General features: G+C 47.3%; 2 pseudogenes; both read left to right on the top strand.

Moving 5' to 3' along the window:
- Positions 1–35,549: 35,549 nt before the first annotated feature.
- Positions 35,550–37,730, top strand: LOC123927159 (annotated as a pseudogene).
- A 5,272-nt stretch (positions 37,731–43,002) lies between these two features.
- LOC123926553 lies at positions 43,003–86,452 on the top strand (annotated as a pseudogene).
- Positions 86,453–144,179: the final 57,727 nt, after the last annotated feature.

Here is a 144,179-nt window from a genome sequence, read left to right on the forward strand (position 1 = left end):
CGAACTTCCAGGGAGAACATCATTTTTGTTCTCTTTCACTTCCTGTGTTTAAATCATCCAGAATCCATTCACACTTCGTGGCGTCCTCTGGCTCAGTCTCTCCAAATGCCTTGGAGACTGGCTGTGTGAGCGGCGTGGATGAGGGTGGAAAGAGGCTTCAGCAGGCACAGAGGACCTGTCATTTTGGAGGTGACTCCCCAGGGTTTAAAATAAGCGATTGTGTGATAGAGAGTAACTGCTCTCATCCCTGGTATGAAAGACAAAACCAGTTGGACTTTTTAATGTAATTGATATAGGATCTTAAAAACTCCTGTTTTTTTTCTTTTACTGTATGTTTTCAAACTGCGTTTTGGGGGAAAGGGCAACAGAGATGCCCCACCTGCTTCCGCCTCCCTGGGACGACTTGGCCCCAGTCCTTTCTTAGCCACCCAGGCCTCGGTGAATGGGGAGGCGGGGAGGAGGGAGGGCCACACCTTATCAGTCTTCCCACCCGGGTTTTGTTTTGTGCTATGTGGGCCCAGCACCCAGGATTGTGTGCATGGAAAGTCCCACTCTGATAGTGTGCCCCTCCATGCTCCACATGGACCGAATGTCCAGAACTGGGCTGGGTCCTGGAGGGACAAGCCATTGTCATCACGGATAGGTACAGGGGAGACTGCTGCTCCCACAGACAGCACCCCGCCAGCCCCCGACCAGGAGCTATTTGGTAAGAGGCGGGGTTGGTGTTTCCAGGGACGAGGGACGGAACCCACACGCATCCCGTCTGTTCTCGGGGCAGGGCTGCGGCCGGCTCCCGCCGCGGGTGGGCTATACTGGTCTACCATGGCAGTTCTCATCCTGAGCGCTGGCTAATGCTTGCTGTGAATTGAATCACAGGGAAGAAACACCCATTTGAGGTGTGAGCCAGTTGATTTACACAGTAGGTGAGGAGAAATCCCTCTGGGCCGCGTGGAGGTTGAGTGGAGCAGTTTCCTGTGGTGTCCCAGCTCTCCGCTGGCCGTGCCAGGACCCGCGGCATTGACTGGGGGCTGGGCTGGGGGCCGGCCCAGAGCAGGGTGCAGACACCTCCACTGGGGGCTCGTGCGTGCTCTCCAGAGCCCCATTCCAGGGCAGCCTCTTGTCCCACAGTGAATAGGGAGCCCTGTCTTGGAGAATAACACAATGACCTTCATAACAGCTCCATGGGGAAAGCATTGCAGGTTGGATTGGGCTGTGAGGCCTTCCGGGATAAAGCACGTGCTAAAGAGGGGGACCACTCCCTCAGGGCACTTGCAGGGGATGCAGCACGCACAGAGCAGACAGGGCCCTTGCCAGGTCCCGGGGGACATCCCCAGTGCTGGGAGCCGCCCTGACCACCGCCCAGCCCCATTTGGGGACCATGACCTAAGAGAGGAGGGGAGCCTGCCCCGCTGGGAGGAGACCTCTGACCTGAGACAGCCACACACTGTCCTCTCCCTGTCCACAGTCAGCAGAGCCCTAGCCCAGGCCAGACCACTGCCCTTGGCCTCTGCTGAGCTGCTCCCTTCACGTGGCCTCCAGACAGGCTCTGTCTCGAGCCATGAAACCCGTGGTCCTCATAAGACATGTGAAACTGGGGACCTGCCTATTGCTGTCCTTTATTTTCTGGAAATAAGTATGGAAGAAAACACTGTAGAGACTGGGGAGTGAGTCAGGAGGACAGAGAACATGCTCCATGCGAGGTGGGCCTGGCACAGGCCATGTTCCCACAAGAGACACCGTGCTTGGACGGGGCTGTGCCTGCCGGCTGGCCACCATGGCCACTGTGGTGGCGGCTCTGCTGGGGGAGGGGATCCAGGTGCCAATGCAGGTAAGCGTGTCCGCTCCCTCCGTCCATGAGGCAGCCTCACGGCAGGATGGCAGGAACGTGTGTTTCCGACACGGGAGGGGCCTGGCCACACACGGGCGGAGTCCGAGCCCCGGGCGTCCTGTCTGCCCATCGCCACCGTCGCCGTGCCCTGTCCAGCCACACTGCACCGCCTCGGCCTCTGGTCGTCCCCCAGAGCACGGGGCCACATATCCGTGCTGTGGAGTCACACGCAGGTGCTTCAGACTCCGGAGAAGCAGACAGATGCCGAGCAGGGCTGTCAGGAGATTCTGGACATTCTTAGAAATGACATGTCCATTTCATCAAATGCGTGATGAAAATTCCTTTAAAAAGAAATAACCCACAGTTTAAACGAGACCTGAGAAGAGTGTAGATCAGCGCTTTGTGGCCTGAGTCCAGCGACACCTCCCTGGCTGGCGTCAGAGCCCAGGACGTGTCCTTTCAGGGTCTCCCGTCCCGGAATGACAACACGCGGCCCCCCATGGAAGTAAGACATCCCGCACATTCCATGATCCCCTCTCTCTCTCCCACACTGTAAGTCACCATCAGAAGTCCCGTCAAACAAATCCTGAGGGTCCCATCGACCCCCGGCCCCCTTGGCACCTTTCCATGTGTTTGCGTGGATACATGAACCGAGGTCAATATTTTAGCACAGATGGGATTGATTATACATATATTTTTGCAACTTGCTTTTTAAACCTCCTGTGCCTTGGAGCATATGCATTATCAGAACGCACAGGTGCACTCACTTGAGAAAAACCGCATAAGGTCCTCCAGACTGGGTGTTGGGCTCGTTTGTTTAACTCATATCGATGACATGTAGGTTGTTGCCTTTGTCATCCCTCGCTACAACTGATGCCTTTCCACACCCTGCTGAACTCATAAATTGCCTTGGAAAACAGACTTCACTCATTTAAATGCCCCCTGAGACTGTGCTCCTTCTAGGCAGTCTTTCCAGTACTTGTTTTTTTCAGCCCTTTGAATTTCTGACCATCTGGTAATTAGAGCATATTTTTAAAATCTTTACTTCCCTGATAACTAATAATATTGAAAGTGTCGTGTTTTATGTGGGCTGTTTGTACCTCTGCATAGATGAATGTATTTTGGGGGGTGGTTTGGCTTTTTTATTGATTCCTAGGAGCTCTTTATATATGCTAGACATTAATTCCTTATTTTCTGCACATGCTACATTCTCTTCCTGGCAGTCTGTAGCCCGAGGCTTTTTTCTGCTCTTCTGAGTTCTTTGGAATAGCTCAGCCAGTAACCTCACACCTTATGAATGTGTGAAATGCTGAGAACAAGAAATGAGGCCTGTTTTCCACTCAGGCACGCGGGTCAGAAGACCCTGGAAACTTCCGCCAACTTCCAAGCACAACATGTCGTGGAGATGACTTTGTTCTCACTGTGTCCTGCTGGGCTGCTGGGGCTGGAAGGAGGCCCCCGGGGCCCTGGCTACATTTTCTTGCTTTCCCACCACTTCAGGGATGGAGCACTGCCTTTCCTTGCCAACGCTGACTCTCTTGGCCCCCCTGCTTCTTAACCTGCCCGAGTGCATCTTGCCCACCGTGGTGCAGGTCCGGACTTTGTCCTGATAGCTCACGGTTTCTGCAGCAGGTGATGTCAGACTTGCTTCCTCCAGCCCTGGAGGCAAAGCTTGGTCAGCAGGGAGGGTCTCACGGTTGTGGATGTAGGTCGGGGCTGCGAAGGCACCCAGGCCTGGACCACGGACTCGCTGGGTCTCTCCAAAGCTGCCATCATTTCCTCCTGCCTTACAACTAATTTGGGCCGCTCTGGTGGCAAGCCAAGTCATCGCAGGTTGCGTAAGGCCTGCAGCCCTGGCCTGTACATTCCTCTGTCCACCGTGAACTGACCTTCATGTACGAGAGCCCCACAGACTGGCCTTCGTAGGAAGCCGGGTTTTATTCCTGAGCGGTGAGCATGGACGCCTTTGCAATCAGCCTCTCCTCCTCCTGCTCAGGCTCATTTCTCCATATTTTCTCTCCTCTTCTTTCCTCGCCTTGTTTTCTCTGTGATTTGCCTGCAAGGGGGGACGATTTGTCCCAGTTCCTTCCTGTGAACAGTGGCCCTGAGCACGGGCCCCTGGGACAGGCCACGGTAGGAACCTCTGAGAAAGAAAAGTGTGTTTGAGCTCAGCTGGTGTGATGAACCTTTGAGGGCAACAGAGAAGAATGATTATCTCACACCCTCAGCCCCGCCTGCTGTCGAGAGGCTTATTTTCACGCTGGAAGACGTGGTTTTCCGGCTTCACCATGTGGGGAGTGAACTGTTCTCAGCAAGAGCGGTCACTCGGAAGAGCATGCAATGCTGGGTTTCTCCTGGGGGTCATCGTGCCCTCAGGGGCATTTGGCAATGTCTGGGGATAGCCTGGGTGGTCGTGGCTGGGCAGGATGTCGCTAGCAGCAAGCCTGCAGAAGCCAGGGGGGTGGTGAACATCTTCGGAGCCCGGCACAGCCCCCAGCTGAGGCCCCAGTGTCGGCAGGACCTGGGCTGCTCTCCAGGCGGTGCTGGGTGTGGGAGAGCATGCTTTGCGAGAGGACGCCCTGTGGGACTGGGGGTAGGGGGTCACCTAGCTGTCCTTCAAGTTCCCAGCCTTCCCTCTTCCTAGCACCGCCATCCTTCAGAACCCATCCTCTCAGAGGAGAAATGGGGGCTTTCTGACCCTCCTGGCCCCAGGCCCCACATGTGACCTGTCACAGGCCCTGGCCTGGACCTTCATTTCTGGCCTGGCTACAAGTGGGGGCCGCCAGCACGGCTGGTCCAGGCCAGCTCGCCACCATGACTTCGTTCCACACTGGCACTGGGCTTTCCTGGCCTCTCTCAACCCATCGCTCCAGTTTGCACACCACACTCCTTGCCTCAGTGAAGCTGGCCGCAGGTGCGCTGGACGTAGGTGAGGACGGGTGTTGGCTGCCAGAACACTTGCTGGCTGCCCACCTCTGGCTCCCGTACCTAAGGGGTTCCTGTTAATTAGGCATCATTGGCCACACTGGGAGCTGCGCGATAACATTTTATAGGCCATTTTCTCATAAAGAAAAGCAAAGCCGATGTAATTCTTGCTGGCTTTGGGGTTTTGGCTTCACACTCAGCACATCTGATGCAGCCACCCTGGGAATCAAAATCCTCCAATCACTGGCCGTATCATGGAGTAACAACGAAAATGCTACATTTTAGTTCTTTGAGCAAAGACCCTCAAATCCTTTAATGTCCAGGCAATAAACATCGAACCATCTTCCCTGAAGGCCTGCAGACCCTGAACTGAGCTCTGAGTCAGGAGATCCCCAGCAAAGGTTTGGAAAGGCTGCAGTGGGGGCGACACTCAGTTCTGCCTTTGCCAACATAAGAAGTGTGCATGTGGATGGAAGCATGCTGTGGTCAGCCATCCCGGGGGCTGTCCTTGCCCTCGGGGCTCAGGAGGGACTTCACAGGACCATGGAGGGGTGTGGTGGCGTGCACCTTGGTCATCGTCTTACAGAGACTTCTGGATCTAAGATAAATGCCAAAAAATGAAGCAGAATTAAACATGCATACAGAATGGGGATGACAGGGCCCACCCTGAGCCCTTGCCCGGGCTTTACTGACACTGGGCCATTGTTCACACTCCAGCCCTCTGGTCTATTTCAAGAGCAGAAACGTGGAGACTGATGGAGACATGCCCATGGAGAACACTGAGGAATGCCGATAGCTAAGATGATGGAGAAGCCCATAGACGCATACGTGTGCATGTGAGCACACACATGGTCTGCACAAGTGTTTGATGTATCTCTCTGGGCATTATAGGTGTGCGTATGCATCTGTCTGTCTTCCACCTCTGTCTATCCATCCAACCATCCATCCATCCATCCTACCATCCATCTACCCATCTGTCCATCCAACCATCCAGCCAGCCAGCCAACCATCCATCTACCCATCTGTCCATCCAACCATCCAGCCAGCCAGCCAACCATCCATCTATGCATCTGTCCATCCAAGCATCCATCCATCTGACCAACCATCCATCTACACATCTGTCCATCCAACCATCCATCCGTCCAGCCAACGATCCATCTACACATCTGTCCATCCAACCATCCATCTATCCATCCTACCATCCATCTACGCATCTGTCCATCCAACCATCCGTCTATCCATCCTACCATCCATCTACACATCTGTCCATCCAACCATCCAACCAGCCAGCCAACAATCCATCTACGCATCTGTCCATCCAAGCATCCATCCATCCAACCAACCATCCATCTACACATCTGTCCATCCAACCATCCAGCCAACCAACCATCTACATATCTGTCGATCCAACCATCCACCTATCCATCATATTATCCATCTACACATCTGTCCATCTAACTATCCAGCCAGCCAGCCAACCATCCATCCATGAATGTGTCAGTATACACAGACACACACACAGACACAGACACACAGCAGTCATAAGAACTGAAAAGGAAATTTGGGAAATCCCCTCTGTTCTTCACAGCCCCTAAGGACATTGGCATCTATGGAACAAGATGCCAATGGATTGTTCTGGAAATGATTGGGCTGTCAGGAGAGCATCCTGGTGTTTTAGAAATAAAGAAGCTTATGCACTTGCTACAAGTTTGTTTCCGAAATGGGTATAAATTTTTTTTTCCTCAAATTTTTGTGCTTGAAGAATTTGTCTTTGTTTGCCTAGACACACTGCTGAGGGTTATTGCTGAAATGGTTAAAAAAAAAAAAAAGATAATGAAATGGTAAAAAAAAAAAAAAAAAAAAAAAAAGCAATGGTATCCATAGAGCATCCGCTGTGTGCCCAGTGGTGAGTGAGGACTTCTGCATGCATTCTCACACTGGGGCCATCACTGTCCCCAGCTGGGGACCCATCGATGTAGAGGGTCTAGCACTTTTCCCAGGGCTCTGCAGGCGGCAGGAGAAACTCCAGCGGGGCCAGCATGAGGCCGCAGGGAGGGGCTGGAGAGAGCGGTGGCCAGGGCCTCCGGCTGCTTCTCTCTCCTTCCGTTGGCCACTTATTCCCAATAATTACCATTTATCCCTATTCCTCGTGAGCCAGGCAGGGGGCCGTACCCAGGAGTTCATGATCGAGGGCAGTGGGATGCAAAACAGGGCATTGGTGAACATGGTGAGGGAGGTCAAGGCAGGAATCATTGGAGAAGAAAGAGGTCATCTAGGGAAGGTTTCTGGGAGGAGGGAAGTCAGGGCCAAAGATGTTCCTTAGGGCCTGGATGTAGACCAGATATGAGCCTGTGGATCATGAGAGCTTCTACACTTACATGCACGCACACTTGTCTGTTGACAAACAGCCAGAATGATCAAAGGCATATCAGCCCACCTTGGGAAGATGGCTCTGATCAGTCCAGGCTATGTGCACGTGAACCGATGCTCCCAGCCTGCTGCCCAGGAGGAATGTAGGCCGGCTGCTCCCATCTCGGCAAAGGAGGAGCTGGGGGGATGTCATGGGAGATCTCAGATCCCGGGGAAAGAGGCTCTGCTTGAATGGCTCAGGCTGGAGGCTCTGGGAACATGGGAAGCATCAGACGGTGTCTGAGGGTTTGGGACGGTTCAGGAGGCAGCAGCGTTGAGATGGGAAGCTCTGCCTGGAAGCTGGAGGGAGGAGTCGCTTGTCCTGCTGATAATGAGAGACAGGAGACCTCTGAGCACTTGGGTCTCCATCTGAGTGGAGTGTGGGGCTCGCCTGTGCTCTGGAGACCCTTCTAGACCCTTCTAGGTTGTCCCTGCCACGCGTGTGAATGCCTTCCTTTGCCAAGACATGTGCTCACGTCACCTTATGAGTGGGTTGGGGCGGGGAGGAGAGGAAGAAATCATCCCTTAGTTCCCGTGACAATGTGTGTTGGAAAGAGAATTATAAGCCCGGGAAAACGGGCAGATGAGAGAAGCAGCTGGCTCTTTGGTGACAGCGTGCACATCGTGGAGATGTGGGGCCTTCCAGGGGTGGGTGCGCATGACCCAATGATCACAGCACGTGAGTCAGACACGCTGCTTGGCCCTTGTCCTTCTAATCAGCACAGCATCTGTCATTCCGAGGAGGAGAACGCTCCCATCATGGTTCGGTTTCGGGTGATGGTGTGTGCAGGAGGCCAGCGCTGGTTGCTCCCACAGAAGGACATCTGCTAAGCAGCAGGTGACCGAGCCAGCACAGCACAGGGCGCAAGGACAGGAGCCAGCGTCCAAGATGGGGAAATGGTGCAGGTGCGAGGTCAAGGCACAGGGATTTCCCTCCGTCCTTCTTCCATGGGCTGAGGGACGCAGCACCCAGTGCTCTGGGCCAGCAACTTAGGGCGTAAAGAGGGGACACCATGACGTGTCCCCAGTGGTGCCTGCCCTCAGGAAGTTCATCCCGGCTTCTGGCTGCCCCGCCCAACCCAGGCACCATGCCAGGCGTGGAGGATTCCTGCACGGCCTGGGAGCAGAGCCCCACTTGCCCGGAGGCCACAGTCTGCAGGGCGTAGAGAGGAGACCAGGTGTCAGTGTCTCACCAGCAGTGGTGGCTCCGAGCCCGGTAGGCAGATGTTGGCGAAGCAAGTCAGAGGACTGCTGGGCGTCCTTCAGCCAACAGGGTCCATGGGGTCCTTCCCAGGAGGAGACATCTGGGCTGAGTTCTGAGTGGCAAGAAGGAGCCAGGCAGGGAGAAGGGTGGCCTGCTCCAGAGCACAGACCATGGAGGGCCTGATGGGGACGCGTCTGGGGTGCCAGGCACGTGAGCCATGGGAAGGTTTGGGGACGGCACAAGGAAAGCTGCCAGCAGAGAAGGGGATCCTGGCTAGGATGGGGCCGCAGAGGTGGAGGGAAGGGTCCAGCCTGGGTCTGAAGAGTGGAATGCAGGGGCTGAGGTTGGCAGGGTGTCCGGAACAATTCTGGGATCAGGAGGTCATGTTGGCCACAGACACAATCAGCAGCCACACAGGAAGAAGCCACAAAGAACACGCACCGCTAGCCCATCGGCGGACCCCGATGGCCTCGCTCCTCACCTTTCAAACTGTGAGCGGGAGGCTCTAATTACCTCTCGCAACACATGTCCTTTTGGGCACACAGTAGATACGTGGCCCGGGTGAGTGGGTGAGTGGCTGGGGGCTCTGGTGGTCTCATGGGGGGCAGGGCTGGGGGCTCTGGTGGTCTCGTGGGGGCACGGCTGGGGGCTTTCATGGTCTTATAGGGGGTACAGGGCTGGGGGCTCTGGTGGTCTCATGGGGGTACAGGGCTGTGTGCTCTGGTGATCTCATAGAGGGTGAGGCCCCAGTTCCTTCCAACCGCAATACTCTGCCCCTCCCAGGATGAAACACCTGTGCCTCAAGTCTTTCCTGGGGTCCCAGGCAGCCACTGCTCAAGTGGGTCTGACCTGCATCCTTGAACTGACCATTTCCACACCCCGCCACCGGCTCACTCATTCATTATCTCACTTACTCATTCATTCATCAGACAGCTCGCTGAGCGTCTGGTGTTTGCCAAGTGCTGAACTGGGTGATGGGACTGCACCGGCCAATGTGACAGATGTGCCCCTCCCCCGTGGGGTTCCAGTCTCGGAGAAGTGTCGGAGATCCTCCTCTCGCACACACCCGCACACACGTATGCAGAGATAAGATTCTGACAAATGCTGTGAGGAGGTCCTGGGTCCTGGGCCCACAGGCAGTAGATCAGGGGTTTCTGGCCCAGCCGGGGTGGCCACAGAGGGCCTCCTGAGGCCCAGAGAGCTGGGGATGAAGGGCAAGCAGAGCCCGAGGGCAGAGGAGCTCGTTATGGGAGCTGGAGGATGGTATGGCTGGGGCTCAGGGCATGGCAGAGCGAGCAGAGGCCCCCATGTGAGTGTCTGTGGGGCGTGGATAAGGGCAGACCTGCAAACCGTGACTTCTGAGTCACCGTGGCTGGCATTTCCCTCTGTCTTCACCATGAGCAACTCCACAGACCAGATACCATCACGAGCAGGGCCTGGGAAGGAAGGGGTTCGGACTGTCCTCCCTCTGCCGGCTTCTGACCAGGACCCTCCACCTCCGAAGAGGCGTGTCACAGGAAGCCACGCGGAAGCTCCCGCAGACCCAGCCTGTGGCAGCAGGGCGTGGTGGCAGGGTCCCCGGGGCTGTTCCCGTCAACTCCGCTGATGCTCCCAAGTGGCCTCCCTGAGGACCCTCCCCCCCCCATCTTGAGGCCCGTGGTGACAGTGGTGCCCCTGGAGCTCCAGGTGCTTCATGGCCTGGTGTCTGGGAAGCTCGTGTGGTGGTGTCCACATCAGGGCAAGGTGCCCCAATGTACCCCCTAAAGGACTTCCCCGGGGGCTTGGGGCCCGCCCTGTCCCCACTTCCCGGCTCGTGTGGTCATCTGTGTGGGGTGCGTGCTATCCATGAACATGGGCACGGACAGAAGAAGTGTTGCTCGTTGAAGATCCCAGGATGGAGACTTGGCCTGAGAACGTTGAAGGAGGGAAGCATCTCTGGTTCAGTCCCAGGCCACAGGGAGGCTGTTTCCATAAGAGATAATGAGGAGCAAGGGAGGTCCTGTGACCCCCCCAGTGGTTCTCAAGGTGTGGCCTGTGACCACCATCCTTAGCACTGCCTGTTAGAAACTCGGACTCTTGGATGGACCTGCTGAGTCAGGAACGCGTGGGGTGGGGACAAGAAGTGGGGTTTCAACAAGCCCCTCGGAGGATTCTGATGCCCATGAAGGGTGAGGAGCTGCTGCCTGTGATTGACCGTGACCTCATACCGGACCTGCCTCCTCCTCGCCCTCCCCCGGGGTGCTCGGTCACTTGTCCTCCAGGGCTGCAGCCCACGCAGATCAGGGGACAGGCTGGCAGCCTTTCTCCTTTGATTTCTTGTGTTCTGTATTTTCATTTTAGTTTTTTTTTCTGAGATAGTTTTTGAACAATGTATGAAATACTAATACAAACACATGTTTTATGAAATAGAAAAATGAGCTCCCAACATCAAGCTAGAAGCTTCCCTGCCCAGTGGAAGCCCCTGGGGGTCCCGCCCCAGCAGACCCACCTGCCCCTCGGAGGCAGAGTTTTTCATTTCCTGTAATACAGGGTTTTGTTTCACTTGTTGATGGAGCTTTAGAGAAATGGAAAATCATGCACTGTGCCCTCTGAACTGGCTTTCTCCCCCGGGTGCTGAGAACCCGCCCAGACTCCAGCTAACCATGTCAACTCCGGAGCCAGATGTTGGGTTCCAGACCCAGCCCTGCCTCCCGGATCTGGAGCAAGTCCACTAAACCTTGCGAGCCTGAGCTTCCTCACCATGAAATGTGCTTTCCTGGTGCGTTTCCAAAGCGCGGGGGCAGTAATGTGCAGCTAGCTGTGGCATGGCTCTTTGCAGAGGTCATGGGACATGTTCACGGTCTGCTCGGAGCTGCGGTGTCTGCCTGGTCCCTTGTGCAGGGAATTCCGATCTGTGAATGTGACACCATTTGTGCACCTGCTCTGGGTTGACCCTGATTTGTTTCCAGTTTTCTCCTTTTAGGAATGGCACCTCTGTGAACGTGCTCATCCCGTGTTCCTGGTGCCGAGGTGTAAGGCGCTTAGAGCTTCCCAAGTTTCTGGAGCCACATGAAGTTGCTGGTGTGTAGCGTAGGACCGCTCACTTCACCATTTGTGGAAAACACACTGTGCTCCTTTGAGGGGATTGGGGATGTGGGCATTCCCACCAGCGATGTATGAGAATTCCTGCAGACTCAAATAGTTTTCAGAGGTTTGAGGCAGGTTTTTTTTTTTTTTTTTTAAAGATTTTATTTATTTATTTGACAGAGAGAGATCACAAGTAGACAGAGAGGTGGGCAGAGAGAGAGAGAGAGAGGGAAGCAGGCTCCCCGCCAAGCGGAGAGCCCGATGCGGGACTCGATCCCAGGACCCTGAGATCATGACCTGAGCCGAAGGCAGCGGCTTAACCCACTGAGCCACCCAGGCGCCCCTTGAGGCAGGTTTTTAAAAAGGCTTTTACCGTGCCATTGTGATTTTATTTCCATTTCCAACATTCTTAATGAGGTTGAACATCTTTCGTATGTTTGCTTGCCATTCTTCTTTTATTTCTGTTGTTAAAGTTTAGTTTAGGTCTTTTACCATTTTCCTGTTATGTTGTCGTTCTCTCACTGAGGTGTAAAAGTTACTTATGAGCTCCTGATACTGATTCTTTCCTACATTTACATGTGGCAGATCTTTTCTCCCAGCTGGCCTCTTGTCCAGCTTTCTTCGTACTGTCTTTGGTGAACACAGGTTCCTAACTGAGTGCTGGGAGGTTACTCATTGTTTTCCATGTGTATTGATTTTTTATGTGTCTCACCTAAGAAATGCTTCCTTAAGCAAAGGTCGCATAAGTCCTCTGCCAGATTTGCTTCTAAAATTCTTCTGCAAGTTCACGGTTAAGCCATTCAACCTTTGGGAACTGATTTTGTAAAGGATGTGGGATAGAAATATAATTTCACTTCATTTATTCTACATAGAAATGAATGGCATCCTTCGGAGGGTTGGGTGAGTATAATACTGTCTACTGATTTCCAATGCTAGTTCTTCACGTAGAAATCTTTTGTGTGTTCAGAAATGTCATCGCTCATGAGACTGCATGTTCCATCCATTCTAGAGTGTTGAAATGCAGTGGACACTTGTAAATTTATCTTGTACCTAGCAATATATTCAGTTTCTACTTTCTAATAAATTGTAGATTCTCTGGGATTCATCCATGTAGATAATCATGTCATCTGTGAGTAACATCATTTTAAATTATTTCTTTGTAGCTGGGATTCTTCTTTCTTGTTAATCATTGTTAAGTAGATATGTTAACAGCAGATAACTTCCTTGTTCCTGATTTTAAAGGCAGTGGCTCTAATGAGTTGTCACTAAGTACAATGTTTGCTGTAGATTTAAAAGATATCCTTTATGAGTTTATGGGGCGCCTGGGTGGCTCAGTGGATTAAGCAGCTGCCTTCGGCTCAGGTCATGACCTCAGGGTCCTGGGATTGAGCCCCGCATCAGGCTCTCTGCTCCGCAGGGAGCCCGCTTCCTCCTCTCTCTCTGCCTGCCTCTCTGTCTACTTGTGATCTCTCTCTCTGTCAAATAAATAAATAAAATCTTAAAAAAAAAGATATCCTTTATGAGTTTAGAAAGTTCTGTCATTCTACGTTTGCTGACTTTGCATTGCATTTTTCTTCTTCTGCTAAGACAATCTTATAACGTTTCTCTCCAGTTTGTTCACATTGGAAGTTGCATGAGTAAACAAACTTGCACTCCTGAGTAGATTTTGCTGGGTCATGAGAGACGATCTTTTTATGCCCTGCTGGATTTAATTTACCAGTTTTTATAATTAGTAACTTTTATTTCTTCGGAGGTAAGATCACCTGTGATTTTCCTTCTACTTTTCTGGCTCAATTCTGGTATTAAGTTTACACTCGCTTCATGAAACTATGTGGGAGAGTGGTCCTTCCTTTTCTGCTCTCTGGGAGAAAGTCACAAAATTAAAATCTTGTCTTGACTGAATTTTCTTAAAATCATCCATATCACATATCACATCCATATCACAGGGTAAGCTTCGATTTCTTTCCCTGGATATCCCACTACTTGGGGTGTGATTTCAACACCTCAGTAATGCCCTTCTACCCTGTGACAGGAGCCCCCGTCCCAGTGCAGAAATGGTCTATACTTGTGAGGCATTCACAACATCTAGGATGTGTATGTGGCAAGGCGAGGGCTTCTGACTCAGGAACTACCTGGGGCTCCGTCTTCTGGGATCAGCAGGAGTTCAGCCGCTGGTCCACTCGGACCTGCAACTCACTTACCAGCTGTGAGCAAGTATAGGTTTCAATTTTTTTTTTTTTTTGGCCATTTTCAATACTGTTAAACCCTGTTAAAACCTGTAATGATCCAAGAAGATATTCTCATGTACCTTTTTTATTATTTTTTTTAAATTTTCTTTCAGCATAACAGTATTCATTGTTTTTGCACCACACCCAGTCCTCATGTACCTTATTTGAGCTAAAGTCTCCTTAATTTTTCCTTTCTTTCCAGCAACTCAGGTAAATCCATGATGCTGAGCCCCAGATACCGAGCAATTAGACCCTGGGAACTGCAGTCAGCTCTTAACTGTCCCCTAATTCTCCTTGATTTCTCTCTCTCTTTCTCTTTTCAGTTTGAGGCTTTCTTTAATAACAGGAAAACACGCACACACATCCTTTTTTACCACCTTAACGACATTGAAGTGTACCATTCACGAGCGCTGGGTGTATGCACTGTTGTGTGCTCCACCTTCAGAACGGTTTCATGCTGCGAATGGAGCTCTACCCATGCAGCACTCCCTGCTTCTCCCTCCCCGCCCCCAGTCCCCGGAAACCACCATTTCTATGTTCTATGTCTATAAATTTGACTAATCCGATGCCTCGTATAAGTGGAATTGTGTAATATTTGCCTTTTGTGACTGGCTTACTTCACGTAACAGTGTTCTCGAGGTCCGTCCTTTTCTAAAGTGGAAAAATGTTCCATTGTGTGTCTCCACCACATTTTGTTGACCCATTCCTCCATCCATGGAGGCACATTTGGGTTGTCTCTCCCTCTTGGCTCCAGGGAATAACACTGTTCTAAATGTGGGTGTGCAGATATCTCATCCAAGTCCTGCTTTCAGTTCTCTTGGACATAAATGTGGTAGAATTGCTGGGTCACAGAGTAATTTTTTTAACTTTTCAAGGGACCACCATATCATTTTCCCTTGTACTGGTACCGTTTTACATTCTGACCAACAGTGCATGGGGCTTCCAATTTCTCCACATCCTCATGACCCCGCTGTCCTTTCCTGGTGTAGCGATAGTAGCTGTCTTGATGGGTACGAGATGACAGCTCACCGTGGTTGTGATTTACATTTCTGTCATGACCAAGAAATCCATCTAGTTTTCTAAGGTGGACCTGATGAGCTCCTGAGAGTTGTGCCTCTGGAAACATGAGGGTCACGGTTGAGGTCAGTAGTGCTGAGTTCGCCTCAACTGCTGCTTAGAGAGGCTATTGGTAAGTACATGTCTGTATGAGGCAAAGTGAATAGGTTTGGTTCTCATCTCCATTCAGAAGAATCACAATGGCCAGCAGAGTGACATATTCTTAGGTAAAATCTCTAGAAGCCAAGATGGTGTAGAAACAAAGAATGGATATTGTTGTTAAATAATTCTTCATGGGTCGCTCACATTTCTACATATCTTTTGTTTTAATGTTCCTCTAATTTTATTTCATTTTTTATTATGTTAATCACTCTACACTGAATCATCACTTCTTTTTTTAAAGATTTGTTTATTTATTTATTTGTCAGAGAGAGAGAGAGAGAGAGAGAGAGAAGAGCGAGCATGCACGAGCAGGCAGAGGTGGAGAGAGAAGCAGGCTCCCTGCTGAGCAAGGACCCTGATGTGGGGCTCGATCCCAGGACCCAGGGATCATGACCTGAGCCAAAGACAGTGGTTTAATCAACTGAGCCACCCAGGCATCCCTATATCCTCACTTCTTGATGCAGTGTTCCATGATTCATTGTTTGCATTACAACACCCAGTGCTCCATGCAATCCGTGCCCTCCTTAATATCCACCACCAGACTCACCCATCCTCCCAGCCCCCTCCCCTCCAAAACCCTGTTTGTTTCCCGAGTCCATAGTCTCTCATGGTTCTTCTCCCCATCTGACCCATCCCCCTTTAGTTTTCCCTCCCTTCTCGTAATATCATCCTTGCTATTCCTTATGCTCCACAAATAAGTGAAACCATATGGTAACTGTCTTTCTCTGCTTGACTTATTTCACTCAGCGTGATCCCCTCCAGTTCCATCCATGTTGATGTGAATGGTGGGTATTCATCCTTTCTGATAGACACATAACGCTCCATTGTATATATGAACCACATATTCCTTATCCATTCATCTGCTGAAGGGCATCTCAGCTCCTTCCACAGTTTGACTGTTGTGGACATTGTTGATATGAACACTGGGGTGCATGTGGCCCTTCTTTTCACTACATCCATATCTTTCCTGTATACTAACAATGTAACTGTAGAAAGAAAAATTAGGGAATTGACTCCATTTACAATGACACCAAAAACCATAAGATGCCTGGGAATAAACCGAACCAAAGAGGTAAAGGGTATGTACTTGAGGAACTACAGAACACTCATGAAAGAAATTGAAGAAGGCACAAAAAGATGGAAAAGCATCCCATGCTCATGGATCAGAAGAATAAACACTGTTAGGATGTCTGTGCTGCCCAGAGCAATCTATATTCTTTCAATGCCATCTCGATCAAAATACCAATGGCATTTTTCAAGTACTGGAACAAGCAATCCTAAAATTTGTATGGAACCAGAAAAGGCCCTGAGTAGCCAAGGAGATGTTGAATCACCAAAGAAATGTTGAAAAAGAAAAAGCTGGGGGCATCAGGTTGCCTGACCTCAAGTTACTTACAAAGTTGTGATCACCAAGGCAGCATGGTACTGGCACAAAAGCAGACACGTAGATCAATGGAACAGAATAGAGAGCCCAGCTATGGACTTTCAACTCTGTGGTCAATTAATCTTCGACAAAGCAGGAAAAAATATCCAATGGAAAAAAGACAGTCTCTTCAATAAATGGTGCTGGGGAAATTGGACAGCTATGTGTAGAGGAATGAAACCTGGCAATTCTCTTATACCGTACACAGAGATAAACTCTAAATGGATGAAAGACCTCTATGTGAGACAAGAATCCACCAAATCCTAGAGAACATAGGGAGTAACCTCTTCAGCATTGGCCACAGTTCCTTCTTTCGAGACATGTCTCCAAAGACAAGGGAAACAAAAGCAAAAATGAACTTTTGGGACTTCATCAAGATCAAACCTTCTGCACAGCAAAAGAGTCAATAAAACAAAGAGGCAACCCATGGAATGGGAGAAGATATTCGCAGATGACACTGCAGATAAAGGGCTATTATCCAAGATCTATAAAGAACTCCTCAAACTCAACACCCAAAAAACAAATAATCAAGTCAAGAAATGGGCAGAAAACATGAACAAATACTTCTCCAAAGAAAACATGCAAATGGCTAACAGACACATGAAAAAATGTTCATCATCATTAGCCATCAGGGAAATTCACATCATAACCACATTGGGATACCACCTTACACCAGTTAGAATGACCAGAATCAACAGGACAGGAAACAACAAGAGTTGGAGAGGCTGTGGAGAGAGGAGAACCCTCCTACACTATTGGTGGGAATGCAAGTTGGTGCAGCCACTTTGGAAAATGATGTGAAGATTCCTCAAAAAGTTACAAATAGAGCTACAGCAGTTGCACTACTGGGTATTTACCCCAAAGTTTCTCTTTGATTTCTAACCAGGCTGAGAGATGTGAGAAAATGAACCAGGTCATGACAGCTCGAAGACTTTCCTCTGAAGCCTGGGCTGGAGGGGTCATGGCCTCTGCTGGGCACATTATCACTAAGTCTCAGCTTCACAGTCTTTTAAACTTTTAAATCCATGGACCACTTTCCTGCCCCAGGACCTTTGTACACACAGTTTTGCTGTCCAGGACATTGTCCTCTGTTTGCATACCAGTGCCTTCTCAGCGCTTAGCTATGGTAAATGTCAATTCTTCGGACAGACCTGCACTGACTACCTGCTCACAGTTGGTCCCCTGCCTCACCCAGAAGGGTCTCTACTGTGTTTTTCTTATTTCCATCTGAACACTGTCAGTCACTAAGGTTTTTTTCCTTAGTTGTTCCCACTGGAGTGTAGCTCTGCAGTAACGCGACTGACTCACTGGCCTTGCTCACCCTGGCATCCCTCGCCAGTTCTGGCATACAGTAGGTGCTCAGTGAATGCTTTGGAATGACCAAGGAATGTCTCAGCTGCTGAGCATCCTCCTTCAGATCTGCCAGCAGCCCCAGAAGTGTGATGTTCCCACCAGCCCTGGATATGGCTTGTGAGGCCGTGCCTTCTGATCTGTGGCTCTCCTGCTAGACGCTCTTTCCCACCCCTCCAGCCGGCAAGTCCCTTTCCTTCCCGCAAGTCCAGCTGGGTCCCCTGGTGTCCTAAAAGGGAACAGAGTACTGGGATGGAAGTCCTGACATGGTGACATGTCTGCCTGGGGGAGGGCTTAATATCATCCCCCCGCCTCGGGTGAAGGGATAAAGGGATCAGTGGGAACCAGGGCATCCTCACCTCGGGAGCGTTGGGAGCACTCCAGGGAATGTGGGGATGGTGGTCGTCCCTGCCTTTGTTGGGGGCGGTGCCTCTGTCCTCACACACGCTGGCCCCTCATCATGGCAGCGTCCTTCAGCCTGGGCACAGTTTCTTCATCTCTGCGTCCTTTGGGCAGGATTCACAGTTTCTCTGTGGATTGTCTTGAATAATCCTCATCTTGTCTGGGTCCTTGGCAGGGCCCGACATCTCTATGCGCCTGCACACATCTTTTAGGAAGCCCCAGAGCCCGGGGAGGTGGTGGGGCTAGCCAGGAAGTGGACAGTCCCTGCCCACAAGTCATTCCCATTGGACAAGAGGCAGATGATGATGGGTTCCATGATGCAGAGGAGCAGAGGGGACCAAGGGTCGCAGAGGACAGCACCCCCTTGACCCAGATGACTGGAAGGGCTTCCTGGCTGAGGTAGGGTTGAAGGTAGGCTGGAAATGGGGAGGCATGAAGGGGCAGGGCTGGGGATGGAAGCAGCATCTGCACCCCACGGGCCCGTGTGTCTGTGAAGATGAGTCCACCAGAGACAGTGATGTTCAGAGCATCAGGGACCCCAAGGCTCCTCGTCAGAGGTGCATTGAGGGCGTGCCACACCCACTTTGGGGAGGAGACTGGTCGGGCTCCTGCACGTGGCTTTTCAGAGCCCTCAGGTCAGAACTCAGTCTCCCAGGTCCAGGCAGCATGTCCCTTCCCGCTGGCTGCAAGGCCCCTCGACTTGTCCTGACATTTGGGGAGATGTCAGCCCCTTCTCTCACCTCCGCGAACCCCTGCTATGGTGGTGGTCCCCCTTCAGTAAAGTCTTTCTTGCCATCTTGAACAAGGGTCAGAATAGGTTATTTAACAGAGTCAAGACTGCAAGTAAGTAAGCAAGACAGGAATTTAATGGAGGCTGGAGGGATTGGGAAGCGGTTTTCTAGTGACCGTGGGGCATGAGGGGGGTAAGACCAACGCCAGCAAGCTGCGCTCAGGCAGAACTCAGGTGGGCACGAGACCGGTGTCAGAGATCTGATGAGAAGGCTTCCCCTTGTCCCCAGTGGCCCTGACACTGCAGCGTGGAGGGGACACATTCACTCCGGTGAGATCATCGGAGGGAGCATGGGCTTCGCTGCGGAAATGCTTGTCTCTGCACTTTGCTGTCTTCTCCGTTTGAAGGCTGAACCTCCAAAGAGATGTTACTGAGCTCCTGCATTTAGTTTGCTTCTAGCTGGTCTCTGCAGCAGCGGGGCAGGGGTTCATCCTAAGACGAGGTGCCTGTCTTGGCTTAGAGAGCCCTGAAAGTATCCTACCAGAATGGGGTACAAGGATCTTATTTAGGGGATGATCCCAGGAGACCTGAGGAGAGACAGCAGCGTAAGGAGGAAAACCCAAAAAAAGGGGCATGTTACGGGGTCAAGGCCCTAGGCAACTGGCACTTAGCCCCTTAGGGGCCCCTGTGGGACCATGTGGAATCCAATGCCAGGAAGGAGGAGATGGGTGTTCTCCCATTACTGACTAGGGTTGATCCTACCATGTATGTGGCCAAGGAGAACTGTGGACACAGGAACTGCCCATCAAAGTCGCCAGCCACACCCGGGCCCCAGAGCTGTGGACGGGGCCATGACTGTTCCTGGGAACACCTGCTCCCTCAAGCCCGCCGCGTCCTGACGCCTGGGACAGCCATCTGTGGCTGGATGCTAGCTCTGCTCCAGACCCTCCTGGAGCTGAAGCTGCAGTGTAAGAACCCAATGGTGGGACACCGTTTAGTAGTAAGGACACAGAACGATGAGCCAGCCTCAGAGTTCAACCAAGTGAGTGAAGCTGATCGGGGAAAATACAGCAGTGTAGACGGTACGTCCAGCCGTGAAGGGGACATGGCAGAGGGACACAGAACCCTGCCTGACGGGCCCTCCCGGCTCAATCTGGGGACATCTGAGAATCAGAAATAAATGCCACAGGAGTGGACCATAACCTGTGGAATAAAGTAAGCCTGGGGTTGGGGGAGGGGAGCCCCTCACAGCAGCAGGGCGGCTGACGCGGGAGACATGAGCCACGGGCTGGAGACGTGCCACGTGACGAGCTGCGCTGATTCGGCCCAACTCTGTCGGTAGAAGTTAAGGAGCAGTAGAATAGATGGACAGACAGATGGGCTCAAAGTATCTTCCAGACAATTATTCTGGGCCTCTTTTAGACTGTGTGGAAATAATTAGCCCATCGCACTCAACCCAGTAGTTCACGATAAACCAAAATATCCACTGAGCAGGAATTTTTCGTTTTGAAGAGAAGAAAGAACATGAGGAGAAAGTGTGCCGCCCACTCCCCCACATTTGTTTTGTTTCCTGAGAAGGAAAACGGCCAGGGATCATGCCTGCGGAGGGCACCAGAGGACATCCCTCCACCCCACGCACTTGCCTCGGAGCACAAAGGTGGCATCCACGGGGACGGTGGAGGTGGCGAGCCCCTCTTCCCTCTGCTTCATTCTCGGTGTGCAGCACTTGGCTCTCCACTCAGTTGTCGGGGTGGCCCATCCCAGACCCTCGTCACTACAGGGCCCTGTCTGTGTCCCAGTGAGCGCTCAGGGCTGCGTGGGGCTTGTAAGCCGCTGTTTGCCACCTGAGAAAGCGAGCTTGCCTTCCTTATTCATCTCAGCCGCTGTCCTACCGAATTCCAATGCCCAGCGCATAGTAGGTGTTTCACCAGCGTTCGTGGAATGAGTATCTGGTGTGATTTGAGGAGCATGTGCGAGTCACATCGCCAGAGTGTCTCTGGGTGTGTGGGTCAGGACTTCTCACGGGGCCCAGGACACCCGGAGTGGCGTCTGGAGACATTGTTGTCCCCACAGGTTGGGGATGGATTGCTGTGGGCATCCATGGGGTCCAGGGGTGCTGTTGAACATCCTGCAGGACAGGCTGGCCCCCACGGCAGACGGTGGCCTGCCTCAAAATGTTGGGTGCGCCGAGGGTGAGAAACCCCGGTCAGGATCATAAGATCTCAGCTCCTTTTCCTTCCTTTTCATTGTTTCAATTCCCCATGTTCTCTGACCAAATTTTGTAATTAAAAATTACTTATGGAGAGATTTTTAATGAGGACACACTGGGAACAAAGAAGAAGGGGTTCTTGAGAATGGCCTGGTCACAGTTCTCTGTTCCCACCTGCCTAGTTTGGGTCCCTGGGGAAGTTTCTGGGGTCTGTCTGAACCCACATGCCCTCAGGCCTCAGGGTCCTTGGAAGCTCAGAGAATGTTCTAGAAAACACCGTTGAGATATGCCCACTCTGTGATCTGCCAGGTAAGTGAGGCCGAGAAAGCAGAAATTTACCCAAATGGACAAGACTCAGCTTCATCTAGGGCCGAGGGGCTGAGCCGCTATATTGCGCTGTGAGGCCTGGAAGACATCGGCTGGACTGGGCAGGCCTGGGGTACAAGCAGAACACGCCGACGTGACCCTGGCAGTGGACGAGGTCTGGGACAGCCGGTTCTCACCAGAGCCCCGTCACACACTGCACTGCTGCACTGTATTGGCTAAGGGGCATGGTCCGGGCGGCAGGTGCATCCCCGTCCCTCGGAACGCCGTTCCTGCAGCCTCGGTGCGCGGGCTCCGGGATTGCCTGAGCAGAGGCTCTTGGACTGCAAACAGGCGTGCTTCATACCCAACCGTGTCACTTCCTGGGATGCTCCCCGGTTCTGGCGTATTTGTGATTGGGTAGTAAGACTCTCTCCCTTAGGTGCTATCTGCAGAATGATCCTTAGGTTAAAAAAAATGATAGTACTAATGGGAAGCCATATTTCTGCCTTGGCACACTGTCCTCTGCGGACACGGACTGTCCCTAATTACCGGCCCCACTCGCAGTTCGCCCTGGCTAGGCCGCTTTCCTAAGGCAAGCCCTTGGGTGCACGGCTCCAGCAGCCAGGGAAGCAGCTGCCTTAGGGGAATTTCTTTCTTCTGGACACCTTTCCCACTTCCCGAGCAGAGCAGAAAGGTAATGATGAACAGCTGTAGGGAGACGGCTCTTGGAGACCAGTGCAGGGGCAGCCACCGTGGAAGGAAACAGGGAGCACTGGTGGGGTCACCGCTCCTGGACCTGGGAGATGAGGAAGCTGCTGGCAGAGCTCCTCACGTGCTCTACAGCCGGATGGGGGGTCAGGACCGAGCACGGCTCTGCACTGCGTGGTGGGCTTCTGAAAACTGTGCGTGTACTCTGGGCGGTGGACAGTGGGACTGCCGTCTAAAAGCCGTCCTGTGTTCCCAAGGGCCCCTTCCCCTTGTTTGGTGTGGAGCCTGATGCCCACCAGCTGGGCCCAGGGTGCTCCAGCTGGGCCCAGCCTGGCAGCCTCCCTTGGGCCAGCGCGCTCCTCCATCCCAGTATTTTGATCCTGCACGACCTCTGGTCATGAGGACGTCACACTGGGCCTGACTGCCTAACGTGTGTTGTGTACGGACCCCCAAATATTTATTCATATTAACTTCTTCAAACACAAGACTCTTGAAACAGGATCTTCAATTATTGAGAAGAAAAAAAGGAACCTGACTTTTAAAAAAAAAATTAACAGAAAATTCCAAACATACTCACAAGTAGAGGGAGCCGCATCCCCAACCCCCAGACCTGTCTCTTACCTTCTCTCCACCAACGTGGGTTCTTGCGCATCTGTCCCCCCAACAGCCTGTCTTCCTTCCTAGGAGGAAGGGACATCACCATGGGAACTGGGGGGGCAGCGTCCCCCTCGCTCCCTCCTGACGTGAAGCACTGAACATCTCCGCCTTGTAAGCGGGATTCTCGATTGCTCTTCTGTTACGCACCTGCTTGCACGTGTGCTGTGGTGTCGGAGAGACTGCTTCTGCCCCCAGGACGCGTGGACAAGGAGGTGGCCTTCCAGGCAGGGGCCGAGGGCTCACGGGTGACCCCTGCCGTTCAGGGTGCAGGAGCTGCCGGCACACAGAGCGCCCCCCGAGCCCAGCGGTTGTCCGTGACGGCTCCTCTGGGGGCTTCCATGGACGGCTGCCTTCCAGATGTGAAGGTTTGCTGGGGTCCTCTGCCCTGTGAGGCTGGAAACCTGTCCTCATGACTTAGCTCTTTAGTGAAGAACAGATTTTTGTCCTGATGAATATTTGCGGCTGCTTCAGCCTGAAAGCTCGAGTCTGTCTTACCTGAAGGCCACTTTACAAATGAAAAAACAGGAGGGTTCGGCAGTGTTCCCTCTGCTCACCACAGTGGAATCGATTGCGGGAAATCCCTTTTCCCCCTTTCTTCCTTATTTACAGAGCCATGGACTTACTCAGGACAACTAGTCGGCCCAACAAAAGGCTCATTTCCCAGGCTCCCTTGCAGTTGGCTGTCAGCACACGACTAAGTTCTGACCCAGTGCATTTACATGGGATTATGGGAGGAGCTCCTGGAAAAATTTTCGTGCAAACTCTCCCTTCTGCCTCTCCCTCAACCTTCTTCCTCCTCCTTTTTTTCTGTGTGGACCATAGAAGTGATGGCTGGAGATCCAGCAGCTCCCTTGGACCAGGAGGAAACCTTGAAGGTAGAAGCCACAGGTACATACACCAGAAGTGGGCTGGGTCAGCATGACCCCTCGGACCGCTGTAATCCTTCCGGACTGCCAACCTGGGCTGCGTTACATGAGCAGATGTCCCTGTGAGTCTGAGGGAGTCTGTGTGAACCTCTGACCCTCAGCCTCATGAAGGTTGTCACCTCACGTGACTTCTGTTCTTCTGGACGTGACGTGTGTTTGGGGTGGGGGTGGATCGGCTTCCGGTTGCTGTCATCAGGGTGATGTCATACTTGGAGCTGAGTGGCCACCTCCCCAGAAGTCAGGACACTCTGGAAAGGGACCACCTTGTTCCCCCACCTCCATATGGGTGCTGTGCCTCCACACACGTGGGAAACGTGTGAGCTGGACTCAGAGAAGGGCAAGGGGTCCCCTTGTACTTCGCTTACTCATGTCCCTCCCTCACGTGTGCCCTTCTCTGAGTCATTCTCCCAGTGGCCGTGGGCTGTGTTCACAGCACACGCTCCCGCGTCTACGTCTTCATCGGCAGCTCATGCTCAGGCTCCCAAGGGCTCACGGGACCCTGTTTCTCTACACATACACACCCCAAGTTGTCTTTATTCCTGAATCCAAAGGGAAAGGGAAAGCACCATCACTGACTTTGGAAAGCTTCCCCCTTTGTCTAAATACGAACACGTTAGTCTGGCAGGATGCGGATGATTGGGAAAAATCTAGAAACTGCCGTGTGCGATTTCCAGCTCATGTGTCTCGACACATTATTCTTAATTAATTATATTTTACTGAAGCAATTAGGTGACTGACAACCCCAGTTAAGTGGTAACAAGAAGACCATGTCTTGTCACACGCTAGTGATCAGATGGTGGGGCTGCACGTGCCTGGGGCTGGCGCCGTGCGGGTCGCAGGGGGCAGACGGGCTCGCGAAACCTGCAGGCAGGGCCCTGGGCCATGCACCCTGCCACCCGCCACCTGTTTGCACCTGGTGCCCCCCGCCCCCGGCCAAGGGAAAGAGGCTCCTGCACCCTCCCCACATCCTTCCGCTTCTCTTCTCTTTGTTTTAATATCCGGAAACAGTGAGGACAGCTGTTCCAGCTCCAAACCTGGTGCTTCTCCGGGAAGTTGGGTTAATCTATCTAATTTGATACCTTTCACTCTGTTCCACGTGGTCGAGTGCTTTCCGTCAGGGCGTCAGAGAAATTTCATGCTTCCTGCCTATTCTGAAACAGCCTGTGGTGCTCGGAGCGGCCGCGCACCTGGATCAGCCCTGGGGCCCCAGGATGTAACTGGGATTGTGACTGCGGGAGGCATGGGCGTCCTTGACGTGGCCCAGACCGAGGGACAGCGGCCACACGGCGATGGGGTTGCGCATGGAAATGGCACTGTGTTCTTCAGTCAGATTTCCCTGACCTCAGTGCTGTTTCTTCGGGGAAATGACGAATGCCTGGGGGTTTCTGGGGTTTGGAGTAGGGTGGCTGTTGTGTTCTTTCGAGGATGAACGTTGTTGAGAAAAACAACCGTTGTTGTTACCGATGTTGTTAATACCCTCATCTTGGCACCTTTCCAGGCTGGTTTTGGTGGTCGGGAGTGGGGTGGTGTTTGAGATCACGCTGAAAGGTCTCAGCCCAGTTGGCTTCTGGCCCTGCCCTCCTGCCTCTCAGCGGACAACGCCAGGCCCCTTGGCCCGGCCCACCGGCGCCTCCCCATCCCTGTCCCATGAGTTGCCATGCGCTCCCAGAATGCACGTGCCTGGGACACGTTCCAGAAATCACGTGTGCCCATGCACGGCTGCTTCACAGCGTGATTATGGCTCCTGATCTAGGAGATGGGCCCGGGGCCCACTTAGGATCTGGGGGACAGGGCACCCTTTGCTCTCGTAAAGATCAAGAACGAGGGAACCGCTCACGGAGTTGCTGTGGGAGGACCACACGTGGCCCAGCCACGGCCCTGGGGCCCACATTCATGCCGTTCAGCTGGTAGGTGTCCTCACGTCTGCAGCAGAGGGGAAAACAAAGCCATGGCGGAGATAGGAATTTAATCCTAGGGTCCCTGCAACAGGTCTTTTCCACGACAAGGATCAAGACGAGGCCCAACAAAAACAAAGGGGCACACTGTTGACCTCTTGTCCCTTGTACTTGTCCCACCCTGGGTCTTCAGCGTATCTCCCAGGTCTCTGTCTGGACAGAAGACCTTGCACTTTGCCTCCAGGGCTTCAAGCTCCCGGGAAGGATTTCAGGATTTCCATACCCCGGGACGCAGTTCCCTTGGCAGGAGGGAGTGCACAGGAGGCGGACTGGTTCTTTTATTCATACGGGTGCTGATCCGGGGACACCCTGTGCCGTGGCTGAAGGGGGGGGCTGCCCTGTTGGGGCAGGTGTCCTGGGGGACTCACACCCTTTGTTCACTGTCAGAAGACAAATGTCATGCGTTAGGAGGAGAGAACATTGACACAGACGGGGTGTTACTGTGTGAGGGCCCATGGCCAGCATGTCTGATCAGAGGGGATCTGAGCGGAGACCGGGCGCCATCCAGGAGCCAGCCCACAGGAGCCAGCGAAGGAACATTCCAGCAGAGGGATGGGAAGGAGCTCTGAAGGCACAGCGTCAGCCCCGGCAGCTGCAAGACACCCCGAGCAGGCAGTTCAAACACCGGCGTGGAGGGAGCCTGGAAGTCCAGACCAACGTGCTAGCCAGTGTGTTTCCTGGTGAGGACCAGTTCTGACCCGTAGCCACCCACCGGGGCCCTGTCCTAGCATGGGACGGGGGATGATGTCTTCCTCTGTTTTTAAGGGCACTCATCCCACCACGGAGCCCCAGCCCCGTGACCTCGTCGCATCAAATTACCTCCCATTGCCAGGGCTTCACCAGGGCAAGTGTGGGGGACATGAGCGTTCAGCCCTTAGCCACCAGGCTCAGATCCCCACCTGGTTTGCCAGTAATGCCCTGTTGATTCTGGGACCCCACCCTCTCTGCCTGGTTGCACGTGAGACAGACACAGCCCACACGCTCACTCACAAGGGGGCATCCCTCTAGGCGTCTTTGAGAGCCGGTGAAGACACCCAGAGCACAAGGTGGTTGTCACCAACGACGTCTCCCTCCTTCTAGAAGTTTCTTCCCCTAGTTCCTCACAGGGCTGTTCTGGCCCACCATGTTGGGTGCCACTGGAAAGCCAGCTCCCTCGAGGGGCAATCCGTGTGTGTCCACCTGGTGTGACTATACCTCGCCCCCCATGTGCTCCACCACATGCCTACCTCGCTGTGCAGCCGTGTCCTGCACCTGGTTGCCAGCGACCCACAGAGCAGGGCCCCGGCTGCCCTGGCTTGGCACGGGGGAGATGTGGCACCCCTGAGCCTTCCTCATGGCTCACGAACGGCGGGGAGATGGGGCTCAACCACTTTGACAGCATTCTGCTATCTTTTCACAAAGCTGCACATAAACTTCTTTACAAAGTCTCTCCAGAAGCCCTACCCCCAGATATAGTCCCAGGAGAGAGGAGTGCACAGGTCACAATAAAAATTTTTTTAAATGTGCAGGAAAGTTCCTAGAAGCCTTGGGCTTTCTGACCCCAGATCAGAAGCTGTCCAAGGGCTCACACATAGGAAAATGGGTCAAGGGGCCACAGCATATTCCCGCGGGGTATCCCGGCACCATGATGGGGGGAAGGCGTCAGAACAATGTAGATGACCGTCACAGACATTTTGCTGAGACTCCTGGTTTCTTACACACTTTGTGTGTTTTAGGATTATTTTAAAGAGGAAATAGGTTAAGAAGCAGGGCTATCGAGCATATCTTGAGCAGGTAGAAGCTGCTGCGAATGAGCGAAGCGAGTCCCCAGAATCCTTCTAGAGAGATCTGGCACTGGTCCAGCTGCCAGCTTCACTGTGGCCGTAAAATGTCATTTAGTTTTTAATATTCCCAGTTTGGAAACTCTGAAGGGGAATCAGTCACCACTCCCAGAGATAAAACATGCAGTGGCTAAGAATACTCAGCATTTCAGAAAACTGATAATCATCATTAATGTTCATGGGCTCACGGCACCGCACACCATCCTCGATCAGACCCAATGGTGAGTGTGACTCCACCTCCTTTCCCAGATGAGAACTAGGGAGCTCAGGGAGCGGGAGTGACTTGCTCAAAGGCACACAGCTCAGGGCTCAGTGGGGGATCTAAACCATCTAAGTCCTGGGAACAGCCAGCTGTATCTCAGCAGAGCTTGCTCTATACTGAGACAGACGAGTTGGAGTTGTAGGAAAGCCCAGTGACACTTTAATGCCTTTCCTGTAAGTTATTAGGGAAAAAAAGAATATCTTTTGGCCATCCATCCACCCACCCATCCATCCACCCATCCGTCTATCCACTCACCCATCGTTTTATCCATTCATCCTTTTGTCCATGCATCCACCCTTCCATCCATCTATCTGCTCCTCCCCCCATCCACCCATCCATCCATGCATTCATACATCCATCTCTTCATTTACCTACTCATCCATCTGTCCATCTGTCCATTTACCATCCCTCCTTCTTAGTTATTGGGGATTCCGTGACCAATGGAGCCGATGAGGTCCCTGCTTTCATGGATCTGAAGTTCTTCTTCACCATCCTGTGCTGTCATCAAAATGGGGAGCCATGTCATGTCCTCATGAAGACTCCTGCCTCCCCACCTTTGGGCTCTAGTAGTGAGTCTGATTTTCGAGCTGCATTAGTCACGCCCTCGTGCAAGGAAAAGCTGCATTTGTAGATGTGAAGACCTCAGCAGAGGCCATGCCTGGATAACTGCCAGCACAGCCTCTCGCCTTCTTTACTCTAGTTTTTAGACAGGCAGTGTTTCCGTGCGGCCAGGCGGCCCAGCTGCAACATGGAGGCTCCGCCGTCAGCTGGGCTACACTGTGTCACCTGCTTCAGAGATGCCACCGCAGCCATGTCTCAGACGTGGCCCATCGCATGCTCTGCGGCCACACTGACAGCCCATTTCATTGAGCTCTGATGCAGAGCAAGCTTGGAGTTCAAACAAATAAAAATAAAAATGAACCCTGAGTGCCAGAAGGGAGGGAGTATGTGCATGTTGGGGGACGTGTGGGGACAGACAGGGGTCCGCACCGTGGGCGGACCAGAGCAGGCAGCCCGCGGGTGTGCATGGATTGGAGAGAAGCGTCAGTGCCCACAGGATGAGGCCGTCAGCACACTCCCTCCTCTGCATGGTCACGCAGGGAGACCAGGCACAGGGTCACGTCTCAGTACGGGACCGTGGGTCCATCTCTTCACCTCTCCGAGCCTCCCACCTCATCTAGAAAGACGGGATGCAGTCTCCCAGCCCTCGGAGCACAGGGGCCTGCCTATGGCCGAGCCTTGCTAGGTCTCTCCTTTCACTCCGCCCAGCAGAGCCGGTGAAGGATGCCTTTTGGCCACTGATCTAATTTGCCCTTGCCTGCAGACAGCGGCCCTTTCTGTCGTGGGGCGGCCCCGTGTCTGGTTCATTGCGTAGTCCTGCTAGGTAGGTGAATGTCTCTGTCTTCACTCTAGTCTACACTGAGACAAACTGAGGGGAGTCTCAGTGAATGCTGATAGGAAAATCTGGGTCCCCCGGGCCTGACCCAGGATGGCCAGGGCTGGCTCCTGATTGCTCCCCAGAGACAACTGTGCAGTCTGTCCCCAGTGGTGTGGTCAGGAATGGGCACAACACACATCTCTAGTGACAGGCGGGGACTTGAGAGTGACCATAGAAATTCGCAAATGCTGTAGATGAGCCTCCTTCCCAGCGAGCTGGTTTTTGACATTTGCAAGCGCCCCCCTGGCTTGGACTCCTAAAGTCTAGATTCCTTAGCAAAGCATTCGAGGCCCCTCCTGTTTTCCTAACTCAGCTCAAGGTGACTTAAAGAGAAGAAAGAAAGGAGGGCTACAGAGGGGATTGACTGGCTCCCATACCTGGAGCCCCCGTGGTAGGTCATGGTAGAGATGTGCCCAGGTACTCCGACTGTGTCCTCGGACTTGGCTGGCTCCGTCCCCCAGCCTTGTCCGCTCCAACATTGCCCGCAGCATCAGCAAACCCAGGGAAATGGCTTTTCTTCTCTGGGAGCTTTAGCCAGAGCTGTGGGGCTACATCTCATGGCCTTGATCTATCTCTTCTTTTCCCCTTGAACTAATCGATCTGGATGGAATGTTCTGGGTGGCCAGGCCTGCGCCCTGGCTGGGGGCAGAGGCAATCCCGCCAAGTCTCCGGGGCCAGGGCAGAGGGAGGCTTGGGCCTGACTCTAGAGGAAGGGGTGTGCGTGCAGGACGGGCCAGACCCCGGGTCGACTGCGTTTCTCCCTGCTGTGTCTCTCTCATCCGTTCTCCTTTCTGTGCTCCTGGCTGTTTGTCTCTACGTGACGTCTGTGCAGGACGCCCATCTCTGTTGGCTATAATTTTAAACCACCATTCTCAAGCGCCTTCCCCATCTCTCCTTTGCCTCTGAGCCCTCTGCCTCCTTCCCCTGCACCCCCTTGTACATTCCCCCTTCACACCCCCCCCACCTTCTGCTGGACGGAAGCAGCTGCAGGTCATGGCAGTGCCCCCTGCCTCCCCCAGCTGCCAGCATGGGCTGTCGTCCCGGGCGAGGGCATAAGTGGGAGAGAGAGCGCGAAACCGGCTCTCTGTGCTCCAAGGCGGAACCTGGACTGGGAGAGAGATGGCCGCTCCTCGCTCTCCTGGCCAGTGACCTGGGTCTGTGTCCTCACCTGTAGGCAGGTGCAGATCCCAGTGCCACGGTGGGGATCGAATGGAGCCTGACACCCCTGCACAGTGGCGGAGCCCAGATCACGCCCGTCACTGCCGCAATGACAGGACTTATGAGAGATCACGGCCTGGCACCTGGTAGGCACCGAGGTGGTCATGATGGCCTGCCTCCCCGCCCCAGCGACTGCCTGCCACGGGTTGTCACCGAGCCCACTCATCGTGAAAGGTGTCTCCTGGTGCCACATCTTTCACGTTCCCAGCAGCTCCTGTGTGCATGGACTCGGGCCAGGGTGACACGGGGCACAGACGGGGCAGCATCAGCAACACACACATATGTCTGTGGTCTGGAGGCTGGAGGTCCGAGGTCATGGCCCGGACAGGTTGGTTTCCCTGAGCCCTCCCTCCTTGGCTTGTAGAGGGTGTCTTCTTCTCCCCAGTCCTCATGTGCTGGTCCCCCTGTGTGTCTCTGCCCCAGTCTCTTCTCGTAAAGACACCTGTCAGACTGGATGAGGCCCACACTTGTGACCTTGCTTTAACTTAATTCTGCCTTTAAAGACCGTCTCTCCAAACACAGTCGCATTCTGAGATCCTGTGTGGCAGGGGGAGAAATCCATCACAGGAAATTGGGAAGACACAGTTGCAGCCTGTAACACTGCCCAGCAGCCTGCTGGATGCAGACCTGTCACCCAGGGGCGAAGGCCTGTGCTGCTGCGGTGGGCAACCTGGGACGGGGCCCATGCGTTCCCCCAGCCCTTGGTCAGCTCGTCGTGCTGGCTGCTTCGGCGGGGCCGTCTCAGCAGGGGTGGGGGAACCTGTGGATCCCCAGGCAGCTTGGGGTTTGGCAGAGGCCTGTGCTGCTGCTGGCAAGCAGGCTCTCAGGAAAGAGCCTTGTGCCATCCCCCGCAACTGGGGGGCTATGCTCACAGTGCCCGTCACCACGGTCTCCTGCCAGCATGGGAGAAAGGGGTGGAAGGTGCCGTCCGCTCTCAGAATTGGACTTCCAGTTACAGCCATTGTCAGTCGTGCCCTGGTGGGAGGCGAATCTGAAGCCCGTCAAGAAGCCACTTGCTGGGACACTGGGTGGCTCAGTTGGTGAAGCCTCTGCCTTCAGCTCAGGTCATAATCTCAGGGTCCTGGGATCGATTCCCGCATCGGGCTCTCTGCTCATCAGGGAGTCTGCTTCCCCCTCTGCCTGCTGCTCCCCCTGCCTGTGTTCTCTCTCTGACAAATAAATAGGTAAAATCTTAAAAAAAAAAAAAAAAAAAAAAGGAAGAAAGAAAGAAAGAAAGAAAAAAGCCGCTTGCTGTCCTACCGCTGAAGTCAACACAGCTCCTCGGCTCAATCAGGACAAGCACCCAGGTGGCCCCCCCGCCCCATTGGTGAAGGTCTCCCTAGGGAGCGGCGATACCCATGTCCCCCTGCGCCCTGGTGCTCAGGTGTCTTTCAGCGACCGGTTCAGGTGGAGATTCCCACCTGGGTCCCTCATGGTGGTTCTGCCAGTACAACCGTAGAGGCTGGCCCTCTGCCAACCAGAGGTCTCAGGACTTCCACCGGGAAGTGGGGGCTGCTCCGTGTGCCCCTGGCAGTGGTTCTCAAGCAGGGTCTCCAGACCAGTGGCCTCGGGATCTCCCCAGGAAATGTTGGAGACTTGTCAGCCCCGTCCCAGACCTGTTGGGCCCAAGTCTCTGGGGCACAAGGATGGGAGGTAGACCTACAGAGCTCACCAGCCCCAGTAGGTGCTGGCCACGGGCACCTTTAAATATTCTGGGAGCCACACTGCAAGTACCGAGAGGGGTGCCTGGGTGGCGCCGTCGGTCGAGCATCTGATTCTAGGTTTGGGACTTAGGTCCTGATCTCATGGGTCATGAGATCGAGCCCCACGTCACCATCTTCTTGAGGATTCTGCCTCTCTGCCCCTGGGCATGCGTGCTCACGCCCTCTCTCAAATAAATAAATCTTTTTCTGAAGAAGTATGAAGAAAAAGCTGAAGTGATTCTTTGAAATGGTAAATATACATGATATAAAATTTACCATCCTAACCATTTTTTTTCCCATTTTATTTATTTTTTTCAGCATAACAGTATTCATTGTTTTTGCACAACACCCAGTGCTCCATGCAAAACGTGCCCTCCCTATTACCCACCACCTGTTCCCCCAACCTCCCACCCCTGACCCTTCAAAACCCTCAGGTTGTTGTTCAGAGTCCATAGTCTCTTATGGTTCGCCTCCCCTCCCCAATGTCCATAGCCCCCTCCCCCTCTCCCTGATATGAGGACATCCTAACCGTTTTTATGTCTGCAGTTCTGCGCCATCAGGAGCATTCACAGTGACACAACCGTCCCCTCCGTCCCCCTGCAGCACTCCGTCTTCCCCAAATTGTGTGATGTCCCCATTGAACACTAGTCCCTCCTTCCCTTCCCCCAGCCCCTGACAGCCACCACTCAACTTTCTGTCCCTGTGAATGTGCCGGGTCTAGGTCCATCATATAAGCAGAGGGATGCAGCGTCTGTCCCTTTGTGACCGGCTTACCCCACAGAGCGTAGTGTCCTCAGGGCTTCTGCGTGTGGTAGCAAGTGTCTGAATGTCCTTCCTTTATTGAGGCTGAGTCATAGTCTATCCCATGGTTGGACCGCATCTCCTTTACCCATTCCTGGGACGAGGGACACGCGGGTTCTTTCTGTGTCTTGGCTGCGGCAAACACGAGAGTACACACGTCTCTTTGAGTTCCTGTTTTCATTCTTGTGGACAGATGCCGAGAAGTGGGATTGCCAGATCATAGGGTATCTCTATTTTTAATCTTTTGAGGACCCTCCGTACTGTTTTCCATAGTGGCTGCACCAGGGTGCCTCCCCACTCGCAGGGCACTGCATTCCCTCTTTCCAAATCCTCTCCAGCGTTTGCTATGGGTTCTCTTCTTGATGGTGGCCATTCTGCTTGGTGCGAGGTGACATCTCACTGTGGTTTTGATGTGCATTTCCCTGACGATGACATTGAGCATCTTTCCCTCAACCTGTCGGCCAGCTGCGTATCACCCTTAGAAAGACCAAGCCTCACTCATGCCTCTTGATCTGGAGGTGGGAGTGGCAGCAGGCACAAGGTTTGGGGACACACACACACACACACACACACACACACACATACACACACACCATCCAAGGATTTAGCCTGAACTTGGTACTCTGGGCCTAATAGGGGAAGGTCAGGAAGGAAGATGGGAAGGAGGAGAGGGAAAACAGAAACCCAGGGTGGAGGGAAGTCCAGATGAGAAATGATTCTTGGAATCAGTGCAGAAGACCAACATGGAGAAGGCGGAAGGAGGGGGTCTCACCTCCCACTTGCCAGGCTCTGGGGTCTCAATCACGTGTTGAAACCGTTTTGTGCCTGGCATGGTCACACGCTGTGGACACCCTGTCGTGCCTGCATCTTCAGCCACACAAAACCTTCTGTCACGCTAACTCTGCTTCCAGCTGGTGGGGCCTCATCTGAGCCACAGTGATGATTAACCCAGGTACCCTGGCCTCTTTGAGTACCACCGCCTCTGAGTATCTCTCCCCGCACCCTTTCCTGACCAGTTGGCCCCCAGCCCTCTGGGCACCCCAGGGAAGCTCCAGGGGTCCCTCTTTGCATGCATGCAGACGTCCCAGCCTCTGCTTTGCCCCATGAAGGGGGAAACCTGAGGTTCATTGCTCTTAATCTTTGGACACAATGACCTCTTCTCTGGAGGGCCTGGAGCTCAGAAGTGCAGAATAATACACAGTCCCAGGACAATGAGAATCCCTGAGCAGAGTGCTCTGGGACCAGGATGCAACAGGAGGCCAGAGATCAGGGTCCTCAGGGACAGCAGAGGTCAGAGGACCTGAGCCATGGCTTGATCACAAGTCCAGAACACAGAGTCCTCCCTGCGCCTCTTGCTCCATTTCACTCTTTCAACTCAGAAGGAAGGTAACAGAAGCTTTGGAGCCCCAGAGGGACACACGCTGAACTGAATATTACAGGAAAAAAAGTGCCACAGAAATAGAAATGCTGCAATGAGAATTAGAAACCAAAGTATCTGCCCTAAATACAACATTAGCCAACATTTATTTACACTGCACAATGCACTTTTCACATACGGTATCTCACTGGGTACATTCACACTAAGGAGACCATACTGACACTCTCATTTTGCAGATGGTAAAGCAGAGGCTCAGAGAAGTTAGGTCATTGCTGAAGATCACACAGTTGACAGAAAGGGGACTCACACCCAGGTTGTTACTCCAGATCTCACAAAATAGTTTAAGGATTTATGTTTGCTAAAAGAATGAAGTAACTAACAGACTGGTGCAAACTCATGACAATCCCTCACTCACACAGTGTCAGAAGATTTATAACGACATTCCCCAACATTCTCTCACTGGATCCTGCCAACAGCCCTATGAGGTTCTGGACGCTCGGATTTTGGGAAACCTGACACTTAGACGACCAATTTCTCCATGCCAGGCAGGAAGAAGAGCTAAAAACATAGGTTGCTACTCTTTAGACTCCCACCGCTATAAACCCAGCCTGCTGTCTTAACCGCTGTACTCCAGCTCTTCCCATGCCCAGACACCTAGATGACACTCAATAAATTATTTGTTTAATAAATGTAAGAATGAATGAGAGTGAAGAGAATCAGTATCACATTATGAATGGGGAAGAGATTTAAAAGCTGACACAGTCTACAAGTAGGAGATTTTTAGAACAATTATCTGGCCACTCTGTCCCCTCCCGCAGGGGAAGTGGGATTCCTCCTTCCAACTTGGCTAATTCCACCCCGGGAGGGAGGGGCCCTCCCAGGTGCCCTAGACCCTTGCACCTGCTCCTCTCCCTATGCACGCAGCAGGCTCCTCGGAAGGAGCCGGGATCAGAGGTAAGAGGGGTCCTTGGAGGAGCCCCGGGAGAATAGGGACGGGGCAGGAGGGGGATGAGTGCAGCGAGAACCCTGGCGGGGCAGGGCTGGCCAGCACGTCCAGGTCGGGCTGCGGTGGACTGAGCCGGGCCAGCTCTGCAGAAGGCGGAGGCTAGCTAGCCTGGACAGTCACATCCCACTGCAGGGCCCGGGGGACAGCCGCACTGCCTCTGTACCAGGACTCTTGCCAGCAGCCAGGCAGCGCCTGCACCGCCCCACACTCAGGGACAGACTACGCGGCCCCTCCTAGCTCTGGGCCCCCCCACCCCGCAGCCCCGCGGCCCACTCCCACTCGGCCTCCGCCTGCCCTCTGCCCGCAGCTCTGTCATGCGCTGCCTGCTGCACGGGGCCCGCGCCAGGATGGGGTAGGGGCAGCGCCAAGGAGCCGGGTGATGGGCCGCCCTCTGGGCACTGAGCAGCCTGCCGAGGCCTGACCTACCGCGAGGACTCGCGGACGTCGGTGTGGGCAGGGCAGAACATAGCACTGTGGACCCTGGGTGACGCTGGGGCGGGGAAGGCGTGGGGAGACCGGGGGTAGGGGGATCCGGGGCTGCTGTGGGCGGTGGGGAGCCCGGGAGAGCTGCTGCCACCCGTGCGTTCTGGGCAGTCCTGGAACCCGCCCCCAACAACTCCGGCCACCTTCAGGAGCCCCACCTGGATGTCAAGTGGATGCCCCAGTGCCTCCCAGCAGACTCAGTGGGTTCCATGGCTTCGCTGATGCCCCTCTCCCCATATTTAAGCCCTTAGGTCCTCCTGCTGGTCAGTTGGGACCTGGGCTTTGTGCAAGCAGGTGAGTAAAGGGGTAGTGGGATCAAGCAGAGCTAGTCCGTACATGGGACCTGTTAACCTATTCACTCTGGCACCCAACAGACGGGCCTCCTTCTCCTGTGAATGTGACAGTCACTCACCTCAGAACCAGCTCGGCCACTGTGTCCTGGGACATCCCAGAAGGCAACATTGTCATTGGCTACTCCATTTCCCAGCAAGTACGAATCACCCTTCTGCTCCCTCAGCCTGTGTCCTTGGAACTCTGAGCCTTCCTTCCGTTACCCCCACTGGGGACCAAAGCTCCCCTCCCCGTGGTGGGGGAATCTGGGAGCTGGTGTCCCCTGGCTCAAGCTGCCCTTGTCATCCTACTCCGTGGAGTGCTTGGATGTTTGAGTCCTGGGACTGGTGTGAGACCACCCTCCTGTCCCATCATCTCCCCGCAGCGACAGACTGGCCCTGGGCAGCTTGTGATCTGGGAGGTGAACACCACCACGTGGGCCTGTGCCCTCTGGGGACTGGCTGAAGACAGCGACTACACGATGCAGGTTCGGAGCATCGGCCTTTGGGGAGAGAGCCCCCCAAGGCCTCGGGTGCACTTCTGAACTCTCGAGGGTTCTGACCGGCTACCCTCCAACAGCTCAAGCCCAGGTGAGAGGCTCAGCTATCCTCCACTCCCAAAAGCTTTGGATTCTCTGGCTTTTTACCTGCCCTTTAGCCTCTTGTTTACTTCCCCCCAAACAAGCCAGTCTAGCTTAGATGAATAAAAGGATGACTTAATTCATCATACTGCCAAGAAACGAAGGAATAAGGTTGGCAGGGGACTGGGTATAAACAGGCTGATAATGAATTGTTTGGGAGAAGGGCTTTTAAGCTTCCTTTTCCCCACCGTCTGTTCCTAGCCGCCGCAGTCTGTGTGAATACTTGCCCGCAACGGTCCTGCTTTTTTGGTCTCTAACTCCCTGTCCACCTTCCTAGAGAGGGGCTCGCAGGGGCAACCCTGCCCCCAGACTCTCCATCCTTACGGGTCTGCATAGAAGAGCTCTGTGGCCGCTCCCCATAACCTGGAGTCTATCTCTTTCTTCTCAGGTGACATCACAGTGGAGGGTCTGGATGGACAGCGACCACTGCAGACAGGGGAAGTGGTTATTGTGGTGGTGTTGCTCATGTGGGCCAGTGAGTGAGCAGCTGCACGGGGCACCAAGGATTGGGGGAGTGGGGGCTCAGTGAGGGTGGGAGGTGGTGAAGGCTGTCAGGGGAAAAGGCAGGGAGGGAAATGCAGGGGAGATGCTTAGTTGAGGGTGCGCAGAAGTTTGAGGAGAGGAAGGCTAAGAGGGTGGTGCTCGCATATGAGCACCCGAAATTCAAGGGTTTTCTTCTCAGATTTTCTAGAAACCGTGTGGGTATCTCACTGCCCTTCAAGGCTGTGAGTGGGGAGGTCAAGATCAAGGTGCAGATTGTATTGTTGTGTCTCAGCTGTAATTGGGCTCTTCTGCTGTCAGTATGATATCATCAAGGACAACGACTCCAACAACAACCCCAAGGAGAAGGGGAAGGGGCCAGAACAGAGTCCTCAGGGAAGACCAGTGGGGACGAGACAGGTAATATGATGTGGGGCCAGTGAGGGAGGGAAGGGTGATTTCGCTTCTAGAAGCAGTCAGGGAAAGGGAGAAGGCCAAAGAGGGGCAGGAAGAGAAAGGAAATGGATATTTGGGATGAAGGAGGCTCTTACCTTCCTGACATGAGACTCAAGCCATTTTTTTTCAAAACAGAAAAAGTCACCATCCATCAAGACCACTGATGTATGAGTGAAGAAACCGAACTCGAAAACAGATGCACTAACAACCTGGGGATGGGGATAGGGTCAGGGAGAGCCTCAGTTGGTGATCTGCCCAAGACTGAAGGATCCCATAATCTCTTAGAGGGTAATGACACTCCCACAATCTCAGGCCTGGTACCCATCCTCTTTCCACTGTGAGCAGGGCCAGAAGGTAGGTCTCTTAGGGGCTGTGCCCCTGGACCTGGGGAATGGCTATCAGATGGGATATGTCCTTCCATCCCCCAGGTCAAGGGGAGAGACACCTGTTCAACTGTATCCCACTAAGTCCCAGATGGGGCCCCCATCGCACCTGCATCAGGTCTCTCGGCATCCCCAGCTGCCCCCACATCTTGCCTCTGGGTCTCAGAGAGGGGTGTTTCTTGGGGTTCTCCACCTCCCCCAGCAACTCAAAGGAATTGTCTGGGTCTGGGGCAGATGCTGCACTGCACTACTCCAATGTCTTCCACGGAGCCTCAGGTGCTCCCCCTCTCACCTGGTAGCCCCCCTCCCCCAGCTGCTGCTGGTGACCTCACCCCTTGGACATTTTTCCAATAAACGTTCTTGGACAAACTGGAGATGACTGTATGGGACACTGTATAGTATGCTGAAGACACTTCCCCACTGTCTCTCCCCTGACCACAAGGGCCTCTCACACCACCACCAACTCCACAGGAACACTCTCATTGTTTTAAGGCATTTGTTTTGATTCTATAACCTGGAATGGGTGGGGAGAGGACAGAAATGGGTATAGAAAACTAGAGCCCTAATTCCTTTTGTTTTGTTCAGTGAGAAGGGCGGAGAAGGAAAAGAAGGGGCGGGGGGATATAAATTCTCCTGCATCCGTGGAAACGAAGGTTATACCACACGAGAGGGGCCAGTAACCTTTTCAAGTTCACTGCCCACATTGACACCCAAGCTTTTCACCATTTATTCCTCTGACTCCTCCATCAACCTCAGTTAATTTCCAGAAAAGGACTGAGTGGTGTTTGGGACAAATCAAAGAGCAGCTCCACTAATGGAACCTTCAGTCCACGTGCTCCTACCCTGTGCCTCCTGTACTTAGAGTCTTCCCCGCCCTCACTCTTCCTTTTGTTTCTGTCTGCCTCTGTCTCTGCTGATTCGGTCAAAGTCAATAATAACTGTAAAGTGTAAGTGAGTTTATATTCACTCTCTGCCACTATATCCAGAGGAGGATTATGGAAATAAAACTGAGGGGTTGGAACTCCCCTGTCAAAAGACTTATACTTTGGGCTCTGGGGCTACTTCTTTCCTGTGAAAGTAGAGGCTTTCCTCTACTCTTTCCTAAATTCCAAGGGTGGGGAATGGTGCCAATGAGAGAAATACCTGTTGATGTTTGCAAGCACTATGGGGGAAAGGCTGCAGAACCCAGAATCTGGACATCATATGCTATACTCTCTGGAGAATCAGAGGTCTTCTCAACTTCGGATCTTTCCAGAGGAGGTGTATGAACTCTCCTTTCTGCATCTCAGTCTCTCTGGCATGTTACAAGAATTTAGGCCAGTAATTCTGAAAGGGACCACAATCCAAATAGATCAAGAAGTCATTATCCTTTCTACTTAACCTAGCTCCAACCCCAGGTATCACAGACTTAACTTCATCCTATCAGATAAGCCAAGTTCTCATTTGCCCTCTGCCTTGAACCACAAAAGCATCCAGATCTGGGCAGCAGTCTTTGATCCACTGCTTCCCAGTTCTGAAGTAGTACCTCTCACTGGCCACTGGCACGGAAACACTCACATCTCTGGACTCTGGACACCTCATCTCTTGGGATGGAGGTGGCACGGGGTATAGAAGCATGGCATAGATATAGGGAGCTAGAAGTTCAGAATATAAAGGCTGTTTAAATGCATCAGCTCTGGGTTGAATCCCAGTTGCATCATTTACTGTTAGTTTGTTAAGTGACCCCTCTAATCCTGAGTCTCCTGGGATGTGAAATGGAACTAATAATGCCATCCCCTTCAAAAGGTGTCTTTGAGATTAAATGAGATAATGCATCTACAACCTTTTGCCCAGTACCTGGCAGAGGCATACTGAGTATTCAGTTAGCTATCATGATTAGCCTTGTGATACCCCGTGCAAATCATATAGCCTATTTCGGTTAAAACCGGCCCTCTGCAAAACGTGTGAAAGCAACCGCCCTGCCTTCCTCCAGGGTTGTAAGGATTAAAAGAAGTATTCGGCCACACTTTACTCACAATCACGGTGTGAGAAAGACAGCCATTACCTAGGTAGGACCTGGAGTATGTGGAGGGCTTGTGGGCGTGGCTTGAGCTTGAGTTTGCAAGCAAGGACAGGATTGGTTGAAGAGAGGACTCGAGTCCTCTCGGGGTCCCGCCCTAGACCTCACTGCGCCTGCGCACCTTCTGTTTGCTTCAAGGCGAAGCTAGGTGGGGACCTGGTGAAGAGTGTTCGGCTCTCTTAGCATCTGCGTCAGCGGCAGTCTCTGCGGCTGCGTGGCGGGTTGTCCAGGTAACGACGGGAGTTGTCGCTGACTGGTGGCATCAGAGAGACAGGTGTTCTTCAGGCAGTTGAAGCATCTGAGGACCCTGCTGAGCCCTCAGGTGAGGAGTTGCATGCCTCCTCCTTCCCTCGCCAGCCTTAACGTTCCCAGAGAAGTGGGGGAACTGAAATCTCACCATGCTGAGTGCCTACTGTATGCGGAATCTCTGCTCGGTAGGCAGTGTGCGGTAGTCAAGACGGACCACTAACTTCGGTAGCTTTCATTCCTTTTCATTTGACCTCAGTTGTGTACGAGGCCCCGTGCTGGGCGCACGTGTAAACAACGAACCTAAGTCTGCGCCCGGATAAACAAGCGCTTTAGGTAAAAGCCCCAAAGACGGAGTGCGGAAGACCTCACGTGCGCTCTGTTGATGAAGATCTCAGATTCAGAAAAGGATGGGCACCGGGAGAGGAACCATGCTAAAGGAAGGCTGGGTTTTGGAGCTAGGAGACCAGCATTCAAGTCCTAGTGCCAGCTCCACTTTAAATAAATGGTCCAATCGCGCTGACTTCAAGCCCTCGGCACACAGTCTCTGAGGCCCACCCAACTACTCCATTTGGAAAATGGGAGTAACAATAATAGCAGCCTGAGGGGGTTTGGAGGAAGAGTTAAGGAAAGTCATGTGCCCATAGCCTTATCAAACTAAAAAACCCTGTAGAAACTGATAGACGAGAGAAAACATTCAAAATTCAAAGGATAGACTCATACAAAGCTAATGATAGTATCTGCCATCAGTGAATGTTTCCTATGTAGCAAGACAGCATAATTTCAGGAGTTAGGATTGTGGTTTGTGGAGTCAGACATACGTGGATTTAAATCTTGGTTCCATCCCCTTATAAACTGTGTATGTCAATTTGAGCAAATTACTTAACTTTTCTGAACCTCAGTTTCCCCATCTGTAAAATAGGCATAATCATATCTGTCTCAGCATTATGAAGTAAAAGGACAATGCATATTGAGCATGGATCAAAATGTCTAGTCTATGGTAAGATCTTGTTAAAGGTTGGTTTTTATTATTCTACTCCCTGCCCCCATTTAATCCTCACCACAGTGCTGTGAGGCATGAGGAAGGCTTCACAGCGAATGTGGTATTAGGAGAATAGAGGGAAATTAGAACAAAAGAGAGAAGTGCTCATTGCTCAGGACACTGCCCCCGAAATTGTAATTTAAAAATTCCTTTACCCTAATGGAATAATTGGAAGTGAAAATCCCCTTCAATCTTTCAAAATAAGATGTCATGTTGCAGGGTAGGGCAAATGCCCAGGATTGGCAAAGTGATGAGGGAAGATGATGAGCAAGGAAAATGAGGAACCTCAGCCTTTCGAACCTAATTCAATCAAGCGGTGGGGGAGGGTAAAGGTGGTGGTGTGGCTATTTTCTGACTCTGAGGATTTTGATGGAGGGAAGAAAAAAAATACGCCTTTTAAACCTGGGACTTTGGAGGTAGGTGGGTTAGGAGTGAAAAGTAACAAAGTTTCAAACCAGAGCTCTGGAGCCCAAGTAATTAATCACACTATTGGAGCAGAAGCTGAATGTTTTATTTCAAGGAGGGAAGTCCTTAGTTCAGAACCGTTGAGGACCAGGTGGTGGACAGATGTGGAAGAGAATAATTGACTGGGAGATGATCACTTCAAAACTGGACTTCTGAGCAGTGCATAGTTTGGGGGGGGGGGATTAAAAAAAAAAAACTAAGCTGGTGGCTTTTCATCCTAAATCTCAACTCTGATTGTTTAACTCCCCATTCCAGAACTTTCCCTGTCTTTTTCCTACCAAATAAGCCCAAACTCCTTGGCCAAATTCCAAAGTGTTTTTTTTGTGCTGGCCTCACTGTTTTTCCTGTCTTCCTTCGTCTGTTCTATTTGTAAGATAGTTTAAGCTAAATTAAATTACTGTCTCTTAATGAGATTTGCCTTTGCTCCTATCATTCCTTCTACTTCAGATAACTTCCCCCATTTAACTACATCCAATTCTTCAAACCTTAAAGTTGGGTCATTTAAACATAAAACGATTTCAGACTTCTCCAAACTATCATGGCTTTGTACATGCCTTTCTAATGGGATTTTTTCTGTTTTGCACCATGTTATTAGCCTGGGGGCAGGGACTGTATTTTGCTCTTTGTCTTCCTCTGAGCCCCTGGCTACATGCCTTTCTCAGTAAGGTACTCAAAAAATATTGAATGAGGAGTGCCTGGGTGGCTAAATCATTAAGTGTCTTCAGCAAGGTCATAATCCAGGGTCGTGGGATTGAGCCCCACATTGGGCTCCCTGCTCACTGGGAAGCCTGCTTCTCCCTCTCCCACTCCCCCTGCTTGTGTTCCCTCTCTCGCTGTGTCTCTGTCAAATAAATAAAACCTTTAAAAAATAATATTGAATGAAAAAAAAATGTGTATATTGAATGAATGGCCAAAGACCAGAACCTATTAAAAAAGAAAAACTTATCAGACCAAATGAATTTATTTCAGTTGAGCTATGAAGGAGCAAGACCATTGCAGGGGCACATTGGTACAGTTGATACTGTGTGTCACCTCAAAGTGTATTTGCATTATGGGTTTCTAAAGCACCTTGTTCTCCTGGGCCAGGGGTTTTATAGCCTTGGAGACCAAGATGCATCTTTTGTTTTAAGAACTATGATTTGGAGAATTGACCAAAGTCACACTAGAGCTAAAGGAACTAGAAATGCTTTTGTCACTCTGGATGAACACCTGGGCTTATTTTTGCCCCCTCTGCCTCTGCAAGATGGAGCTGCAAAGGTGACCTGCATGGCTTGGTCCCAGAACAATGCCAAGTTTGCCGTCTGCACAGTGGACCGAGTGGTGTTGCTATACGATGAACATGGGGAGTGGAGAGAGAAATTCTCCACCAAACCAGCTGAAATGAAGGTGAAGAGAGTACTCTGTGTGTCCTTAACCTGTTCATGGGGTCTTATGAATCTGGAAAACTTCCTAACTAACTTCCCCGGCCATCTGCATAGGAAATGGCCTGCCCCATCTTTTCTCAGGATAAATCCCTCACGCTCCATACAGTCACACAAACACCTTTTCTTCTCTTTTCTCTACCATGGGTACTCATGACTTTTTTTTCCTTTTCCTTTTTTAACTCTTAATATGGCAGGAAGAGCTATATGGTGAAGGGCATGGCTTTTTCTCCTGATTCCACTAAAATTGCCATAGGACAGACTGACAACATCATCTATGTGTACAAGATTGGAGAAGATTGGTGAGGATAGAGACTGGGAGGTGGGGGTGACCTGGAAAAGAAGGGGAAGGCAGGAAGAAATGTCTCATTGGGGAAAGGGGAGTAGAGAAGATGATGGTCCAGGCTGGGACGTGGAGAGCAAAGGCCTTCCCGAGTCTGTTGCTGCTTCCCTATCTGTGCCTGCCTCATGTGTTGTGAGATCCCATCCCTGGTGGGATCAGCCTAAGGACAGCATGAGGACCTGTGATGGGAGCCCTTGGTGACACAGCATCTTTGTTATTATTCTAACACTGCTCGGGTTTCATTGTATGCCTCCTTTCAAGGCTCCTATGGAACGGTAGGAAACATTAGGGGGAGCAGGGAACGTACCTGGTCTTTCCTCCCTTCCCCCAGCATCACGTGTGGCACTTTATTTATGAAAGTGTTTTTAATGTGTTTTCCCTCCTTTTATGTGGCAGGGGTGACAAGAAAGTCATCTGTAAGAAATTCATCCAGACGGTAAAGTTCAGACCTGTCTCTGGGAGATTTGGATGAACAAACATATATCAATATATCTACTTGTAAATGTAACCAGAAGTTGCATTTTTAAAACTTGTCAGTCTTGACTTTTCCAACTGAGAGGATGGAGGATGGCGCTGCGTGGCTGCCCATCCTCCTTGCTTTCCTCCTTGAGCCCTGCTGTGTCCTCTTCTCTGCTGTAGGCGACTGGGGTGGTGGCACGTGTGGGGGGTTCAGTTTGTTATAAATGCACTGGGCTACATGGATAGAGTTATCCTTTTCATGATTTCCTCCTTACAGAGTGCTGGCACTTGTCTGCAGTGGCCGGCAGAGCACATCATTGTTTTTGGACTGGCTGAAGGGAAGGTAAAGAAGGAAGAGAAACACAAGAGAGGTTGTGGGTGGGGATAATGGTTCTGGAGAGAGAAATACGGTTAAATGTTTCCTTAGGGTCAAGTTATATATTGGGGGGAAAACAGAAGGACCAGTTTTTTGTTATTTCTTTTTCTTTCCTTAGGATCTGGGTGGGATTGAAAGGAACCTAACCAGACTTATATCCATTTTCCCATTTTCAGGTTCGTTTAGCAAACACTAAAACTAATAAATCATCTACCATCTATGGGACAGATTCTTACGTGGTATCACTGACAACAGAATGAGTACGGAAGAGCAGTATCCCAAGCTTGGAGACATAGGAAGAAGCGATGGGGATGTCGGGACTGGGAGACTATAATATGGAAGATGGGGAGGAGTGGTAGCAGGGAGCCCAGGTAGGGTAATGTTTGACGCAGAAGCGGGATTTCTTGGTGAGACAGAGTAATCTCTTTCTTCCTCTTCCTCTTCCTTTTAATTCACTCACTTTTTTAGTTCCTCTGGGAAAGGAATTCCCTGGTCATGCAGATGGCACCATTGTTAGGTATTTCTTCGATGATGAAGGCCTGGAGAGTCACAGGTATGACTAAAGGATGCTGTGAGATGGGGGTAAAGAAACCCAAGATCCCTCCTAGGGGAGGTTGAACATTAAGATTGAGGTGGTTGGTGGGGGGCACATTTAGATGCAGCCACAGAGAGAATTTTTATTCAGGAGGCCACAGCTTAATATTTGTGGGCAAAGAGGAATCGAGTGGAAAGGATTCTGAGAGTAAGGGAAAGTGAAAATTATTCTTATCTATGTAAAAAGTGTATTTATATGTATAAACTCATAGGAAAAGTCATTCTCAAGAGAGAAAAGGGAAAGGGTGGGGGATAAAATGAATGTTTATGTTTTACTTTATGTAATTCTCTATTGTCCAACTAACTTACCTTATGACTTACTTGTAGAGGGGTGCCTGGCTGGCTCAGTTGGTGGATCATGTGACTCTTGATCTCAGGGTTGTTTGTTTGAGTGCCACATTAGGTGTAGAGATTACTTAAATAACTAAAACTTTAAAAAAATAGTAATCCCTTTCTGCCTGGGTGACTTTCTCCAAACCAGGAAAAATCCGGCCTTAGCCTAAAGCAGTCTCCTCTGAAACTAGAGAATCTCTTCTTCCCTTTGGACCCCAACCTAAAAATATGACATTAAAGGCAGGAAAGAGAAATTCCTACTTTATTGGAAGCCAAAAGAGATTTAAAAAAAGAATTACTCAGGTAATAATGAAATTTATTTCTTCTGTAAAGAAAGAGCTGTATGCTCCGTGTGGACCTAGCCAGTGTTAGTTAATGTGTAGGATATGTCCCTTTGGGGGCCTTAGAGGTATTTACTAAAGAACTCAACATACAAGCCTTTTGAGGTTTCCTCTTGAGGACAATGTCAGACATGTGTGTGCATGTCATACATATGTGTGTAAGAGTATAAAACACAAAGACGGTTTGTGAAGTTCTCCAGATTAGGATGTGTTGGGGTGGGAAAATGTTGGGAGGAAGATTGATACAGGGTATAAATTTTTCCTAGAAAGGAAAAATCCCTGGCTGAGGCTGTCAGAGTCAGAGTGATTGGAACCCTTTACTTCTGTCTTAGGGGAAGTTGGTGAACCACCCCTGCCCACCCTTGGCTTGGGCAACCAATAGCATCGTGGCTGCAGGCTGGGATCAGAGAATTGTAGCCTATGGAAAGGAAGGCCATGTGCTACAAACTTTTGATTACAGCCGTGACTCTCAGGAGCGGGAGTTCACCACCGCTGCTGCAAGCCCTGGGGGCCAGTCTGTTGTGTTGGGAAGTTATGACAGATGGGTCCCTTTCCATGTGCATCTACTGCCTACTTTCCCTGTGTACACCTTGCTCTAGCCCAGTTATTTTCAACCAGAGTGGGAGAATGGTTGGAAATCAATGTAGGTTGAAAGAGATCCTCAGGTTTTAATTCACTCACTTCCCTTTTCCTGCTCCCACCATCGGTTGGGACTCTGGCAGTTCCACAATACACCAGGATTTTGTGTGTCTGTGCCTCTGCATGGGACTCCATAGTGGAATTCATCTCCACTGTCTTTGTATTACCATTGCCTCTGTTCAGACCACTGGCTCCGTGTTTGTCCCATGATATTACACTTTGGTGTTTATAGTTATCTGGCTAAACTGAAACGCCCTTGAGAAGAGGGCCTATTCATTGTTTTTAAATCTCCAGTGGCCAAATTAGAATCCAGTACATAATATATGCTTAAAGGTTTTGTGAAGGAAGAAAGGAAGGACGGGATAGATGGATGATGGAAGGGTAAATAAAATAAAATAAATAAAGGGCCCCAGTCCCTTCACATCAGCTTTACTAGCCCTGTCCTTTTATCCCCTTCGATGTCATGTGGGTCTCTTCCTTCCTTTTTCTCTGTTTCTTTTTCCTTATTTCTGCCTTGCTAACAGCTCATTTTTCTCACCAGCCATGATCTCCTTTTGTTTTCTCCACTCCTATCGCTCTCACCCCATTTTACTTTTCTCTTGATTGTCCCAACTTCCTTCCTTGGAACCTTTTAGTCCTCTCCTATGAGATTCCCTAGCATGTGTGTTCTCTTTCACTTCCTTTCTTCGCTGAACAGCAAGACTCATTGCCTTCAGTTACCCACCCATTTCCACCCTTTTGCTCAGTCTCCATCTCTTCTGAAATCCACCTTCTTAATTTCAGACTTCGGCTACTCAACTAAAGCCCTTGAAGAAGTATCTGGGAAGTGGCAAAGCCCAAGGAGATTGCCAACTTAAATACGGTCACTGCCTTGGCCTGGAAACGGGATGGCTCACGACTCTGTGCGGTGTGTTTTAAGAGTAATCCCTTTCTGCCTGGGTGGAAAATCCAGACTTAGCCTAAAGCACTCTCCCTGAAACTAGAGAATCTCCTCTTCCCTTTTGACTCCAACCTAAAAAGATGACATTAAAGGCAGGAAAGAGAAATTCACACTTTATGGGAAGCCAAAAGAGACAAAGAATTCTGTAGGCAGGGCTGATTTCTCTCCTTCATCCCATCACTGTCCTTGAGTGCTGTGAGTGCCACCTCTTTCCATCTGGTACTTCCCCAAACTGCCAGCCCTTTTACTGCCAACTCTTTCCTAGATTCTAGAACTTGGGTTTCAAAGGTGTCTCTAGATATCCTTCTGATGCCTGTGACCTTTTATGTTGTCGCTTTCCCTTCTAGGGCACACTCTGTGGTGGAGTGGAACAGTTTGACTGCTGCCTCCGGAGAAGCATTTACAAGAATCCGTTTGAGTTGACATATGTGGGACCTAGCCAGGTGAGCAGCTGATAGCCAGTGCACCAAAATCTCCTTCTGGACACTGCCACAGTGTCAAATATAACCCCTGGCAGAGCTGTTCTGGAGAACAGAGTGTATCAGGCAACTCTTTGGCAACTTTCCTGCTGTAGCCCTTCCAGCTTACTGTAAGAAAAGATTTAAACACCAAATTTAAGGGGTACAGAGATCGCCACTTCCATCTTCCTGGTTTAAAACTTTACTACCTGGGGCTCCTGGATGGCTCAGTCTTAAGTGTGGGACTCTTGATTTCAGCTCAGGTCATGACCTCAGGCTTGTGAGATCAAGCACCACATGGGGGCTCCACACTGGGCATGGAGTCTGTTTAAGATTCTCTCTTTCCCTCTCCCTCGGCCCCACCCATGTCTCCATCCCTCTCTAAAACAAAACAAAACAGAAAAAGCTTTATTACCTATATGTTGTTAACTAGGGAGTTTAGGATTATGCAGGTGCATAACATTGCTTTAGGGCCTCTGAACTCACCGTGTGTGACATTGCAAGGTAATTTCTTTGTTCTTGAGCCCACTTTTCTGTTTTCCCTACCTCTGTCCCCTTTTCCTTCCATTTATTATTCATTGGTTCCTTCATTCTTTTTCTCTTTTTTTAAAAATTTTGTTCACTTATTTGACAGAGTGTCCACACAGGAGCCAGGGGAAGGCCAGAGGGAGAGGGAGCACTTGGACGTGGGGCTGAATGTGGGGCCTGATCCCAGGATCATGACCTGAACTGAAGGCAGATGCTTAATCAGCTGAGCTACCCAGGTTCCCCCTCTTTTTTTTTAAGATTTTATTTTTAAATAACTCTACACCCAACTTGGGGCTCAAACCCACAACTGAGATCAAGAGTTTCATGCTCCTCTGACTGAGCCAGCCAGGCACCCTTGTTCTTTCATTTTCTGTCCATTCTCTATACATGAGCACTGTTAGGACAGAGAATACAAAGATAATTGTCTGTATTATATTGTTCCTTAATCAGGATCATTTTAGCAAAGAAGTATATGAAATGACAGTATGATCAGTATACACCATGATTAAAGTAATCACAAAGATTTTCACAAGAGGTAGAGGATTGTAAGGAGAGTGATTAGTTTGACCCCGTATGTATTATGTATTAGCATTGAAGGAGATAATCTCTGAAAACATTTTGTAAATAGTAAAGCACTGTGTGAATATGAGGTGTCATTTTTACCAACAATAGCCTAGGCTAGGTGAGGAAACAAGATACTAGCTTTGTTGAACACTGTGGAGGTGGGCACGGCAGGTTAACCCCTCTTTGGGGTTGAGGGAAGCCTCAGGGGGCTCAGACTTGTACCTTACCAAGGTGATTGTGAAGAACCTGTCATCGGGGACCCAAGTGGTACTCCAGTCACACTATGGCTATGGGATAGAAGAGGTGAAAATCCTCGGAAAGGAACATTAGTTACCTGGTGGCCCACACGTCAGACATGCTGCTGCTGGGGGACCTGAACACTAATCGCTTTAGTGAGGTAGGACCCCCAGGCGGAGGGGCAGGGAATGGAGCATCGTGAGCTGCTACTTCCAGGGAGCCCAGGTCCCTAAGGGGGAAGATCTCTAAGTAAAAGCTCTAAGATGCTGGCGTTGGGGACCTGGTGGACCTGGGAGTGAGACCCTGGAGATTTGGAATCCTGGAATGGGAATTCCCACTGTTGGACAGTGTTTACAGGATCACTCAGAAGCCTAGAAGTCTAGGGCAGAATGTGACACAGCACCCCACTTGTGGAACATCAGGGCCTTCCTAAACTCCTTCTCTCTGCCTCCTACCCTGTCCTTGTCTCAGCGTTGTCTTGGATACTTACCCACATTGTTCTTATGTCCTCTCTCTCTTTGACACGTGGCTTGGCAGGGATCTGGTGGCAATGAGAAGTATTTCTTTGAAATTGAGAATGTGAGTAGAGCTTGATTAACCAACCCTCACCATCTCAGTAAACCTCCTAGCTAAGAGCAGATAAAGGAGGGCAAGATAGGCAGAAGAACAGAATACAGAGAAAAGTGGGAGTCACTTTGCACTGACAAGACATCTCCCTCTACTACTGTTGACCATGCAGACTTCTTCATGCAAACTTCCTGCCACGTGACAGTTCCCTTCATCCCCAGGTGTGCATGATCTTCAATGCTGGAGAGCTAACCCTGGTGGAATATGGGAGTAATGATACCCTGGGTTCTGTACGTACTGAATTCATGAACCCCCACCTCATCAGGTAACCCCACAAGGTTCTCTAAATTTTTGAAACCCCAAAGAAGTCCCTTTTAACCTCTCACTCCTGTATCCTCAAGATTAATCTAAAAACGTCATCCCATATGGTACTTTGGGGCCCTTGCTAAACATCCCGATGACCCAAGTCCATTCTGCCTTACCTCACCCTTCGTGTTTCAGTGTCCGTATTAATGAGCGGCGTCAACGAGGGATGGGAGACTATAAGAAATTGGCTTCTCTTGTTGATGTTAAGACTATTGCTATAGGTAAGACTCTCCCATAATTCTGATAACAAAACAGATGTTTCTAGTATGCTTCCATATCACAGGGGTGTGTAGAGTGGAGAATGCAGGAATCTGAGAGGCACCAGGTTAATGTATGGCCCTGCTCTCACAGAGGATGTGGGAAGTGTTCTAATCCACGTGTGTGAGTCTGCATCTAGCTGTATAGATACAGATAAACTGTTACGCATATCAGCTTGTCCCTATAATTGTTCATGTTCTTTAGGCATGTATCTTTGGGCTAGGAATTGTGAACTGTAGAGTGGAACCTTTAGTCAATTTATGAATTTTCCTGTTTAGACTTAGGACATAGGATAATGGACTGTTCGAACTGGAAGGGGACTTATTTTCTGTAGAGTTTGACATTGGTAGCCAGTGTTGACAAAATTTATTTGAATTTCACAAGTGTTCACATAAATAAATACATCTTATTTTACATATTAATAATTAACTCTGGGGACACCTGGGTGGCTCAGGCAGTTAAGAGCCTGCCTTCGGCTCAGGTCATGATGCCAGAGTCCTGGGATCAAGTCCCACATAAGGCTTCCTGCTCAGCAGGGAGCCTGCTTGTCCCTCTGACTTCTGCTCTCCCTGCTTGTGCACTCACCCTCTCTGACAAATGAATAAATAAAATCTTTAAAAAAATTAACTGTATCATGAAATGTTTCAAGCATGGAAAAATGTATTTAGAACAGCACAGTATTCCCTATGATGTATAGAGAATAACATACCCATATAGCCTCATTAAGAACAAGGTCTAGAGTCAAACCTCCCCACTTCTGCAATTATACCTGGGTGATCTTAGGTCAAATTTCTTAACCTTTCTGTATCTCAGTTTCCTCATCCACAAAATGGGGATAAAAATTGTACCTACCTTATATGAAAAGCACTTAGACTAATGTCTGGCACATAATAAGTACTTAATAAATGTTAGCTATTAATAATATTATTACTTGTGTACCCATACCTAGTTCTTTTTTTTTTTAAGAATTTATTCATTTATTTGACAGAGATCACAGGCAGAAAGGCAGGCAGAGAGAGGAGGAAGCAGGCTCCCTACTGAGCAGAGAGCCTGATGCGGGACTCGATCCCAGGACCCTGAGGTCATGACCTGAGCCGAAGGCAGAGGTTTTAACCCACTGAGCCACCCAGGCGCCCCTTTTTTTAAGATTTCATTTATTTATTTGACACAGAAAGAGAGAGAGAGATCACAGCGGCAAGCAGAGAAAGAGTGGAAAGCAGGCTCCCTGTCAAGCAGAGAGCCTGGTGCTGGGCTTGATTCCAGGACCCTGAGATCAGGACCTGAGCTGATTTCTGAGGTCTCGTTTAAGAAGTTTCCCTGGGGCACCTGACTGCCTGAGCCAGAGGAGCATGTGACTCTTTTTTTTTTTTTTGAAGATTTTATTTATTTATTTGACAGACAGAGATCACAAGTAGGCAGAGAGGTAGGTGGAGGGGTGGGGGCGGGGCAGGGAAGCAGGCTCCCTGCTGAGCAGAGAGTCCAATGCAGGGCTCAATCCCAGGACCCTGGGATCATGACCTGAGCTGAAGGCAAAGGCTTAATAAACCACTGAGCCACCCAGGTGCCCCAGCATGTGACTTTTGATCTCAGGATCGTGAGTTTGAGCCCCAAGCTGGGTGTAGAGTTAAATAAATAAATAAATAAATAAATAAAATTTTTAAAAAAGAAGGTTCCTACTCCCTCCTACATTTTAATATTTTTAGATTTTGCTTCTCATCTGGAATTAATTTTTGTGTGTAACGTGGGTGTGGCTCATAATTTACTTTTTCCATGTTTAACCATTTATTGAAAATCCATTCACTGATTCGTAATGTCACCTCTTATAAATCAAGTTTCCAAATACATATGCGGCTGTTCTTAAGATACCTTTACAGTTCATGAGTTTTATGTTTCACATCAGATTGTTGAGTTGTAATGGAAATGATGTAATATGGCGGCCCATGTTCCAGTGGCAGTAATGAGCTGTGAGACTTTGGACAAGTCATCCCACTACAAAGGGCTTGTCTTCAATAGTGTATAAAATGACCTTCTCTTAACCTTTTTTCATTCGTGACCCCTTTGAGTATCTAATTAAAATCATAGATCCTGGGATGCCTGGGTGGCTCAGTTGGTTAGGCGACTGCCTTCAGCTCAGGTTGTGATCCTCGAGTCCCACTTTAGGCTCCCTGCCTGGCAGGGAGTCTTCTTCTCCCTCTGACCCTCCCACCTCTCATGCTCTGTCTCTCTCTCTCCCTCTCAAATAAATAAATAAAATCTTTTTTAAAAAATCATAGATCCTTTCCCAGAAGAAAATACATAAACATATAATTTTGTATATAATTTCAGGGTGTTCACAGAGATGGGGTCCCACAGCTCTAGTATTCTGTGATTCTACTTAAAAATTGAGACATTGAAACATGGCTTTATGAAGTTGGCTTTTAATTAAAGGAAATTTCATTTTTAGGTTGGTCTTCCCAGTTGTAGACATTAGCTGGCATTTGGTCTTGAGCTTGAGCACGGATCAAGGCAGGACATTGCGCATTGGTAACGTATACAAATAAGAGCTGTGAAGGCGCCGTGTTCAGGAGACTCCCTGAAAGCATCCTAGCCAGTCCGTAAGTGTGATCTTATCTTACATTGTCTGCAAAATTCACACCAAACTAAAATACTTATCCTCTGCACTTTCAGCCTGACTTTAATCAGAGGTTCCTTCTGTTTTGTCTGTGTGCCTTCTCCACTGTTTGCCCCTCGGGGCTCTTACATCATTGACACTCAAAGTGCAAGGAACTCCTTGTAGCACATATGTTCATCGAGGTCGTTTCATCCATCAGCTTTCTCTTCATGGTTGTGCTGGAACTGGGGCTCTTCCTTAATGTGCTCAGTGCTGCCTTCCAGAGGATTTCTTGAGTAAAGGATGCCCGTTGCTCTGATCTGTTCTGATCTGCTATGAGACAACTCCAAGATCCCAGAGAGGAATCTCATTTCTTGATGGATCTGGACCTTTTGAGCTAGCTACAGAGTTAAACAAAATCTCTATAATTTTAGTATAAATCTAGTATTGTAAGCATCTTAGCAAAATTATGTCATATTCCTCATACTCTACACTGATGGAGCATTCTTAAAGCCCAACATAATAATTAAAGGCAAGACTTTTGCAGGCTGCCTTGTGTCTGTATATGATTATGTGGAATCTGTCTTCTTAACCCTCTCTCTTTTACTTTGTAGTGGATCTGACTGGTGGCTACAACATTGGCACCATCAGCCATGAGAGCCGTGTGGATTGGCTGGAACTTAATGAAACGGGCACAAGCTTCTCTTCAGGGACTGGAAACTTCGTGTAAGAAGGGTTACTAAGGCCTTAGCCATTGAGTAGTCCATAGAGGATGTGATACTACCTGCTGCCAGGGATTGCGGGGGGCAGGATGGGCTTAATTTCTTGGTGCACTATGCCATCAACATAGCAAAAGGCACAGAAGAATCAACATGGTGTCTGTTATCACAGCCCATCTGTTAACATAGCCCATACCTTAAGAAGATGGTATTGTGATGGCACCAAAGTCAAGAGGGAAATTTGGGAGCTGGTTTCTCTTTTACTGTTCACAAGTCTGTGCCCTCGGGAGACTGCCTCACCCCTGAATGCCTGGCTGAACTTTACCCACACCTGTTGCAGCATTCCTCAGCTACACGTACCCCACAGTGTTAAGGCTGGCTTGACAGTCTCCCCCAAACTCCTTATTGACTCTGATCTCAATATGCTATCACCAAAGAGCTCAATCTTGAGGGCAAAGAGACTCTCTGGTAATTTTTCATTTCATGTTCATTGTGATGGGAAAGCCACATCGCCAATTTCCAGACCATTGAATGTGCATGGTGGCCTTACTTTTGTGATCCAGTCTGGCAACTCTGGCCCAGAGTTAAACTCTAAGAATGAAGGTCTGACCTTCAGCTAACTTAAATTTCTGGGTGTAGCTCTGGGCTCACTTGGTCATCTCTTATGGGCCAGAGTCAGGATGTACCAAGTCAGCATAAACGTCGAGCATTGCAGGCTAGTAAGCTTTGAAATCCAGCATCTGCCTGAGGGGTGGGTCAGCTCACCACATTTCGTTAGAGAAATGGTCGATATCAGAAGCCACCCCATAGCCCCTTCTGATTGCGCTGTCCACCTCTTCCTTCTGCAGTTGCATCTGTACGATACTGAAAGCTGCTCTAAGACGATGATCCTCCACTTCTGCTCCTACGTGCACTGGGTCCCAGGAAGTGACGGGCTGGTGGCTCAGAACCGAAACAGCCTGTGTGTGTGGTACAATATTGAGGCACCCGAGAGGGTCACCACATCCTCTATTAGGGTATGTCGGTGCCAGGGGACCTCAGACATAGTGTCTCACTGATCAGTTAGGGCCCTGAGGAAGCTCCAAAGGTTATTTGGTTTTCTCTGGCCCACCACCCATCATCTCTGTGATAGAGTCAGCAAGTAAAGCCTAGATCCTTCCCCACAGTGCGCTAGGCTCCAGAACCGTCCTTGTTCAGATTCCTGACATTGTATCCTGTCCTCTCTATTCCAGTGGCCCTGGGAATTCACCAGGTCATAATGAGTTCTCTTAGACTGGAAGAGCCCCCTTAGCGGGGGCAGTTCTGTCAGTTCCTGGGTGAGGATTCTCTGTTGTAAGCTATTCAGAGCTTCTTTTTTTATGACTGAAGATCGGTCACTCTCCTGTCCTGCCAGCATCATGTATATTCCAGTGACCTTCGAGAATCTGGGAGGGAAAACAAGAGAGGCCCTGTGCTAGGTGAGGATGATTGGTGTGGATACAGAGGGAGCATGTGATAGTTCTTTTTGTCTTTTTTCTACATCTCTTCTTTCCTGCTTTTCTTTCCTCATTTTAGACTAATTAAGTTTGGCGCTTGGGGGCTGTTTTGTCCTGTTTTAAACACATTTTTCACATTTTTGCTTTGGAGGTCATACATTTGACTCCTATAGTGGTTACCCTTGGAAGTTTACCATACCCTTAAATTATTCTGAATAGTTTCAGCTTATTTAGCATCTGACCCCTGGCAAATGATACAAGGACCTGAACTTTGATTACCTCCCCTTTGCCATTATTGCCCAGTATTTTTTTATCCCCAAAGTGAGACGTTATTCTTTTCCACAGCTGGAATTTGGTTACATTTACCATCATGGTGCCAGTTTCTCTGCTCACTCTTTTTGCATTGCTGACCTTTGCTCTGGAGTTACCTCCTTGAGAGAAAGTGTTTCGAAGATGAATCCTCAGTTTCTGAAAAGTACCAAAATGGAATTATCTGAAAATGTTTTTATTTGGTGTGTTCTTGAAAGAACAGTTTGACAGTTTTTCTTAGTCTTTTGCAAATATTATCATCCCATCGACTGACCCCCTTAGTTCTGAGAAGTTTATTAACAGCTCCTTGTGTTGTCTTGTTGCTTTTTAAAAAAGATTTTATTTATTTATTTGAGAGAGCAAGGGGAGGGGCAGAAGGAGAAGCAGACTCCCCACTGAGCAGGGAGGGATGGGGGGGGGCTTAATCCCATAACTCCAGAATTGTGACCAGAGCCTAATTAGGGCAGAGGCTTACCTGACTGAGCCACCCAGGCGTCCCTGTCTTGTTGGTTTTAAAGTCTTCTTTTTTCCAGCATTCTGAAGCTTCAGTACATTATGTCTGCATATAAATGTCCTCTTACTTAACCGTGCTTGGTGTGTATGTGCACGTGTGCACGCGCGCGCGTGTGTGTGTGTGTGTCCCATCTGCGAGGACACCTTGTTCCTCAGCCATGAGCTCTTTAAATGTTGCTGCTTCTCTGGAACTCTCTTTCTCACCCTCAGAACTCTAATTAGGTATGTGTTCCATTTCTTGTCCTGTCTTTGTGCCTCTAGAACCTCTTATTCTTCCTTCCTCCTTCTCGCTCCATGCACATTCTGGATAATTCCTTAAGAAACATCTTGGCAAGGGGTGCCTGGGTGGCTTGGCCCTTAAGTGTCTGCCTTTGGCTCAGGTCATGACACGGGGGGTCCCGGGGTCCTGGGATTGAGCCCCTGCATGGTGCTCCCTGCTCAGCAGGAAGCCTGCTTCTCCCTCTCGCACTCTCCCACTCCCCTTGTTTGTTTCCCTCTCTCTCTGTCAAATAAATAAATAAATACAATTTTTTAAAAATTATTTAAAAAAAAAAGGAAACATCTTGCAAGTCAGAGATTTACTTTCACCACTGTCTTATCTGCTATTGAAATCACCCACTGAGTTTTCTTACTTTGAATATTGAATTTTTCATACGGTTTCATTTAGTTCTTTCTCTAGTCTGCCTGGTCATTTTTTCTAGTATATTTGCTACTGAAGCGAGCACAACCTGGCCATTTTTTATAGTTTCTTGTCTCTTGCTTAATTTTTCATTCCATCCCTTAGGTCTTTAAACATTTCACAATTCTTTCATATTCCATAACTGGTTTCTTCCATAATTGTTATTTTTAATATTGGAAATCCTTGGAGGTCCAAACGTGCTGTAGTTATTGTTATTGTTTACTCCTTTATGGTAGTTAACTTCTATTTTGGTAGCTTTATTTTATTGGGGGGCTCACGTTACACTGAATATAATTTTTAGAATCTCAAGGGCCTAACATGGGCATGTTTTCCTCTAGATATGATCAGTGTTTGCTTTTGCAGGAATCAGGCATACTAATGACTTTTGTTCCCTTTCCTGAAGAGAGGATCCCAGATTTCATGACTAACAGAATCTCAGAATCGCCCCCTCATCCTGCTGGAGGACCCCTGGTTTATTCATCCGCTGCTGTGTTTGCCATCAGGGCGACTGTACCCTTTCCACTTGCTCCCCTGTTTTTTCCTGCTCAGGTTTTAGCTTACTGGCTTTTTCCTTTTTTTTTCTTTCCTTTCCTTTTCTGTTTTTCTCTTTTTCTTTCTCTTTTTCCCTTCCTTCCTTTTCTTCCCTTCCTTCCCTCCCTACATTTCCTTTTTTTTTCCTCCCTCCCTCCTTCCCTTCCTTCCTCCCCGTGGGAGACTAGGAAGCATGCCTAGTGATTTCTTCAGGTGACCTAAGCAACAAATGTATTCAAAAGTAGGGCCCAGGTTAAAGTTGTATTTTAACAGGACTCAAGCTGGAAGCAGAAGTGATTGCACGCTTTGTCAGTTTACATCCAGGCATTAGTGCGGGCACAGCTCTGAGTGTACAGGAACCTGAGGGCATTAGTGTAGATAAGGGATTCTTACCTGCTTGAAGGAAACTAAACGCTGGGCAAACAAGGGCCACTGTCATTCCCTCAGTGTGTAAGCGCTAGGGTGGGGTAAGGCGGGGTCTGTTCTGCAGTGGAGTCGTGGAGACACTAAACTGGAATTCGGGTGGGGTGGGGGGATTGAAATTTTACAGGGTGATGTGGTAGGTCTGGAGCAGGGCGGGGGGAAGACCGAGGTGATGGTGACCGAAGGTGTGACAACTGTTGCCTGCATGCTGGATGAGGGCCTGATCGAGTTTGGAACAGCCATCGATGACGGCAGCTACACCCGGTGAGGGGCTGGGCTGATATCCCCGTGAGGTGGTGGGAGAGGCTGGGTTCTGAGGCTGGAAGACCTGACTGTTGCCTTCCTTCCTTCTCTCTTCAGGGCCACAGCCTTCTTGGAGACTCTGGAAATGACCCCAGAAACAGAGGCAATGTGGAAAATCTTGAGCAAACTGGCACTCGAGGCAAGGCAGCTCCACGTCGCTGAGAGCTGAGGCAGACCAGAAGTGAGGTGTGGGCAGCTAGGAAGGATGGCCAGAGGCCATTTTCCATGGGGCGGGAGTGTGAGACGCTCCTCCCGTGCTAAGGCACCAGTCCCCTGCCATTACAACCAGTAACACCTTTCAGGTAGTTATTCCAAACATTCTTCCATCCCAGTTTATAAGATTTTTAGTGCTTTTGCTTCCCCTATGTAGGTACCCCTTCAGAGTTTTAGCACCCATGCCCTCCAGTCCAGGTGTTGATGTGTATTTCCAAATGTGGCATAGGAGTGTAGTTAGTAGGACAGACTTGGGATTTTAGACTCTTTCAAGTTACCTGGCTCCATTTAACAGCTTGTATAACCGTGGGTTAAGTGAACCTTTCCAAACCTTGGTTTCTCAATTTCCTCTCTGTAAATGGGAGTAATGATAGCATTTACCTCCTAGGGTGGTAAAGAAGAATCATAGGGGCGGTGAAGAAAGTAGGAGAATTCTCAGTGCTCAGTAAATGTCAACTGCTGCTGTTTTGCCAGGAGTCCTCTTGGATCCTTCCTTCCCGTGGCCCCACAGCTAGACAGCCAGCTTGTCCTAGGGCCCTGACCCAGCGTCTTCAGGCTGTTGTTGTAGTCATGTGGTATGTGTCAACAGGCAGGTGATCTCTTTGAGAAGATTCGAAACCCAGAGCTGGCCCTGGAGTGCTACTGTAAAGGCAGCGCATTCATGAAAGGTACTGCCCCCTACAGCCCCGCCTTCCCTGTTAGAGTCTTGCCCGAATCATCCCCCTGCACCAATTTTGTGCATCTGTTCTGGTGGATCGGCTCAGTTCTCCATCCCTCCACTTCTCACCTATTTTCTACACCCCATTTCCCTGAGTCCCATCCCTGGAAGTCTTAGCTGAGTGCCCTCTCTGTCCCTGGCAGCGGTGGAGCTGGCTCGGTTGGCATTCCCAGTGGAAGTGGTGAGCCTGGAAGAGACCTGGGGGATCATTTGGTGCAGCAGAAGCAGCTCGATGCAGCCATTAATCACTATATTGAAGCCAGGTAGAGGGGTGCAACTGAGACTGGGTGTGAGGTCCAAGGTGATGGGTCAAGTAAGGGCACCAAGGCTCCAACAGAGATGACACCATGTAGGTTGGAGTAGGCTTGAGGTGTCTCCCTACCTCTACCTGTCTTCCTCTTGCCTCATACACACGGATGCCTTTCCCAACTCTGCCAGGTGCTCCATTAAGGCAATGGAAGCTGCCCTGGGCTCCCGCCAGTGGAAGAAGGCCATTTATATATTAGATCTACAGGACCAGAACACTGCGTCCAAATACTATCCCCGCGTGGCCCAACACTATGCGTCTCTGCAGGAGTATGAGGTGAGGAAAGTCCCTTGCTGGAGCTGGAGGCAATGCAGTACAGAATGAGAAGAGAACTCAGAACCGGAAGTGGGGGCCACCTCACCAAATCCTTCTTTCTGGGTCCCAGCAGCACCAGCCACCCTGAGCGAGAAGAAAGCAGTTTTCTTCCCTTATTTCATTCCAACATAACACAAACCCCTCTCCCAGATCTATAAAGCGAGTCTCCAGCTCTCTTCTATGGAACTCCATGGGAGTTCCAATGTGGAATTGCCCTGTGTTGCAGAAGTACGAGGTCCTTTTAGGTCCTTTTAAACTGCGTGTTGTATTGTCCCCATTCTGGTCTTGGCTGTTTTTTTGTTTTTGTTTTCAAAACAGTAGAGGGTGTGAGACAAGATAGCCCTCTTTTCTTCCATGTTGGGGACTAAGGGTCCTATCCTCTCCCCACCATCCCAGCTAAGGTTTGCTCTCCCCCTGCAGAGGCTCTAACGCTCTTTCTCTAATGCTCTTGCCCTCGGCCTTTTGTGTCTGCTGTCTCGAGCACAGATTGTGGAGGAGCTCTACATTAAGGGAGACCGAACAAAAGATGCAATAGACATGTACACTCGGGCCAGCCGCTGGGAGCAAGCCCACAAGGTAGAGAGCGGGGCGCAGTTCGTCCGAGGGCTCCACCTCCCTGGGGCTGTCCCTACTTTCCTTGGGCTCTGATGTCCCCTCTTCACTGGCCTCCTTGAAAGCTGAGAAAGAGCACCAAAATAGAAAAGTCTGGAGCTCTTGGATACCTAGCCACAGGGAAAGGCAAGGATGAAGAGGCCCTTGTTCCCAACCTGTAATTCCGAAGCGAGCAGAAGAGTTTGGGAGCTGGGGAGCCCCAATTGCCCCTCCCCAAGCTGTCGTCACAGCGGCAACTTCATTCCCTGCCTGCAGCCAAAACCCAGTGGGTATGGCGGGAGCTCGGGAGTGGGAACACACGCCCCACCACAGGGCATCTCTGGCCTTTCTGCGTGAGCAGAATATAGTTCTGACTTTGCTCCTTATGGTCTTGGAATTCCCTGGACTGACCAGGAAAGCATCCGTACACAAACCCTTGTGGTTGTTGGGAAGGTTCAGAGTTGCTGGGAACACAGGTCACCCCCAAATCATGCTTCCCTGGCCACTCCGCAGCCCCCCTGCTTCCCTCGGAAGCGCGCCGGAGGCTACTGGGTCTCTGTGTGTCTGCAAAGCTGGCAGTGAAGTGCATGAGGCTGGAAGACGTGTCGGTGCTGTACATCACCCAGGCCCTGGAGATGGAGAAGCAAGGCAAGTACCGGAGGCGGAAGGGTGAGCCACAGCCCTAGAGGAGTCATGCAGGGAGAAGGATGCGCGCTGTCTGCCTAGAAGGCAGTGATGCAGGAATCTAGGTCGAGGAGCCCTGGGGTGTCTCTCCCCTCCCCAGGCACTACATGACAGTGGAAGAGCCTGGTCTTGCCATCCCCATGTTCAAAAAGCACAAGCTGTGTGATGATATGATCCGCCTGGTAGGGAAGCACCGCCCAGATCTCCTCAGTGACACACACCTGCACCTGGGCAAGGTGAGTCCTTCTCAAGCCTCGGCCATCTCTTCCCCGAACAGGCTCCACATCCCCCTCGCCCCATCCTGACCCTCCTTTCCCCAGGAGCTGGAGGCTGAAGGCTGACTGCAGGAGGCCGAGTATCACTACCTCGAGGCTTAGGAGTGGAAGGCAACAGTGAACATGTACCGGTCCAATGGGCTCTGGGAGGAAGCCTACCGGGTAAGGAGTCCAAGTCACTCTGGGGATGCGCCTGTCCCTCTTCCCCACTCTCAAGTGATGCATTCTGAACTGGTTGTGGGTCTCTCTGAAAAATGTTCATACTGACAGGCAAAATTTCACATGCGGTAGGAGGGGGTCTGTGGACTACCTGAAGTCCATCCTTGGACCCTGAGCAGGCTAACAGACCCCAAAACTGAGCCCTCTCCCTGTTCTAGTAGAAAGACCGGACCCTTGTCAAAGCTGAAGTCCGATCAGAGGGGAGTAGGGAGCAGCCATGTGGCCCTGTGTGGGAGGATTGCCAAATGGCTTTGCTTCACAGGTAGCCAAGGCTCACGGAGGAGCTAATGCCCACAAACACATGGCCTATCTGTGGGCAAAGAGCCTGGGAGGAGAGTCTGCAGTGAGACTGCTTAATAAGCTCAGACTCCTGGAAGCTGCCGTTGACCATGCCGCTGACAAATCGTGAGGCCCTAAGACTTCTCTCCACTGGCCCCTTTTGAGAAAGAGCCTCTACGTAGACAAGGAAGATTGCTGTATAGCTGAGAAGTGTTTCTGAAAACGGAGGCAGGAGTGAAGAAATCCTTGGAAGAACGTGATGGAGAGGCAAGGAATGAATCAATCGCTCTGCCCTTGCTCCCCAGGGACTCAGAACAGTGTTTAGCTGTTCTAAGAAGATGGAACGTGATCAGCTTTTTTCCTTCTTTTTCAAAAAGACCTTTTTAAGTAATTACTATACCCAGTGTGGGTCTTGAACTCAACCCGAGATCAAGGGTCACTCATTCTACAGACTGAGCCAGGCAGGTGCCCCAGAGAGAAGAGCTTTTAAAGCTAAGGTGCACTAAGCCAGTAATTGACTTCTGAGTGATGGAAGTGTGCTTCTGTTAAATGCAAAAAGAACTTTTCTTAAGCAAATGTTACAAAGACCAGTAATAATCCTGCATTGAGTCAGATGGCTGAGGGTAGTCTTAATGTTTTAGAGAGACAGTTTTTCTGCTAGTATAGATGTGACTCAGGAGGAAGTGGTGAAGAACCCAGAGCCCTTGCTCCTGAGGAAGAGTAGTTCTGTGAGGCTAACTGCGGTCCCCTGCCTCACGCCCATCCCATTCCCTTATGACCACTAGTCGCAGGAAGCACAGGCTTTTCCAAGTGTCCCCGGACCCACGTCCTCTTTACATGTGTGTGTGCTTCTGTATCACTTCATATGGACTGTCTTCTCAATCTGTCTTTCCCTCCCCCGGTCCTGTCTCTGCCCTTTCTGTTTTCTCCTGCCCTGTTCCTCCTCTTATAAAATGAAAGTACTACTCTGAAAGACAACCTGAGGGTTTTGAAGGGGCGGAGGGCGGGAGGTTGGGAACCAGGTAGAGGGTAATAGAGAGGGCATGTATTGCATGGAGCACTGGGTGTGGTGCTAAAACAATGAGTACTGTTATGCTGAAAATAAATAAAAAAAAAAGAAATGGGAAAAAAAATGAAAGTACTAAGTAGGCAGACCTTACCTACACCTTCCATTTCAGCTCATGGGAATTTGCTTTTGAACTCTCTCGGCTGGACCTCAAGCATAAAACCCCTGAGATTCATGTCCGATATGCTATGTACCTGGAGGATGAGGTATGGATGTGCTCCTTCTCCCTTGCTTTTGACCTTGAACTCCTCCTCTCACGGCTGCCATGATGGCAATCTGCTTCTGATCATGTGTGGCTGCACTTCTGTCCCTACAGGGTAAATCTGAAAAGGCTGAATGAAGCTGAATTCATCAGTGCTGGTAATCCCAAGGAAGCAGCCCTCATGTGAGTTACCCATCAATTCCTTACTCCCGTCCTCCCAACCACAGCCCCAGGACCTGGCATTGCCACCTTCACCTGATCCTGGTACCAATAAAGCTTCTACCCCCTGTGACATGGCTGTTTGTCTCCCACTACTGAGGCCTCAGTCCTGTACTGAGCCTCCCCTGTGTCCTCTTCTGGGAGCAGGTTCGTCCATAACCAGGATTGGGAGGCAGCTCAGCGTGTGGCTGAGGCTCACGATCCTGACAGTGTCGCCGAGGTGCTTGTGGGGCAGGTCCGGGGGGCCTTGGAGGAGGACTTTCCAAAAGCAGAAGTGCTGCTGCTTCAGGCCCAGGGACCAGGCCTGGCCCTCAATTATTATAAGGTAGGGCACCGGATTCAGGGCCATGAGGGGGAGGGGGAGAGAGTGTAAGAACCCACAGAGCACTACACTAACCAATACTACTGGGAAAGATCCAGAGAGTTAGCAATGGAGAGGGGGAAGGAGACAAGAAGGAGGAGAGAGGTCCAAGGACCTAGGGATCCGTGGCCCATAGTGTACAGCACCTGTGTGGCAGTGGGAAGGTGTCATGCCGGCCTCTGCCTTCCTGATACCTGGAAATCTGAGCAGGAGGCTGGATTATGGAGTGATGCCCTGTGGGTCTGCAAGGACTATGGCCGGGCCAGCTGGAGGCTCTGCAGGAAGAGTAGGAGCGGGAGGCTACCAAGAAAGGGGCCAGATATGACGCCGGGAGGCAGCAAGTGTCAGCAGGGCTGGAGGGTGGGTCACAAGGTATGCACCGGATAGGCCCCGCTGCCCAGCCTGTTCTGGTCACGTGTACTCTCATCTTAGGGGCATGGAGGGGCTCGTGGACCAAGCTCGCCAGTGGGAGCAGGCTGGGGAGTATAGCCGTGCTGTCAACTGCTACCTCAAGGTGTGGGACTCAGGCAGCAGCAGCCTGGTGGAAAAGTGCTGGATGAAGGTGAGGCGGGCCACACCCTTTTTGGCCATCTACTTCCCAGACTGCTCTCACAGCCAGCATTCCTCCTCAGACATTGCTTTTTCCTCCTGGGCCTCTCATTTTCACTCAGGCAGCAACGTTCCTGCTGAGTGCTTGCTAGATGCTAGAGCCAGAACTTTGAAAACTGTAAAAAGGGATCTAAGGCAGAACCCCTAACAGCCTGAAGTTGGGGGAAGTTGGACCACTGTGGCTCAACTAATTGAGAAGCTCGGTGAAAACTAAAGGATGTGACTTGAAGTGGAGTTCAGAGGAGGGTGAAGTCTCGACTGAGAGGGAGGGAGGCTTAGTGAGGGAGGGGGTAGACCTGGGACCAGAGCTGGAAGGGCAAATCCAGAGGCCAGAACTGGGGCCAGATGGAAGCCAGGAAGAAAGCAGAGGCTCCTCCTCTACATAGAAGCTCCTGAAAAGAAGAATCTAGCCAGTGAAGCCAAGTCAGTAGGTTTCATCAATTCCTAAGCATATATATAATCACATATTATTTTCTTAGAAATTGGGTTGCATGTGAAGTTTTTTTTAAAGATTTTATTTATTTATTTGACACACAGAGAGAGATAACAAGTAGGCAGAGAGGCAGGCAGAGAGAGAGGTGGAAGCAGGCTCCCTGCTGAGAAGAGAGCCCGATGCGGGGCTCGATCCCAGGACCCTGAGATCATGACCCAAACCGAAGGCAGAGGGTTAACGCAGTGAGCCACCCAGGAGCCCCTGAATGTGAAGTTTTAAATGATGTATCTGGGGTACGTGGGTGACTTGGTGGGGAAAGCATCTGACTCTGAATTTTCGGCTCAGCACATGATCTCAGGGTTGTGAGATCAAGTTCTGCATTGGGCTCTGCACTGGTTGCGGAATCTGCCTTAGATTCGCTCTTCTTCTCCCGCTGCCCCTCCCCACTCATGCTGTCTGAAACAAAAAATAACAAAAAATAAGTAAATGATGCATCTTTGATCCCAAGAAATATGGTATTAGGAGTTTGAGGGGGATATGGAGTCAGCGCCGCCGATCCCAGGTCTGAAGGTCTACTTCCACCTGGCAGCTTCCAAGGGGGCTGTGGCCAGAGTGAGTCACGTGACATGACTCCCTCCTCTGAGACCCCACCCCAGGAAGCTGTAGGTGGGGTTTGGAGCCCCAAACCTGGCTTCAGGGCCCCTTCCTCGCATTCCATCCCTTTGCAGGACACCAAATATTCCTTCACCCTCCGTTCCCCACCTCCAGCACACGAGTGGTCTTTCTAGGTGGAGATCAATTATTGCCCCTTTATTTAGAGAAATTACAGACCCATTCCCACCCTCTCTCCCTCCAGGTAGAGAGGCCTTGAAGCTCTTTGACTGCTGAGGGTGCAGGTATCGGAGGCAGTGGCTGAGCAGGAAAGAAGCCAGAAAAGGGGCAGGTCAGTGAAATCTTGAACCAGACAGTAAATAATGGGGATGAATCCCTTCTCATCTTTCAGCTTCAGGCCTCTAAACTTGGCCTGTTTGGGAGTATTTTGTGTGTGGTCCCTAGGAGACATGTTTTTTTTTGGGGGGGGGGTCATTTTAATATTTACAAGAAATAAATCAGCAGAACAAGATTATATCAGATAGGCTGTGTAGAGTAGCTGCGGCTTATAAAACATACCAGTAATTTGTACCTGGTGAGTATAAAGAAAACCAAGTCAGGATTCAGATGTCTTTACAACCAAGGGAGTACACAGGGCATCAACAAATTAGAGGACAAAAAAATTCACATTTTCTACATTAAAAAAAAAATTTACAGATCTCACAAATGTCTTTGAAGACAAAGAAAAAGCCAAAAGACAAAGAAAAAGTCCTCTGAAGGGTGGGAAAGAAGAAGAAATCTGAAACGGAATTCTAAATGTAAAAAGAGTTTTACTTCACAAGACCAATTTTCTTGGCTTCTGTTTCATATATCAACAATCTCCACATTTTGACTATAAAAACTTCTGCTTCTTCATCAAGTACCATGGCAACATTCTAGGAGATGTGTTTTGAGTAGCCCTTGCAATCTTTAGACAGACCTTGTCTGAGCCTCTCCCTAGGGGAGCTGTGTTTGAGTCTCTTCTTAACGGGACTGTGATGGGTTCTCGCAGAGGGACTGAGATGGGTTTTGCCATGCCAACTGTACTGGTCCCTTTCAAAGTGGCTCTGTTGGCTCTGCTCAGAAGGACTGTGTCTGTTCCTCTCAGAGAGATTGCGTCCACTTCTTTCAGAGGGACTACAGTGAGTTCTCTCTGAGAAACTGCGACCTCTCCTCTCAGAGGTCCTGTGCTGTCTTCTCTCAAAAGGACTGTGTCCTCTCACCTCTAAGGGACTGTGATGAGTTCTCTGAAAGAGATTGCGACTGCTCCTCTCAAGGGGAATATGACATCTCCTCTCAGAGGGACTGCAACATCTCCTCTCAGAGGGACTCTGATGGCTCCTCTCAGAGGGACTCTGATGGCTCCTCTCTGAGGGACTGTGATGGCTCCTTTCAGAGGGACTTCGATGGCTCCTCTGAGAAGGACTTTGATGGCTCCTCTCAGAGGGACTGTAATGTCTCTTCCAAGGAAGACTCTGATGGCTCCTCTTGGAGGGACTGAGATAACTCTTTAGGGAAGGATTTTGATGGCTCCTCTCAGAGGGACTGTGATGGCTGTTTAGAGAAGGACTTCGAAGGCTGCTCTCAGAGAGACCGTGATGGCTCTTTAGGGACGGACTTAGGTGGCTCCTCTCAGAGGGACTGTGATATCTCTTCCGAGGAAGACTTTGGTGGCTCCTCTCAGAGGGACTGTAATGGCTCTTCCAAGGAAGACTCTGATGGCTCCTCTCGGAGGGACTGTGATAGCTCCTTAGGGAAGGACTTTGATGGCTCCTCTCAGAGGGACTGTGATGTCTCTTTAGAGAAGGACTTTGAAGGCTCCTCTCAGAGAGACCGTGATGGCTCTTTACGGAAAGACTTCGGTAGCTCCTCTCAGAGGGACTGTGATGTCTCTTCCGAGGAAGACGTCGGTGGCTCCTCTCAGAGGGACTGTAATGGCTCTTCTGAAGAAGGCTTCGGTGGCTCCTCTCAGAGGGACCGTGATGGCTCTTTACGGAAGGACTTCGGTGGCTCCTCTCAGAGGGACCATGATGGCTCTTCCGAGGAAGACTTCGGTGGCTCCTCTTAGAGGGACTGTGATGGCTCATCTGAAGGCGGCTTTGGTGGATCCTCTCAGAGGGACCATGATGTCTCTTTAGAGAAGGACTTCGAAGGCTCCTCTCAGAGAGACCGTGATGGCTCTTTACGGAAAGACTTCGGTAGCTCCTCTCAGAGGGACTGTGATGTCTCTTTAGAGAAGAACTTTGATGGCTCCTCTCAGAGGGTCTGTGATGGCTCCTTTCAGAGGAATTACATGGGGTTCTCTCCCTTAAGAAGCTATGGTGGTTTTGCTTCTTGGGTGTGAGTGTCTCTTTAAGGTGACTGTGTGAGGTTCTCTTAAGTGAACCATGTAGATTTCTCCCTCTGACTTGAACTTTGGTTCCTATTTTGGAGCTCTTGGACTCCTGGCTAGAGATTTCACATCTGTAGGAGTTTTTCTTACCTTTGCTGCTATTGTCGTTTTGAAGAATAACCACAGTCTGTCCGACTGAAGTGGTTTTGAAAATAGCACTTCTTTGGGAAACCATGGGCTTGGGTAGTTGGGTATGTTTAAGTTGGAAAGAGCTACCTCTTTTTGGTTGATGAGCTGATCTGAATTGCTGTATTTCTTCCCATAACATCTTCTCCTTCTTAGTGGTGATGTCTGTTGGCTTTAGCTTAGCAACTGACATCCTCTCTCTTTTGATATCTCTCGATGAGGAATAATCTCTGGCTTTTTGTTTTGGATCGTGGTTTTTGCTTGAACACAAATGGTCTGGCCTTGACCTGTCCTCAGGCTTCTGTCCAGCAAAACCCATAATTCTGTGTGCCGTCTGGAATGCTTTCTTTAGACCTTGAAAAAGCAGTGGAATGAATTTGGGTTGGGAGGGTTTCTTAGATTGTCTTTTTGAAGAGGCAGTAGTTGTCTGAGATGCTCCATTCCTCTTCCTTCTTAACTGGGCTGGTAAATCCCGAGGACGACTCCATATTGTGGTTCTACCATTTGTATAGAACTCTGTGTTTTGTGTCCTGCCTCCCATAGTGATTCTTTTCTTTGGGTATTTTGAACTACGGGTCTTTTTGGTTCTCCTTTTAGACCATTTTTCATCCTGATGGCTTTCAGAGTCACTCTCTGGTAGAGAGTGAACTTGAGTAAACTCATAGTGCCCTGGCCCTCCAACTGTCATCTTTCCTGCTAGGGCAGGGATCCTATACTGTCTTTGCCTGATGTGGACTTGTACAGGAGCAGGAGATGGGGAAGATACAGACTGGAAATCCATTGTAGAAGTAGGACTCTTGGAAGCTCGAGTGTAGACTTTAGCTTTCCTTAGTGATGGTGATATAGAACTCCTTGATGTGATGGATCTGTCTCTTCTGTGATGCTTTGGGACTTGGGATCTTTTCCTAGTTCGCATCCTAAAGCCAAGATGCAACCTAATCTCTCTGTGGTCTTTGGGAGTGCTTACAAGGTGGAGCTGTGGGTAGATAAGAAGGTAAGGCCGCAACGTGCCCTGTAAGTTAAGACAGCAATTAAGTCCTACACATCGGTCACACCGTAGGCGCATAGGGTATTTTAAAACCAGACCTGAAGTTAGAGGTGGAGGTACATGGGGGAGTATTTGACTCCTTAACAGTTTTGCTGCTACTTTTAGCTTCAGATCTTGTAGCAACTGGAACTGTTCTGACAAGTCAGTCTTGGCCTGGGGAAGATAACTTGGCTCGAGACAGTGTTGGGACTCAAAAATCCTTGTCTGTGAACTCTGTGAGTTCTCACTCTCTTCCATTGGAACAGAATCTTTCCTAGTGAAAAGTGTATGGAAGGAAGACTCTAAATTTACTGGGACAGGAGGCTGGCCCTCTGTACACGAAACAGGCACGTGCTGAATGACTTCCTGGGATATATCACTAAGCTTCGAACTTTTCTTTATTTTTGCGCTAGCCCCAGAGTATTGCTGTATTATGGAGGACATGGAGCTACGTGTCCACATCCTTAAGGCTATTCTTTGTTTGTGACCATGATATGAAGTGTGTCTCTGAATGTAGTTTCTGGACACTGAAGTCCGAGAAATAATACTTCGACTCTTCTCTAGCAGACTCTTGGAAAGTTGCATCAGTTCCGCAGGAACCCCAAATAAATTCTGAATAGATTGACAGATATCTGCAGTGGCTCTTCCCGTTAAAGGTGTTTGAGAACAAAGGTTCCTTTCCATAGTGGTGCCCAAGACATTCCCTAACACTAGCATATTGGAGAGATATCTTCTGGGTAGTCGCTGTCTCCAGGAGTGATTCTCCCAGACATTCTGTTGTCTGCTCAAGACAGACCAGTTAAGGCCTCTTCGAGTTCCTGATCCTGACTGGAAGGTCCTAGATGGTGATCTCCAGCTTTGCAGTGGATGTTGGGATAGGCGCTGGAGTGAATTCTCTAGCTTCCCCACCGGCTTCTTATCAGTCCTCTTAGATATGACACCCACTCCTGGGATCTCAAAATGTGGGGTTTCTACAATGTTAGCTGTCTTATCAGAGGGTTGATTGTGAAGAGACAACGGAAGGGTTGAAGTTTGTATCATAGCAGAGTCTAGAAAGTATTCTTCAGACTGCAAAATATCTGTCCCAAAGTTTTTTATATCCAAGGCCCTTGACACTTCTGGCATCTCCAAATCACAAAGGCTTCCTAATTCAGATGCTTCGGCAGAGCTTGAGATGAGCGAGTTTGAGGAGTTCTGTAGAAATCTAGAGAAATAATTCCCTATTTGTAACTCCTCTGTTGAAATAAAATCCTCAGATGCCCTCTTCTGATATACCTGTACTAGATTCAAATCCTCACATTGCATGGTTTGAGGAGGCCCTATATTTATCCCCATTACTTTCCCAGCCTGAAGCCCTTGTTCATGAGTGAACACTGTAGATTCCTGCAAACTAAATGCTAGCTGTGAGAGTGATTCTGAAGATTTCTCTTCAGTATTTGGCCTCAGAGTTAGTTCTACAGGTTCTTCCATTTCTTGAAGGTGTGGCCTTGGGAAGAAATCCAAACAATCTATTACTTCAGTAGCTGATCCTAAGGAGACTCCTAGTGGTTCTACAATCTGAGGAATTGGTAGTGGTGCTAATTCCTCAGAATTTACAGTTTGAAGTGGTGGCCCTGGGATTAACACAGTCTTTACAATTTGAAACCCTGTGGACTTCGTTATATCCAAAATTTGGTGGCTTGGCTCTGTGGTTAATTCCTTTGATTTTACACTTTGCAACCGTAGCCCTGAGGTAGACTCGGAAGGTCTCACATCTTGTACTTTTGGAGTCAGTTCAACGTAGTCTACCATTTGAGAGGTTCCCCCTGGTGTTAATGCTACAGAAGTTACAACCTGAAGTGGTGGCCCAGGAGTCACTTTCCCATATTCAACAACCTTGGGGGGGCTTACTGAGGTTATTCCTATTGGTTGAGCAGCTTGAAGCTGTGTCTTTGTAGATCCTGTGACTTGATCTAGCGGCTTTGGACTAATCCTCATAAACTCTGTAATTTGACCCTGTAGTCCTGGAGCTATCTGTGAATATTTCATACTTTGATTCTGTGACTGTGTCAGCCCCATTGGTCCATCCCCTTGCTGCCATGTCTCAGATGTGAGCTCTACAGATTCTGCATGTCCTGTAACTTGACCTCTTTGCCTTGGGGACAAATCTAAAGAGTCCTCCCTTTGAAGCCATTGCTTAGAGGTTGAAGCCACAGATTCCGGAACTCGATATCTTAGCCTTGGTGTCATCTCTGAAGATTCTGGGACGTGATGTAATGACTTTGTAGTCAGTGCTTCTGATTCTTCCCTTCGCAGTCTTTTCTTGGAGATCACCTCCACAAAGGGAGGATTTGGCCTTGGAGCGCTCTCTGTATATCCAGTGGTTTTACTTATTGGCTTTGGGGTCATGCCAAAGGGAGGATTGGGCCTTGGAGCGCTCTCTGTATATCCAGTGGTTTTACTTATTGGCTTTGGGGTCATGCCAAGGAGTTCCTTCTCTGTTGGCCTTGCCTTGGAGGTCAACCCCATAGTTTCTGTAGTGTGATGCTTGGGCTTTGGTGCCATCTCTTCAGATCCTGTAACTTCCTGCACTGACCTTGTATGTGATTCCCCCAAGTCCTTAACTTGAGGCCATGACTGAGAGAGCAACTCTAGTGTTTCTGGGATTTTCTTTAAGGTTAATTCCAAGGATTCAGAGCCTTGATTCCTTAGCACGTGAGTCAGATCATCAGATTCTGGTACTTGAAGATCTAGCCTTAGAGGCATTCCTGGAGATTCCATGGTTTTACTTGTTGACTTTGGGGTCAACCCCATAGAGTTTTCTACAGTTTCATTGCCTTGATGTGCCAACCTTTCTGTGGTATGATAAACTGGTACTGAAATCAAATTTACAGACTTGGAGACTTGATGCTTTGGTGTTGGGATCACCAAATTCACAGATTTAGGGACTTGAGGCTTTGGTGTTGGGATCATCTCTGCACCTTCTACAAATTGATGCCCTGGCCTAGGGATTATCTCAGAGGAGTCTGTGATTTGATAGCTCCTCTTTGGAGTTAGTTCCTCAGATTTTGTTCTTTGAAGCAGTGACCCCGATAGTAACTCTACAGATTTTATATCTTGTTGCAGAGATGCTGAAGACAATTTCACATGTTTTATACTTTGCAACTTTGCTTCTGGAGGAAACTCCAAAGGTTTCTCACCCTGTCGTTGTGATTCTGGAGACAAATTTGAAAATTTAACACTACTCAACATGGGTCCTGGTATGAACTTCTTAGTTGGCTCTGGTGCCAACACTATTGATTTCATACCGTGCCATCCTGAAGTCAGCTCTTGGCAATTCATACCTTGCTGTTGGGACCCTGGTGTCAACTCTACAGATTTCCCATCTTGAAAACATTGTTCCGGTGCAAAGACCTCAGAATTAACACTTGGGGACCTTAGGCATGATGGAAACCCTGAAGAATTAGCACCTTGAGGCTGTAGCTGTAGGTTTGACTTCAAAGATGTCACATCTTGAGAACATGGCTCTGATTCAAACACCACAGATTTCTGCCCGAGGCAAGAAATCAAATCCTTCGAATTCACATCTTGAGTTTGTGGCCCTGGTTTCAACTCCAGAGATTTCACATCTTGAAAACACAACTTTGGTGCAAACACCACAGATCTCTCACTATGCTGCCTGAGGTGTGAGGGCAGCTCCCCAGAATTCATACCTTGAGGATGTGGCCCTGGATTTAACTCCACAGATTTCACTTTTGTAAAACATGGCTCTAGTGCAAACATCTCACACTTCAAGTCCTGCAGCTTAGAGCCTGAAGCCAGTTTCACAGAATTTCCACCACAAGACACTGGCTCTTTGTTCATCTTCACAGACCTTACATCTTCAAGCAGTGGCTTTGGTAAAAATAACACAGATTTCCTGCCATGCAGTGAAGAGCCTAAAGTGAACACTGGGTGCATAACTTGTTGCTGTGACCCACAGTGGTTCTCCAAAAACTGTATTTCTGGAAACTTTGTCCCTGGAATTAACTCAGAAGATTTCACACCTTGCAAATGTGGTCCAGCGTTGAACAGAATAGATTTTGTACCTTGATATTCTGACGTAGGATTCAATTCAGAGGGTTTCATGCCTTGCATCTGTGGGTCTGGATTAAACTTTATAGCATTTATGCATTGAAGTTCTGACCCAAAATTCAAATCAGAAGAATTCACGCCTTGCAGCTGTGGGCCACAGTTTAATTCTTGTGATGTTATACCTTGAAACTTTGTCCCTGGACTAAATTCATGTTTCACATTTTGTAAATGTTGCACAGGGTTGAACATAAGAGATTTCATACCTAGAACTTCTGACCCCAGATTCAAATCAAAAGATCCCATACCTTGACATTTAACCCCTGAAGTCAACTCAAAAGATTGTATACCTTGCAAAGGTGGCCCGAGTTCAGACCCCACAGAATTAGCACATTGTAACTTTGGCTCTGGATCCAACTCAAAAGAATTTACACACTTCATCTGTGGCCCAGGGTTGCGTTCCATGGGTGCTACAGCAAGAAACTTTGACCCTGGAATCAATTCGGATTTTAAATCTTGTACATGTGGTTCAGCGCTGAACACCATAGATGTCTCACTTGGATTCTTGGATCCCGGATTCACCTGAGATCCCGTACCTTGACATTTTGTCCCTGGAATCAATTCAAAGTACTGTACGCCTTGCAAAGGTGGCCCAGGTTTGCACCCCACAGAATTTGCACATTGTAATTTTGGCTCTGGATTCAACTTAGAAGAATTTATACACTTCATCTGTGGCTCAGGGTCGCATTCCATAGGTGCTATAGCAAGAAACTTTGACCCTGGAATCAATTCAGATTTCAAATCTTGCGAAGGTGGATCAAGGTTGAACACCATAGTCGTCTCCCTTGGGATCTCTGAACTCAACTCAGAAGACTTTGTACCTTGACGTTTTGAAACTGAAGTTAATTCAGAAGGGTTTATACCTTGCAAGGGTGGCTCAGATTTGCATCCAACAGAATTTACACACTGAAGTTTTGGTTTTGAAATAAATGCAGAAGAATTCACATCTTGCAAAGGTGGCCCAGGGCAGAACACCTGGGATTTTATACCTCGAGACTCTGATCCAGAATTCAACTCAGATTTTACCCTGTTCAGTTGTGGTCCAGTACTGAATGGCCTAACATTTATACACTGAAGCTGTGGGGCTAGATTAAATTCAGAGGATTTCCCACCTTGTAATTTAGGCTGATGCTTCGTTTCCAGAAATTGCTCATATGGAAGCTTCCTGTCTGTGCACAACTCGGGTTTTATCTCTTGTAACTGTGGCCCAGGATTGAACTTGAAAGATGACATACCTTGAGGCCTTGATCCCTGGCATAACTCAGAAGATTTAACATCTTGCCACTGTTGCTCAGGATTGGATTCCTTAGATTTCACATCTTGGGGCTTTGTCTCCTTGCACAATTCTGAAGATTTTATATGTTGCAAATGTAGTCCAGGGTTGTATACCACAAATTTCACACTTTGAAGCTCTGGCCATGGTTTCAACTTAAAAGACTTCTCTTCTTGCCGCGGCTTCCCAGCATTGAACTCGGAAGATATCACATTGCAAATCTTTGATTCCAAAGCTAACTCAGAGGGTTTTGTGACCTGGAGTTCTAGGTCATGGTTGACCTTTGTGGTGTTCATTATTTGAAGCTTTACAGACTCAGGAGATTTTGCACCTTGCAACTTCGCCCCAGGGCTGAATTTCAGAGATTTCAGGGCTTGAATGTGTGATCCTGGTGTCGACATAGGCAATTTCCTATTTTGTAACTGTGGGACTGACTCAAACCCCAAAGATTTCACATCTTGGGTCTTTGCACCTAGAGTCAATTCAAGAGGTTTCATGTCTTGCCACGTGGGTCTGGTAAGGAGCTCCACATGTTCTCCATTTTGAAGCTTTGTTTTTGGCGTTAACTCAGAAGATGGTACACCTTGTAACTGCAGAACAGGTTTTAACTCAACAGATTTCAAATCTTGGAGTCTGCACTCTAGCATCAAGTCAGATTTCTCACCTTGTCTCTGAGGTCCAGGGTTGAACTCCACAGATTTCACACCTTGAAGCTTCCTCATCTGAATTAAATCAGATTTCCCACCTTGTAGCTTTGGACCGTGGTTGAACTCAGAGGGTTTCCCTTCTTGAAGTTTTGACCCTGGGATCACTTCAGAAGATCTCATACCTTGCAAGTGTGATCTAGAACCAAACCCTGCTGATTTTTTATCTTGAAGCTTTATACCCATGATCAACTCAGAACATTTCACATCTTGTAACTGTGGGCCTGCTTTCACACCTGAAAACTTCCTCTCCAGGATCAAATCAGAAGATTTCTCACCTTGTAACTTTGGATTAGCTTTCAGTTCTGCAGATTTCACACCTGGAAGCTTTTCCCTTGGGATCAGTTGTGAAGATATCACATTCTTCAAGTGTGGTCCAGACTTAAAATTCAGAGATTTTACATCTTGAAGCTTTATACCCATGACCAATCTAGAAGATGCCCCATCTTCCAACTGTGGGCCTGACTTGAAATCCACAGACTTCACTTTTTGAAGCTTTGTCCCCTGTATCAATTCAGAAGATTTCACACGTCTCAGCTGTGGCCCAGGTTTGACATTCACAGACTCCATATCTTGAATCTTTGTTTCTGAAATTGATTTAGAACTTTTCACTCCTTGAAACTGTGGGTCAGGGTTGAACACCAATTGCACATTTTGAAGCTTTGATCCAAGGGTCAGGTCAGAAGATTTCACAACTTGCACCTGGGGACTGGGACAGCTTTCTTTATGTTTTACATTTTGAAGCTTTGTCTTTGAGGTCCTTTCAGAAGAATTCACATGTTGTAACAATGGCCCAAGGTTGAAATCTGTACATTTGGTACCTTGAATCTTTGTCCCTGTGATCAATGTAGAAAATGTTATACCTTTCAACTGTGAACTTGGATTTAACTCAGTAAATGTCTTATCTTGGGACTTTACCTCAGGTGACAACTTAGAAGGTTTTAGATCATGCCACTGTGACCCAGAGTTGAAATTCTCAGATTTCACACCTTGAAGCTTTGTCTGAAGAGTCAATTCAGATGACTTCATGCTTGTCAAGTGTAGCGGGGAGTTCAATTCTATAGTTGTATTGCTTTGTAATTGTGACCTTTGGCTTAATACGCCAGATTTCACACCAGGAAGCTGTGAATCTTCCATAAGCACCAGAGACTTCACACGTTGAAGCTGTGCTCCTGGGGATGAATGTAAGGGTTTCGCTTCTTGAAGCTTTGATTTTGCAGTCAATTTAGATTTCCCATCATGCATGCAAAGCCTAGATTTCAGTGGCATAAATTTTATATCACAGAGCTTTGACCCTGAAGTCAGCTCACATGATTTCACACTTCTAACCTGTAGACAAGGTGTCAAATCACAGTCCTGAAGCTTATGTTCCTGGAGTGATGCTGAAGATTGCGTATCTTGGAGCTTTGGCCTTGGAGTTAACGCAGATGACTTTCTATCTCTTAACTGTATCAAAGGTTTCAACCCTAGAGACTTGACACCTTGAGACTGTAACCCTATAGACTTCACACCTTGGAAATCAGGTCCTGGTATCCACTGGATACACCTCATTCTTTCCAGCTGTGGCTCTTTTTTGAGCTCAGTAGTTTTTACATCTCGAAGCTGTGGCTCTGAGGTTGATGCCAAAAGCTTCCCTTTGTGCAGCTGTGTTCCTGGGAGCACCCCAGGGATTTTCATGTTCTGCAACTGTGGCCCAAGGTTGAACTCTGTATATGTCGCACCTTGAGTTTTTGACCCTAGAGTCAATTCAGATGACTTCACATCTCTTAACTGTGTCAAAGATCTCAACCCTAGGGATTTAACACCTTGAGACTGTGACCTGAGATTTAACTCTACAGATTTCACAGCTTGGAACTTAGGTCCTGGTATCCACTGAATGCATCTCATACTTTCAAGCAGTGGCTCTTGTTTTAACTCAACGGTTTTTACACAAAGCTGTGGCTCTGAAGCAAACTCTGAGACTTCAATTTGGTGCAATGGTGACCCTGGGGTCAACTTAGGAGACTTTATGCTTTGCAACTGTGGTTCAAGTGGATCAGGCTTGAATTCTTTAGGTTTTAAACCTTGAATATTTGATTCTGGAGTCAAGTCTGATTTCATACTTTTAAACTGTAACTCAAAATTGAGGTCTACTAGTTTTTTACCTTTAAATTTTAGCTCTGGAAGTAACTCCAAAGACAGCTTATCGTCCGACATAGCCCCTCTCTTCACCTGCTCTGAATTCACACATTGCTGCTTTGGTGAGATTACAGATATCGTGCCATCCTGTTCTGGCCCAGAAGTTAAATTCATGAGTGCTGTCTCTTGAAACTGTTGCCTTGGGGCAAAATCCATAGTTTTTACTCCTTGAGACTTTGATCTTCTGGTCACTTTCACAGATTTTGCTTCCTGCTTGTTTAGCCTTGGGGTCCACTTTACAGATTGTACACATTGCGGCTCTGAATCTGGAGTTTCCTCTACAGATTTTAAACTTTGATGCTTGAAACACGGGGTACTGTCGACAAATTTACTATCTTGGATTTGTGGCTCTAAAGTCAGTTCCTTGGGTTTCACACCTTGCAGTTCAGACCCTTGGAGTAATGGCCCTGGTGCAAAAGGCACAGATTTCTCACTTTCAATTTTCAATTCCACAGTTTGCACATCTTGCATTTGTGTTCTTTGGACCAACTCCACAGCTTTGGAGTCTTGAATTCTTGCATGCAGAATCAAGTCAGAAGTTGTACCTTGAAGCTTGGTATCTTTGGTACTTTTCACAGGTTTGACATAGTCTATCCATGGCACTGCAGTTATCTCCATAGATTTCTCACCTTCCAGCTGTGGACTAGGGGTTGGCAAAGTAGATTTCGTACCTTTTGGACCCTGTCCTGTAGTTAAGACCACAGATTTCACATCTTTCAGCTCCGAGGTCAACAACTCAGATTTTACACCTTGAAGTTTTGAGTCTGGGGTCAGCTCCATTGGTTTCATACCCCCCACACCTGGCCCTCGGATCAATTCAGAAGATTTTATACCTTGTAACTTTGTTCTTCTAGCCAACTCAGAATAGTTTACACTTGGCAACTGTAACTCAGGAGTCAACCCCATAGATATTGCATCTGGTTTCTCTGGCTGAGAGACAATTCGATAAGAAATGTTACCTTCCAAGTTGGACATTTGGTCCCTCCCTAAATTTTTTACACCTTGAAACTGTGTCTCTGGTACTAGCATATCAGGCTTGACCACTTGCTTTTGAGGTCCTGGGGACAACCCCACAGATCTTACTCCTTGCATCTTTGGGTTTGGGGTCAACTCAAAAAATTTCACATGTTGTAGTTGTGGCCCTGAGTTTAACTCTGAAGTTTTCACACCTTGAGGTTGTGTTCCTGATGTCCGATCACAAAATTTGACATCTTGTAACCATGGCCCTGGGGTAAGCCCCACCTGTTTTATATCTTGAAGCCTTGGAGATGTCTTTGCTAATTTAGAATCTTGAAATGCTAATTCTGGAGTCATCTCCACAGAATTTACACCATTAAACACTGATCCTGGGGTTTGCTCCCCAAATTTGACAGCTTGAAGTTTTGGCCCTGAAGTCAATTCAGAAAATTTGACATCTTGCTGCCTTGGCCCTAGGTGCAGTTCCTGAGACTGCACACCTTGAAACTGTAGTTCTGAGGTCAACTTCATAGACTGCGTGCTGTGAAACTGTGATCCTTCAATAGACGGAAGAGTTTTCATATTTTCACTCAAGAGCCCTTGGCTTAATGGCAAAGGTGATTCTGTTACAAATCCCAAGGATTGTATATCTTGAACCTGTGTTCCCGGTATACATTGCACATGTTTCAAACCTTGATGCTTTGGTTCTAAGGTCAGATCAGAAAATCTGACATCTTGCAAGCGTGGTCCTGAGTTTTGTTCCACAGATTTCATACCTTGAGTTTCTGGTTCTGGAGACAATTGTACGGACATAACACTTTGATGCTTTAGCCCTGGGGTAAAGTCTGACAATTTGATTTTTTGCACTGGGGAACCTGGGGTCAGTGCATCAGATTTCACACTATGATGTGGGGACTCTGAGATGAAATCTACAGGCTTTTCTCCTTGAAAAGGTGGTCCTGGAGGTAAATTTGAAAATCTGACACTTTGCAAATGTGGCCCTGGGATCAATTTCACATCCTGAAGCTGTGCCGCCTTAGTCAATTCCTCTGATATTATATGTTGTAGTATTGGTTCTTGTACCAGCTTCTCAGATTCTACCATTCCAGTAGTAGCTGGCTGTTGGATTAAATTAACATATTCCACGTCTTGTAATTGTGGCTCTGGATGCAGCTGCATAGACTTTACTCCCTGGAACTGTGGCTCTGGGGTCAACTCCGGAACATGTCGTTTTGGTCCTGTGATAAATTGCTTAGATCCCACCACTACTGGGGATGACACAGGGGTTAACTTCACAGATTTCAAATTTTGCATTAGTGGCTCTGATTTCTCATATTGCATTTGTGGTCCCAAAGTCAATTCCAGGGATCCTTTTACTGAATATGGTGGTACTGGCATTGTCTCCTGGATATTTTCAACTTGAGACAATGCCAACCCATAAGGTTCTGTGTTTTCGTATTCTGACCTTAGGGGTATCTCTGAAGGCTCAGTAACTTGAAGGTGTGGCTTTAGAGTCATTCCCGTAGATTCTATAACTTGACCTGTTGGTTTTGGTGTTAATGCCACTTGGCGCAAAGTCCCAGAAAACAGCTGTGCAGTTTCTGTGTCTTGATGGCCTGGCCCCAGAGTCATCTCTGAAAAATTCTGAAAACATGGCCTGGGCATCATCGCAGGAGTTCCTGTGACTTGCTGTGGGATTAACTTCACAGATTCCTCCTCTTGTGGCCAGGTCTCAGAAGCTAACTTTACAGAGGCTGTGTCTTGATGCCTTGGTCTAGAAGTTGGACCCAAAGATGTCTTTGCTAGTAAATGTGGTTCCACGCTTAGTTTCCTCGATTCAACATGTAAGCGTGTTTCAGGAATCAACCTCTTAGATACTTCCAGTGGTACAGTTAAATCCACAGCTTTATTGCCATGCATTAATGGACCTAGAGCTAACTCGTCAGGTTTTGTACTTTGGGGCTGTGGTTCTGGGGTCAGTGGCACAGATTTCATACCTTGAAATTCAGGTTCTGAGGTCAACTTCTTATAGTTCCTAAATTCTGAATATGGTCCTAGATTCAGGTGAACAAACGTCATACTTTGGGACTCTGGGTTCAACACTTCTGGATTTATTCCTTGCATCTCTGATCCTGGTACCAACGCTGGAGATCCTTGTATTATGTGTTGAGGCATTCGAGTCTCCAGGGCTTTTACGCCTTGGAGCATTGTCTCAAGAGCATCTTGGAACGGCACTGAGTTTGCCTGCATACATTCTGAAGTCTGGTTCAATGGCCCTGGAGTACTTCTTAAAGATGGTTGTGTCAACTCCATAGATTCTTTCCTGTGGTGACAAGGGTTGGAAGTCAACTCTACTTCTGCTCCTTGATATCCTGGCTCTGTGATCATTCCTGAAGATTCCAAAGCTTGGTGCCATGGGGTTAATCCTTCAGGTTCTGTGGCTTGATGATTTGGCTTGAGGTTCAGCTCTACAGAGTTTACTGCTTGAATGTGTGCCCCTGAGCTTGGCTCCTCATATTTCATACTTTCCACCTGTGTTTCAGGAATCACATTTCTACATTCTGCCATTTGAGGAAATTTCACATCTTTAAGCAATAGTACTGGGGCCGTCTCCTTAGATCTTTCATCTGGTAACCATGGCTTTGAGGCAAACTCCATAGATTTCTTATCTTCCTGTGGTGGTCTTAGGATCAACTCCACAGCTTTTGTATCTGAAAACTTCGGTGGGAGGGCCAAATGAACATATTCCAGACCTTGCAACTGTGAATTGTGGGTCAAATCTAGCGATTTCCTATTTTGCAAGTGTGGTGCCTGGGCTAACTCAGCAGATTTTCCACTTTGTTGTTGTGTTCCTAGGTTCAAATGAATAGATTTCACACCTTGAAGCTGAGACCCTGGGGCTAACTGCACAGAATTCCCACTTTCCAGCTGTGAAATAGGTGCCAACTCATTAGATTTTACAGTCTGCAGTTGAAGTTCTGGGGCCAGTTCTATAGGGCTCACAGTTGGGATCGGCTGTCCATATTTTACCATCTGTGGGACCGAACCTGGAGTTACGTCTATAGATTTTACATTCTGCAATCCTGGGGATAACTTCATAGAATCCACAGTCTTAACTTGTGGCATTGGCTTCACCCCCAGATATTCTGCACCTGGAAGTAGAGATGTAGTGGTCATTACTGCAGATTCTGTGACTTGATGCAGTGGCTCTTGGCTCATTTCCTTAGATGGTGCTCTTTGACCCAGTGATCTTGGGACTGTCCCTAAATGTTCCATTATTTGATGATGTGACTGTTTTGGCTCAGCCAGATTTCTGATTATGGGGTCAGAAGCCAACCCCATAGTTTCCATAATTTGATGGCTTTGCCTTGGACACATCTCTGAAGATTCTAAGATTTGATGCCTTGGGGTCAAACGTGGAGATTCCATGACCTGATGAGGTAGCCCTGGGGTTAATGCTGTAGTTTTTGTGCCTTGAACATGTGGTTGTGGAGTCATCTCCACAGAGTCTTGCACTTGAATCCGTGACCCAGGAGTCAACTCCAGAGGTTTCCTGACTTGAGATACTGGCCTTGAGGTCAAATCCTGAGTTTCTACAACTTGTGATTGTGGTGTTATGATCATTCCCATGGGTGACCCCAGTGCTGCTGGGGTTACCTTTAAAGAGTGTATGGATTGATGTGATGGCATTGGAATCATCCCTACTGATTCTGTGATTTTAAGTGGTGGCTTTGGAGGTAAACCCACAGATCCTACAACTCCAGGTGGACCAATAGTAGGAGGACAGCTAGAAGATGTCAAACCGACTGGTTGAGTTGCTCCTGGGGCCAAAGTTGCAATTTCAGACTGTGAATCTCCAGATTCTATAACATGTGGCGGTGCTGGTGGAATTATTCCCATGAAATCCATAGCTTGTAATTGTGCCACTGGAGTAACTTTCGTGTAATCAGTAACTTGATGCGATGGACTGGAGATCATTTCCAGTGATCTTGTATTTTGACATATTGGCCCTGGAGGAATCTTCAATGGTCCTGTGATTTGACTTTCTGGATTTAAGGTTATATTCACTGATTCAGTAACTTTAGGATGTGGCCCAAAAGTCATTTCCACAGTTTCCACAACTGTATATTTTGCCTTTGGATGCATCTTTCCTGATGGTATAACTTTATGGTCCAATGATGTGGCTATTTCCCCTGATTTCATGGCTTGGGATGGTGTTCTTGGGGTTTTTCCCACTGGTTTTATGATATGTGGATGTGATTCATTAATCATCCCCATAGAATCTGTGACTTGAAGCAATGCTGCAGGAGTTACCGTCACATTATCTGTGACTTGATTCACTGGTCTGGAGGTCATCTTTGATTCCATAACTCGATGCTGAGCACTTGGTGTTACCTCCACTGGTTCAGTGACTTGATATGATGGTTTAGTGCTTACACTCACTTTTTTTGTGGTTTCCATTGGTTTCCCAACTTTGGCTGGTGGCTGTGGGAACAAACCTACAGATTCTATCACTTCTGGATGTGATTCTGGGATCATCCCCATCGAATCCATGACTTGAAGTAAAGCTAAAGGAGTTACCTTTATACTATCTGTAACTTGACATGGTAGACTTGGGGTCAATTCCACATTAGTCATGTGGGACTTATGCTGCTGAATCCTTTTTTCCAGACGACCTATGACCCTCTGTTCTATATTAAGTTCTAGGACATGTTTTGGCTCCTTCTGCAGTCCAGTGGTTTTCTCTGGAATTATGTCAGCTCCTAAATTTTTGGGAAGTGGAGTGCCCAATGATGTAACTAAGGGCCTGGATGTAAGGATTTGGGGGCCATCCCCAAGTTGTGACTGCTTACCTGGGATAAGTGACTGTGAAATTTTTGTTTCTGTTCTATTTAATCCAGATTCCACTCCAATATTCACATGGAGCTGAAATGATGGACAGTTTGGGAATTTATTGTAGAGACTTTGTTCAGTGCTTTGATGAATGGGCACAGATACCTGGATTTGAGGTTTCTCTGGTTCAGGAACTCCTCCTTGTGCCTCAATTAAATAATTCAGCATTCCCCATGATTCCCTCACAGGCAGAGGCACTGCTTGTTCCCTCAAAGTATAAACCTTCCAAGCCATATGTCCCTCTAACTCCCACCTAGCTAAAGGAGAAAGCCGGATTGGAGCCCACCCCGAGAATCGTGGTCTTGCCTTGGTGAAAATAAAATCTGGCCCATGATCCAATGTCAAATGACTCTTGCTCTCTCCCCCATTCTTTGTTTTTTCTTGTTGGCGGAGATCTGGGGATTCAAACATAGAGTTGATAAAAGAGTTTTGGGATCTTAAGGGTGAAAGAGCTGCCAAATTCTGTAAAAGTTTTGATTTCCCAAACTCTGAGAGCTGAAAAGGAGGCAGGGGTGTGCCTTTGTTCCTGAACATGGAAGACTGGGTTTTGGGTAAAATAGGTAAACTATGGCTCCGGAGTTGCCAGGTTGTTCCTTCAGAAAAGACGGGAAGGTGGGACAGGCAGGAGTTGTTGCATAATGATCCAAAGGAGCTGCTGTCCTTAGTAGAATGTTTTGCCTTCTTACAGCCACAACAGGGTAAAACAGGCTTCTGAGCCACAAGCACAGAGAAGGTGGAGGAAGAAATCACATCCTGTGATTCAGGCAAACATAATTTCTTAAGACTTGATCTAAGAAATAAAGAAAAGTTTCCATTTGCTTTGAGGCTGGAAAAAGTAGGAAAAGGGAAAGGTAACGGCTATTTCAAATGTGAAATATTTTGGCCCGAGGGAGAACAATAACAACAAAAGAGATTGTTTTCCCCAATATCAATTACTTGTGTGAAGAATTCCTCTACCAGGAGGAGAGGACGGTATGGGTCTCCATTCCAATCAGAAATGATCCATGGACTAAAACCTTTGGACCCAGAATTTATCCCCACTGCCAAAACTAAGTAAATAAGCCACCACCTAACAATCTCTCTTTTCCCTCTCTTTTCCCCTCCCTCTTTCCCTCTCTACTACCTCCCTTCTTTGGTCTCTTCCTCCCTCCCTCTTAAAAGTTCTACCACCTTTGGGGCACCTGGCTAGCTCAGCTGGTAGAGCATGCAATTCTTGGTCTCAAGAATTCAACCCCCACATTGTGGGTAGAGTTTACCTAAGACAAAAACAAAAACTTCCACCACCCAACCTCCCCCCAGAAATGACCTTCCCTGACCTTGCACATTCCAGATGTTGGAAGATCTGATGAAGACTTCTGTCCATGGACCAGAGTACATACTCCTGGGCCCATCCTATAGGGAGACCTGAAAAGCTGGACACAAGAGTAGGTCAATGTCACTGAAGTGATATTAAAGTACTAGTAAGGAAACCAATAAGAATAGTGACTTAACTTAGAAAAGGAACAGCTATCATTGTGAGGGAAGTAAAACAGTACTAGGTACCTTTCTCCTAACTCATACAGAGTTTATCAGTAGAGTAAGCTGAAGAGAGGAGGAATAGATAGTGAAGGTCAACTCTACTCACTGTGTCCAATTAGCTTCCGAGCAGCTCATCCTAAGTTTTTCTTCCCACTGGGAAGCTGGGAACAGAGGTAAAGAAGCTTTTAGCACCCTAATTGTTGATACCACCTCTACCTTGTTCCACCCTGGTGTTTTACAGATAAGACAACAAAGGTGAAATCATGCCTAGGATCATTAAGTTAATTAGTGGTAGAGCTCAGACTTAACCCAAGTCTCAAGTTTTTATATTTTGAACTCTACTCTGCTGCCTTCACCATGTAGTAGATTAAGCTGTTGGAAAGCGCAGGAACAGTCATGCGAGTAGGGAGTTGGAGTAGGGGAATCAAAGTTCATAACACATGTTTTTCCCCCCAACAGAGTCTACCCAGTGCCTATGACAGGGGAAAAAGTTATCGGAACTTCCTGCACCAAACATTAATCTCACCAAATTTCTTTCCTGATGCTTTGAGTTCTACACGAAAGGAAAATTAGGAAAGAGAGCATGGGGAAAAGAAGCATAGGAAGAATTATCAATCTGTTTACATCTCTTTGGAAGTTGCTAAAAAGAATCTAGCATCTTTGGAGATGCTAGAAAGAATAAGCACATTTCTTTCTTTTACATAATCTGTCTCAAATTCCCTCCCTCAAACTGTTATTGAAGTCTGGAGTTTTAAAGCAGACCCACAGTTGATTTGTCATTAGCCTTGAGCTGAAGAATAAAGGATAGGATCTTTCTGACCTGTGAGTTTCTGGATCTTTTTCAATTTACGCTGCTTTGAAGTCTAGAGAGGCACAAAGAGAAAAAAATAAAATCAGAAAATGTTCTAGGTTAGAGAATCAAGAGCACATTTCCTCTCACAGACACAAATATTGATACAGTTGGTGTCCATAACCACAGCACAACTGGCACCCCATTCATGTATTCATAGATCATTTAATGAGTGCTTACTAAGTTCTAGGCATTAGGTTGGGTGCTAGGACTACAAAGATAAATATGACCCCTGTATTCTGGGAATTCACATTAATGGCAAAACAGATGTCTAAACAGCTAAATTATAATACAGTGTGGTAAATATATAACACATAAATAGTATATAAATAAATATATAACAAAACATAAATATATTAAATTTATTAAAATTTATAGATATATTAATAAATAAATATATAACAGAAATATAAGTGTTACAGAATAAAAGGACAGTGATTAACTGCCTGGGAAAGATGGGGAAAATTACTCAAGAAGTGGCCATTTGTACTGGAGTCTGAAGAATCAACAGAAAGTTTTTGGTGAAAAAAAGAGCCTGCCAGGCAAGTCAAAAGCACCATCACCAAGAAGATTATAAAGTCATGAGTGTCAGGTGCACATTGGCTAAGACAAAAGCTGAAAATATAAGTGGAAGCCAGATTTTGCCAAATGATGGAATTTTTATTTGATCCTTTAGGTCAGGATTTCCCAATCAGTAACGTAATCTCCTAAGTTTTTTGCAAGCTTGTTCCAGGTCACTTTAAAGGCAGAAATTACATTTGTTACCATTTCAAATAAAACAATTTTTATTTCTCCCTTTTGAATCATGACATCAGTCTCAGAGAGTGTATTATAAGAGTCTACATAATATTATTCATAGTATTGCCAAATGTTTTAGCTAAACAGTGTTGAATAAAAGCGTTAAAAGCAAAAATTCTCCCAAGAATGGTGGTTCAACATAAGAAAGTAAATCAATGTGATACACCACATTAATAACACAAAGGGGAAAAAAGATGGACAATTATCTCAACTGGTGGAGAAAAAGGATTGCCAAAATCCAACACCTATTCATGATTTAATAAAAAAAAATAATAAAGACACTCAACAAACTAGGGATAGAAGGGAATTTCCTCAATATAGTAAGGGGTATTAATGAAAAACCCATAGCTAATATCATTCTCAATAGCGAAAGCCTGAGAGCTTTCCTTTTAAGGTAGTGAACAGACAAGGATGCTCAATTTCACTACTTTTCTTTAACATTGTGCTAGAAACTCCGACCAGAGCAATTAGGTAAGAAAAATAAAAGCCATCTTTTCCTTTGGAAAGGAAAAGTTAAACAATCTCTATCTCTGTTCATAGATGACATAATCTTATTTACAGAAGATCGTAAATAATACACACACATACACACACACACACACACACACACACACAACCCAATTAGAACTAATAAATGAATTTAGCAAAGTTACAGAATGCAGTATCAACACACAAAAATCAGTTGGTTTTTTTTTTTAGGTTGGTTCCATACTGGGCCCAATGGAGAGCTTGACCTCATGACCCTAAGATCAAGATAAAGATCAATATCAAGACCTAAGCTGAGAGCAAGTCTTGGATGCTTAGGGGTACCTAGGTGGTTCAGTTGTCAAGAGTCTGCCTTCTGCTCAGATCATGTTCCCAGAGTCCTGGGATCAAGCCCTGCATCTGGCTCCCTGCTCAGCTGGAAGCCTGCTTCTCCCTCTCCCACTCCCCCTGCTTGTGTTCCCTCTCTCGCTGTATCTCTCTCTGTGTCAAATAAATAAATAAAATATTTTTAAATATAAATAATTTAATTTAATTTTTAAAAAACTGATTGAAAATAGAAACCCTGGCCTCTGCCTTCAGCTCAGGTCATGATCTCAGGATCCTGGGATGGAGGCTGGTATCAGGCTCTCTGCTCGGTGGGGAGCCTGCTTCTCCTCTTTCTCTCCCTCTGCCTGCCTCTCTGCCTACTTGTGATCTGTGTGTCAAATAAATGAATAAAAAAAATCTTTATAGATTTTATTTTTAAATTTAAAATTAAAATTAAAACGAAATTTAAATTTTAAAAATGTTAGATAAATCCCCTGATATGAGGAAGTGGAGATGCAACATGGGGGGTTAGGGGGATAGGAGAAGAGTAAATGAAACAAGATGGCATTGGGAGGGAAACAGACCATAAGTGACTCTTAATCTCACAAAACAAACTGAGGACTGCTGGGGGGAGGGGAGGTTGGGAGAGGGGGAGTGGGGTTATGGACATTGGGAAGGGTATGTGCTATGATGAGTGCTGTGAAGTGTGTAAGCCTGGCGATTCACAGACCTGTACCCCTGGGGATAAAAATACATTATATGTTTATAAAAAATAAGAAATAAATAAAAAATTCTAAAAAATAAAAAAATTAAATAAATCTTTAAAGATTTATTTTATTTATTTGTTTATATTTATTTGAGATAGAGACCATGAGAGAGAGCATGAGAGTGGAGAAGATCAGAGGGAGAAGCAGACTCCCTGTGCAGCTGGGAGCCTGATGCAGGACTTGATCCCAGAACTCCAGGATCATGACCTGAGCCAAAGGCAGTTGCTTCACCAATTGAGCCACCCAGGCACCCTATTTTGAAGTACTGATATAATTCCGAAAATGGCATTTTTTTAAGATTTTATTTTTAAATAATCTCTACACCCAGTGTGGGCCTCAAACTTACTATCCCAAGACCAAGAGTCACATGCTCTACTGACTGAGCCAGGCAGGTGCCCCTAGAAAATGGCATTTAAAATACCAGACGTTGGGGCACTTGGGTGGCTCAGTGGGTTAAAGCCTCTGCCTTTGGCTCAGGTCATGATCCCATGGTCCTGGGATCCAGCCCCACATTAGGCTCTCTGCTCAGTGGGGAGCCTGCTTGCCCCTCTCTCTCTGTCTGCCTCTCTGCCTACTTGTGATCTCTGTCTGCCAAATAAATAAATAAAATCTTTTAAAAAATAAAAATAAAATAAAATACCAGACATTGTGTCCCTCCTAATAATCATCATGACCTTTGAAATTGTCTCCCCTCCCTCCAAAGAAGTAATTCTGATAAGTCTTAGACCCAACTTTCCCATTTAAAGAAATAGAGAAGAAAAATGGAACATATTAAATAACAACATGGGTACTTAATCAGTAGAATCTTGCCTGCAAAACTCTAGAGGACAAATGATCCATTTCTTTAACATATAAATGGAAAGAATAAAAGAAAGATATGGAGGTAGGGAATCTACAAATTATAAGGAAATTAAACACACCAACCAATCTCAATATGTGAACCTTATTTAGATCTTGAGTCAAGCAGACTGTAAAAAATAATTTATATCATTTATGATACATTTGGTATTTGCCCAAACCAAATTCAGTGTTTATTTTCCTATTTTGGTAGGTTTTTTTTTTTTTACTCTTTATAAAATATTTTTATTTTAATTTTAATAATTTTTTTTATTTTTTAATTTATTTATTTTTTCAGCGTAACAGTATTCATTGTTTTTGCACAACACCCAGTGCTCCATGCAAAACGTGCCCTCCCTATTACCTACCACCTGTTCCCCCAACCTCCCACCCCTACATTTGGTATTTGAATACTGATGGATATTTGATGGTACTCAAAGATTATTGTTAAATTTTTAGGCATAGTAATGATACTGTGATTAAGTATTTTCTCTTAAAAGAGTCTTTACCTTTTAGACACACATATTTAATCATGAATGAAATTATGTTACCCGACATTTGCTTCAGAACAATGCAGAGTTGAAGCTGGGTTATGGAATCATGAAGATTCATTATGCACTTTTTAAAAAAAGATTTATTTATTTATTTATTTATTTGACAGACAGAGATCACAAGTAGGCAGAGAGGCAGGCAGAGAGGGAGGAAGGGAAGAAGGCTCCCCGCTGAGCAGAGAGCCCAACTCAGGGCTCTGCTCCATCCCAGGACCCCCTTGGATCATGACCTGAGCAAAGGCAGAGGCTTTAACGCACTGAGCCACCCAGGTGCCCCTTATTATGCACTTCTATGTGCTTTTGATTTGTTTAAAAATTTCCTTAAAATGACAAAAAAAATTATTTACTATAGCTCCAGAAATCCCTCTTTATGGAAAGCTAAATATTATTAAAAGAAATTAAAAAGGCCTAAATAAATGGAAAGACAAACACATTCAAAGATCAGAACACTCATTATTTTTACTACATTAATTATCCTTAAACTGACCTATAAATTCAGTTTCATTCCCATAAAAATCCTGCATATTTTTGTGTGACAATTAACAGGATAATTAAAAAATACAGAAATGCCAATGACCTGGGATGCCTGGGTGGCTGTCAGTTGAGTGTGCAACTCTTGGTTTTGGCTTGGGTTGTGATCCTGCATTGGGCATTGCACTTAGTAGGAAGTCGCTTGAGATTCTCTCTCTCCCTCTCCCTCTGCCCCTCCCCCAGCTCACACATGGGCACGTGCTCTCTCTCTAAAATAAATAAAATAAATCTTTAAAAAAAAGAAAGAAATGCCAATGACCTAGAATAACTAGACAATTTTGAAGAAGATCAAAGTTGTAAGACACGACCAAACTTCAGGACTTACTACAAAGTCTTATTAATAAAGACAGTGAAGTATAAGGACAGACAGACCAAAGTAACAAAATAAAGAGCCCTGAAATTGACCCACACATGTGTACATTTATATGATTTATGACAGGGTCATCAATGCAATTGAAAGAGAAAAAGTGATGGTCTTTTCAGTAAATGGTGCTGGGAGAAACGACTGGAGTTTAGAGTGTGATGGTGAGGTAGTCATGTAAGTATAGTGTCAGATTTAAAATTTTGGTATTTTGTTCATCATAAATTTTCCACATTAATTTTTATTTTTAAATAATATTGTATTAAATATTACCTTGTTTACTAGGCTTTTTGATGCCCCTTAAATTTTGTGCCCAAGGTGAATGACTCTCTCATTTCACCCAGTCCCTGCCTTCCTGGAGGGATTGGATAATTCTATGGGAGGAAAAAAGAACTTTGATCCCTACCTTATACCATACACAAAAAAGTAATTTGAGATGGATCATAGGCCTTAATGTAAATGAAAAAAAGTTGGGGGGGGGGGCTTCTAGAAGAAACATAGAAGACTATTATCATAGCCTGGGGGCAGGCAAAAATTTCTTACATTGGACATGACAAAAAAAAACCCTGAGCATAAAAGCAAAAACTGATACATTGGATTTCATTAAAATTAAGAACTTCTGTTCATTAGCACACCACTGTGAGTGAAAAGATAAGCCACAGTGGGAAGATTGATTTTGAATACCTACATCTGACAAACAATTCATGTCTATAATATGTAAAGAGTTCCTACAAATTAGTAAGTAAAAGATTGGCAATCCAACCGTTAAAAATGGGCCAAAAAATTGAACAGGAAGGTCATAAAAGAGGATTTTCAAATGACCAATTAACATAAGAAGTTTCTCAATATCATTAGTAAACATGGAAATGCACATTATAAACCACAACGCAATGCCAAACACACTACCTAGAGTGGCTAAAATTAAAAAGATGGTCAATGTCAAGTGTTCACAAGAAAGTGGAGAAACTAGAACTCTCATACTCTACTAATGGAAGTATAAATTGGTATAATTACTTTAGAGAACTGTTTGTTATCATCTACTAAAATTAAACATACATAGCACATGGCCAGGCATATTTCCAATGGAAATAGGGTTCCACATCAACAATGTATCATTTACAATTAACATCTTGAAACTTTATCTTACATTTTATATAGACACTTTATATACATTTTAACTATAAAAAATAACTGACTTTTTGAAATGCAATATGCAAGAAGGAAATTATTTTTTTTATTTTTTAAATTTTAACTCCTGCATAGTTAACATACAGTGTTATGTTCAGTTTCAGGTATGTAATACAGTGACTCAACAGTTCTATATACTACTTGGAGCTCATCAAGATACTCTTATGGTGCCTGGCTGGCTCAGTTGGTAGAGTGTGCCACTCTTGATCTTGGGATTGTAGGTTTGACCCCCCCTGTTGGGTATAAGGATTACCTAAAAAAAATCTTAAAAAGAATAAAGATAGTATACTCTTAATCTCCTTCACCTATTTCATTCATCCTCCCACCCACCTTCCCGCTGGTAACCATCTGTTTGTTTTCTATAGCTAAGAGTCCGTATTTTGGTTTGTCTTTCTCATTTTTCGCTTTTGTTCATTTGTTTTGTTTCTTAAATGGCGCATATGAGTGAAATCATATGGAATTTGTCTTTCTCTGACTGGCTTATTTTGCTTAGCATTATACTCTCCTGATCCACCTGTGCTGTTGCAAATGGCAAGTTTTCAATCTTTTTTATGACCGAATAATATTCCATTGTATATGTATATCACATCGTCTTTTTCCAATCATCTCCCAATGGATGTATAATCCTATTTTTATAAGGTTCAAATGAGGCAAAAATAATCCATGACTCTAGACATCACAATAGAGATTGCCTCTGGGTGGGAGGAGAACAGACTGGCGAGGACCATGAAGGAACTCTCTAGGATTATGGCAGTATTATAAGCTTGATTGGGGGTGCTAGTTAATAGGTGTATAAATTTATCAAAACTCATCAAACTGTACACTTAAGATCTATGCATTTTGCTGTTTATAATTATGCCTGAATGAAAAGTGTATTTGACAAAAAAGCCTTTTTTTACATATATATGTACTAGGAAATTTTATTAATTATGTAGCAAGGTGACATTGAGGAATTTACACTATACATCCTTCTGAGAAAGGAACGAATGTTTGCCCTCCCCAAAGAGGGTAGCCAGGCCTTTGTTCTTAAGGACTTAGTTTTCCTAATCCATGGCAAAGAGTTAAGTTTCTCCTGCTGAAAAAATTGCCAAGAACCTTAAAGACACCCCTCATATAAGACTAGACCTGTGGAGTATTTTAAGCTGAATTGTGCCGGAGGCTTAGTATTTGGTGTTTCCAGGGTTGAGAAGAACAGGAAGCTGGCTTCCTGATATGGAGACAATGCTGAAGCTGCAATTACACTGAAATAATGAGGCCCTGAGCCTGGTGGGATTCAGGTCCTCCTGGTCCTAGGATCTCAGAGATAGTAGACTGGGAGTCTTGACAAAGGTTTCTGTGACCAAGCTTGGCACACTGGAACTGAGCCACAGATTTTGCCTTCAGATGGCAAAGATGAAAAGCAACAGTTACTCCCATGGTTTGAGGACCTAACCCTCTGGGCACCTGGGTGGGTCAGTTGGTTGAGTGTCTCTTGATTTGGGCTCATGTCCTGATCAAGCCCCACATTGGGCTCCATGCTCAGTGGGAAACCGACTTGAGGTTTCTCTCTCTCTCCCCCCATCACTGCCCCTCCCCCCTGCTTGCGCACACACTCTCTCTAAATAAATAAAAATAAAATCTTCGTTTTTAAAAAAAGTACCTGATCTTCTGCCGTTTGGGATAAACTGCAAAAGCTCCAGAATTCCCATACAATACAAACGTTGGGGGAGGAAAAACTGACCCTGGGCTTTTTAGCCAACCTAGGTGATAGGAGGCTTAAAGCAGATTATACCCGATGTAGACAAGGAACTTTATTTGCCCTTTCTTATACCTAAGTGTTCTGGAACAATTCACTCCTGTTAAAGTCCATTAACTTTCATGCCTCACCTGTTACATGGGGAAAAGTGGGCATTTGTCTTTTCTCTTCCTCTTCAAGATGTTAAAATGAACTTTGCAACTTTAAAAAACATGCTGCTTTAAAATGAAATGATTATATACCTAATGTCACTTATCATGTATTATGAAAAAGAGATAAAGTGATGTATAAATTCCCAAGGGGTTGACAAATTTTGACAATGAAAGTTTTGAGGGTCAAAAACAGGCTGGGAAAGGCCACTGCAGGTGGTGGGATGCTGAGAGATTTTGTTTGTTTTTTCAGCCAATTTTGGCAGAGTGATACAGTCAGCCATGGGAAGCTCTGTGTATGTGGTTTCTCTTCCATAAAGCCAGGGCTACGTTCTATGCTCTAGGCTTGAAAAAGTTTGTAGGAGTCCAGCTAGCATAGCATAAATAAGTGAAGTCCTAGTTAAGACAGTAATACCCAAGTGGGATTGCTGTGTTTGAGAGATGTTTCTGAGAAAAAAATAATTGAAAGGAACTTTGTGGCCAAATATATTGATAACTAGATCTACCTCCAAGATCTAGAGTATAAGCTAATGCTGTCCAATAGAATTTTCTATGATGATGGAATTATCCAAGATCTGCTCTGCCCAACGTGATCGCCTCTAGCCACATGTGATACTTGAAAAGTCCACAATGCGATTAAGGAATTGAATTTTAAATTTTATGTAATTTTGAGTAATTTAAATTTGAATGGCCCCACGTGGCCAGTGGATACCAGACTGGATAGCACAGGTCTAGACAATTTGAGCAGCAAGGTGAATATCTCCACATAAATTTTACAAGCACTTCAAATGTCATAGTTAATTTTCAGCCTCCTACCACACAACTTCTGTCTAATGTTTCCTATGTTGTTCAAAATGCCATCGTCTTGTCAGTCATCCAGGGTTAAAATTCCAAAGTCATTTATTCATTTCACAAACATCCAGGGAGCGCTTACTAAATGCCAGGCAGGATCCTAGGCATAGGGAATACAAAGATGAATATAGTCCTTGTAGGAAAACAGTGATAATATTTATAATTAACTCTTGTATTTGAGGTCTGATCAGGGAAAAAACCAGACTCAGTCCCTTCTCTTTCTGCTTTACTTTTCACATCCAAACTTTTGTCACAATAGCCCCCCGAGGGCAAAGATTTTTGTCCCTTCCATTTACCGCTGTATCCATAGAGCCTAAAGGAGTGCCTTGTACAGGGTGGTGGTGGTGGCTGGTCAACATTTGAGGAATGAATCCATGCCTCTCCTACCATCCTGCTTTAATTCCCTTTCCCTCCTTCCCACTACACCTCGTTCACAGTCTCCAACTGGTTTAGCTACCCAGACAACTGCCATAGACACTTACTGGAGATATTTTAAACCTTCACTTTCAAAGTGTGGTCCTGGGTCAGTAAGGTAACGGTATATAAAATCAATATATAGAAATTCATTGCATTTCTATTTACTTATAACGAAGCCATAGAAAGAGAAATCAAGAAAACGATTCCATTTACAACTTCATCAAAAATAATAAAAGATCTAGAAATAAACTTAACCTAGAAGTAAACAAGGAGGTAGAAGACCTGTACTCAGAAAACTAGAAAAGATTGATTGAAAAAAACCGGAGATGGCACAAGTGGAAAGATAATCCATGCTCCTGGCTTGGAACAACAAATATTATTAAAATACCCATGCTACCCAAAGCAATCTACAGATTTAATGTGATCCCTTTAAAAAAAATCATCAGCATTTTTCACAGAACTAGAACATTCATAAAATTTGTACAGAACCACAAAAGATCCCAAACTGCCAAAACAATCTTGGGGGAGGTGGCAAACACATCTGGAGGCGTCACAATTCGATTTCAAGGTGAACTACTACAAAGCTATCACGATCAAAATAGTGTGGTACTGGCACAAAAACAGACACACAGATCAATGGAACAGAATAGAAAGTTCAGAAATAGACCCATGATTATATGGTCAATTAATCTTTGACAAAGGAGGAAAGAATATGTGATGGGAAAAAGTCTCTTCAACAAATGGTGTTGAGAAAACTGAGTAGCTACATGCAAAGAATGAGATTGGACCATTTTCTTACAACATACACAAAAATAAACTCAAAACGGGTAAAGGACCTGTATGTGAGACATGAAAACATAAAATTCCTGAAAGAGAGCACAGGGCATAAGATCTCTGACATTGGCCGCAGCAACATTTTTCTAGATATGTCTCCTGAGGCAAGGGAAAGAAAAGCAGAAATAAACTATTAGGACTACACCAAAACAAAAAACTTCTGCACAGCACAGGAAGCAATCAACAAAACTAAACAACAACTTACTGAATGGGAGAAGATATTTGCAAATGACATAACCGATAAAGGGTTAGTATCCAAAATACAGAGAGAAATTACACAATTCAACACCCCCACAACCAAATAACCCAGTTAAAAATGGGCAGAAGAGAGTTGCCTTTGTGGCTCAGTCAGCTAAGTGTCCAACTCTTTATTTCAGCTCAGGTCATGATCTCAGAGTCATGAGATCAAACCCCACGTTGGGCTCCACACTCAGAGCTGAGTCTGCTTGAGATTCTCTCCCTCTCCTTCTGCCCCTCCCCCACACTCATGTTCTCTCTCTCTCTCTAAAATAAATAAGTAAAATCTTTTTAAAATTTTAAAATAGAATTATATTACCCAGTAATTGCATTATTGGGTATTTACCCAGAAACTTTGAAAACACTAATTTAAAAGGATATATGTACCACTATGTATATAGCAGCATTATTTTTTTTAAAGATTTTATTTATTAATTTGAGAGAGAGAGCATGCATGTGTGAGGGGGAGGTACAGAGGGAGAGAGAAAAGCAGGCTCCCCCTGAACAGGGAGCCTGACATGGGGCTTGATCCAGGACCCTGGAATCATAACCTGAGCCAAAGGCAGACACTTAACCAACTAAGCCACCCAGCTCTCCCTGGAGTACCATTATTTACAATAGCCAAATTATGGAAGTACTCCAAGTGTCCATTGATAGATGAATAAATAAAGAATATGTGGTATATGTATACATATGCATATATACATGTATACACACACACAATGGAATATTATTCTGTCACAAAAATGAATGAAACATTGTCATTTGCAACAACATGGGTGGATCTAGAGAGTATAATGCTAGGTGAAATAAGCTAGTCAGAGAAAGACAAATTCCATGTAATTTCACTCACATGTGGAATTTAAGAAACAAAACAAAGGAACAAAGGAAAAGTAAAGAGAGAAACCAAAAGACAGACTCTTAACTACAGAGAACAAACATGGTTACCAGAGGTGGGTGGCGGGGGATGGGTGAAAGGGATTAAGAGTACACTTATCTTGATAAGCACTGAGTGATGTAGAATTGTTGAATTACTATATTGTACACCTGAAACTAATATAACACTGTATGTTAACTATACTGCAATTAAAATTTTAAAACAATAAATAATATAAAAATGTGCTTTCTTAAAAAAAAATGTGACGGGGCACCTGGGTGGCTCAGTGGGTTAAAGTCCCTGCCTTCGGCTCAGGTCATCATCCCAGGGTCCTGGGGTGGAGCCCCACATCGGACTCTGCTCAGCAGGGAACCTCCTTCCCCCTCTCTCTCTGCCTGCCTCTTTGCCTGCTTGTGATCTCTGTCTGTCAAATAAATAAATAAAATCTAAAAAAAAAAGACCTTTGACATTTTTTAAAAAGATTTACTTATTTATTTGAGAGAGAGAAAGGGCGTGGAGCAGGGGGAGGGGAGGGAGAAAGGAGGAAGGGAGAGAGCCAGACTCCCTGCTGAGCACAAGGCATGATGCAGGGCTTGATCTCACAATCCTGAGATCATGACCTGAGCCTAAATCAAGAGTCACAGACCAACTGAGCCACCCAGACACCCCTTGACATCTTTCAATTGCATATAGAATGAATATGTATATATACGAACTCTTCAGCCTGGCATGGAAAGCCCTCTACAATGTCACCTCTGTCAATTTTCCAGATTTTTCTCACAGTGACCTCCCTTTACTTCTACATTCCAACTACATAGGTGTCCTCTCTTCAAACATATCCAACACTCTTCAGTTTCCCCTGCTTTTCCCCAATCCATTCCTTCCATCTGGAAAGTCTTCCCTACTTTCTTCCATCCACCCTATCCATCTTCAAAGCCCTTCCCTTCTTCTGAAGCACAGTTCAAACCTGAGGTCCCCCAGAGGCATTTTATAGATCCCCCTGCTTCAAAAGACTGCCTCCAACCTCTTCAGCAGTATTTATACTTCTATTAACCCTTATCATTTTCTCTTTCATTATGTATATATCCATCTGTCTCCCCAGGTTTGCCTAGAGCTCCTAGAGGGTGGGGTTGGGGTTTTATTTTTCCTCAATGTCTAGTACGCCACCATATAGAATAGGAGCTCAAGGTTTGTTGAAATAAACTGAAAGGAACAGGATTGAGCATGATTTACACTTATAGGAAGACATCCATAGGCACTCTCTCAACTCCCCTCTTCCCCCACCCAGTTTCTCCCCTGGACCAAGATGTAGGACTTTCCAAGGCTTCAGAGGCAGGGACGGGGAGCGGTGGATTTCCAGGGAAGGTTGCATCACATACCTCTGAGGCTCTCTTGGCTGCCACCTGCTCCCTGCTCTGTCTCCCAGAGAAGAGCAGCCAAAGCCCCCAAACGAGGAAACCAAATAGTAGTAAAAGGCTGACACATGATGGAGGCGGCATGGCCAGCCCCCATATCGGTGCCATTTCTCAGCCTCATGCCCCTCTCAGCCAAATAATATTACCCCTCAAGGTTGTGACTCCATATGACATCACAATGGTCATTGCAAGGTAAACCTGACAGGGCCCAGCCAATGTGCGAGCGGCTTGGGTCTCTTCTCTGAGATGTGTCCATCAGAGGCCCCTTCCTGAGGCTGCCCATGGGCTCTGCCTTCGCAGCCAACGCTCGGGAAGACCTCCTTTACCATCCTACACGGATTGGGTTGGACAAGTTGGCATAGAGAGTATGGAGGCAAGATTTCAAAGGAGCAGCCCCTCCAAAGGGCTTGTCTTGTCCTACAAGCATCTTCTCTGGAACCAGTCACTCCCTAGAGGTCCAGGCATGCTGTCATAAGTTCCCAATCACAAATTAGAATACTGAGACAAGTACATTTAGGAAAGCTAGGCTATCCTAAGTACAGATACTCTCAGGAAATGTGATTATATATGGTTTCCTAATTCCAAAGTTTGACACATTTCTTAGTTGCTATAACATTGAAACAGAGAAGTCACTCGGGGAAATTAAATGATCTTAGAGGATCACTCAACTCCAAAATCCATAGTCTCATTTTCTAGAAGATTTATTATGTCATTACACCCAGAGTTAACTGGATTCTCTATGGTTAATTCACTGTAAACAAATTTTATAAAGAATCAACTTATGCTATACTAAAGATGAATAAAACTGGCCAGAGTATTTTTTTTTCTTATAGTGTTAGGGTCCATGATCAAAGGAACGAGACTGACACAAAGCGAAAATCAAGCAAAGTTTTATTTCACGTCATGCATCAGGAACCAACCTGCATTAGAAACCAACCTGCATTAGAAACCAACCTGCATTAGAAACCAAACTGACCGGTAGGTACCCGAGTCTTGCTGGGGACCACCGCCTCCCAGTCGCTGGGGTCCCTCCTGGAGGCTCCCTGCCTCACCCTCACCATACCACAGACCCACTCTGGGCGGTGGACGACGGGGCGGTGCCGCTTGAGGTGGTGCCGCTGCCACTGCTGCTCTGGGCGAGGATGACAAGGACGACAACCCCGATGACACAGACTCTGCTCCCCATGATGCCATTCCAACAAGGCCCACTCCCTGGACGAGGCCACACACCGGACGATGGCTCTTCCGACGATGAAGAGGCCGCTCTGGACGAGGCCGCTCCCTGGAATGACGCCGCTCTGGCAAGGCCGCTCTGGACCAGTCCACTCCAGCCCTGGTCGTGGCTCGGAGCGGCAAGGCCGCTGGCAGCGGGGCCGCAGCTGGGGGCGGCGAAGCTGCTGGAGGCAGCGAGGCTGGTCGCCATGGGGCTGCAGCTGGGGGCGGCGAGGCCACTGGCGGCGGGGCCGTGGCTTGGGGCAGCGCTGCTCCCGATGACCTGGACGCTATCACTCCTATGACTACCCTAATGGCTCCCAAAGGCTACCCTAACGGCTATTCTAACTGCTATTCTAACTGCCATTCTAACTCCTCCTACTTCTCCAACGGCTATATGAACTCCTCCTACCCCACCCAGCCTCACAGACTAACCTTTATAGAGGTGGTTGAGCCCGGCCCACACACAGGTGGCCAATGAGATTTCAACTCACCACAGTTAATATAGGCACACCCCACTAATTGGATATGGCTTTCTGGCCTGGCCCGCCCCTATATCCGGGGTTTACAGTTCCTCTGGCTAATCAAGCCCCTACAGTAGGAATGTTAATTTGGAAGATCAATTCAATTAACTAACTATTGAATAGCAGGCACTGTTTTTGAAAAACACAATTATGGTATGTCACCTTACAGAATTTTCAATCCACTGGGGCAGCCAAAGTAAAATTCTCAGCCCATCATCAAGCAAGTGGTTAAATAACACATGATATGTCCATATTATGAAAGACTTTGCAGTCACTATAAAGATTATAAAGAATGATACTTGATAGGCTGAGCACACCTCACGTGGCAGGTTACTAGCATATGCCAGCCTGGAGTTCTAAGGTTAGGGGTGGAGGTATAGTTTTGGTTCTTAGAACACGTATGTACAATTTGACAAACACTTTTTAAAAAGGATTTTATTTATTTATTTGAGAGAGAGTGAGAGAGAGAGGAGAGAGGAGAGAGGGGGAGGAGCAAAGGGAGAGGGGGAAGCAGACTTGCCACTGAGCAGAGAGCCAGACACGGGGCTTAATCCCAGGACCCCAGGATGGTGACCTGAGCCAAGGCAGACGCTTAAGCAACTGAGCCACCCAGGCACCCCACTTTTTTCTATATGTGTTTAAAGATGTATTCCTTGGGGGTATCTGGGTGGCTCAGTGGGTTAAGCCTCTGCCTCCAGCTCAGGTCATGATCTCAGGGTCCTGGGATCGAGCCCCATATTGGGCTCCCTGCTCACTGGGGAGCCTGCTGCCCTTCCTCTTTCTCTGCCTTTCTGCCTACTTGTGATCTCTGTCAAAAAAATAAATAAAATCTTTTTTAAAAAATGTATTCTTTGTGGAGTCAAGATGGTGGGGAAGTAGGAGGAGGCGCCATTTCAACCTGGACCCTAAAGTGAGCTGATTACCTACCAAAGAACTCCAATCACCCATGAAATCAGCCTGAGATCAGAATTATACACGTCTGGATCTCTACAGGAGCAGAAGACACCAGTGGGCAGGTAAAGCAGAGTGGAAACGTCGGACTGATATCAGAAGATAAACAAAAGGGGGAGGGAGCCACCAGAAGTGACCGATTGGAAAGTAATACCCCAATGCGAGAGTGCCCTGTGTCTGGGGACCAGCATTAACTTGGAGTCTGGTTGAAAGCCCTCAACAAAGAGCAAAGGATCACGGGGGAAAACTATGGGAATCGGGGGGGTTAGGGACAGGGGCTTAAGTCCCCGGACCCAGGACAGCCTCCCCTGGTGCTGAGCCAGAGAAAGTGTGGCGGAGAAACCAGGTCTTGGTCCCTGAGCCACCAGCGTGCCTGAGCCTCCACTGTGCCCCAGAACGCCTGGGGTCCAGCTCCTGTGAGGGGCTGGGAGCCTCGCCAGAAGGCGTTCCTGAGACGCCCACGCTCCACACCCTCCCTGAGAGAGGTGCATGCAGGCATTAGCCTGTTGCTCTTAGACCCGGGCCAAGGGATCAGAGCCTGAGAGGCGAGCGCCCACACCATCCCCTGGGAGAGGTGCTCACAGGCGCCAGCCTGGAGGTCTCGGACTGGGAAAAACCAGGCACTCCCAGCCCAGGCCAGTGGGAAAAATCTCAGTGTGCGATCGCTGCTTGGAACCTCTCTGGCGGTCTGGAGCTGCCCAGACAGATGCCGCTGCCATGGTTTTGGGTACAAAGATGAGATCCTGCATCCCCAGGGACCATCACTTGGAACCTACTCTGCCAGCAGCTCTGCAGAGCATTCTGAGGCTTCTCTCTGAGAGGGAGGTCGGGGTGCAGTCTGCTCTCCTCTAAACCTCCAAAAACCATCAAAAGCTCTCAAGGTGAGAGAAAACAGATGAACAAACATAAAAACTTCCAGAGAACAAAAGACCCCCCCCCCAAAACAAAACGGTTTCCTCAGAGCCCACCCCTTGAGGAGGGCAGGAGGACCTAACTCAGGGAATATCATTGACTGAAAACACACGTGGCAGGCCCCTCCCCCAGAAAACCAACCAGGAAGGAAGAAAAAAAAAAAAAAAGACGACAACAAGAGAACAACCACCACTACTTCATAAATACAACTTTTATTTTAAACTCTTTACCACTATTCTGGTTCATTTTTTATACATACAGATAATTTTTTAACCTATTTACCATCAGAGTGAGTTGTCCAGTACATCAAATTCCTTAATAACCTTCTAATCTGAACTTTTTGATACATACACCCGTGTTTTTCTTTTGCTTTTCTATTTTTTTAATTTTTTAAAAATTTTAATTGAGTTTAGTCTAGTTTATTATTTTTTAATTTTTACTTTCTAATATACATATAGAGTTAAAATTCAAGGCAATCCCCTTTCCCCAATCAATGCTATCCCTATAGGCAAACCAATTTTTAATCCCCCTTTATCTTAGGAAAGTTGAGTCCCTTAACAAAGACATCAAGATACATCCAGGAAGAATCAAAATAACCTTTCTCGCCCACACTGAGATTTTATAACCACTCCCCCATCTTTTCCTTCCACCAGTGTTTCTGTGTATTTGTGTTTGTCCTGATAATATACAAATCTTATACTTGGGGTTCTTTTTGACGGGGTTCTTCCTTTTTTTTGCTGATATATATATATATATATATATATATATATATATATATATATTTCCCTCTCATATAATTTTATCAGTCTTTTTGTTTGTCTGTTTTTGTTTGTATACTTCATAAATCTTACCTTGGGCCCCATTTGGGCTGAGCCTTCTCTTTTATCTTCCCTTTTTTTCCCTCCCTCTCTCTCTCTTTTTCTTTTTCTTTTTGTTTTCTTTTTTCTCTTGTTTTGGTGGGGAAAATTGATTGCACAGAAGCGTTCGAGGGTGCACCTTGACTGCATCACAGTCGACACATCCAGCTGCATCTGTTCAGTCAGCTCTCAGCAAAATGACTAGGAGAAGGAATGCCCATCAGAAGAAAAATACAGAGGATGGACCTTCTGCAACAGAGCTAATGGCTATCGACATAGACAATATGTTGCAAAAGGAATTCAGGCTAACAATTTTCCAGGCAATAGCTAGGTTGGAGAAAGCCATGGATGACCAAATGGAATTGATTAGGGCAGAACTGAAAGCCACCAGGGATGATGTTCACAATGTTAGGGCAGAACTCAAAGCCACCAGGGATGATGTTCAAAATGCTCTCAATGAATTCCAATTTAATCTAAATTCTATAAAAGCTAGGGTAACTGAGACAGAAGATAGAATTAGTGATCTGGAGGACAAACAGATAGAGAGAAAGGATCAGGAGGAAGCCTGGAACAAACAGCTCAGAAGCCACGAAAACAGAATCAGGGAAATAAATGATGCCATAAAACGTTCCAACATCAGAATTATTGGAAACCCTGAAGGGGAGGAGAAAGAAAGAAGTCTAGAAGATGTAGTGGAACAAGTTGTCTATGAAAATTTTCCCAATCTCACGAATGGAAAGAGTGTTCATGTACTAGAGGCAGAACGTTTTCCCCCTAAAATGATAGATTCTCGAAAGTCCTCGCGACACCTGATAGTTAGAATGAAGAACTATAATTGTAGGCAGACCCTCTTGAAAGCAGCTAGGACAAAGAGGCTCCTTACATACAGAGGAAAGCCCATTAGAATAACGTCAGACCTGTCCACAGAGACCTGGCAAGCCAGGAAGGGCTGGCAAAATATATCAGGGCACTAAATGAGAAGAACATGCAGCCAAGAATACTTTATCCAGCAAGACTGACATTCAAAATGGATGGAGAGATAAAGAATTTCCAAGACCGGCAAGGCCTGAAAGACTATGCAACCACCAAGCCGACACTGCAGGGAATATTAAGGGGCATTCTATAAAAGAGAAAAAAATCCTAAGAACATCATTGAGCAGGAATATAGAGACAATCTACAGACAGAAAGACTTCAAAGGTAACACGATATCAATAAAAACGTATCTGACAATAATCACTCTCAATGCGAATGGCCTAAATGCGCCCATAAAACAACACAGGGTTGCAGATTGGATAAAACGACAGGACCCATCCACATGTTGTCTGCCGGAGACTCATTTTGAACCTAAAGATACACCCAGACTGAAAGTGAAGGGATGGAGAAGCATCTTTCATGCCAATGGGCCTCAAAAGAAGGCCTGGGTAGCCACTCTCATATCAGATAAATTAGATTTTAAAGTAAAGACTGTAGTCAGAGGTACAGAAGGACACTACATAATTCTTAAAGGGACTATCCACCAAGATGATCTAACAATTGTAAATATCTACGCCCCCAATATGGGAGCAGCCAATTACATAAGAAAACTATTAATCAAGATAAAGAGTCATATTGATATGAATACATTAATAGTAGGAGTTCTTAACATGCCTCTCTCAGTAATAGACAGATCATCGAAGCAGAAAATTAATAAAGAGCATTGAATGAAACATTGGACCAGATGGACTTCATAGCTATATACAGAATATTCTACCCTAAAACAACCGAATACTCATTCTTCTCTAGTGCACATGGAACCTTCTCCAGAATAGACCACATAATCAGCCACAAAGCAAGACTCAACTGACACCAAAACACTGAGATTATTCCCTGCATATTCTCAGATCACAATGCTTTGAAACTGGAGCTCAATCACAAGGAAAAGTTTGGAAGGAACTCAAACACCTGGAAGCTAAAGACCACCTTGCTTAAGAATGCTTGGATCAACCAGGAGATCAAAGAAGAACTTAAGCAACTCGTGGAAACCAATGAGAATGAAGACACTCGGTCCAAAACCTATGGGATACAGCAAAGGCGGTTCTAAGGGGGAAATACATAGCCATCCAAACCTCCCTCAAAAAAACTGAAAAATCCAGATACAGCAGCTGTCTCTACACCATAAAGAACTGGAGAATCAACAACAAATCAAACCAACTCCACCCACAAGAAGGGAAACAATCAAGATTAGAGCAGAGATCAATGAGGTAGAAGCCAGAGATACAGTAGAATGTATCAATGAAACTAGAAGCTGGTTTTTTGAAAGAATCAATAAGATCGATGAACCATTGGTCACACTAATCCAAAAGAAAAGAGAGAAAGCCCAAATTAATAAAGTTATGAATGAAAAGGGAGAGGTCACAACTAACACCAAGGAAATAGAAATAATCATCAGAAATTACCAACAGTTATGTGCCAATAAGCTAAGCAACCTAGATGAACTGGATGCATTCCTGGAAAACTATAAACTCCCAAAATTGAACCAGGAAGAAACTGACAACCTGAATAGACCGATATCTAGTAACGAGATTGAAGCAGCAATCAAAAACCTCCCAAAAAAACAAGAGCCCAGGACCTGACGGATTCCCTGGGAAATTCTACCAAACTTTCAAAGAAGAAATCACACCAACTCTCCTGCAGCTGTTTCAAAAAATTGAAGCAGAAGGAAAACTTCCAGACTCTTTATATGAAGCCAGCATTACCCTGATCCCCAAACCAGGCAAAGACCCTACCAAAAAGGAGAATTTCAGACCAATATCACTGATGAATATGGATGCTAAGATTCTCAACAAGACCCTAGTAAACAGGATCCAGCAGCACATTAAAAAGATTATCCACCATGACCAGGTGGGATTCATCCCTGGGTTACAAGGATGGTTCAACAATTGCAAATCAATCAATGTAACAGAACAAATCAATAAGGGAAGAGAGAAGAACCACATGGTCCTCTCAATTGATGCAGAAAAAGCATTTGACAAAATCCAGCATCCGTTCTTGATTAAAACGCTTCAAAGTAAAGGGATAGAGGGAACATTCCTGAACTTCATAAAAAATCCATCTATGAAAGACCCACAGCAAATATCATCCTCAATGGGAAAAAGCTCACAGCCTTCCCATTGAGATCAGGAACACGACAAGGATTCCCACTCTCACCACTCTTGTTCAACACAGTATTAGAAGTCCTAGCAACAGCAGTCAGACAACAAAGAGATATAAAAGGTATCCAATTGGCAAGGAAGAAGTCAAAGTCTCTCTCTTCGCAGATGACATGATTCTTTATATGGAAAACCCCAAAGACTCCACCCCCAAACTACTAGAACTCATACAGCATTTCAGTAACGTGGCAGGATACAAAGTCAATGTAAGAAATCAGTGGCTTTCTCATACACTAACAATGAAAATACAGAAAGGGAAAATAGAGAATCGATTCCATTTACTATAGCACCAAGAGCCATAAGATACCTGGGAATAAACCTAACCAAAGAGGTAAAGGATCTATACTCGAGGAACTACAGAACACCCATGAAAGAAATTGAAGAGGACACAAAAAGACGGAAGACCATGCCATGGTCTTGGATCGGAATAATAAACATTGTTAAAATGTCTATACTGCCTAGAGCAATCTATACTTTTAACGCCATTCCAATCATAATTCCATCGGTATTTTTCAAAGAGCTGGAGCAAATAATCCTAAAATTTGTATGGAATCAGAAGAGATCCCAGTTGCTAATGAAATGTTGAAAAACAAAAACAAAACTGGCAGCATCACGTTACCTGATTTCAAGCTTTACTGCAATGCTGTGATCCCCAAGACAGCGTGGTACTGGCATAAAAACAGACACATAGACCAGTGGAACAGAGTGGAGAGCCCAGATATGGACCCTCAACTCTGTGGTCAAATAATCTTTGACAAAACAGGAAAAAATATACAGTGGAAAATAGTCTCTTCAATAAATGGTGCTGGGAAAACTGGACAGCTATATGTAGAAGAATGAAACTCGACCATTCTCTTACACCGTACACAAAGATAAACTCAAAATGGATAAAATACCTCAATGTGAGACAGGAATCCATCAGAATCTAGAGGAGAACATAGGCAGTAACCTCTTCGATATCAGCCACAGTAACTTCTTTCAAGGTATGTCTCCAAAGGCAAAGGAAACAAAAGTGAAAATGAACTTTTGGGACTTCGTCAAGATCAAAAGCTTCTGCACAGCAAAGGAAGCAGTCAACAAAACAAAGAGGCAACCCACAGAATGGGAGAAGATATTTGCCAATGACAGTACAGACAAAAGGTTGATATCCAGGATTTATAAAGAACTCCTCAAACTCAACACACACAAAACAGATAATGATATCAAAAAATGGGCAGAAGATATGAACAGACACTTCTCCAATGAAGACATACAAATGGCTATCAGACACATGAAAAAATGTTCATCATCACTAGCCATCAGGGAGATTCAAATTAAAACCACATTGAGATATCACCTTATACCAGTTAGAATGGCCAGAACTAGCAAGACAGGAAACAACGTGTGTTGGAGAGGATGTGGAGAAAGGGGAACCCTCTTACACTGTCGGTGGGAATGCAAGTTGGTGTAGCCACTTTGGAGAACAATGTGGAGATTCGTTAAGAAATTCAAAATAGAGCTTCCTTATGACCCTGCAAATGCACTGCTGGGTATTTACCCCAAAGAGACAGATGTAGTGAAAAGAAGAGCCATCTGTACCCCAGTGTTTATAGCAGCAATGGCCATGGTCGCCAAACTGTGGAAAGAACCAAGATGCCCTTCAACAGACGAATGGATAAGGAAGATGTGGTCCATATACACGATGGAGTATTATGCCTCCATCCGAAAAGATGAATACCCAACTTTTGTAGCAACATGGACGGGATTGGAAGAGATTATGCTGAGCGAAATAAGTCAAGCAGAGAAAGTCAAGTATCATATGGTTTCACTTATTTGTGGAGCATAACAATTAAAATGGAAGACATGGGGAGATGGAGAGGAGAAGGGAGTTGAGGGAAATTGGAAGGGGAAATGAACCATGAGAGACTATGGACTCTGAAAAACCACCTGAGGGTTTTGAAGGGGCGGGGGATGGGAGGTTGTGGAACCAGGTGGTGGGTAATAGTGAGGGCACGTACTGCATGGAGCACTGGGTGTGGTGCAAAAACAATGAATACTGTTACGCTGAAAATAAATAAATTAAAAAAAATCATTTTATGGTTCAGTGTCCTATTTTCCTCAGAGAGGCGGATGTCAACCCCGAGCTTATTGCAAGCAGTTGGGGTAAAAGAAATGAGTCTGCACGTTTTATGGGCGCACACGGACTGCAGGAGGCCACGGCGGGGCTTTCCTGAGCCGTGGGGGTCGCCTCCCCAGAGAGGCCCTCACCTCCCGGGAGATCGGCGGCCAGCAGTTCGCACCGCTGACGCAACCGTGCTCCTGACCACGGCTCTTCCTCCCACTCGAGAGCTTTTCTGACGCTGTTCCTTCTTTGAAACTACTTCCAGCTCCCTACGAGCAATTCTGGCAATAACTGGGTCAGTCTGCTTCTGGGAGAACCACTTCATCCGCGAGTTCCTCGCTGCCTAGACGCGCCTCCTCTGTGCGTTTGGCCAGTAACACGGTCAGGAAGAGAGTCGCACTGGGTGTGCCGGCTACCCCGCTCGCACGCTCGCCCCGACCCCGCGCCGGCTCCCAGCTGCATCCTCGAGCGCAGTAGCCGGACACGGGGGCACCAGGGCTGGCCAGGGGGCATGCTCCGCGCTGGGCCATGCACTGTCAACATGTTCCCACCAGCACGACAGCCGCTGCTCAGGGCTGGCTCCCGGGGGACTCTGTGCGACCCCCGTCTCCCCTCCGAGAAGACAGCCAGCACTTCCAGCGCGCCGAGTAGCCCGCGCTGGCCTCTGGCCTCACTGCTGGGCCGCCAGCAGGTGCCTCGCCACACCTCTTCCCCCCAGGCCTGAGCCTGTGCGGCACCTGGCGCCCCGCTCACAAGGCAGGCCAGCTGCTTGAGCGGCCACCGCACAACTCCCTGTCTCTAACCCAGGAAAGTGAGGCGCGGTATCACCGCTGGCCACTCCCAGCAGCGGAGGCCCATCTGCGGGACTGCCAGCAGATGAGAGAGGGAGGGAGCCGCTGGCCCCCCACGCCCACCCCCGTACTCCCCGCCTCAGGCGGCGCAGCCACCTCCCTCCGTGTCTGCACGCCCTGGAGAAGCTGCCAGGGCACCTGCTCTTCCAGACCTGCACAGGCTTCATCAGCCCCTGGGCCCTGCCAAGCCGGCACCTCAGCCCTGCTGGGTCCGCATGCCCTCTGCTCTCCTCGCTCACCCCAAACTTGCCTCCACACCAGAGACGAATCTCACCCACACACATCCAGTATGGTCTGTGGCCACCCAGGTCCTTCCAAATGAAATCCCAGCTCCAGGGATGGGGCCTCACGTCGATGGCCTCTCACCCGCCCTCTCCTCTACCGGCCGAGACCCTCTCCCAAACAAGCCCACCTGTCACCCCACCCCCGTGTCACTGCAGGCCCATCACCTAAGTGCCAAACTAGAAAAGAATGGGCTAATCCCCACTCCCTCATAGAGTGGTCTGAAAGGTGGAATGACATTAGATACATCATACAACCTTGAAACACGTGGGGCCTGGAGGTGTTAACACCGAGACCCCAGGGCAGCTGGCGACGGCATGACAGGGACAAGTTACACAGCCTCTTGATGCCTCATGTCCCCGACCTGAAGCCAGGGACGGAGAGCAGGACCTACCCCACGGGGTTTTCTATGAGGACAGGGCGGATCAGACCCTTTGCTGAGCCTCTGGCTCGCGATGACCAACCAGGAAGCATTAGCTGCCAACATCATCACTGATGTGGAGAACAAAGGCAAAATAAATAAATAAATAAATAAATGTGGATAAAAATAAATTTCTTTAGCACTTATTGCTCGCTGATAAACACCTGAGACAGGTAGAGTATGACATTCCCCCAGAACTCCCAGCTGCCTTCCTGCTGAAGCTTGGTTAGAGGCAGAAAGCAACCTTAGCTTGACAACACCCAGATGTACAGGATCCTGGAAATCTCTGACACATGAACAGCCTTCTGGAAATATCCTTTATCTCTATCTGCCCCCCAACTTGAAAGTATATAATCAGTCACTCCTCATAATCCCAGGGCAACTCTTTCGGCCCACGGGTCCTGCCCCTGTGCTTTAATAAAAACACCTTTTTTTTAACACCAAAAATGTCTCAGGAGTTCTTTCTTGGCTGTCTGCTCAGGAGTTCTTTCTTGGCTGTCTGCTCCTGGCCCGCCTCAATCATCATTAGCACCACCATCATCCCCTGTCCTCCAGGAGAGCCTCCCCGGGCTCCTCGAGATGAGCACTGGGTTAGCACATGGCCACTCTGGGGTCCAGGGGAGTTCCCAAGCACAGCTACTGTACAGAACCAGTAAGCAACCTTGGCTTCTTGTTTTCAGCAATTCCCACACACCAAGACCTGCCCTGTGAATTGGAAACACATGCCGTGGAGCATTCTCTCTCTCCCAGAGAGGAAGGAGACTTGCCTTGTCCCAGACAGTAGCAAAGCCTTTCCGTTCTTGCCACCACCTGCCAGCCCCTGACCCCAGAGTCTATAAGGACCTGTGGGATGGGGAATATCATTCTGACCATTTGTGAACCATGCCATCTGCCATCATCGGGCTCCCAAGCAGCAGCCCGAACCCACTGCCATGGAGACTGACGTTTCTCACTTGCTTTATCTTGAGATCCATCCCTTCCTCTATTCCGGGTCAAGATTTTATCCCGTTCCTGAGGCAGTAAACTTCCTCCGCAAGCAGTTACCCACACCTCTGACTTACACTTAGACAGCGGCTCTTGAACATCGTTGGCCACAGTGCAAACCTGGGTTTCTTCCTCCTAGAAGATCTGTCCGACTGCTGGGCTAGGTGGCACGGTGGGAAGGGGGCCCTCTGGGGCCAACGAAGAATGGGACGTAGGCCCAAGAGCAACTGAAAACATCCCCCACAGCTGATCCTCCCTACAAAATATTCTCGGAGGGTGAGCCAGTGAAAACGTGACATCCTGAGGTCACAGAGCTAGAAGATGGAGGGGGTGACTCTGGGTTTGAACCCAGGCATTTGACCCCAAACAATGGTATAACCACATCCAACTGTAAGCGTCATAGCAAGGTGGCCTCTGCACCTCCAAAGCCCTCGTCAGTCACCTGGAAGGTGAGCACTGTTGACACAGGTCGCTGAGCCCTGAGGCTTGGGGACAGGGAGGGGATAGAAATGTGCATTTCTGCCTTGTTTATTTATTTAGGATTTTAAGTAATCTCTATACCCAACATGGGGCTTTAACTTACAGCCCCAAGATCAAGAGCGGCATGTTCTACCCACTGAGCCAGCCCGGCACCCACAGAATTTTCATTTCTAACAAGCTCCCAGGTACCTGCCTCGGTGCTCTGGTCCACAGGCCTCGGAGAACAGCCGTTCACTCTGCATCTGAACAGGGGATGCTGCTGCATCCCCGATTACTGTAAAAAATCAAGTCAGAGAATTCAAGAAGGAAAATGTGTTTCTTTTTCCTCTGAACACAGCAGGAAATCACTGCATGAAGAATGAACATAAGAAGCCTGAGCCTTTGTTAAAACTTAAACATATGTTTATGCATGCATATGTTTTGAGTGGATATTTTTAGTTCATAAACAAAATTAGTTTCCCTTTTAATAAACATTACATGTAATTTTTTAAATCAAAGAATGTAGACTATGATTCTTAAAAGTAATCAGCTCTATGAAAAAGTAAAAGATGGGCATAATTACCGTCAGTGACACAGGCAGCGTCTGCGTGGTCTGGTCCCCCTCAGCAGCCAGCGGCTGTCCACTCGGAAGCCGCCCACAATCCCTGCACCACCAGCTCAGACCGGAGCCACAAAGTCCCAGGCCACAGCTTTCTGGGAGCCCTGCTCTTACCATTATTATCCTAATAAGAAATGCTGAGTGGCATCACTAGGAAACCACGTGAACTATCTGTGTAAAAGGACAGCAAACATTTTTCTTTTATTATTGGTATTTCAATTTCTAGATATTTCATTGTAATGAGAGAAATCACAGGCCTGGCTGAAACTTAATCTGGTATTTTGTGGTGCTGTGAGGAATATTTTTCCCTCCTAATCTCTGCTTAAAGCATAAGTAGGAGCACCTCTACCCATTGCCATGAACAAAAAGCACAAAAGTGTTCAGAAAGTGATAACAAAGATAAATAACTCGGCAATAAAATTTCAGCACCAGTGATTTTCCATTTATATTTTCTCACTGGATCATGTAGTCCCAAGCTCTGCGCTTGCGATCTCTGGGCCACATCGTCAGAGTCATTTCATATCTAATGCTTCCCAGGGAGCCCGAGACCAGGGCCCTGATCCACGCGCAGGCGCAGCCGGCGAGTTCCATGGTCGCCACGCGACAGGCCTTACTGGGCCACTTCCTGGTCTTTCTCAGGCAATCAGTCTCGACAGCTTAGAGAGCGTGAATTGGCAGTCAGACTCCTCCAGCAAAGGGGGGCTTCAGGCGTGATTACTGAGGACACTTACCCTTGGAAACGAGTGCTGTGGTTTTCCTACATGAAAGGACAGACGTGGTTTTCAGCCAGCAAGTGTGGGCCTTACTAGCAAGCAATTGCCAAGTGCACTAGGGGACCTCCGGGAATGTTCCAGAGAGAGAAAGGTGGAAGGAGGGAGAGGGAGCAGAAGGGGTTGGCTCCTCAGGTGCCTACAGGAACAGCACTTCTGCTCTGTGGAAAGGACTCCCTCAAACTCAAGTTCTCTATCGTTATATAGTATTGTATATATTAAATATTATTATATTATTTAGAATACTCATCCATCAGTTGATGGACCCTGGGGTGGTTTCTACTTCCAAATAATGCTGCTGTGAACATCCTGTGGGTTAAGCTTTGTCGGTCATGGAGAGAAAGGGGTTTGCAGGAAAAGGTACCAAGACAGAAGGGCGGCATGGACTGCCACAGCCTTCAAAAGACCAGCTCCAGGGCAGAAGGAGCCCTGCCAGGCTGAGCGAGGCCTCTGCAAGGAAGCTGTGCTGAGGCTGGCCATCCTTCCGCTGCTGTGCACTGAGCTCTTTGCACCAACGGTCTCAGCTAATCCCCTCCCCAAGCTGTGACCATTTCCTCATTTTACAGACGGGGAAACTGAGGCTTGCCCAAGGTCACAAGCGAGGTCTCAAATCCAAGCTTTTCAGTCTCCAAACACCAGGTTCTCAGTTAGGACACTATCGAGGTCCTGGAGCAAAGCAGGGGCTGAGGGGTACATGCGGACCCCGGCAATGTTTGTCTCTCGCCAAGCACCCTCTGCAGACCCACTGCCCAGGAATCCTATCCCCTATGGCCAGAACACCCGATCCCAGCTGCTGAGTCCCTTTTTCCTAAACCCCAGCCGGTTCTTAAAACTGCCTTCCAAGGCAGAGTTTTAATTCTCCCACAAGATAGTCCCCCTGAACCAAATCTCATTCATAAAAGATGAGAAAGACATTTTAACAAAGGCAGCAGCACACGCTCACAAGCTTGCCCCCTCGAACAAGAAGGAGTTTTCTCTCAGAGCAAACTCACCTCCCTCCTTCCCAGCAAGTCCTCGGGTCACCAGCCCAGAAGCGGCCCAAGGGTGAGCTCATACGCGCACGTGTGCCGTCACCTGGCTCTTCCTTGCGGAAGAACACGATCTCTACGGCATATCTAAACCACTCCTTTAATTACTGAACATTGTCTGGGTTTGGAAAGGAAAAAAAAAAAAAAAAAAAGGCACCTAATTGGAGACTCCCTTTCAGTCTGAAGATGTTCTGGGGAACATGGGAGGAAGTCACTGGAGTGTGACTGACTGTCACCCCGGAGCCGGCTGGTGACAGAAGACGAGTGCCATGCAGCAGAAAGCTGCAGCTACGGGTGGCCCAGTAGGGGCACCGCTTCTGTGGCTCAAGGCAGACTCTGGGCTGGCGCCGATGGAGCTGCTCTGTTTGACTGCGTGGCCACAAAACTGCCGGGTGGAGGGGCCAGCTGCAGGCCCGGACGAAGCGTCCAGCAGGCAATACGGGGGTCCGCTCGGCTCCAGGAGAAGCGATGCCAAGGCCACTGTCTGTCAGCCATACGATCACAGAGGCACCCGGCGCCCACCTGCTCCCAAGTCTGCAAAGCACGTGTCTGCTCCTGTCTTCCCTCCACAGCTTCCTGCTTTCCCTTCAAGATACTCAGGCTTGTGCCCCGCGTCGCGACTCAGCAGACAAGAGGACTCGCGAGGACCACCCCCCCCACCCCCACCCCCTGGCAGCCTAGATCAGGGTCAAGCAGAATGGGGAGGCATGCCTCCTGGCCCCACGTGTCTGCCGGCGGTTTCAAATGCAGGGACAGCGCGGGGCGCCCCAGGCACACCCGGCAGGTGGCCCCCACCCACATCTCCTGTCAGGCCGCTCCTCCCCCGCCACACGAGCCTTGTCATCTGCATTGGCGCGGTGCCTGGCAAAGCGGGGCTCAGGTACCCTCGAGGCAGGGAGAAGAAGGGAAGTCAGGGAGAGGAGGACTTGCAGATGCCCACCAGCAAGTCTGAGAATGTGGTAACGCAGCCTGGGCTCCGCGCAGTTCCCATCAGTTGGAAACGGTGTCCCCCGTCCTCCTGCATCCAGACAGCAGCCTACCCCTCCTTCACCATCAGGCCGTGATTTGGGGCTCAGTGTCTACCGTTAAGGAACGGGGTGCCATGGCCGGGATGCAGATGCCCTGTGTAGAGGCTGCTTATAGGCCACCAACTTGAGCAACGGAAGCCTGAGGAAGAAAGAAGGGCCCACGGGGACCCCCAGCCCCCAGGCTGGGTACAGACGGGTGCATTAGGTGACCCACCTCAAAGTACACATAAGCCCGGGCTGACCAATAGGTCACTCACACCAGGACACGGATATCAAAAAGGGGAATTTCCTTATGCTCCCATCCGTCCTTACTCCCCACCTTAACTACAGTCCCACCACCACCGCATGGCCGACAGTCTCTCCCTCCGGCCCTGCCCACTGCTCCCTGGTCACATAGTCAGTATTTCCAGCTCCTCTGTCCCTCCTTGCCGCCTCCTCACACCGCCCATGCCACCGGCCCCCATGCCATCGGCAGACCCCACTCCGTGAAGCGAGTGTGCGGGACCGGGGACAGCCGCCCTCTGATGTCCTCGCAAGACCCTGGACACTCACTCCCTCCGCGGCTTGACTTCGCTGACGGGGGACATTCAGGGAGGTTGTCATTAGGGTGACCAGCTTGTCCCTGTCTGTCCAACTCTCTCCATTTTAGCACCGAAAGTCCCACATCCTGGGAAACCTCCCAGCCTTGGGCAGATGCAAACGGGGGCAGTGGCTCCCCACAGCTGGCTGCCCGATCCTTACAGGACAATCCCACCACACCTTCTCTCCCTCATTGACTGATCACTGTGCAAGCACTCCGTGAGCACCTCCCACGTGCCAGGCCCCACTGCAGTAGTGTGCACAGCTACAAACAAAGTGAAGGCGGCTTCCACGGGAGACAGACAATGAGCAGCTCCAGGAGCCCGTCCTAAACACATGCCACGTGATAACTGTGCTAGAGCCAGAAACAAAATTGAGCGAGGGAAAGAGCACACCGGACCAGGTGACATCCGTGGAGGGACCGTGGAGGGACCACCAATACGCAGGTGTTCCAAGGTCTCAGGTGTCAAGTGGCACCCCAGGGAGTGGGCAGAAGCACAGGGGAGCACATCAGATGACTTGTCTTTTCTAAAGAAGCAGGGTGACCACATCTGATGAGGAGGTTTCCCATTCCTTCCTGGGAAAATCCCCAACACGCCCACCCTAGCGAGTTAGACTGTCCTCAAGCAGGTGTGCAGGCCTATGTCATGAGCGACCCCACCCATGCACCCTAGATACCCAGGACTGTTCCCCCACAATGCGATCAGGGCAGGGCTCTGTCAGCCTGGGCGCAGTGAGGATGATGGGCACCGGGGCCAGCTGTTTGGTATAAATGCCCCTGAACAGAGTGCCCGGGAAAGCAACAGAGAACAGCCACAGGCGGAGCGGAGCATGGTGGGATCACTGAAGAGCTCAAGGCTCACCAAGGGGAAGACACGCGCCAAGGGGAAAACACACTCAGTATTCTGAGCCCTTCCATACAACCCCAAGTGTGCACGGTAATCCCACAATGTACCAACCTGATGTTACAAATCAATTTCTCAAAATGTGCTAACTACGAACTGAGACACAAGAAGAATCCCAAGAGACCCAAGTCACACCATGTAACTTGTAGAACAAGCCCCCGGGGGTGAGCCCCACTAGTCTGACTTCTGAGTTCTTTCCAAAGCACCACACAGACGCAGCCACGCCTTACGCATCTCGTAACTCTCAGCTGGTGAGTGTCAATGGAAGTGATGACGAGGTAAATAATTACATAAACTTCGCAACATAAATAAATCTAAACATATCAGACTTTGCAGACAAACACAGAGCCTCAAACAAGGCTTGCTGCTTGTGCACCATGCTCTGGGGAATGCAGAGGGGTGGTCTCGGCCAGCGACCTCCTGCCACTTTACGGCCTCTCAGATCTCTGTGTTAAACGAGAAACACTCCGCGGCCACAAACAAGTTAACCAGAAGACACACCAGTGTATGTGAACACAGAAGTGCTGTAAGATTAGAGCGCAAACCAGCAGAAAGAGGTGGGCATCTGTTGGTTTACTCCTGGCAGTATTGGCTTTGTGTGTTTTTTATTGGAGGAACTTGTTTCATAGATAATTCAAGAGACCTTACTTGAAACAAAATGTATTTTGCTTATACTTGGAATAAGAAAAGGCAGTAATGTTGGAATGAAATCCAGATTAAAAAATAAGATCAGAGAATAAATGGTATAAAATTTGGCAACTGAAGCATGGCCACCCAAAGGTAGGTGATTCACGAATTGGCTGGAAAGATAGTTCAGCTGATGGTTTTTAACCACCTACTATGTTCTCGGGATATTTTAAATCATTCTCCGTTTTAACTGATGGTTTACATGATATGTTATAATCCACATGAGAAAATATTCATTCTGGGGGAAAGTCCCCAGAGTCGGCATTATAATGGGAGAAAGGACAAGTGTGGTAATTGCTCTGGGGCACCCTGCCACCCACAGTCCCTGAGCAGGACAGCTGCTCAGCTCTCAGCAACCTCTGACGATGTGGGGAAGGGACTTGTGGGGAAGGGACGTGTGCCAGTGCCTGGACAATATGATGTTAATCAAAGTCTCCTAGGAATTGGGACTCCCACAATAGAAACAGTTGCATAGACCCTCCCTTATTCTTACTGCTTTGAGTGTCAGTACAGTGACTGGACCTGTGGCAGCCGTTTTGCTACTGTAAGGAACAAAAAGGCGGAGATGTTCACTCTGATATTGTGGAGCGACGGAACCAATGCTGAGAGCTGACTGTCTCCAGAGTTCTGTCACTTAAGAAAAATAAGCTTATTTAAGCCATAGTGAACAAGCTTCTGTTTCTTTGAGCCAAAAAGATTTTTTTTAACATTTTTATTTATGTATTTGAGAGAGAGAAAGAACACAAGCGGGGGTAGGGAGGGGCAGAGAGAGAAGCAGACTCCCCGCTGAATAGGAAGCCCAGGGCGGGGCTTGATCCCAGGACCCCAGGACCATGACCTGAGCCAAAGGCAGACACTTAACCGACTGAGCCACCCGAGCGCCCCTCAGCCAAAAGTTTTCCTAACTGGTATATCCCTTATGTTATGTGACGGGGATGCAACGGCTACTTAGTCTTCTTGATACTGATAACTAAAGAAATACAAGTTTGCATCTTTAAAGGTAACTACTAATGTCAACACAAAGCAGGACACACATCTTCTAGGAAGAACGATCAAAGACAATATAATTCGTATAGCAAAGAAAATCACAAGGAAGCGTCAATACAGGAAATAGGATGATAAAACAAAGGTCAAATGTATTCTATCCATCATGACAAGAAAGTAAGTGGGTTAAACTTTCTATTAAATGATAACGTATCTCACATCGGCACAAGCGTATTGACACAGCAGCAGGAAGCAATGAGGAAGAGTTAAGGGCGGAAGGACACTCACACAAGCAGTTACAGAGTTAACGAGAGGTACTCCACAAGAGGTTAGACCACAACCAACGCCGCATCACCACCGGGCACATGGATACAGGCGTGGTGGGCATCTGATGAAATAGACACTCACTCCTGACAAAATTCCTCAGTAAAACCAATTCGGAGAAAAATTCGTTGTCATGATAAAAAGTAACTGTCCTCGCGAAATACTACACAGAAAAGTAATACACTTAATCCATCAATGCCTGCCAAAAGGTGAAAATCCCCACCATATTTGTTTCTATCATTGTTCTACCAAAAATAATCAAAAATCTTTAAATGGTCTATTAGAAAAATAAAAAGAAGATTATTATTTTCATGCAAAAAAAAAAAAATGTCTAGCTGGGAAGCAAAAAGGCTACTGAGGTACTGAATGACCTGTTAACAAATCAGCGAGATCCTTTATCCACAATAACAAGCCGGAGACTCTGGGAAGGAGTCCACGTACAAGAGCCACGAAAATATAACATACTTCAGGATAATCTCGACAGGAAATGTACAGGACTTAGTGAAAAATATTACAAAATTTTTGCCAAGGAATAGAAAAGACAATGAAAGAATTGAAAGATACATCACATTCTTGAATGAGAAGGTATGATGTAGTGAAATATCAAACATTTTAAAATTAAGCTATAAATTTAGTGAAATTCCAATTGAAATGCTAACATGAGGCTTTCTGAAGCTTGACAACATGATTCTAAAGTTTATCAGGAAGAACAAATTATAAGATCAGTGCCTAAAAGATAAAAAAGGAGTGAGAGGGAGATGGGAGGGGAGGGAGGGCACAGAGGGAGATAGAAGAGGATGGAGGGGGGTGAAGGAGGATGATGGGGAGGGAGGGGGATGGAGGGCAGATGGAGAGGGATAGAGGGAGATGGGGAGGGATGGAGGGGAAAAGATAAAGAGGGAGGGGAAGATACGGGGTATGGAGGGGGGATGGTGGGGATGGGGGGATAGAGAGAGACGGAGGAGGGATGGAGGGGACTGGAGGCATGGAAGGGGATGGAGGAGAGAGGAGGAAGATGCAGGGGTTGGAGGCAGGTAGAGGATGGAGGGAGATAGAGGGAGAGAAGAAAGGAAAAAGGAGGGAGAAGGGCAATGGCCCATGTTTGGCTTGTCTCAACAAAACATGAACACTGAACTAAAATGGACTGTTACTATCCAAAAACAACTATAGAAATTTAGAAATGAACCCAGGCATACTGTGTGGTAAGAGTGATATTTAAAATCAATAGTACAGAAGTGAACAATTCAATAGATGTGACAACTAGCTGATCATCTGGGATGAAACAACTTCATGACTTGCACTGATATAAATTCCATGTGGATTAATGACCACAGAGTTATAAGGGAAGTAATAACATATAGAAAATACTTGTATTATATATGTATAATATTCTTAAAACAGAAAAAGATCTCTTAGATCAGAAAATGAAAAACACCCAGTAAAAAGTGGCCCAAAGACATAAACACATAATCACAAAAGAAAAGGCAAATGCTCAAATTCATGAGACACGGACTGAATTCAATAACAACATACGGTTTCTCACCTACAAGCTTGGGAAATGTTTTAAGAGCTTTAACGCTTGTTGGCAGTCAAATACAGGTGAAACGGAGAATGTGCAGGCCTGGGGAGTACGAGCGAGTAGCCGCCAGCATGGAGAGCATCTGATGCTCTCAAACTTACAGGAAAATATCCTAAGAAATAATCTTAGATGAAGAAAAAGAAATTAAGAATGAGGTGATATGCCAAAGGTGTGAGAGTTACAATGGTGAATATTGAGAAAAAATTTAAGTGACCAAGAATACAGAACTGTCATCTAACTGATGACCTAATGTGCAGTCACAACAATTTTCAAAGAATATTACTATGAGTACAGTCAAAGATGGCAGAATGGTGCTCTGGGGATCTAGCCTGATGCTCCAGCTGCCCCCAGGGAGGTGAGGAAACAGGCCACAGGCCACAGAGAAAGTGACATCTCAGCCATCAGTACCAGCTCTCAGTAAAGGCAGCAACATCCCCCCCATGAGATGCACAGCATGTAAAAAATGCAGATGTGGGAAGAAGCAAGGAACTTGGGGACCTGCATGTCCTCTGACCACCTGGGTGATTTTACATGATTTCTGGTGCCCCTTGATAGGGACACTCATGTCCAGCTTAGTATAGGCTGCTGCCTCTAACCAAGGATTCCTGGAGCCCGGGGTGTGTCAACAGGGGACCCTGAAGCCCCTGAAATCAGCTATAAAATCACATATTTTCCAAACCCACAGATTTCATCAGATTAAGGGGCTGTCACTCCCAAAGACTCTAGGAGCCATGGAGGTATGGTTATCTCCTTTTTTTTTTTTTTTTTTAATTCCAGTATAACTAACATATTGTTTTATATTAGCTTCAGGTGTACAATATAGTGATTTGAGAATTCTATACTCAGAACTCATCATAATAAGTGTACTCTTACTCCCCATCACCTGTTTAACCCACCTCCCACCCATCTCCCCTCTGGTGACCATCAGTGTGTTCTCTGTAATTAAGAGACTGTTTTTTCTTTCTTTCTTTTTTTTTTTTTTTTTGGTTTTTCTTTCTTTTCTTTATTCATCTGTTTTCTCTCTTAAATTCCACATATAAGTGAAATCATATGGCATTTATCTTTCTCTGATTGACTTATTTCACTTAACATTATACTCCCTAGGTCCATCCCTGTTGTTGCAAATGGCAAGAATTCATTCTTTCTGATGGCTGGATAATACTGTGTGTGTGTGTGTGTGTGTGTGTGTGTGTGTGTGTGTGTGTGTGTGTGTAAACACCACATCTGTGTATATATACCACAACTTCTTTATCCATTCATATTTTGATGGACACTTGGGTTGCTTCCATACATGGGTTATTAGAAATAACGCTGAAATAAACATGGGGTGGGCATATATCTTTCCAAGTTAGTGTTTTCATTTTCTTTGGGTAAGTCCCCAGTAGTGCAATTACTGGGTCACATGATAAGTCTATTTTTATTTTTTGAGGAACATCCATATTGTCTTCCACAGTGACTTCACCAGTCTGCATTCCCACCAGCAGTGCAGGAGGGTTCCTTTTTCTCCACATCCTCGCCAACACTTGTTTCTTGTGTTGTTCATTCTAGCCATTCTGACAGGTGTGAGGTGATACTTCATGATGGTTTTGATCTGCATCTCCTCAGTGATGAATGATTCTGAGCCATCTTTTCATGAGTCTGCTGGCCATCTAAATATCTTTTTTGGAGAAATGTCTATTCATGTCTTCTGCCCATTTTAAACTGGATTATTTGGGTTTTGGGGTGTTGAGTTGTATGTGTTCTTTATATATTTTTGATAGTAACCCCTTATCAGATACGTCATTTATAAATACCTCCTCCCATTCACTATGCTGTCTTTTCTTTTTTGCGGAAGTTTTTCATTTTGATGGGCCCGACAGTTTATTTGTGCTTTTGTCTCCCTTGCATTAGGTGACATACCTACCTCTTACTTTGCTGGGTGGTGTTTCATGGAAGCACAGGAGAGAGAGGAAGCCACAGTGTTTCCCAAGGTCTGCCCATGCTCTGGTGCCTTTGTGGGAGGCACAAATGCCTTTCCAGTGTTGCACATCAGCTCTCAGTTCTGGGCACTAACAGGAAGCCCTAGCCTTGCTTCCTCTCATGCTGGGCCCGAGGGAAGAGCCAGGTGCAGGAGTACAGAAGCTGCAGCCAGGTGGGAGAACTCATCCCCCTCCTAAATCACTGGTGTTGGTGCTCTCAGCTTTCGATCCTCACCTGCCAACAACAGCACTCCAAGCACCAGTCACAGGGAGCTGCCAGGACCTGCAGACATGTGAAAGCATCTGGGAAAATATCAAGTAGTCAGTGTGAACAGAGGAGGGGGACTCCCCCAAGGTACATGCCTGGGGTGACTCTATTGGCTGCAGAGTGATGGCTGGACTCCAGTGCCCCACTCCCCCATGTGCAGCGAGCACCCAGTCACAGAGCTTCAGTCCCCTTCCAAGGGTGGGGGCTGCTTGGACAGGATGCGGTGGTAATAATATCTTCATTTGTCTAACATTCCGTACTATTCAAAGTGCATCTGCAGATACTCAGCTCAATTAATCCAATTAATCTTCATGGTCCCAGCTGTAGATAATTAGACAGGTATTAGTATGTTCACCTAAGCAAAGAAAATGAATGGTTGCTTTGCAAAAGAAGAAATACAGGTAACTAATAAATTCAAACTAAAACAAGACACAATTTGTCATTTGTCATATTGGCCAGAATTATTTTAAAAGTTAATGTTTGTTTGGTGTTTTGTAAAGCTTACTGAGTCGCTGTTAAGCACCAGGTGTTGGGAGAGACAGAAAGGACATACAGACCTGGATTAGTCCAACTGAGTCCTTGTCTAAAGCAGAGCTTCTCCACTTCTGCATGACTGACGTTAGGGTTAGGGTTACACTTGGTTTCGGGGGAGCAGCTCCTGAATACAAAGGATGCTCAGCAGCACCCCAGCCTGCACACACCAGATAGTATCCCATCCCCAGCTGAGAGAACCAAAAATGTCTCCTGGGCAGCACAATTGCCCCCAGTTGAAAACCACTGGTCCAGGTTAACAAGAAAACTGGGAAACTCTGTTTAGGAACTGTTGGTGGGAGTAGTGTTTAATTGGAGAGTAATGTGACAATGAGTCTTGACAATGCATCTTGAGCTTCCTCAGATGCCTCACCCCAGCACATGCACTTGTTGTAGGCCGGGGGAACAGCAAGAGAGCTTTGTGTGGCTTGTCTCTGAGTGAAGAAAGCAAGCCTTGCTAGAAATTCTAACCCAAGTCTACACCAACCAGGACATACACAAATTCAACACAGAAAACAAGTGAACTGTACCCATTCACAGATGCAACACAGCAAAATGAAGATTGCCCAAGAAAAAGAGAAAACCGTAATAGCAGTTGAGGGGCAAGTGATTCTTTGAACATCTTCTCCTCAGCCATAAGAAAAGCCCACAGGAAAGGAATGATATCTGTATGGAGCTATAAGGGGAAAAAAATCTAAAATTCTACATTATAATAAACTATTGTGCAAAAGTAAAGACAAAACTAAGACATCTTCAGACAAATAAAGATTGAAAAAAAGTTACCACTCAGAGCATGAAAGAATTCTGAAAAGAAGCTGTTGACCAATAAGAAATAAGTAGCAAAAGCAGACAATCATGTCTTCACACTGTTGGGGGAGGGGGAGAGGCACAGTCCTGAGGTCCAGAGGTCACTGAAGCAAGAGTGCACGTCAAAGCTTATGGTCCGCCATGAAAAGAACTACCCTTGAATGAGGGACTTCCATACCAGCACCAGAAGTACAGGGAATAAAGGAACTTTGATCAGTTATTCAGTCTGTACTCGCAGACGGAAAAGAAGAAAAAAAAAATGTCAAGAAAACTGCAATAAATAGAGAGTACAAAATGCCATTATTGAAACTCAGTCTAAATTCATCAATCATCACAGTAAATATAAATGGATAAAATAATACAGTTAAAAAACAGTTTTGAGATAGGACTTATCCACCTACATGCCCTAAGCTGGTGTAATAACATCAGAAAAGATTGATGTGAAAAGTTGGAAAGAAGAAAGATGTCAGAAATTTGGCTGAGCAAACCAAGACTAGGTGGAAAAGGAACCCTGCTGACCGCCTGTTAATGTTGACAAAACCACAGATGGCCTGGCCTGGAAGGAAGACCCAGCATGCTCCAAAACAGGAGAGCACCTCTGAGAAGCCAAAGTGCTAAAATTCCTTGGCAAAGGTGAACTTCAGGAACTAGCCAAAAGCCTCAGTATCGGTAGATGCATAGAAAGGGTTACTAAATAGAACATCTTCAAAATCAAGAACTTCTCACACAAACAAGCAAAATGCCAGGAAAATGTTCTAATGGGAGTTGTGGTGTGTCTGGGAGAAAAGGTCCTGTGGCCACATGTTAGTCTCTGGGTCCTTGTGAAGCTTGATAGGTGGATCCTGAAATCCACATGAATAAATAAAAAAGGTAACTGGCCGTGATGACTTTGGAGAAGAATGTAGAGGTAATACTGGACTCTTCGTCCTCATCAGTTAAGGCCACAGTAAAGACATACCATGTCCCAGGGACAGAAAAGCAGTCTGGAACTGCTTGGAATGGGATAGCACAGAGATGGCTATCTGGGAAGCTGCTATGCAACAGAAGCAGCGTGACAACCTCCCAGTGAAAAGACGGATCCATCAATTACTGGTGTGGGGAGCCACACACTGCAAGCCAGCCACGTTCATGTCCACCCTGCACCGGAACTAAATTCCAGGTGGACTTAATACATGAATGTTAAGAGGAAAAGCAGAACGTCTAGGACAATGATCACCTAACATTTCCTGTGTGATTTTTCAGGCATTGGGAACGCTTTCAAGGAGATTACAGTAAATCTGAAAAACAACAAAGCCAACACTATTATCCCCATTTTATAAAGGAGAAAATAGGATCCAGAGAGAAGTCTCTTCCGAGTCACAGAGCTGCTAGGTACTGCGGCCTACCAGCACCAATGCTCTGATGATGCCAGGCACTCTCCACAGAGCGGGAGCAGGTATGCACTTCCTAAAGAAAATGCCCAGAGCACAAGCCATAAGAGAAAATATGGGTAAGTGGGACTAGGTTAACTTCAAAATCTTTGACATGAGACACAGCAAGCTACATGACAGAGAAGTTGTAGTCTAAAAAAAAAGAAAAAAAGAGAAAGTCTTTGGAATGCAACACAGCAGACAAAGACATAGCATCTGGACTACATAAAAAATCAAAAATTAATGAGGAAAATGCACCCAGGCCAGTAGGAAGAGCAGCAGGTGACAAAGGGAAGCAGGAGAACTATGCTCACATTTCTGAGCACAGGGGAAATGCAAATGAAGTAATAAGACATAAGTTCCCCACAGTCAGGTCAGCAAAATGTATACTCTGACAACACCTTGCTGGAAAAGCCATGAGCCAGGGGCAGTCTGACAGCATGCCAGGGGAATGTGGGGCTGTGAACGGGAGCAGCCCTTTGGCAAGACAGAGAGACCCCAGCAGCTGTGCATCTTGAGGGAGCCGCTGGGAACTCGCCGCACCCTGCCTCCTCTCACCATCTCCGTGTAGACAATTTCTGCACAGTCTGCTATCAAAAGCCTTCTCCCTCTCCCTACAGCTGTAGGCATCACTCAGTCCATCAGAGCCCCACGGAAACTCCCACACAGAACATAATGAGCCATTAAACATGACTTTGAAGACAAATGTTTAACCACAGAGGAAAACATTCACAGCACATTGTTAAAGAAGGGTTCAAAACATGATGTACAATAAGATCCAAATTTTAAGTAAACGTACAGGAAAGAGAAAATATGCAAAAACTATACACTAAATATTCTCTGTGTTTATTTCTAACTGGTTTTATATGTACCTCTTTCCTAGTTGTACATCTTATTTCAAAAATTTAAATCTTCTTTATTAACAGTGTAACTTTTGTGATTAAAAAGTTTTAAAATCCATGTTTCTAATACTCTACTACTTTACATATTTATCATACATACCATATGTTTATGGGTTATGAATACCCATATATTTTATATGCACACAAATAGGCAAGTATGTACTTATCACATATCATTATTATATCATTAAATACTTCTGTTTTTCTTCTTCCAGACTCTGTGCTCAGTGCTTTACCTACACAACCTCAAGTCCGACTCCCTAACTAACCATTGAATAACTTACTTTTTTCTTTTTCCATTTAAACTCAATTAGCCAACATATAGTACATCATTAGTTTCAGATGTAGTGTTCGTGATTCATCATTTATCTATTATGAAATTGATGGAGATTTGTTTTCCATGTATGGCTGTTATAAACAATGCTGTTAAAAGCATCCATGTCTTTGTATCCTCATGGATATATATTCTTGTTTCTCTATGGCCACAGCTGTTAAGCTTTAACATACATCAGAATCACCTGGACAGTTTGTAACAACACAGACTGCTGGGCCCTACCCCTAGGTCCATATACATGATGGAGTATTATGCCTCCATCAGAAAAGATGAATACCCAACTTTTGTAGCAACATGGACTGGACTGGAAGAGATTATGCTGACTGAAATAAGTCAAGCAGAGAGAGTCAAGTATCATATGATTTCTCTTATTTGTGGAGCATAACAAATAACATGGAGGACATGGGGAGATGGAGAGGAGAAGGAGTTGAGGAACAACCTAGAGTTGGTGATTGATTGAGTTTGGAGTAAAGCTCAGGAATTTGGCATTTCTAAGACGTTTCTAGCTGTTGCTCATACTGTTGGACTATGGAACACACTTTAAAGACTCCTGCTCTATAGTATCAACCAAGAAGTGGAAGGGCTGGGTTATAGAGTATGTGTAACTTAAGCTTTAGGAGACAGTGCCAAACTGTTTTCTTCTGAGTGGCCATGTCAATATCTCCACCAGTGGTGAATGGCAGTTCTTCCTGCTCCATTTTCCTGCCAATGCAGGGTATCGGCAGGCTGTTTCCATTTAGCAATATGGTATATGTGGTAACAGTATTCCATTGCTTAACTTAAATCTCTCCGGTTACTAATAATTACTAACTTGTGAACACATTTTTATGAGTTAATTGGGCATTTTGTTTTTAAACATAATGCTGCATTCCAGCTGCTTATATTTTGTTTAGGATTTTTGTTCCCTACTTTCATGAATGAGGCCATCCTGTGATTTTTCTCTCTTGTTCTGTCTTTGTCAGGCTTTTGGTATCAAGGTCAGGCTAGACTCCTGAGTTGGGGAATATTTCCTCTTTTTTTTAATGCCTGAAAAAGTTTGCATAAGATTGAAACTATTTGAGGGGAGCCTGGGTGACTCAGTGGGTTAAAGTCTCTGCCTTCAGCTCAGGTCATGATCCCAGGGTCCTGGGATGGACCCCCACATCGGGCTCTCTACTTGGCAGGGAACCCCCCCACCCGCCTGCCTCTTTGCCTACTTGTAATCTCTGTCTGTCAAATAAATAATTAAAACCTTAAAAAAATTGAAACTACTTGATTCTTCAACATTTGGTACAATTTGTCAACAAAGCCATACAAGCTTGGAGTTTTGAGTGAAGATTTTTTTTAAAGAACAAAAGTTCACCTTTGCCAAGGAATTTTAGCACTTTGGCTTCTCAGAGGTGCTCTCCTGTTTTGGAGCATGCTGGGTCTTCCTTCCAGGCCAGGCCATCTGTGGTTTTGTCAACATTAACAGGCGGTCAGCAGGGTTCCTTTTCCACCTAGTCTTGGTTTGCTCAGCCAAATTTCTGACATCTTTCTTCTTTCCAACTTTTCACATCAATCTTTTCTGATGTTATTACACCAGCTTAGGGCATGTAGGTGGATAAGTCCTATCTCAAAACTGTTTTTTAACTGTATTATTTTATCCATTTATATTTACTGTGATGATTGATGAATTTAGACTGAGTTTCAATAATGGCATTTTGTACTCTCTATTTATTGCAGTTTTCTTGACATTTTTTTTTCTTCTTTTCCGTCTGCGAGTACAGACTGAATAACTGATCAAAGTTCCTTTATTCCCTGTACTTCTGGTGCTGGTATGGAAGTCCCTCATTCAAGGGTAGTTCTTTTCATGGCGGACCATAAGCTTTGACGTGCACTCTTGCTTCAGTGACCTCTGGACCTCAGGACTGTGCCTCTCCCCCTCCCCCAACAGTGTGAAGACATGATTGTCTGCTTTTGCTACTTATTTCTTATTGGTCAACAGCTTCTTTTCAGAATTCTTTCATGCTCTGAGTGGTAACTTTTTTTCAATCTTTATTTGTCTGAAGATGTCTTAGTTTTGTCTTTACTTTTGCACAATAGTTTATTATAATGTAGAATTTTAGATTTTTTTCCCCTTATAGCTCCATACAGATATCATTCCTTTCCTGTGGGCTTTTCTTATGGCTGAGGAGAAGATGTTCAAAGAATCACTTGCCCCTCAACTGCTATTACGGTTTTCTCTTTTTCTTGGGCAATCTTCATTTTGCTGTGTTGCATCTGTGAATGGGTACAGTTCACTTGTTTTCTGTGTTGAATTTGTGTATGTCCTGGTTGGTGTAGACTTGGGTTAGAATTTCTAGCAAGGCTTGCTTTCTTCACTCAGAGACAAGCCACACAAAGCTCTCTTGCTGTTCCCCCGGCCTACAACAAGTGCATGTGCTGGGGTGAGGCATCTGAGGAAGCTCAAGATGCATTGTCAAGACTCATTGTCACATTACTCTCCAATTAAACACTACTCCCACCAACAGTTCCTAAACAGAGTTTCCCAGTTTTCTTGTTAACCTGGACCAGTGGTTTTCAACTGGGGGCAATTGTGCTGCCCAGGAGACATTTTTGGTTCTCTCAGCTGGGGATGGGATACTATCTGGTGTGTGCAGGCTGGGGTGCTGCTGAGCATCCTTTGTATTCAGGAGCTGCTCCCCCGAAACCAAGTGTAACCCTAACCCTAACGTCAGTCATGCAGAAGTGGAGAAGCTCTGCTTTAGACAAGGACTCAGTTGGACTAATCCAGGTCTGTATGTCCTTTCTGTCTCTCCCAACACCTGGTGCTTAACAGCGACTCAGTAAGCTTTACAAAACACCAAACAAACATTAACTTTTAAAATAATTCTGGCCAATATGACAAATGACAAATTGTGTCTTGTTTTAGTTTGAATTTATTAGTTACCTGTATTTCTTCTTTTGCAAAGCAACCATTCATTTTCTTTGCTTAGGTGAACATACTAATACCTGTCTAATTATCTACAGCTGGGACCATGAAGATTAATTGGATTAATTGAGCTGAGTATCTGCAGATGCACTTTGAATAGTACGGAATGTTAGACAAATGAAGATATTATTACCACCGCATCCTGTCCAAGCAGCCCCCACCCTTGGAAGGGGACTGAAGCTCTGTGACTGGGTGCTCGCTGCACATGGGGGAGTGGGGCACTGGAGTCCAGCCATCACTCTGCAGCCAATAGAGTCACCCCAGGCATGTACCTTGGGGGAGTCCCCCTCCTCTGTTCACACTGACTACTTGATATTTTCCCAGATGCTTTCACATGTCTGCAGGTCCTGGCAGCTCCCTGTGACTGGTGCTTGGAGTGCTGTTGTTGGCAGGTGAGGATCGAAAGCTGAGAGCACCAACACCAGTGATTTAGGAGGGGGATGAGTTCTCCCACCTGGCTGCAGCTTCTGTACTCCTGCACCTGGCTCTTCCCTCGGGCCCAGCATGAGAGGAAGCAAGGCTAGGGCTTCCTGTTAGTGCCCAGAACTGAGAGCTGATGTGCAACACTGGAAAGGCATTTGTGCCTCCCACAAAGGCACCAGAGCATGGGCAGACCTTGGGAAACACTGTGGCTTCCTCTCTCTCCTGTGCTTCCATGAAACACCACCCAGCAAAGTAAGAGGTAGGTATGTCACCTAATGCAAGGGAGACAAAAGCACAAATAAACTGTCGGGCCCATCAAAATGAAAAACTTCCGCAAAAAAGAAAAGACAGCATAGTGAATGGGAGGAGGTATTTATAAATGACGTATCTGATAAGGGGTTACTATCAAAAATATATAAAGAACACATACAACTCAACACCCCAAAACCCAAATAATCCAGTTTAAAATGGGCAGAAGACATGAATAGACATTTCTCCAAAAAAGATATTTAGATGGCCAGCAGACTCATGAAAAGATGGCTCAGAATCATTCATCACTGAGGAGATGCAGATCAAAACCATCATGAAGTATCACCTCACACCTGTCAGAATGGCTAGAATGAACAACACAAGAAACAAGTGTTGGCGAGGATGTGGAGAAAAAGGAACCCTCCTGCACTGCTGGTGGGAATGCAGACTGGTGAAGTCACTGTGGAAGACAATATGGATGTTCCTCAAAAAATAAAAATAGACTTATCATGTGACCCAGTAATTGCACTACTGGGGACTTACCCAAAGAAAATGAAAACACTAACTTGGAAAGATATATGCCCACCCCATGTTTATTTCAGCGTTATTTCTAATAACCCATGTATGGAAGCAACCCAAGTGTCCATCAAAATATGAATGGATAAAGAAGTTGTGGTATATATACACAGATGTGGTGTTTACACACACACACACACACACACACACACACACACACACACACACACACACACACACAGTATTATCCAGCCATCAGAAAGAATGAATTCTTGCCATTTGCAACAACAGGGATGGACCTAGGGAGTATAATGTTAAGTGAAATAAGTCAATCAGAGAAAGATAAATGCCATATGATTTCACTTATATGTGGAATTTAAGAGAGAAAACAGATGAATAAAGAAAAGAAAGAAAAACCAAAAAAAAAAAAAAAAAGAAAGAAAGAAAAAACAGTCTCTTAATTACAGAGAACACACTGATGGTCACCAGAGGGGAGATGGGTGGGAGGTGGGTTAAACAGGTGATGGGGAGTAAGAGTACACTTATTATGATGAGTTCTGAGTATAGAATTCTCAAATCACTATATTGTACACCTGAAGCTAATATAAAACAATATGTTAGTTATACTGGAATTAAAAAAAAAAAAAAAAAAGGAGATAACCATACCTCCATGGCTCCTAGAGTCTTTGGGAGTGACAGCCCCTTAATCTGATGAAATCTGTGGGTTTGGAAAATATGTGATTTTATAGCTGATTTCAGGGGCTTCAGGGTCCCCTGTTGACACACCCCGGGCTCCAGGAATCCTTGGTTAGAGGCAGCAGCCTATACTAAGCTGGACATGAGTGTCCCTATCAAGGGGCACCAGAAATCATGTAAAATCACCCAGGTGGTCAGAGGACATGCAGGTCCCCAAGTTCCTTGCTTCTTCCCACATCTGCATTTTTTACATGCTGTGCATCTCATGGGGGGGATGTTGCTGCCTTTACTGAGAGCTGGTACTGATGGCTGAGATGTCACTTTCTCTGTGGCCTGTGGCCTGTTTCCTCACCTCCCTGGGGGCAGCTGGAGCATCAGGCTAGATCCCCAGAGCACCATTCTGCCATCTTTGACTGTACTCATAGTAATATTCTTTGAAAATTGTTGTGACTGCACATTAGGTCATCAGTTAGATGACAGTTCTGTATTCTTGGTCACTTAAATTTTTTCTCAATATTCACCATTGTAACTCTCACACCTTTGGCATATCACCTCATTCTTAATTTCTTTTTCTTCATCTAAGATTATTTCTTAGGATATTTTCCTGTAAGTTTGAGAGCATCAGATGCTCTCCATGCTGGCGGCTACTCGCTCGTACTCCCCAGGCCTGCACATTCTCCGTTTCACCTGTATTTGACTGCCAACAAGCGTTAAAGCTCTTAAAACATTTCCCAAGCTTGTAGGTGAGAAACCGTATGTTGTTATTGAATTCAGTCCGTGTCTCATGAATTTGAGCATTTGCCTTTTCTTTTGTGATTATGTGTTTATGTCTTTGGGCCACTTTTTACTGGGTGTTTTTCATTTTCTGATCTAAGAGATCTTTTTCTGTTTTAAGAATATTATACATATATAATACAAGTATTTTCTATATGTTATTACTTCCCTTATAACTCTGTGGTCATTAATCCACATGGAATTTATATCAGTGCAAGTCATGAAGTTGTTTCATCCCAGATGATCAGCTAGTTGTCACATCTATTGAATTGTTCACTTCTGTACTATTGATTTTAAATATCACTCTTACCACACAGTATGCCTGGGTTCATTTCTAAATTTCTATAGTTGTTTTTGGATAGTAACAGTCCATTTTAGTTCAGTGTTCATGTTTTGTTGAGACAAGCCAAACATGGGCCATTGCCCTTCTCCCTCCTTTTTCCTTTCTTCTCTCCCTCTATCTCCCTCCATCCTCTACCTGCCTCCAACCCCTGCATCTTCCTCCTCTCTCCTCCATCCCCTTCCATGCCTCCAGTCCCCTCCATCCCTCCTCCGTCTCTCTCTATCCCCCCATCCCCACCATCCCCCCTCCATACCCCGTATCTTCCCCTCCCTCTTTATCTTTTCCCCTCCATCCCTCCCCATCTCCCTCTATCCCTCTCCATCTGCCCTCCATCCCCCTCCCTCCCCATCATCCTCCTTCACCCCCCTCCATCCTCTTCTATCTCCCTCTGTGCCCTCCCTCCCCTCCCATCTCCCTCTCACTCCTTTTTTATCTTTTAGGCACTGATCTTATAATTTGTTCTTCCTGATAAACTTTAGAATCATGTTGTCAAGCTTCAGAAAGCCTCATGTTAGCATTTCAATTGGAATTTCACTAAATTTATAGCTTAATTTTAAAATGTTTGATATTTCACTACATCATACCTTCTCATTCAAGAATGTGATGTATCTTTCAATTCTTTCATTGTCTTTTCTATTCCTTGGCAAAAATTTTGTAATATTTTTCACTAAGTCCTGTACATTTCCTGTCGAGATTATCCTGAAGTATGTTATATTTTCGTGGCTCTTGTACGTGGACTCCTTCCCAGAGTCTCCGGCTTGTTATTGTGGATAAAGGATCTCGCTGATTTGTTAACAGGTCATTCAGTACCTCAGTAGCCTTTTTGCTTCCCAGCTAGACATTTTTTTTTTTTTGCATGAAAATAATAATCTTCTTTTTATTTTTCTAATAGACCATTTAAAGATTTTTGATTATTTTTGGTAGAACAATGATAGAAACAAATATGGTGGGGATTTTCACCTTTTGGCAGGCATTGATGGATTAAGTGTATTACTTTTCTGTGTAGTATTTCGCGAGGACAGTTACTTTTTATCATGACAACGAATTTTTCTCCGAATTGGTTTTACTGAGGAATTTTGTCAGGAGTGAGTGTCTATTTCATCAGATGCCCACCACGCCTGTATCCATGTGCCCGGTGGTGATGCGGCGTTGGTTGTGGTCTAACCTCTTGTGGAGTACCTCTCGTTAACTCTGTAACTGCTTGTGTGAGTGTCCTTCCGCCCTTAACTCTTCCTCATTGCTTCCTGCTGCTGTGTCAATACGCTTGTGCCGATGTGAGATACGTTATCATTTAATAGAAAGTTTAACCCACTTACTTTCTTGTCATGATGGATAGAATACATTTGACCTTTGTTTTATCATCCTATTTCCTGTATTGACGCTTCCTTGTGATTTTCTTTGCTATACGAATTATATTGTCTTTGATCGTTCTTCCTAGAAGATGTGTGTCCTGCTTTGTGTTGACATTAGTAGTTACCTTTAAAGATGCAAACTTGTATTTCTTTAGTTATCAGTATCAAGAAGACTAAGTAGCCGTTGCATCCCCGTCACATAACATAAGGGATATACCAGTTAGGAAAACTTTTGGCTGAGGGGCGCTCGGGTGGCTCAGTCGGTTAAGTGTCTGCCTTTGGCTCAGGTCATGGTCCTGGGGTCCTGGGATCAAGCCCCGCCCTGGGCTTCCTATTCAGCGGGGAGTCTGCTTCTCTCTCTGCCCCTCCCTACCCCCGCTTGTGTTCTTTCTCTCTCTCAAATACATAAATAAAAATGTTAAAAAAAATCTTTTTGGCTCAAAGAAACAGAAGCTTGTTCACTATGGCTTAAATAAGCTTATTTTTCTTAAGTGACAGAACTCTGGAGACAGTCAGCTCTCAGCATTGGTTCCGTCGCTCCACAATATCAGAGTGAACATCTCCGCCTTTTTGTTCCTTACAGTAGCAAAACGGCTGCCACAGGTCCAGTCACTGTACTGACACTCAAAGCAGTAAGAATAAGGGAGGGTCTATGCAACTGTTTCTATTGTGGGAGTCCCAATTCCTAGGAGACTTTGATTAACATCATATTGTCCAGGCACTGGCACACGTCCCTTCCCCACAAGTCCCTTCCCCACATCGTCAGAGGTTGCTGAGAGCTGAGCAGCTGTCCTGCTCAGGGACTGTGGGTGGCAGGGTGCCCCAGAGCAATTACCACACTTGTCCTTTCTCCCATTATAATGCCGACTCTGGGGACTTTCCCCCAGAATGAATATTTTCTCATGTGGATTATAACATATCATGTAAACCATCAGTTAAAACGGAGAATGATTTAAAATATCCCGAGAACATAGTAGGTGGTTAAAAACCATCAGCTGAACTATCTTTCCAGCCAATTCGTGAATCACCTACCTTTGGGTGGCCATGCTTCAGTTGCCAAATTTTATACCATTTATTCTCTGATCTTATTTTTTAATCTGGATTTCATTCCAACATTACTGCCTTTTCTTATTCCAAGTATAAGCAAAATACATTTTGTTTCAAGTAAGGTCTCTTGAATTATCTATGAAACAAGTTCCTCCAATAAAAAACACACAAAGCCAATACTGCCAGGAGTAAACCAACAGATGCCCACCTCTTTCTGCTGGTTTGCGCTCTAATCTTACAGCACTTCTGTGTTCACATACACTGGTGTGTCTTCTGGTTAACTTGTTTGTGGCCGCGGAGTGTTTCTCGTTTAACACAGAGATCTGAGAGGCCGTAAAGTGGCAGGAGGTCGCTGGCCGAGACCACCCCTCTGCATTCCCCAGAGCATGGTGCACAAGCAGCAAGCCTTGTTTGAGGCTCTGTGTTTGTCTGCAAAGTCTGATATGTTTAGATTTATTTATGTTGCGAAGTTTATGTAATTATTTACCTCGTCATCACTTCCATTGACACTCACCAGCTGAGAGTTACGAGATGCGTAAGGCGTGGCTGCGTCTGTGTGGTGCTTTGGAAAGAACTCAGAAGTCAGACTAGTGGGGCTCACCCCCGGGGGCTTGTTCTACAAGTTACATGGTGTGACTTGGGTCTCTTGGGATTCTTCTTGTGTCTCAGTTCGTAGTTAGCACATTTTGAGAAATTGATTTGTAACATCAGGTTGGTACATTGTGGGATTACCGTGCACACTTGGGGTTGTATGGAAGGGCTCAGAATACTGAGTGTGTTTTCCCCTTGGCGCGTGTCTTCCCCTTGGTGAGCCTTGAGCTCTTCAGTGATCCCACCATGCTCCGCTCCGCCTGTGGCTGTCCTCTGTTGCTTTCCCGGGCACTCTGTTCAGGGGCATTTATACCAAACAGCTGGCCCCGGTGCCCATCATCCTCACTGCGCCCAGGCTGACAGAGCCCTGCCCTGATCGCATTGTGGGGGAACAGTCCTGGGTATCTAGGGTGCATGGGTGGGGTCGCTCATGACATAGGCCTGCACACCTGCTTGAGGACAGTCTAACTCGCTAGGGTGGGCGTGTTGGGGATTTTCCCAGGAAGGGATGGGAAACCTCCTCATCAGATGTGGTCACCCTGCTTCTTTAGAAAAGACAAGTCATCTGATGTGCTCCCCTGTGCTTCTGCCCACTCCCTGGGGTGCCACTTGACACCTGAGACCTTGGAACACCTGCGTATTGGTGGTCCCTCCACGGTCCCTCCACGGATGTCACCTGGTCCGGTGTGCTCTTTCCCTCGCTCAATTTTGTTTCTGGCTCTAGCACAGTTATCACGTGGCATGTGTTTAGGACGGGCTCCTGGAGCTGCTCATTGTCTGTCTCCCGTGGAAGCCGCCTTCACTTTGTTTGTAGCTGTGCACACTACTGCAGTGGGGCCTGGCACGTGGGAGGTGCTCACGGAGTGCTTGCACAGTGATCAGTCAATGAGGGAGAGAAGGTGTGGTGGGATTGTCCTGTAAGGATCGGGCAGCCAGCTGTGGGGAGCCACTGCCCCCGTTTGCATCTGCCCAAGGCTGGGAGGTTTCCCAGGATGTGGGACTTTCGGTGCTAAAATGGAGAGAGTTGGACAGACAGGGACAAGCTGGTCACCCTAATGACAACCTCCCTGAATGTCCCCCGTCAGCGAAGTCAAGCCGCGGAGGGAGTGAGTGTCCAGGGTCTTGCGAGGACATCAGAGGGCGGCTGTCCCCGGTCCCGCACACTCGCTTCACGGAGTGGGGTCTGCCGATGGCATGGGGGCCGGTGGCATGGGCGGTGTGAGGAGGCGGCAAGGAGGGACAGAGGAGCTGGAAATACTGACTATGTGACCAGGGAGCAGTGGGCAGGGCCGGAGGGAGAGACTGTCGGCCATGCGGTGGTGGTGGGACTGTAGTTAAGGTGGGGAGTAAGGACGGATGGGAGCATAAGGAAATTCCCCTTTTTGATATCCGTGTCCTGGTGTGAGTGACCTATTGGTCAGCCCGGGCTTATGTGTACTTTGAGGTGGGTCACCTAATGCGCCCGTCTGTACCCAGCCTGGGGGCTGGGGGTCCCCGTGGGCCCTTCTTTCTTCCTCAGGCTTCCGTTGCTCAAGTTGGTGGCCTATAAGCAGCCTCTACACAGGGCATCTGCATCCCGGCCATGGCACCCCGTTCCTTAACGGTAGACACTGAGCCCCAAATCACGGCCTGATGGTGAAGGAGGGGTAGGCTGCTGTCTGGATGCAGGAGGACGGGGGACACTGTTTCCAACTGATGGGAACTGCGCGGAGCCCAGGCTGCGTTACCACATTCTCAGACTTGCTGGTGGGCATGTGCAAGTCCTCCTCTCCCTGACTTCCCTTCTTCTCCCTGCCTCGAGGGTACCTGAGCCCCGCTTTGCCAGGCACCGCGCCAATGCAGATGACAAGGCTCGTGTGGCGGGGGAGGAGCGGCCTGACAGGAGATGTGGGTGGGGGCCACCTGCCGGGTGTGCCTGGGGCGCCCCGCGCTGTCCCTGCATTTGAAACCGCCGGCAGACACGTGGGGCCAGGAGGCATGCCTCCCCATTCTGCTTGACCCTGATCTAGGCTGCGGGGGGGGGGGGTGGGGGGGTGGTCCTCGCGAGTCCTCTTGTCTGCTGAGTCGCGACGCGGGGCACAAGCCTGAGTATCTTGAAGGGAAAGCAGGAAGCTGTGGAGGGAAGACAGGAGCAGACACGTGCTTTGCAGACTTGGGAGCAGGTGGGCGCCGGGTGCCTCTGTGATCGTATGGCTGACAGACAGTGGCCTTGGCATCGCTTCTCCTGGAGCCGAGCGGACCCCCGTATTGCCTGCTGGACGCTTCGTCCGGGCCTGCAGCTGGCCCCTCCACCCGGCAGTTTTGTGGCCACGCAGTCAAACAGAGCAGCTCCATCGGCGCCAGCCCAGAGTCTGCCTTGAGCCACAGAAGCGGTGCCCCTACTGGGCCACCCGTAGCTGCAGCTTTCTGCTGCATGGCACTCGTCTTCTGTCACCAGCCGGCTCCGGGGTGACAGTCAGTCACACTCCAGTGACTTCCTCCCATGTTCCCCAGAACATCTTCAGACTGAAAGGGAGTCTCCAATTAGGTGCCTTTTTTTTTTTTTTTTTCCTTTCCAAACCCAGACAATGTTCAGTAATTAAAGGAGTGGTTTAGATATGCCGTAGAGATCGTGTTCTTCCGCAAGGAAGAGCCAGGTGACGGCACACGTGCGCGTATGAGCTCACCCTTGGGCCGCTTCTGGGCTGGTGACCCGAGGACTTGCTGGGAAGGAGGGAGGTGAGTTTGCTCTGAGAGAAAACTCCTTCTTGTTCGAGGGGGCAAGCTTGTGAGCGTGTGCTGCTGCCTTTGTTAAAATGTCTTTCTCATCTTTTATGAATGAGATTTGGTTCAGGGGGACTATCTTGTGGGAGAATTAAAACTCTGCCTTGGAAGGCAGTTTTAAGAACCGGCTGGGGTTTAGGAAAAAGGGACTCAGCAGCTGGGATCGGGTGTTCTGGCCATAGGGGATAGGATTCCTGGGCAGTGGGTCTGCAGAGGGTGCTTGGCGAGAGACAAACATTGCCGGGGTCCGCATGTACCCCTCAGCCCCTGCTTTGCTCCAGGACCTCGATAGTGTCCTAACTGAGAACCTGGTGTTTGGAGACTGAAAAGCTTGGATTTGAGACCTCGCTTGTGACCTTGGGCAAGCCTCAGTTTCCCCGTCTGTAAAATGAGGAAATGGTCACAGCTTGGGGAGGGGATTAGCTGAGACCGTTGGTGCAAAGAGCTCAGTGCACAGCAGCGGAAGGATGGCCAGCCTCAGCACAGCTTCCTTGCAGAGGCCTCGCTCAGCCTGGCAGGGCTCCTTCTGCCCTGGAGCTGGTCTTTTGAAGGCTGTGGCAGTCCATGCCGCCCTTCTGTCTTGGTACCTTTTCCTGCAAACCCCTTTCTCTCCATGACCGACAAAGCTTAACCCACAGGATGTTCACAGCAGCATTATTTGGAAGTAGAAACCACCCCAGGGTCCATCAACTGATGGATGAGTATTCTAAATAATATAATAATATTTAATATATACAATACTATATAACGATAGAGAACTTGAGTTTGAGGGAGTCCTTTCCACAGAGCAGAAGTGCTGTTCCTGTAGGCACCTGAGGAGCCAACCCCTTCTGCTCCCTCTCCCTCCTTCCACCTTTCTCTCTCTGGAACATTCCCGGAGGTCCCCTAGTGCACTTGGCAATTGCTTGCTAGTAAGGCCCACACTTGCTGGCTGAAAACCACGTCTGTCCTTTCATGTAGGAAAACCACAGCACTCGTTTCCAAGGGTAAGTGTCCTCAGTAATCACGCCTGAAGCCCCCCTTTGCTGGAGGAGTCTGACTGCCAATTCACGCTCTCTAAGCTGTCGAGACTGATTGCCTGAGAAAGACCAGGAAGTGGCCCAGTAAGGCCTGTCGCGTGGCGACCATGGAAGCCTGCGCGTGGATCAGGGCCCTGGTCTCGGGCTCCCTGGGAAGCATTAGATATGAAATGACTCTGACGATGTGGCCCAGAGATCGCAAGCGCAGAGCTTGGGACTACATGATCCAGTGAGAAAATATAAATGGAAAATCACTGGTGCTGAAATTTTATTGCCGAGTTATTTATCTTTGTTATCACTTTCTGAACACTTTTGTGCTTTTTGTTCATGGCAATGGGTAGAGGTGCTCCTACTTATGCTTTAAGCAGAGATTAGGAGGGAAAAATATTCCTCACAGCACCACAAAATACCAGATTAAGTTTCAGCCAGGCCTGTGATTTCTCTCATTACAATGAAATATCTAGAAATTGAAATACCAATAATAAAAGAAAAATGTTTGCTGTCCTTTTACACAGATAGTTCACGTGGTTTCCTAGTGATGCCACTCAGCATTTCTTATTAGGATAATAATGGTAAGAGCAGGGCTCCCAGAAAGCTGTGGCCTGGGACTTTGTGGCTCCGGTCTGAGCTGGTGGTGCAGGGATTGTGGGCGGCTTCCGAGTGGACAGCCGCTGGCTGCTGAGGGGGACCAGACCACGCAGACGCTGCCTGTGTCACTGACGGTAATTATGCCCATCTTTTACTTTTTCATAGAGCTGATTACTTTTAAGAATCATAGTCTACATTCTTTGATTTAAAAAATTACATGTAATGTTTATTAAAAGGGAAACTAATTTTGTTTATGAACTAAAAATATCCACTCAAAACATATGCATGCATAAACATATGTTTAAGTTTTAACAAAGGCTCAGGCTTCTTATGTTCATTCTTCATGCAGTGATTTCCTGCTGTGTTCAGAGGAAAAAGAAACACATTTTCCTTCTTGAATTCTCTGACTTGATTTTTTACAGTAATCGGGGATGCAGCAGCATCCCCTGTTCAGATGCAGAGTGAACGGCTGTTCTCCGAGGCCTGTGGACCAGAGCACCGAGGCAGGTACCTGGGAGCTTGTTAGAAATGAAAATTCTGTGGGTGCCGGGCTGGCTCAGTGGGTAGAACATGCCGCTCTTGATCTTGGGGCTGTAAGTTAAAGCCCCATGTTGGGTATAGAGATTACTTAAAATCCTAAATAAATAAACAAGGCAGAAATGCACATTTCTATCCCCTCCCTGTCCCCAAGCCTCAGGGCTCAGCGACCTGTGTCAACAGTGCTCACCTTCCAGGTGACTGACGAGGGCTTTGGAGGTGCAGAGGCCACCTTGCTATGATGCTTACAGTTGGATGTGGTTATACCATTGTTTGGGGTCAAATGCCTGGGTTCAAACCCAGAGTCACCCCCTCCATCTTCTAGCTCTGTGACCTCAGGATGTCACGTTTTCACTGGCTCACCCTCCGAGAATATTTTGTAGGGAGGATCAGCTGTGGGGGATGTTTTCAGTTGCTCTTGGGCCTACGTCCCATTCTTCGTTGGCCCCAGAGGGCCCCCTTCCCACCGTGCCACCTAGCCCAGCAGTCGGACAGATCTTCTAGGAGGAAGAAACCCAGGTTTGCACTGTGGCCAACGATGTTCAAGAGCCGCTGTCTAAGTGTAAGTCAGAGGTGTGGGTAACTGCTTGCGGAGGAAGTTTACTGCCTCAGGAACGGGATAAAATCTTGACCCGGAATAGAGGAAGGGATGGATCTCAAGATAAAGCAAGTGAGAAACGTCAGTCTCCATGGCAGTGGGTTCGGGCTGCTGCTTGGGAGCCCGATGATGGCAGATGGCATGGTTCACAAATGGTCAGAATGATATTCCCCATCCCACAGGTCCTTATAGACTCTGGGGTCAGGGGCTGGCAGGTGGTGGCAAGAACGGAAAGGCTTTGCTACTGTCTGGGACAAGGCAAGTCTCCTTCCTCTCTGGGAGAGAGAGAATGCTCCACGGCATGTGTTTCCAATTCACAGGGCAGGTCTTGGTGTGTGGGAATTGCTGAAAACAAGAAGCCAAGGTTGCTTACTGGTTCTGTACAGTAGCTGTGCTTGGGAACTCCCCTGGACCCCAGAGTGGCCATGTGCTAACCCAGTGCTCATCTCGAGGAGCCCGGGGAGGCTCTCCTGGAGGACAGGGGATGATGGTGGTGCTAATGATGATTGAGGCGGGCCAGGAGCAGACAGCCAAGAAAGAACTCCTGAGCAGACAGCCAAGAAAGAACTCCTGAGACATTTTTGGTGTTAAAAAAAAGGTGTTTTTATTAAAGCACAGGGGCAGGACCCGTGGGCCGAAAGAGTTGCCCTGGGATTATGAGGAGTGACTGATTATATACTTTCAAGTTGGGGGGCAGATAGAGATAAAGGATATTTCCAGAAGGCTGTTCATGTGTCAGAGATTTCCAGGATCCTGTACATCTGGGTGTTGTCAAGCTAAGGTTGCTTTCTGCCTCTAACCAAGCTTCAGCAGGAAGGCAGCTGGGAGTTCTGGGGGAATGTCATACTCTACCTGTCTCAGGTGTTTATCAGCGAGCAATAAGTGCTAAAGAAATTTATTTTTATCCACATTTATTTATTTATTTATTTATTTTGCCTTTGTTCTCCACATCAGTGATGATGTTGGCAGCTAATGCTTCCTGGTTGGTCATCGCGAGCCAGAGGCTCAGCAAAGGGTCTGATCCGCCCTGTCCTCATAGAAAACCCCGTGGGGTAGGTCCTGCTCTCCGTCCCTGGCTTCAGGTCGGGGACATGAGGCATCAAGAGGCTGTGTAATTTGTCCCTGTCATGCCGTCGCCAGCTGCCCTGGGGTCTCGGTGTTAACACCTCCAGGCCCCACGTGTTTCAAGGTTGTATGATGTATCTAATGTCATTCCACCTTTCAGACCACTCTATGAGGGAGTGGGGATTAGCCCATTCTTTTCTAGTTTGGCACTTAGGTGATGGGCCTGCAGTGACACGGGGGTGGGGTGACAGGTGGGCTTGTTTGGGAGAGGGTCTCGGCCGGTAGAGGAGAGGGCGGGTGAGAGGCCATCGACGTGAGGCCCCATCCCTGGAGCTGGGATTTCATTTGGAAGGACCTGGGTGGCCACAGACCATACTGGATGTGTGTGGGTGAGATTCGTCTCTGGTGTGGAGGCAAGTTTGGGGTGAGCGAGGAGAGCAGAGGGCATGCGGACCCAGCAGGGCTGAGGTGCCGGCTTGGCAGGGCCCAGGGGCTGATGAAGCCTGTGCAGGTCTGGAAGAGCAGGTGCCCTGGCAGCTTCTCCAGGGCGTGCAGACACGGAGGGAGGTGGCTGCGCCGCCTGAGGCGGGGAGTACGGGGGTGGGCGTGGGGGGCCAGCGGCTCCCTCCCTCTCTCATCTGCTGGCAGTCCCGCAGATGGGCCTCCGCTGCTGGGAGTGGCCAGCGGTGATACCGCGCCTCACTTTCCTGGGTTAGAGACAGGGAGTTGTGCGGTGGCCGCTCAAGCAGCTGGCCTGCCTTGTGAGCGGGGCGCCAGGTGCCGCACAGGCTCAGGCCTGGGGGGAAGAGGTGTGGCGAGGCACCTGCTGGCGGCCCAGCAGTGAGGCCAGAGGCCAGCGCGGGCTACTCGGCGCGCTGGAAGTGCTGGCTGTCTTCTCGGAGGGGAGACGGGGGTCGCACAGAGTCCCCCGGGAGCCAGCCCTGAGCAGCGGCTGTCGTGCTGGTGGGAACATGTTGACAGTGCATGGCCCAGCGCGGAGCATGCCCCCTGGCCAGCCCTGGTGCCCCCGTGTCCGGCTACTGCGCTCGAGGATGCAGCTGGGAGCCGGCGCGGGGTCGGGGCGAGCGTGCGAGCGGGGTAGCCGGCACACCCAGTGCGACTCTCTTCCTGACCGTGTTACTGGCCAAACGCACAGAGGAGGCGCGTCTAGGCAGCGAGGAACTCGCGGATGAAGTGGTTCTCCCAGAAGCAGACTGACCCAGTTATTGCCAGAATTGCTCGTAGGGAGCTGGAAGTAGTTTCAAAGAAGGAACAGCGTCAGAAAAGCTCTCGAGTGGGAGGAAGAGCCGTGGTCAGGAGCACGGTTGCGTCAGCGGTGCGAACTGCTGGCCGCCGATCTCCCGGGAGGTGAGGGCCTCTCTGGGGAGGCGACCCCCACGGCTCAGGAAAGCCCCGCCGTGGCCTCCTGCAGTCCGTGTGCGCCCATAAAACGTGCAGACTCATTTCTTTTACCCCAACTGCTTGCAATAAGCTCGGGGTTGACATCCGCCTCTCTGAGGAAAATAGGACACTGAACCATAAAATGATTTTTTTTAATTTATTTATTTTCAGCGTAACAGTATTCATTGTTTTTGCACCACACCCAGTGCTCCATGCAGTACGTGCCCTCACTATTACCCACCACCTGGTTCCACAACCTCCCATCCCCCGCCCCTTCAAAACCCTCAGGTGGTTTTTCAGAGTCCATAGTCTCTCATGGTTCATTTCCCCTTCCAATTTCCCTCAACTCCCTTCTCCTCTCCATCTCCCCATGTCCTCCATTTTAATTGTTATGCTCCACAAATAAGTGAAACCATATGATACTTGACTTTCTCTGCTTGACTTATTTCGCTCAGCATAATCTCTTCCAATCCCGTCCATGTTGCTACAAAAGTTGGGTATTCATCTTTTCGGATGGAGGCATAATACTCCATCGTGTATATGGACCACATCTTCCTTATCCATTCGTCTGTTGAAGGGCATCTTGGTTCTTTCCACAGTTTGGCGACCATGGCCATTGCTGCTATAAACACTGGGGTACAGATGGCTCTTCTTTTCACTACATCTGTCTCTTTGGGGTAAATACCCAGCAGTGCATTTGCAGGGTCATAAGGAAGCTCTATTTTGAATTTCTTAACGAATCTCCACATTGTTCTCCAAAGTGGCTACACCAACTTGCATTCCCACCGACAGTGTAAGAGGGTTCCCCTTTCTCCACATCCTCTCCAACACACGTTGTTTCCTGTCTTGCTAGTTCTGGCCATTCTAACTGGTATAAGGTGATATCTCAATGTGGTTTTAATTTGAATCTCCCTGATGGCTAGTGATGATGAACATTTTTTCATGTGTCTGATAGCCATTTGTATGTCTTCATTGGAGAAGTGTCTGTTCATATCTTCTGCCCATTTTTTGATATCATTATCTGTTTTGTGTGTGTTGAGTTTGAGGAGTTCTTTATAAATCCTGGATATCAACCTTTTGTCTGTACTGTCATTGGCAAATATCTTCTCCCATTCTGTGGGTTGCCTCTTTGTTTTGTTGACTGCTTCCTTTGCTGTGCAGAAGCTTTTGATCTTGACGAAGTCCCAAAAGTTCATTTTCACTTTTGTTTCCTTTGCCTTTGGAGACATACCTTGAAAGAAGTTACTGTGGCTGATATCGAAGAGGTTACTGCCTATGTTCTCCTCTAGATTCTGATGGATTCCTGTCTCACATTGAGGTATTTTATCCATTTTGAGTTTATCTTTGTGTACGGTGTAAGAGAATGGTCGAGTTTCATTCTTCTACATATAGCTGTCCAGTTTTCCCAGCACCATTTATTGAAGAGACTATTTTCCACTGTATATTTTTTCCTGTTTTGTCAAAGATTATTTGACCACAGAGTTGAGGGTCCATATCTGGGCTCTCCACTCTGTTCCACTGGTCTATGTGTCTGTTTTTATGCCAGTACCACGCTGTCTTGGGGATCACAGCATTGCAGTAAAGCTTGAAATCAGGTAACGTGATGCTGCCAGTTTTGTTTTTGTTTTTCAACATTTCATTAGCAACTGGGATCTCTTCTGATTCCATACAAATTTTAGGATTATTTGCTCCAGCTCTTTGAAAAATACCGATGGAATTATGATTGGAATGGCGTTAAAAGTATAGATTGCTCTAGGCAGTATAGACATTTTAACAATGTTTATTATTCCGATCCAAGACCATGGCATGGTCTTCCGTCTTTTTGTGTCCTCTTCAATTTCTTTCATGGGTGTTCTGTAGTTCCTCGAGTATAGATCCTTTACCTCTTTGGTTAGGTTTATTCCCAGGTATCTTATGGCTCTTGGTGCTATAGTAAATGGAATCGATTCTCTATTTTCCCTTTCTGTATTTTCATTGTTAGTGTATGAGAAAGCCACTGATTTCTTACATTGACTTTGTATCCTGCCACGTTACTGAAATGCTGTATGAGTTCTAGTAGTTTGGGGGTGGAGTCTTTGGGGTTTTCCATATAAAGAATCATGTCATCTGCGAAGAGAGAGACTTTGACTTCTTCCTTGCCAATTGGATACCTTTTATATCTCTTTGTTGTCTGACTGCTGTTGCTAGGACTTCTAATACTGTGTTGAACAAGAGTGGTGAGAGTGGGAATCCTTGTCGTGTTCCTGATCTCAATGGGAAGGCTGTGAGCTTTTTCCCATTGAGGATGATATTTGCTGTGGGTCTTTCATAGATGGATTTTTTATGAAGTTCAGGAATGTTCCCTCTATCCCTTTACTTTGAAGCGTTTTAATCAAGAACGGATGCTGGATTTTGTCAAATGCTTTTTCTGCATCAATTGAGAGGACCATGTGGTTCTTCTCTCTTCCCTTATTGATTTGTTCTGTTACATTGATTGATTTGCAATTGTTGAACCATCCTTGTAACCCAGGGATGAATCCCACCTGGTCATGGTGGATAATCTTTTTAATGTGCTGCTGGATCCTGTTTACTAGGGTCTTGTTGAGAATCTTAGCATCCA

This window comes from Meles meles, chromosome 16, assembly GCF_922984935.1.
Source record: "Meles meles chromosome 16, mMelMel3.1 paternal haplotype, whole genome shotgun sequence".
Taxonomy (NCBI): Eukaryota; Metazoa; Chordata; class Mammalia; order Carnivora; family Mustelidae; genus Meles; species Meles meles.